General features: G+C 60.8%; 6 protein-coding genes and 2 long non-coding RNA genes across 26 annotated transcripts; 3 read left to right on the top strand and 5 right to left on the bottom strand.

Annotated features, from left to right (window-relative positions):
* The first annotated feature begins 366 nt into the window (after nucleotides 1-366).
* Nucleotides 367-10,770, top strand: GPR132 (G protein-coupled receptor 132). Of its 6 annotated transcripts, none has more exons than XM_006216903.4 (3): nucleotides 367-433; nucleotides 5,137-5,226; nucleotides 8,532-10,770. In XM_006216903.4, exons 2-3 carry the CDS (start codon nucleotides 5,175-5,177, stop codon nucleotides 9,617-9,619), a joined length of 1,140 nt encoding a protein of 379 aa, XP_006216965.3. In that variant the 5' UTR covers nucleotides 367-433; nucleotides 5,137-5,174; the 3' UTR covers nucleotides 9,620-10,770. The 6 variants fall into 6 exon arrangements, 4 of the variants coding, with proteins under 4 accessions (XP_006216965.3, XP_072820110.1, XP_072820111.1 ...); XM_072964009.1 differs by lacking the exon at nucleotides 367-433 and adding an exon at nucleotides 1,943-2,091; XM_072964010.1 differs by lacking the exon at nucleotides 367-433 and adding an exon at nucleotides 1,947-2,048.
* Nucleotides 10,771-18,044: 7,274 nt separating this feature from the next.
* LOC140697029 (uncharacterized) lies at nucleotides 18,045-20,622 on the bottom strand. 2 transcript variants are annotated; one of them, XR_012073862.1, is made up of 2 exons: nucleotides 18,442-20,622; nucleotides 18,045-18,340 (listed from the first exon to the last, which is right to left on the bottom strand). It is a non-coding gene; the product is annotated as an uncharacterized lncRNA (long non-coding RNA). The 2 variants fall into 2 exon arrangements; XR_012073863.1 differs by having other exon boundaries at nucleotides 18,045-18,337.
* Nucleotides 20,623-21,371: 749 nt separating this feature from the next.
* Nucleotides 21,372-24,361, bottom strand: LOC140697028 (uncharacterized). The gene is made up of 3 exons (XR_012073861.1): nucleotides 23,975-24,361; nucleotides 21,978-23,709; nucleotides 21,372-21,626 (listed from the first exon to the last, which is right to left on the bottom strand). It is a non-coding gene; the product is annotated as an uncharacterized lncRNA (long non-coding RNA).
* A 392-nt stretch (nucleotides 24,362-24,753) lies between these two features.
* On the top strand, nucleotides 24,754-33,473 carry CDCA4 (cell division cycle associated 4). Of its 2 annotated transcripts, none has more exons than XM_031674876.2 (2): nucleotides 24,754-24,813; nucleotides 31,496-33,473. In XM_031674876.2, exon 2 carries the CDS (start codon nucleotides 31,503-31,505, stop codon nucleotides 32,139-32,141), a length of 639 nt encoding a protein of 212 aa, XP_031530736.1. In that variant the 5' UTR covers nucleotides 24,754-24,813; nucleotides 31,496-31,502; the 3' UTR covers nucleotides 32,142-33,473. The 2 variants fall into 2 exon arrangements, with proteins under 2 accessions (XP_031530736.1, XP_015105555.1); XM_015250069.3 differs by lacking the exon at nucleotides 24,754-24,813 and adding an exon at nucleotides 24,909-25,174.
* A 4,666-nt stretch (nucleotides 33,474-38,139) lies between these two features.
* CLBA1 (clathrin binding box of aftiphilin containing 1) lies at nucleotides 38,140-43,943 on the bottom strand. The gene is made up of 6 exons (XM_072963867.1): nucleotides 43,801-43,943; nucleotides 42,747-43,364; nucleotides 41,551-41,696; nucleotides 40,166-40,295; nucleotides 38,966-39,079; nucleotides 38,140-38,311 (listed from the first exon to the last, which is right to left on the bottom strand). Exons 2-6 carry the CDS (start codon nucleotides 43,239-43,241, stop codon nucleotides 38,147-38,149), a joined length of 1,050 nt encoding a protein of 349 aa, XP_072819968.1. The 5' UTR covers nucleotides 43,242-43,364; nucleotides 43,801-43,943; the 3' UTR covers nucleotides 38,140-38,146.
* Nucleotides 43,944-49,709: 5,766 nt separating this feature from the next.
* AHNAK2 (AHNAK nucleoprotein 2) lies at nucleotides 49,710-84,729 on the top strand. 2 transcript variants are annotated; one of them, XM_072963865.1, is made up of 7 exons: nucleotides 49,710-49,911; nucleotides 65,950-66,008; nucleotides 66,152-66,250; nucleotides 66,838-66,933; nucleotides 67,847-67,997; nucleotides 68,305-68,489; nucleotides 68,651-84,729. In XM_072963865.1, the coding sequence occupies exons 1-7, from the start codon at nucleotides 49,857-49,859 to the stop codon at nucleotides 84,053-84,055; spliced, it is 16,050 nt and encodes a 5,349-aa protein (XP_072819966.1). In that variant the 5' UTR covers nucleotides 49,710-49,856; the 3' UTR covers nucleotides 84,056-84,729. The 2 variants fall into 2 exon arrangements, with proteins under 2 accessions (XP_072819966.1, XP_072819967.1); XM_072963866.1 differs by lacking the exon at nucleotides 49,710-49,911 and adding an exon at nucleotides 57,155-57,248.
* Nucleotides 84,730-87,538: 2,809 nt separating this feature from the next.
* Nucleotides 87,539-95,023, bottom strand: PLD4 (phospholipase D family member 4). Of its 7 annotated transcripts, none has more exons than XM_072963858.1 (11): nucleotides 94,905-95,023; nucleotides 92,929-93,018; nucleotides 92,401-92,603; nucleotides 91,415-91,598; nucleotides 91,123-91,243; nucleotides 90,525-90,652; nucleotides 89,796-89,996; nucleotides 88,962-89,101; nucleotides 88,629-88,794; nucleotides 88,460-88,556; nucleotides 87,539-88,019 (listed from the first exon to the last, which is right to left on the bottom strand). In XM_072963858.1, exons 1-11 carry the CDS (start codon nucleotides 94,929-94,931, stop codon nucleotides 87,817-87,819), a joined length of 1,560 nt encoding a protein of 519 aa, XP_072819959.1. In that variant the 5' UTR covers nucleotides 94,932-95,023; the 3' UTR covers nucleotides 87,539-87,816. The 7 variants fall into 7 exon arrangements, with proteins under 7 accessions (XP_072819959.1, XP_072819961.1, XP_072819963.1 ...); XM_072963860.1 differs by having other exon boundaries at nucleotides 92,401-92,597; XM_072963862.1 differs by lacking the exon at nucleotides 94,905-95,023 and adding an exon at nucleotides 93,168-94,881.
* A 10,098-nt stretch (nucleotides 95,024-105,121) lies between these two features.
* CEP170B (centrosomal protein 170B) lies at nucleotides 105,122-130,909 on the bottom strand. 5 transcript variants are annotated; one of them, XM_072963857.1, is made up of 19 exons: nucleotides 130,742-130,909; nucleotides 127,878-128,009; nucleotides 121,185-121,274; nucleotides 119,161-119,239; nucleotides 118,314-118,372; nucleotides 117,360-117,498; nucleotides 116,402-116,503; nucleotides 115,801-116,283; nucleotides 114,909-115,630; nucleotides 114,657-114,827; nucleotides 114,063-114,153; nucleotides 112,200-113,903; nucleotides 110,511-110,748; nucleotides 108,442-108,601; nucleotides 108,056-108,199; nucleotides 107,852-107,940; nucleotides 107,378-107,471; nucleotides 107,150-107,201; nucleotides 105,122-106,967 (listed from the first exon to the last, which is right to left on the bottom strand). In XM_072963857.1, the coding sequence occupies exons 2-19, from the start codon at nucleotides 127,980-127,982 to the stop codon at nucleotides 106,729-106,731; spliced, it is 4,761 nt and encodes a 1,586-aa protein (XP_072819958.1). In that variant the 5' UTR covers nucleotides 127,983-128,009; nucleotides 130,742-130,909; the 3' UTR covers nucleotides 105,122-106,728. The 5 variants fall into 5 exon arrangements, with proteins under 5 accessions (XP_072819958.1, XP_072819955.1, XP_072819954.1 ...); XM_072963854.1 differs by lacking the exon at nucleotides 130,742-130,909 and adding an exon at nucleotides 129,811-130,564 and having other exon boundaries at nucleotides 114,939-115,630; XM_072963853.1 differs by lacking the exon at nucleotides 130,742-130,909 and adding an exon at nucleotides 129,811-130,563.
* Between the last annotated feature and the right edge of the window lie 3,494 nt (nucleotides 130,910-134,403).

Genomic DNA, 134,403 nt, shown 5'->3' with positions numbered 1-134,403 from the left:
ATGGGTGTCCCTGGGAGGGCTAGGCTCTTGGAGGCTGCTCTGCTCTGTGCCTGCCTCACCAGCGAGGGGCCACACCAGCCTCTGTGTCCAGCCCCATTTGTCTGGGGACCCCAGGCGCCAGTAGCTTATGTGAGCTGGTCCCAGGTCCAAGCCGCCTAGGAAGGCCCAGAGCGAACGCAGGTCTGGGTGTCGTCAGAACCATGAGGAGAAATGGGATGGGCCTCGCTTTCTGCCATCTGCCACCCAGGAAAGTGGTGAGGCCGCTGTCTCACCACCAGCAGGATGACAACCGAGCCGGGTTGGCCAATCCCAGGTCTCGCTCTGTTTGCGGTTAGGGGAGTTTCAGAGAGAACACACTTGGACCCTGGCTACTTCCTGAAAGCTCTCAGCTGCGTCTACAGAATGTGAGGCCGGCTGTCAGGATGAGCTCAGAGTGAGTCCAGGGCCCATGTGCTGGGAGCAGTCAGGGCCGGGGGGTGGGTCCTGAGAGCAGAGGCGATTCGTTGGTGTAAAGGTGGGGGCTTGGTTGAGGGTCTTAACCTGGGATCCTTCACCCAGAGAGACCCCAGGGCACCACTGACCACAAACGTGGTGGTGGGGGGAACTGGGGGAGGGGCAGCCCCCTGTTGTAGCTTTGGCGCCTCTGCCCGCCCTGAGATTTCCTCCAGCACGGTCCCCACCGGACGGCTGGCTGGGGCGGGAGGCGGGAGCTGGGGGCTGGCTTGTCCAGGGACCGTCTCCTCGCCCTGGTCCAGAAACTCCGGAGCTTCCTGGGCTGGTGCCATGTGCTTGCTGCTGAATCGCAGGCGTCTGGCGGGGTCGGGTGTAAGGGGCCTCTCACCCCGGCCTCCAGGGGCTGCCTGGGCCCGGTCACGTGGGCAGGAGTCAAGCCAGCAGGACAGCGGGGTCTCTGAGGGGTGGGCGGCCAGCCCGGTCACAGGGCACAGTCCTGGGGCACAGTGGAGTGTCCCATCAGTGTCCGCGGAGAGCGGCGGGCAGGGGCTGGCCACGGAGAATGGGCAGTGGGAAGGGTGGTTCTTCCGGGTGTCCCTCTGCCTGGACAGTGACAAGTGATGTCAGAGGACCCGCCAGGCGGAGCGGGGAGGACAGAGGTGGGACAGCAGATGTGTGTTTGGGGAGGGAGTTCAACCTCATTAGCACTCAAGGAAATGCAGGTGTGTTTTAACCGGTGGTGGGAGGAGTGAGGATGGGTCCGGTCCCCCTGTGCTGGCGAAACAGAGGCCCCAGTCCAGCTGCCTCAGAGCACAGGTAGGAACTCAGCAGTTCCCTCCCCAAAGTTTAACCGATGCACAAGTACAGAAGTGAGGCCCAAGGTCTGGGTGTGAGGAGGAGAGAGCGAGAGATTGGAAAGAGCCCCAAAGGCCGGCAGTATTGAAATGGTTAAAGATGTTACAGCAAATCCACAAGATGAGAGCCAGATTCCTGGCGTCCTGGGGAGCCGCTCCTTAGAACCAGCAAGCGAAACCAGGAGGGCAGTGCTGGACGGGCTTCTCCTCTGCGCCTCTGTGCCTGTTTGCAATGGCCCACTGTGAAACGGTTGCAAGTGTATTTTAAATGCCGGGAGGGACACACGGCAGTCACAGGGCCTGGAGCACCTGGGGAGAGCACTGGGGGCCAGGTCACTCCACCCTGTCCTGTGAGTGTCCACCGGAGCTCCTGTCCGGAAAACGGGCTTATTTACATAACAATGGATTGAAAGGGTCAGTGGAAGTAATCAATGAACAATCTCTAGTAGGAAGAGAAGAGTTTTATTTGAGCCAAACTGGGGACTAGAGCCCAGGAGACAGCTCTCAGATGACGGGACCTGCTCTGGAGACGCAGGGTTTCCAGCACAGTTTGTATCTTGTCAGAACACGAACATTAAAGAAGTCAGGGATACATTCCCACAAGGTGCTGATAAAACCAGACCAGCAGGAACACAGGGAGTCAGCCCGGCCCGGCCCCCGGGAGGGGGTCGTCACGGAAGAAGGGCCAGCGCGGGCGTCCCAGGGCGGGAGGCGCTTCCGCTCGGACGTTCTCTGCTTCTGGTCAGTGCGCCCTTTTCTTTAATAATTAAAGCAGATGGACAAGGTATGTTTGGGCCACACACAGGCTGTTCTAGCATCAAATTCAAGTTGTCCCCTGTGTAAGCCAGAGTGATGCCCCCAGACCTCTGTGGGTGAATCTTCTTTCGTTAAAAGTAATGAGCAGACAGGCCGCAGGTGAGCGTGCGGGGGCAGGAGTGGGGCGGCACCTGGAAGCTGCTGAGGGGGCAGGGCTGGCCCTGCGGGGAGGAAGGTTTGGGTTGAAGGCCTTAGGGCTTGTAGAGGCACCAGGGTGGGGCCCAGGGCTGGCAGGGGCTGGGGCTGGGGCCGCCGGAGCCCAGGCCCGGGGAGGGAAGGGGCTTCAGGCTTCGTTCCACGGCCTGTGCCTGCCCCAGAGCCCAGGTCAGGGACAGAGACCCCGAGCCCACCAGGCCCAGGCTGGCGCTGTGGGCGTGGCGGGCTGTCCTCCCCGAGGCCTCGTGTGGGGTCTGTCCCTCCACCTGCCCCAGAGCTGAGACTGCCCAAAGGCAGGTGGGGACGTGGGACAGGTGAGGAAAGAGCAGGTTACTGTGTGTAGGCAGGCAGAGAGGACAAGGACCCAGGCCCACTGGACCCAGGCCGGCAAGAGCCCCAGCTGCCAGCGGGGATGGGCTTTGGGCGCTCTGGGGCTGGTGGAGGGGGGACGCCGAGAGGGGACAGTCCGCTGCTACCCCGGCCAGGCTCCTGCTCCACACCTAGGGCGCGGCTGCCAGGTGTCCCAGCTGTCAACCAAGGACGACACAAGACCCACTGACGCTGGGTTGCTCAGCTCATGGGTCAGGAGGACACACAGGGAGCAAGGACAGGGGAGCAAGCAGGAAGTGTCCGTGTCACTGGAGCCACGAAGACCCTGGGAGCGGGCCTGGGGCTGAGACCTGCAGCCGTGCTTCCATAGGGCAGGACCAGCCGGGACGAAGCCTGAAGACGGGATGAGCTCTGGGGAGCAGACGGCCCCGAGGCCAGGGGCTGGGCCGGGGAGTGGGTGGAGCGGTAGGTGCCCAGGCCTGTCGGCATGGGGGAGGGGCGAGAGAGGTGGCGAAGACTGCGCACTGGGCGTGGGGAAACGCTCCCCTCTCCCGGGCCTTCCCACCACCTGGTTGCTCCGGCCTGGGCCTTGTGCCGGGGCCGCCGTTTCTTCGATGTGGTCCCTTCCAGCCCCCATCTCATCCATCCAGGTGGACTGTTGGCCATCCATCCAGGGACGTGGCCCTGGATCTGGACATCAAGCTTTGTTCTGCACTGGCTGCACGGGGCAGGGGGGCAAGCAGAGGGCCAGCCGGTGCCCTCGGACGGATGAAGTGCAGGCCCCGGGGTCTGCTTCGCCCACCGCTGCTCTGCCCACGGGCCTCAGCCCGAGGGATGCACACTGTCGGTTGGGCCACTTCCTCCCGCTTTTGCAGAAGTGGCTTCTAGAAACATGGGCCCCGCTCTGCTCCCAGCTTCATCAGGGAGGAGGGTGCCGCGCAGCCCCTGGGGAAGGGGCTGTCCTCCAGCTTTCAGAGTCACGGTTCTGGGGAAGGAGTCGGGCCCAGGGTGAGGCCGGTGGTGCCCGCCCCCCGCTCCTGGGGCTCGGGGCCTCTGGACTGCTCCCAGCTGGGCTGGTGTCCTCACAGCTCATGTGGGCCACCCTCACGGTTGGAGACCCTCTGGACGCCCCCTTCCTCAGGCTTATCCCTCCCTCACCCCCGGAGCTGACGGCCCCCCCCAGGTGACAGCCCTCAGAGCCTTGGACCATCTCGTTGGAAGGCAGAGTTCCGCGCAGGGTCCTCCCAGGCCAGGTGTAGACCTCAGCCAGAGTATCTGCAGGAGTGGACCCCTCCCCACCTTGCGGGGGTGCTGGATGAGCCCCGGGGGCAAGGGTGGGCGGGGGGTCCTAGTGACCCTCCAGGCCCACCCGTGCTGGCAGTCAGGAGATGTCAGTTTCAAAAGTTTTCAAAAGGTCATTTTCAAAATGCTTGGGAGATACCTTTCTTGATTCTTTCTTGCCTCAGCATCTTATCTTCACCTCTAGTTTTGAGGTCTTACTTACAAATTCTAAGTTTCAGTGAACTCTCTGTAGTTTCACGTAAACATCTGGCTCTCTGTTATTTCCGGCTGCTAAAGTGCACTTGCCAAAGGAGGGCCTGAGGGGAATCTACCCGCAGTGCAGCCGCCGCTGGGGGCGGGGAGGGGTGGCTGCAGCGCTGGCTCCCCGTGGGGTGGGGTCTCCACCTGGCAGGTGGCTTGGGGTGGGGGCTGGGCCTGGCTCCAGGTGGGGGGGACTGGGGCACAGGTGGTGACACCTCTCTAGCCCAGCTCCCTGAGGAAAAAGTTAGAGCGCTTGCCTCCCCCAGACCCTATCTGGCTGGTAGAACGGAGCTTACCTCAGGGGCACCTCTGGTTAGAGAGGGCAGCTGAGAGACAGGGTGCCCGGAATTCCACCCCCCCCACCGCCAGCATCCGCTGTGCCCGCCTACCTCTGTGCACTGAGGCCACCGTGATCACTGTCCCGGGGTCCTGGTCCCTTTCACATGGGTGATGTCTATGCACTTTGGATCTCAGATAATTACTTCACCAAGAAGAACTCCTAGAAAGGATTTTACCAGATCCAAAGTTAAGCATGTTGAAGATTTTTTAAGCCACGTTGCAAAATTGTGCTCCAAAACATTTGTGCCAGTTTGTGCTCCCATGAACACAGTAAAAGGTACCCACGTCTCCATTGTCTCGCCAACACTAAGAATTAAAGTTTTTCATTTTTGCCAACCTGGTAGGCGAGAAAAAGACTACTATATGAATGTTTCTGTTTCTTTAACTACATAAGCGGAGTTGAGCATTTTTTGAAATTTTAGGAGCTATTTTTACTTCTTCTGCAAATGATCTGCTGATTGGCTTTGACCCTTCTATTTTTGTTGGCTTGTAGGAGCTCTTTACATATCAAGGATCTGCTGTTGTATCCCACAGGATAAATACAAGACTTGGCATGTAGCAAATTTTAACTAACCATTCATCAAATGACTTAATTTGTAATTTAATCTGATTTCCCTAAAGCGATTTCAACCTACTCTCTCTCTAGGTCACTTTAAAACTCCTGGAGTAAACCTCTCGACAGGCATGTGGCATGTACTGCAGCGCCGCCAGGAGACTGAGCTGGAAAACATGCCAGGTGAGACCCACCCCCCCATGCCTCCTTTGGCTTCAAACACTCAGCAGGGAGCAGGTGAGAGTTTTGCTACAATGCACTTTGTTTCGTAACAGGGGCAATTAATGCAGAAGTTCACATGCAAAACTAGATTTATCAAAATAAACTCGGAAACAGCAAAGCTGGAGGCCCTCCGCCAAGACGCAGGCAGCTCCCATTTCTTTATTCTCTTGAAGTGCTAGCGAACACCAGCAGCAGGGCTGAGGGGCAGTCCCAGGCTCTGGGGTCCATCTGGGCCTCTGTCTGCCAAGGCCCAGGTACCCTGCAGAGACTCTCCCCTTCTCTGGGGACTCATCCATCCCTACTCAGGGGCTCTTTCCCCAGGAATCAGGGTCCTCTGTGTGCACTGTTGGTGGGTGCAGGGGCTCTCACCTGTCCGCCCAGGGCTGGTCACCGGGGGGCTTGGAGAGGTGGGGACTGGAGGCTTGGTGTGGCTGTGTGGCCCCGAGCAGGCGGCCTGTGACGGAGCCACACTCAGAGTCCAGTAGGTGCGCTGTGAGGTGGGGGTGGTGCTGGTGGGGGGCGACGGGGAGCAGGGAGAGAACCAGAGCCTCTCTGACGGCTGGGAGCTCACAGGCCTCACGAGGGCCTCCACCTGGGTTTAGGTCCCCTCACACTCTGCCCCCAGGGGTGTGTGACCATCGAGAGGGATGGGATGGAGACAGGGCAATGCTGGGGACCAGGGAGAGCGGCAGGCACTGAGGAGGACTTGTGTGTCCAGAGGGGAAGAGCCGCCCAGGAGGAGACCGCCCGTGCAAAGGCAGGGCGTCACCTGTCTCCCACCAGAGAACCGCCCTCCATGGCCCGGGGCTCCCCTGGCCTCTCAGCCCCTCTGCTGGGCGGAGCCCAGCTCTGGCACAGAGAACCGACCACTGGGTCGGGGCACTCGCTCACACCTCTGTCCATGTGGAGAATGGAGCTCAAGTCCCAGGGTGTTAGGGCAGTGGGTGGGGGGCCCAGAGAAGTGACCCCTCACACCCACTGGGATGGCCACTGTCAAAACCAAAATACCAAGTGCCGGTGAGGACGTGAACAAACGGGAACCCTCGTGCACGCTGGTGGGAACGTAAAAGGGACCGTGAGCCAGGGAGGACAGTGTGGGGGTTCCTCAAAAGCTTAAAAAAAAGGGTGGGGATATCGCTCAGCGGTAGAGCGCGTGCTCAGCATGCACGAGGCCCTGGGTTTAATCCTCGGTGCCTCCACGGAAAACAAACCAACCGACCTAACTACCTCCCCCTCAAAGGAAAGTTTAAAAAGAGACTCACCGTGTGCTCCAGCGATCCCACTCCGAGCCACACACAAAAGAGGTGAAAACGGGTCTCGAGGAGGTATTTGCGCACTCATGTTCACAGCAGCCAAAGTGTGGAAGCCGCCCAGTGGCCACGGGCAGACGACTGGGTAAACCTAGCGTGGCCCGTCCACATGCCAGGGTACCGCTCTGCCTTAGGTAGGAAGGGCGTCCGGACACGGGCCGGCACGGGGAAGCGTCCTGAGGACATGATGCTGAGAAGGACCTGTTCTTTATGACCCCTCACGCGGGGGGCTGGGGGAAGGGGAGGGCGTGGGGGTGAGTGCCCCCGTTCAGGGAACAGGGCTTCCCTTAGGGGCGAGGAGAGGGTCCTGGAGGTGGATGGTGGCGGCAGCTGTGCAGCCCTGGGACTGTGCTTAACACCACTGAACTGTGTGCTCAGAACGGTTAAGATGGCAGCTTTCACACTGTGGGTATTTTACTAGAATTTAAACCCTGGGGAGAACAAGGGAGCGGCGCCACAGGCGCCAGGTGGGGCTGGAGGGCGCAGCGGCTGGACGGCAAGCGGCCGCCCCACAGCGCCTGGAGCCAGAAGACGGGCTCCAGCGGGGCGGGGCTTCGTCGTCCCCAGGAAACCCCTCCAGAATTGGGGTGAAGGTGCATTTCGGGTGAACCAGAGCTGAGGGCAGGCTCTACTCACAGGGTTTGTAAGGGGTGCCCCGGGGGAAGGAGGGCGCGACCTCAGGAAGGCAGGAGTGAAGGAAGGGAGCCCTGTGGCCGACTCACGGCCGCTGGGAGCAGGGACAGGTGGTGCGAGGTCACAGCCAGCAACCGCCGCGGGCAGCACCAGCACCAGCCGATGTGCAGGGTTAAACAGACAGAGGACCCGGCCCTGAGGTAACCGGACAGAGCCGCACACGTGCCAGACACGCGGCTTCGGAGTGACAGTGCCCCAGGGTTCCTGCCCGTTCCGGAGGGTGGCGGCTCTGAGTAACTCCAGACACTTAGACACACACACACACACACACACACACACACACACACACACGAGACTGTCTAGGGCGCTCTCAGAAAGACCGGAAATAGCCTCAGTGACCTCCAAACCAGCAGGAGGGGAAAACAGAGCGAGAAGCAAACTCAGCCAAGCCGAGGGGAGACGCGCTGTTTGCTCGAGGCGCTCGGGCCGTCGCGCGCGCCGGGGGCTGAGGCCCAGGCCAGGCGCGGGCGGGGCTGGCTCCTCGGAGGCCTGCTGCCTGCAGCCGGCGGCTCCCCGGCCTGGCGCTGTCTTCTGTGTGTGCCCTGTGTGTAAATGTCCCCTTTTTAAAAAAAAATAAATTGCTACATCATATTTTTTGATTTGGGGTTTTTTGGGGGGGGAGCTAGGTTTATTTATTTGTTTATCTGTCTGTTTTTTAATACCCTCCCTCCCCCAAATGGGTTTCTTAATGTGACCCTTCGATCACTGGTCTCCAAGCCGCTGGCCCTGTGGACAGAGCGCAGACCGTGTCTTTTCCGCTCATGGAGGTCACGTTTCCAAGTGTGGTTTGTGTGCTGGAGAAGAGAGTTGACTGTTCGCCTCTGTGATGGGGTGAACCGTGCTCGCCACAAAAAGACACGCTGCAGCCCAACCCCCAGGCCCTCAGAAGGTGACTGCCCTTGGAGGTGGGGACTTCACAGAGGCCACCGAGTTAAAATGGAGTCATTTGGGTGGCCCTGACCCCCCGCGACTGTGTCCTTATAGAAAGGGGACGTTTGGGGGAGGGTACAGCTCAGCAGTGGAGCATGTACTCAGCATGCACAAGGTCCCAGTGCAATCCCCAGCACCTCCACCAAGGAACAGACAAGCAAAGAAACCAGCCTAGCCCCCCACCCCTCAACAACGGCACCCACTGGAAACTGTTCAGCCCCCGGCGTGTCCCGTCTGGGGCGGCCATGAGCCCTCTCGCCTTCCTGAGCGCCGCCGAGTCTCTTCCAGGCGGTTCCAGGGACACCCGCCCTCAGGCTTGTCTCTGTCCCACAGGAAACGGCACGTCAGCGACCAGCCCTGCCCTGTGGACTGGCGCGCCCCCGCCGAACTGCACCATGGCCTTCGAGGAGAGCAGGGTGTTCCTGGTGGCGGTGTACAGCGCCGTGTGCATGCTGGGTCTCCCGGCCAACTGCCTGACGGCGTGGCTGACGCTGCTGCAGGCGCTGCAGGGCAACGTGCTGGCCGTCTACCTCTTCTGCCTGGCGCTCTGCGAGCTGCTCTACATCGGCACCCTGCCGCTCTGGGTCATCTACATCCAGAGGCAGCACCGCTGGACCCTGGGCCCCTGGGCCTGCAAGGTGACCGCCTACATCTTCTTCTGCAACCTCTACGTCAGCATCCTCTTCCTGTGCTGCGTCTCCTGCGACCGCTTCGTAGCAGTGGTGTACGCACTGGAGAGCCGGGGCCGCCGCCACCAGAAGACCGCCGTGCTGGTCTCAGCCTCCATCTTCATCCTTGTCGGGCTCGTCCATTACCCGGTGTTTCAAATGGAGGACAATGACACCTGCTTCGAGACACTGCCAATGAACCGCAGGGTGGCAGTGTACTACTACGCGAGGTTCACGGCAGGCTTCGCCGCCCCCATGTCCATCATCGCCTTCACCAACCAGCGTATCTTCCGGAGCACCAAACTGAGCACCGGCCTGAGCGCCGCCCAGAAGGCCAAGGTGAAGCAGCTGGCCATCGCGGTCGTGGCCATCTTCCTGTTTTGCTTTGCTCCCTATCACCTGGTGCTCCTGGCCAAAGCCGTCGCCTTCTCCTACTACAGGGGAGACGCCGACTCTGTGTGCGCCTTCGAAGCCAGACTGTACACCACCTCCATGGTGTTCCTGGGCCTGGCCACGGTCAACAGCGTGGCTGACCCCATCATCTACATGCTGGCCACGGGACTTTCGCGCCAAGAATTGTGCAGAATCCATAAGGAGTGGAAAAAGTTGTCCACAAAGGCGGACGTCACCAAGCTCACGTGCTCCAAGGACTCGGAGGAGGTGCAGCTGCCCACGCCACTCACAGATGGCTGCACACACGCTCCCGGGCCATGGCCGGGTGCCCTGGAGAGGCTGACCGAGGACACGTGCTGAGCTCAGCCTGCCGCAGGGCAGGACACCGGCACCGTGACTGCTCTGCCACTGAGCCCACCAGCCAGTGTCCACGGCGCCAGCTGTGGAGCCCCGTCCAGATGACACACCCCCTATTTCTCATGCCTGGAGCCTGCCCCTTGGGGGTCCCGGTCTCCCAGGCGTCCCCACTGGGTACAGAAACCCCCTGAGGAAGGTGGCGGCACGCCAGAGTGAGGGCGCGCCTTCAGGCTGCGGGAGAGCGCGCGGCAGGCAGGAGGGCGTGCTCTGGCCGGCTCGGCTATTAGCAAACAGCGGGGCTGCTGGCAGTGGCCGTGTGCATGTCTGGGGCTGCTGGCAGCTGGCCCAGCCGTGCACGGGGAGGTGCCTGTCAGCCCCCTAGTGATGACTTTATTCTCTGTGCTTTTCTGCAGGCGTCACCTGAATGGCTTGGAAGGGAGACGGCGGGGCCTCTGTGCTTCTGCCTCAGAACCTTCGTGCAGGCAGGCCTGGTCACCAGGGGCCAGGAGCCCAGCCCTGAGGGCCCTCGGCTGCGGCTGATGCTGCACTGGGCTGCAGACGCTCAGGGGAGCTGCGGGGTGGGTGCAGCCCACGCGTCCTGCAGGGAGCCCAGGTACCCTGTCAGGGACACCGTCAGCCAGGCGTCCGCTGTGCACCCCAGGAAGGACGATGTGTTGCCACAGGGCTTGGAGAATGGCTACGATTTCTTCTCATCAAGGCTTCCCGGCTTGGTTGTCCGGGGAGAAGCTGGTTGCGGGTTCTGGCCAGTCCAGCCCCTCACCAAGGCACCGATGGAGCATGGATGGAGCACAGAACTGGGTGCTCGGGGAGACAGTGGGCTCCTGGGAACTGCGCAGCTGAGTGAAATCCGGGTCCTGCCCCAACCAGCCCCATTGCCAGGTCGCATGGCCGCCTCGGTTTCCCCATCTGTGACAGGGCCAGCGACCCTGCCCTTAGTAGTGGGGTTGGGTCCGGTGGGGGCTGACCCACTAGCTCTGCCTCAGGCACGCCCCCCGTGCCCGCAGCACAGCGGCCTGGAACCGCCTGGATGGACCGGGGCTCTCGGCTCCCTGGGCAGCCGCAGAGTGGCCTCTTCACGGGAGAGACTGAGAAGATACACGGTTTAGAAAACACGTTTAGAAATAAAAATACGAAACAACCGTGGGTGCCAACTTCCTTTTTAAGTAGAAAACTGTCATCTCGCCTGTGCAGGCACGTGTCCCATCCAGGACTTTCCTGGAGGCCAAGCCCGTGAGGGGCCGTCTGGTGGGCTCGCCAAGTGACTGGCAGGGGCCCCAGGAGCAGCCGGCGGGTCAGGGCTGGGATCGCAGGACGCTTCCACAGTGAGGTAGGGCCTGTTCGCTTCCTGGGCCGCTGTCACTACCGCAAGCTGAGCGGCTTAGAGCAGACACGGTGTTCTCCCCGTCTGGGGCTGGGAGCCTGAGAGTAGGCTGTGGGCAGGGCGGTCCCTCCTGAGGCTCCGGGGGAGGCGGCGCCTGGCCTCACTCTCAGCCTTGGTGTTGCACCAGCCTTGGCTGCTCTGGGCTCGTGGCCGCGTCACTCCCAGGCCCGCCCTGTCTCGCGCGGCCTCCTCCTCCGTCTTCCCTCTGGCTCCCTGGATTCAGGGCTCACCTGGATAATCTGGGACGATCCTGTCAGCTGATCCTTACTCGTGACGCCTGCAAATAGGGAGCGACACCCCTACTTCTAAATAAGGCCCTGTCCACGGGGGCCATAGGGTCGGAGGCAGAGGTACCCTTCGGGGGCCAAGCCTGCCCACTGCAAGTGGCAAGAAGGAGCCAGAACCGCGCTGCGTGGTCCCCGGGCAGGAACGGCCCCCGCACTCGCCACTCACCCCGACTCGCTCTGCGCCTGTCGCCACCCACCCCGCCGTGCCATGACAAACGCGGGGAGGCATGGTCACCGCCCAAGCCCTCCACACCTGCCTCCAGGAGTGGCACCTGTCAGCTGTGCACCGTCCCCCAGTTGCTCCCTCCTTCCCCCTCCCCCAGAGTCAGGTCCGAGGCCTCCGAGAGGCCCCTCCTAGGCCAGCCACCCCCTCTGACAGCCAGCCCCTTGGCCATCAGACCTGCCTCAGGTCCCTCTCTGGCCATCTGGAGAAGACTGCTCCATCTCTAGGACCCCCCAGAACACTGGGTCTCCCCAGACTCCTGGATGAGGACCATAGTCTGGCCTGGACAGTCTCCAGCGGGGAGAGGTGGGTGTCGGGGAGGCCCCCTGTCGCCCCCAGAGCTGCCCCTTCCTTGGGGTCCTGCCTTTCCCATCAGAAGCGCAGGGACTGAAAGAGCACACGTCCAGTTTTGAAGGGGTTCAACAGAGGGGGTTCCAGCAACATCTGAGGCTCTAATTCTTTTAAACAACAAGAAGGACAAGAGAAAGATCCTGGAAAACGGAGGAGCCCAGGTGAGAGACACAGTGAGCAGGAATCTGCACCGGCCCAGGGTTGGGGGCCCAGCCTTGGGGGGCCCAGCCTGGGTGCCTGTCTACCACCCCCATACCCCCTCCAGGCCAGTCCTCGGACCTCTCACGGACTGTCTCGGGGACCACCTGGTTTATGCGCATGTGTGTCATGTGACTCTGGATGCACCCCACCCCCAGCCCCCAGCAAAGGGGTTTCCCTTAGTTCAGGACCAGTCTTCACACCCAGGCTGGGACCCTCCCCGCTTCATCTTTTGTGACAGCGTGTGACCAATAAGCAGCCCCTTTCCTCCTGGGTGGTTTGCCACCGAGGCCTGCCCAGCCCCCAGCTCATCCCTGGGAGCTGGGAGTGTAGGGGGCAGGGCTCAGGCCCCAGGAGCACCCGGTTCAGATGTGGGGCCGCTGGGACTTTGCCGGGGGTGTTCCTCGGAGGGCCTCTGCCCCCAGGGCTCTCAGAGGGTGCATGCAGGGATGGCATGGGCCCCCGGGAAATTAGAAGATGGACACTTGGAGGGGCAGTCGCTCTGGGGACCAGAAGCTCAGCTCTGTGTTCAGGGCCCAGCCAGGTCGGGCATCACACTTAGAGACCAATCCGCCATCCTCAGAGTGCGGCCCCACTCAGCTTAGTGGAGGGGTGGGAGGGGGACCCCGGTGGAGTGAGGCCCGCCCTGCCCTGGAGCTGAGACCCTGGGGAGCAGCTGGGGAGGCAGTGGGCGGGGCCAGCCTAGGGTCCTCCCTGGCCATGTCCCCCTGCCCCACCCCGACGGACGGCCTTATTATGACTGAGTCTTCAGTCGCTGACCACGAACCTTTCCCCTGCCATCTGAGTCACACTGCGAGGGAGATTTCTCAGGTCAGCAGTGCGGTTACGGGGCCTGAAAGTGGCTCAGACAGTCTTCCCCCACACCCTCACCCCCACCTCTTCACCCCCCGATTCACCCGTTCTCTAGTTCCCTCCTTTCTTCTGCTTCACCCCCACCCCAGAGCGCTCCCTGGAGGTGAGGAGGGAGGCCAGTGCAGGGAGGCCCACCCTTACTGTCCTGGGGTCCAAGGAGGAGGCAGGAATTGAGGGGGACCCCTGAGACCCTCTGGGGCTGTCCCGCCGCCTCGGGCAGCCCAGCCTACACTCCTGGGCACGTCCAGCTATTTGTTCACCGGTGCACTCCCAGCTTCCGGGACAGGGCCTGGGCCTGGGCCTGAGCGGGCCCTACGGTGGCTCCCTGAGTCACGGTGTGAGGGACAGATGGTCGTGTGGCGGGCGGGCACTGTGCCAGCCGAGGAGCCCCACCCGGGCTCCCTGACATTCTGAGCACTCACGTACGTCCAAATATTTGAAAAGTCATCAACAACCGAACAGACGGTTGAGCCAGACACACCCCGCTCCCAGCCCTGATAAATACACCTGCACAGCCGGGGCAGGGCGAGGCCCCCCCGGCTCCCCAATTCCCCCTGGCCCTGCGAGTGGCTGCGGCCCACAGGTGCACACACGGGCCCGGGAGGTAGGCTTCCAGCGGCTTGCCTGAGGATCTGGGGTCTCGTTGTCCAGAGGTGGGGTAGAAGGGCAGCAGAGCCCCAGGGACGGACCTTGTGCCCAAAGCCCTCCGACCCCGTGGGAGGGGTGGAGAGGGGCCTGCATACGCCAGGCCCGCCCGAGTGGTGAGTGTGCACAGGAAAGCACGCTGGTGATGGCTGGTGGGGCTGACGCCAGGCAGAGAGCGCTCCCACCTCAGGGTCACTAAGACTTTCGGGAACCCCCCGGACTTCCCAGGACACCAGCCTCAGCGTCCTCATCTGCAATTTGGGAATGGCCACAGGGCCCGCCCGCAGGGATGCTGGGGGCATTCACTGAGATCACGTGTTTCCCCCGCTTAAGCTGTGCCTGACACCCCGCCGCGTCCTGCGGGGACCTTGACGACCGAGGCCCGTCTTCCCCGCGTCGGCCCCTAGAGGGCGCGGGGCGAGGCTGAGCTCGCCGTGAGTCTCCCGCCCGCGGCCGCCAGGGGGCAGCACAACCCGAGAGGCCCGGCTGCGCGCCCCTTCCCCGCGCGAAGGGAGGGGAACCTCGAAACCTGGCCCGAGAGGCCCTGCGCCCCGGGGACAAGTGACAGTGACACCGTGGTTGACAGTGACATCAGCCCTAAGGCTGGCCTCGTGCGAATCCGGGAAAACCGCGGGGGCAAGCATGGGTGTCCGGGCCGGGCTGGGAGGGAGCGGGCGCGGGGGAGCCCACCCCTGGGGTGGGGAGGGCGGGGGGCCGGCGGGGCCAGGCGGTGGCCCTGTCCCCAGGCGGGCTGGGCAGCAGCGTAGCTCCCCCAGGAGGCATGTAGTGCACATCCACGTCCGCCGGAGCCACCCCATAGCAGGACCCCCCCAAACCTCCCTCGGGACTCTGCGGCCTCCGCACCCCCTAGGATGGCGAGAATCGTGGACAACAAGGGATGGAGAGGGTGTGGAGAGGGTGTGGAGATGGTGGCCCCTCCTACACCGCTGGCTGCATGTGAAATGGTGCAGCCGCTGTGAAAACAGTCTGGCAGTATCACGATCAACACGGAGTCCCACGTGACCCGCCGCGCCAGTCCTAGGAGCCACCCACGCGCGCTGAGAGCCCAGCAGCGGTGCTCCCCGGAGCCGAATGTCCAACCGAGGGCGACGGGTAAGCAAACGTGGCCTGTCACACGACGCGGTCACTGTCACTCAGCCGCGAAAAGGAGTCGCGTTCTGACACCTGCTACATTGTGGATGAATCTCAAAAACGGGCTAGGTGACAGAAGGTCAGCAAAGTGTGACTGCGTTTCTCTGAGAAGGCCGGAATTGGGAAACCTACAAGTAGGTAAGGGGTGGCCTGGGACTGGGCCTGGGCCTGGGGACGGGGGCAACGCCGGGGTGACAGCCAAAGGGCATGGGGCTCTTTCCCAGGGGATGAAAATGTTCTACCATCGACTGTGTGCTGTTTGCACGTATGTGCAAATACACTGAAAACACCGGCTTGTCCACTTTAAAAGGGTGAGCTCCTCGGTACGCGATCACATCTCAATAAAGCTGTTTAAAAAAAAGACACATCAGACCCCCTTTGTCCAGACTGCCGCCTCAAGGCCCCTGAAGGGACAGTCTGGCACCACCACAGCCCAAAGGAGGGTGGGCTGAGAGACCTCGGCCCCCATGGCCCCCACGTATCCATGACTCATGACTCTGGGGTCCACAGTCCCCGATGACAGAGGCCTGGGCTTCAAGCAACAGGCAGGCAGCGTGGCCAAGGGTCCCCTGTGGGCTCTGCCCTCCGCCCTCCCAGGACCACCTCCCAGCCTCACCCCAAGGTTGTCAGCTGAGGTGAGCAGAGGCACCTGTTGTTTCTGCTGCTGAGGACACAGTCACCCTCCCCCATCATGACCACTCCTGACCTGCCTGGAGTTACCAGCCCACCTGCCCAGCCTGCCACTTCACCCCTGGGTTTGGGCTCGGGGTGGGCTCTGATTGCTCCTCAAACTTCAGCCTGCATCAGAATCACCTGACAGGCCTCTTAAGACAGAGACAGATGGTACCCAGCCCCAGAGATTCTGAGTCAGAGAACCTGCATCCATGCCAAGTTCCCAGGAGAGGCTCCTGTGGCTGGGGCAAGCCCACACCTTGAGCACCTCTGCCCTAAGCCAAGTGCCGCTGGAATGGCATGTGTTCAATTCTGCCCATGAGAGGTGGGCCAGGACTTCAGTTTTCCTCTTAGAGGAAAGGCTCTCTATTTCCTGGAACCTGTCATGAGACTGGGTGCAAGGTCTGGAGCTGCTGCAGCCACTCTGAGACTCTGTGGGCAAAGCCATCTGAGCAGGAAGCCGACACATAGGGGAGGTCCTTTGTGCCCAGCACCTGCCCATCCCTCTCCTTGGCCTCTTCAGGGCTAATGACATTTGCCTCCAGTCCATCACAGCTCTTGTGCCCAGGGCCTGCTCCACATCAGAGGGAGTGTCGGCCATCAACTTCTGTCTGCTCCTTCCATTCTCTCACACTGACACCCGTTCCGTGTCTCTTCAGTCTCAAAGGACACCATTTTCTTTCATTTATTACTACATCCATGCGTACTCACAGAAGTCGCGCTTTCCCTAAACATTCGCTTGCCTATGTAGGAACGCATGGAAACAATATGGAATTATTTTGTGTTTATGCTTTTATCCAACTTTTTATTTTGAAATAATGTCCACTGTACAGAAAAGCGGCAAACTTCCTACTGTGGAATTAAAGAGACTGAAATAGGAGTCAGGCACAGAAAACAGATGTGTGGCTGCCAGGAATCAGGGACAGAGGGGACCGGGAAACGGGTGTGGCTCACAAGGGCACCAGGAAGGAGGCATGTGGTGTTACCGCTATTTAGCGTCTTGACTGTAGCAGGGAACACGGGAACCTAGACATGTGATCGAATTCTATAGCGTTCAATGAACGCACATGAGTGAGGGTGAGACTGGAGACATCTGAACAGCTCTGCTGGTTTGCATTAGTGGTTGTGATGTTACATTGCAGATGTGTAAATAACTGCCTTTGGAGAAACTGGGAAAACTGCACAAGAGATATTTCTGTAGTATTTATTACAACTGTGTGTGAATCTGTAATTATCCAGATAAAAATTCAATTAAAATATAATAAAACCTCAGTGTAGAACCTGGAAGAAAAAAAAAGGAGTCAGGACAGGAGAGACGTGGCCTTCATCTCCCCCAGGAAGGCGCCCGCACTGACAATCCAACAGGGAGAAGAAAGCCGCTCTCTGCCCCGGGGTGGCCCAGAGCTATGACAACCCTGCCAGGGAGAGGCCTCCGTCCTTCAGGCCCCTGGCTCCTCCAGCTCCTCCCAATTCCCCTCTCCCCCTGCAAAAGCAAGTTCCCCGCCCTGGTTCTCCGGACCTGCCTGGGGTCCACCCCATCTGGCACATCCTGAACGGCAATTCCTCTGGCTATTCCTGAGTGAACTCGCTTTTGCTGGTAACAGAACTGGCTATTATATTATGATAGATGACATATTTCGTTTCAGCAGTGGAACCCAAAGGAGGCAACCCCCCGAGAGATGACAGCTCCTGGACTCAAGTGAGGTGCCCGCCCGGAAGCCCTTGCTCACCGCCGCTGTGAATCGCTACCTGAGTCTGGCTTGCTGCGACGTCTCTTGGATTCCAAGCTCTGCTCTTTTTGTGTTTTGAGTTCTCAGACTTAACCAGGGATCCAGAAAGCCTGCGTCCTTTCTGGTTCAAGGCTTTGTCCTTGGTGAGAACTCAGTTTTTTCTGGAGCGCGGTCATGGGGTTCTCGACTGGGGACATTCTAACTGGGATCTAAGAGTTTGTTTTAAACCCTCTGGAGTCTGGCTGGGACTTCGGGCCACTCTTGGGTTTCTAGGGGAACGCAGGGAAGTGGGATCCTGACCATCCCAGCCTGCCTTCAGGCCTCCGGCCAGTTGCATGTTTAGAAACTATGGACCCCAGAGATGCACATTGTAACTAAGCGTGCCGAGCAAACTAGGAGTAACCTGCAATTACAGTTGCCACTACGGGGAACTTTCGATCTTCCGGAACTCTTTTCTTAAGATTACATTGGAGGACCGTGGTTCTAAAATTAAGTAAAATTAATGGTAGGTTTATTTTCATTCGTACCTGGGAGTTTCCAAATGTGCGCAAAACTCTAAAATCGCCTCTTTGCAAGATACCATTTCTAAATTGGCCAAAACCACCAAAAAACTAGAAAAGAACAAAACGGCTTACCAAGCCTGGTGCTTGCTCCTTGTGTTCCCTCCCCCAGCTGCTTTGTCTTGCGCACCATCTTGAACATCTTCCTCCCTCCCTTTGTCTCAGACCCCCGCCACTTGTCTCAGACCCTGCCCCTTGCCTCAGACTCCACCCCTTTGTCTCAGACTCCACCCCCTGTCTCAGACCGCGCCCCCAGCAGCCTTCTTGTGGTCGCCAGCAGCCTCACCCCATCCCACGCTCTCCTCTGCAAAAAGCTGCCCCTTTACAACTGGACCCAAATGCTAAGCCTTTAATTATTGTTTCTAAGTTAACTGGAGCAAGTAACAACTGGAAGAAAAGATTTAAATAGCAGCTGTCCTAGATTTTTCATAATAGACCGGTATACTCCAAGGCTCCTGGGAGGAAACCTGCTTTCTGCTTCTGTGTGTTTGCTGCAGTTGCTGGTAAATCATCTCCTGTTCAAAAGGGGGAAACTTTTGTTTTAAGTAAGTAAGGGGCACCCTTAACAGAGAGGACTCCCAGCCTCTCTGGAGACAGTGTAATGCGTTCTTTGGCTGGTCTGCAGGAGCTTCTGAAAGAAAAATAAAAGACAAGCCAGCCCCACGGACGGCTGTGAAAGCACCCTTCCGCCCGCCCGAGGCGCAGCTTGGGTCTGACTGCGCCTGCGCTTACTTCTGGGCCGCGCCTAAGACTGGAGATGGAGCCGTAGGTCCCTGCTTGCTTCTGTCTGTATTTCCACGTGTCTGTATATATATGTATGTTGTAGGTGTGTGGTGTAATTTTTCTCTTCTACTTCCGGTTGGTACTGTTAAAATTTATTTGTAAAAGAGTTCTAATTAATTGGCTTAAAAACAAACAAGCGCTTATATGGATTAACACATAACAGACTGGCCTATGTGCTTTTCATCCTTACGTGATCCGGGATTAATTCTGGGGGAGTTGTTGGCTTAAGTAAAATAGGCATGTCTTTGGGGTGATCAACTCTGAGAGCAATGCAGGCATACAGTGGTCATCCTACCTGGCTTTATTGGTCAGACACGTCCATATTATCTTTGCTAATAAATTTATCAGCAAGGAAAATAACTTGGTAATATAAACATTTTCGTGAGTGGTCTGAACGTGACTGTCGAAAACAAGTGAACTGAATGGATGTGAGCGGGATAGAAGTTTCTAGGTAAATCTTTTCAATGGCTTCCTCCAAACTTTTTGGCAACCTGAAGCCCTACAGTTTTGCTAAGCTAAATTAAATGATGGATAAGCATTAAATGCCTAGATCATTCCTAAATAAGATAAAATACTAAAACATTACTAAAAATAGGTTCATCCACTTTGCAAAGGAACCAAAGATATTTTGGTCTATTGGTCAACATGCCACATTGGAAAATGCACCATGAGGATGATGTGCTGTTAGGAATTCTGCAATGTGTTCCTAAATCTGCCAGTCCTGGACCATTCACAATTGTTTACAGCTACTAGAAATAATAAGGGGAAACAACTCTGTGTACAAGGAAAGCAGTGTGGTTTTGGTGAGGAAAGGTATGAGAAATGGGAATTAATTTTGTTGAGGGAAAGAAAGTAATTTTGTCCTAAAGTGAAGCTGGTTGTTTCAGACTAGGAAAGAGAAAAGACAGGACGAAAGCTGGATGAAAATATTAAGTTGTAGGTTCGTGGAAAAGGAATCTTTGAAAACAGGAACTTTATGTGCAGTCAAGCTGGCTAAGGTTGAATTACTGTTAAAAGCGTATTAAAAATAAACTTTAAAATCAGTACTGCACTTACGTAAAACTAAAACGAAGTGTCTTTCATTTGCTAAAAGGCCAAGGTTTGCTGAGCCAGTCCCGCTGGCGCTGTGGCTGCCTTGGTCAGAGCCTTGATTACTTAAGAAGTTAAGAGCCTCGCAGTGTCGGGAGGGTGACATTTGCTTAAGCCTGTGTAACCTTTTGTGCTTGTTGTCTCATTACTTTGGCCAGATTGATAATTATCATTTCTTAGTGGTTTGTAGTCCTATCCAGCCAAATGTCCAAAACCTTTTGAGATTTTTGACAAATCCCCAAATTGGGTTCTAAATGAAGTCTTTCTGACCTTGAACTAACTCTGGGTTCTTCCAGAGGGCCCCTGGAATATCTCAAAGGATTTGTCTCTCACCTGGTAAAATGTTAAACTAAGCAGGCTTATTTGGTATGTTAAATATCATCAGATGCTTGTCAAATAAGAAGGAATACTAAATCTTTTTACCTTATATTGTGTAGGTATATGCTAATATAACTATTCCAAGGTTGTATGAAATTCCTGAAGTTCTGAGATGTCCTGATATAATGTTATCAGTCATAATTTAAAAGTGTATCACCGAAATATGCAGGTTTTCATTGTCAATTCCATAATAATGAACTTTTACCAAAATCTTTGATAATAAGCATTTTCAAGTCTTCTTGTCATTTATAGGCTGTTATTGCTTTATACTAAAATTAACTTTAATCTCAGAGAAATTCATGGAAAGATCTCTGACAGGTACTCTGGAATACAAGTTTTTGATAACTTTAAGATCATAACACTGAACTGATTGGGTAAGAATTTCTAAAACTCTAATGGAAAACTGATTGCCTTAATGTTTTGTCTCCCAGATGTAAAGGACCCCCTTTGCTCCTCTCCTTTAAACTATCTATAACTTAGGGAATTTAGAAAAGTGTATCTTCTCAACCAAGGATGAACCATTCATCTTTCTCTCCCTACCTGCTCCTCCGAAAGTTCTGAAGTTCTGATTAAATGCCCTTGTTGTCGTGACGATGTGTGCACTTGCATAGGTTTGATGGGAGTCTCTGTTCTTTGTAACAGGATGCCCAGTGCACCTGGATCCTGCTTCCTTTGATCCAGAGCTGATAAGGCAGACAAACTTTAATACTGTAAAGGCCTAATTACATCTATTAAAAATAGCCAGGCTCTGGTAGAACACTCTTTTTGCAGTGCATTCCCAGGAGACGAAAACAAACATCACTCTCTACAGCCTGGGGATTTTGTGTCCTGGAAAAGGCACCTCCAAAAGGATTCTCTCCAGCCTCATTGGAAGGGCCCCATCAAGTACTGTGGACTAACCCTTGTTACTCAGATAAGGCCTTGTGAAGTCTCTGATTCATGTGTCTTCCCTCCAACCTGGGACTTGACAACTGGGGAGGATCCATCCTGGCACCACTGCACACGGAGATTCTGACTCTAGATCAGTGATGCTTCCAAGGAAAGATCTTGGTCAAAAGGGGGAAATGAGGAATGAATTAAACCTCAGCTGAAGCAGTACCAGGACAGACGTGTAGGGGGCGCTCTCATGCCCACCTTGCATCTTCAGTTACCCCAAACAGAAAGAGACAGGCACCTTCATCTCCCACAGAAAGTACTTACTCTGTAACGGGAAGAAGGAAATGCTCCACCCCTGACAGCCCAGCCCATCAGAGACTGTCCAGCCTAGCCAATGAGAAGCCTCCATATGCTGGACTCCCAGCTCCTCCAAGGGACTCTTTGCTTATCACAGCCTCTCCCAACTCCCCTCCTTTTCCAAGAAACTGGTCTCTGTGCCCTGAAAGACGAATTCAGGCTCAGAGACAGAGTTTTGGGAGAATCAGAAATGAATGGCTTTATTGTTTTGCCAGGCAAGGGGGAGTCCCAGCAGGCTAGCTCCTTAGACACTGTGAATCCATCTTGGGGTTGGGGTCTTGAGGTTTTATAGAAAACTGGATGGAGCAGAAGAGTAGCAGCAACCAGGGGCAGTTTGTGGTGCTGTGTTCTTCTTAGGCTTGATAAGTTCATCTGGTGTCACTGAAAACAGGGTCTGTCGATTCTTCTGAGGTGATCAACTTGGGACTTTCTTTCTGAAAAACAGCATCTGGGTTAAAAAAAAATAAGCTATTTGGGATAAAAGAATGTATAGGGAAGGTTAGGGGCTATTTTAGCAAAGCAATAGAGCGAGTAAACAAAAAGAAAAACAAGGTGTGCCAAAATGAATCAGCTGACGGCAGCACACAGCCTTGGCATCAGGGAAGCCGCTTTGTTAGCTGTGTTCGTCAGATTTCTGCTCTTACATCCCCTCCTTTGTTCTGTGGAGCTGCCTGGAGTCCACCATAGTTTGCATATCCTGGATTGCAATTCCTCTGCTATTTCTGAATAAACTCATCTTTGCTAGTGAAGTAACTGGCTATTATATTATTAAAGTTGACACTTACTTTTTGGTACAGTATTTGCTGAATTTACTCTGCTTCAGCCCTAGGTTCTGCCTTTTCTCCAAGAACCCATGGTTCCTTTCAGGTGGAAAGTGGTGGTTAGAAACCAAGATCTGGGCCCCAGGGATGCTCATTGCTACCAGGCTAGCATGATTTCTAGAGCTGGAAAATACATGTATGTCTCTACATACATAAGTGCAGACACACGTCTGCATCCCTGTCAGTGTCTTTCTGCCTTAAACTGTGAATTTGCATGGCTACCTCCAACTTCAGTCCAGCCCAGGAGTTGGTCTAACCCACTCCCTTTCCTTTCTTGCAACTCCCTTTGACAGTGAGAAACCTAGCCTTCTTCATCACTTACTCACATATCTGCTTATTTGCTCCCCTGACAGGCCAACAGCTGGTCCCCATGAAAGGGGGGGGATGGAGGGAAGAGGCTTAGCGACAAGACCTGAAGGGTCTGAGACATCCCCCTGCTTGCAGCCAGCAAGTGGGCCTGCCCATGTCCTGGATGTGGCCAAACACCCAAGACAAAGGAGTTAATTCTCATGGGGTAGTGGGCACTCTGTTTGCAGCGGTGCCCCTTGCACCCAAGCCCCATTGGCTCATGAGGAGTGCTCAGGTGTCATGCACATGGCTAAGGAACCCTGGGCCGGGAAACACCAGTCTTTTCAAGGGATGGCTGGTAAACCTGCCCATCCCTGCTCATGTTGGACAGCAAAGACCTGCCCTTCATTAGGGGAGAGACCCTCTTTGTTCATGGTGATCTGCTGACAACAGCCCTGAAAAGATAGTCAAACAAGAGCTGCCAAGGCCGAAGGAGGTGGCAGCAGCGGAGGGGCCAGAGGTGGGCAGGGTCTGGATCAATTCAAAGGCTGAACTGGTGGGCAGACTAGGGGTGGGTCCCAGAAAAGAGGATTCAGGAGGATCCTGGGGGTTCTGGCTGAGTGTCAAGCGGCTGATGGAGCAGTGAATGAAGCAGGAATCTTCAGGTGGAGGCAGGAGTTCTGTTTCACGACATCCAAGAGCCGTGGAGAGGAGGAGGAGCCGGTGCTACATCTGGAGGCCAGGGAGAGGCTGGTTGGGTGAATATGGGTCCAGATGTGTGAGACACAGGCCACCCCAAGTCAGGTAAGTCCCGTGCGTCCTACTGACAAGGGCTGCTCCCCGTGCTTTCTCTCCTGGTGGTTGTCCCGGTCTTCTTCCACAACAAATGCAGTGGTTTGAAGCGACATCCATTTTTTAGCTCACAGTCTGTGGGTCAGACGTCCAGCATGGTCGCATCAAGGACACAGCCTTCTCTCCTGGTGCCTGGGATCCTTTCTGAGCATGATCCCTCGGGTGGCAGAATCCAGGTCCCATGGCTGTGCCCTGAGGTCCCTGTTCCTCGAGATGTCGGCCAGGGCTGCCCCCGCTGTAGGGAGCGTCCACAGTCCTTCTCATGCTTGGGACTCTGTGACCTCCTCTTCTGCCACCAGCTGGAGAAAACGCTCCTCTTCCGAGAGCTCAGTGCCAGGTCAGGCCCCCCGAAGTCCGGGCACTCGGACCCCGAGCCCCGTCAGCGCACAGCGCCCGATACATCACTCTGCAGTCCGGGTCCCAGGGCTAGTGCGGAGCCTCGTCGACCACAGCGGTGCGTGAACCGCCGCCAGTTCCTTGGCGTGGGCTGGACGGTGCTTCCTCTGTGGGCCTGAGTGAGTAACAGCAACTCGGAAAGTTCCAGGAACTGTGCCTCCTGTTAGAAGTCAAGACACAGATAAACTTTTTGAGACGGGGCTGTACATCAAATGACGCATTATTAACAGTTCACATAACCCAGATCCGAGCGCCGGGGACTCCTTGTCAAGGAGGAATGTTATCTTTAAGGGCTCGTCTTAAGTTGCTCTGCACAGTTGAGGGGGGAGTTCTGCTGACCGGGAAGGTTTGGTCGATGTAGAATGCAGATACACAATGCACAGCAGGGGAGAGAGGGCCAAAGGGCAGAGAAGACTTTTGCTTACGTTTTTCTTGTCTTGCTATAAAATTCGAGTTTCATTTCACAGCTTTGGGAGAAAAGGCAAGGTCCTTCTCTCTTTCGCACGCCCAGCGGACGCCGCGTAAGGACGAGGCTGCAGTCTGCAAGTCAGGAAGCGAGCTCACAGCTCGTCAGAACCTTGACCTTGGACGTCCAGGCTCCAGGACGATGAGGAACTCAGTTTCCGCGGCTTAAGTCACCCATTAAAGGTATTTTGTTATGAAGCCCAAGCCAGCTAAAATGAGATTCTCTGGGTCGCCTATGTTCAAAACCTTGTCTTCTGGGAATAAAGATTTTAGGTCTTCTTTGCAAACCCTTGCCCCTTTCTCTTCTTGCTTTCTTGGCGCCACGAGGCCAGGACGCTGGGGAGAGCGGTGGGAGCTAACACTCCCCTCCCCTCCCTCTCCCTCCCCTCCCTCTCCCTCCGCCTCCCCTCCCTCTCCCCTCCCTCCCCCTCCCCTCCCTCTCCCCCTCCCTCCCCCTCCCCTCCCTCTCCCTCGCCCCGCCTCCGGGAGGCCCGGCGCAGGCGCACTAGGGCCACGCGCGGAGACCTGGGAGCCGGCGAGGGCGGGGCGGCGGAGGGCGCGGGCCCAACGGCCAACGCGGCCCCGCGGAAAATCGCGCGCCAGGCCCCGCCCGCGGTTTGAACTGGAGGCCCCGCCCCCGCCCCCGGCCAATCAGCGGGCGGGGCGGCCGACGCCACAGGGACCCTCTGTGGGCGCGGAGCGGCCCCGCCCCTCCCCGGCGGCCCCGCCCCTCCCCCCGGCTGCTCCTCCCTCGGTGGCGGCGCGGGCGGCGCGGGCGGCGCGGACGGCGGGCGGCCAGGTGAGCGTCCCGGCGGGGCCGGCGGGCCTTTGTGAGGCCGCGGGGCGGGCCCGGCCCCTCCGCCCCGGGGGCCCCCGGGATGGCTGGGGGCAGCCAAGGGGGAGGGGGCGCCTGGGGGCGGGGGCCGTCGGGGGAGGGGCGCTGCCGCGACGACCCGCGGCCCCGCCCGCCGGACGAGCGACACTCCACCTGGGATTCCCCCCGAGCGGCCGCAGCCTGAACTTGCCTGTCCCGCACCGGTGCAGTCCGAGAGTAACATCGCCTTGGCTTTGACCAAATCGGGGGCTCTTAAGAGGAGAAGCACTGAAGATGGGTTTGCTGGGCTGCCCCACGTTGTCTTCTGACCTTTGACTCGGGAGAGGTCAGTGCAGGCCCTCCTGCTCCTCCCGGTCCCCACCAAGGCCCCCCTTAGAGACCTGTGGGGCCCTGGCGGAGCCACCTGTCCGGCCGCCTTGTATTTCAGCTCTGACCAGAGTGCCCGGTGGCTGCCGCCTCTGTCACCCCTCCACACGTCCTTGCATCCACCCCACCCTGCACCCCACCTAACCGCCTAACCTTCCGTTTTCTCTGTTTCTAAATGTCCTTTCTAATCTGCGCTGCTTGTAGAATGAGGGGTGGGTGTGGGTGTTGGCAGCGGAACGCTTGGATTTCATCTTAGGTCCTTTTAGCAAATCTGGGTTTTGTTGGTACTAGAGTGCCCAGAAATGGCCCGGCCAGGGGCACCTTTCTCTGGAACCCTGGAGGGCAGGGCCTCCTCCCTGTAGCAGGCTGCCTGCCTGGGAGTTTCAGTTTGAGTTCTTTCCCCTTGTGTCTTGGTTTTAATTGTTTTGAAAGGGAACGTTAAGAATGTTTTGCAATAGTTTCCCTCCCCACACTGCAGGAGAGCCAGCTTGTCTTTAAGCTGGTCAGCGAATATCAAGGAGCAGATGACACCAGCCTTGGGTGGCCTGAGCCTGGTGCCCTGCCTGCTCCCCCGCTCCTGGGCGGGGCAGCCAGGGAAAGGGGGTGCGATGTGGGAAGAGGATTCTGGGACCCTGGATGCTAAGGGAACTGTCCTCAGTGGCCTCCTCGCACCTGCCCCTCCCCGCCGCAGTCAAATGTGGGAGCCAGCGAGCTCTGACTGGGGAAAGTACCAGACCTTCGCTTCCGCAAGTCAGAGGCAAGCTTAACTCTACATTTTCAAAGCGTACTGTCCCCAAAACAGGATCACCAGGCAAAGCGTCTACCAGGTCACTGTTTGCTGGGAAAAGCTGTGGTCCAACTAGAGGGTTTCCCGCCTAGGGCCGTGTGTTGCTGGCACCGGACAGCGGAGCGGGGCTGAGTTCACGGAAAGACAGATGCTGCCTGCTTACCAAATTAAGTTTTGCGTTGTATGACTTTCCTGCTACAGTTGCTCTTTATTTTCAAGTTTCACCATGTTTTGCAATTAACGTTGCAATTCAGAATAAAAAATCAGTTGAGACCTTTTTTTTTAACAAGAGCGGCTGGTTTTGTCTTAGAAAGAGGGCTGGGAGGTTTCCTTCAGCTTGCTATTGGAACATATTCCCAGGCAAAGAAAGGTTGTGTTTTACTCCAAGTAACAAATGTAGCTGAAATCAACTTTTTAGCACTAGCCTATGAAAAGTCCGGACAGATGGTAGTCAAGTGGTGACCCCCACACCTGACTCAGAGGCAGATCTCAGAATCTTGCTGAGTATTTCAAAGCAAATCTGACCTTGAGACGGAAACTGAGAGTGTTCATGTGGATTTGCCTTAAAAACCTGACACTCCTAAGGGTGCTTGGCAGTGGCTGTATGTGGTGATGAGTCTATCCCTGGCCTGGATCTGGGGGTCTCACGGGATTGCTGGCCACACTGTGTGAGTGGCTGCAGCAGAGGTGGCCTGGCCCCTGTGACTGGGGTCTCCTTTGCCCAGGGGGTGGGGATGCCCTCGGTGGGCAGGTGCAGCGCCTCCCTGGCTTTCTGTCCTTCATTTTCCTCTCTGTCCAGTCGGCGCTTGGTCTGGAGGAGGCTGAGGGCAGTGCTGTGCAGGGACAGAGGGGCCAACGCTGACACTGACAGGCTCCAAGAGGAGCGTGCTGACCAAGAGGACTTGGAGGGACGTGGGCATTTAGCTAGATACACGGCAAGACCTGCCGGCATATTGCGGTGGTGATGGAGGTGGGTACTAACCTAATTTTTGTTCGGGACTCCGCAGTTAGGACGGTCTGGAAGCTGTGGGGCTTCGTGTCACCCTGAGTTAGAAGGGCTGAGTGCCCTCAGGCTACAGTCATGGGCTATGACTTAGCCAAGCCAGCCTGGAGGGGAGGGGAATCTGTGTCCCTGCCTCTGCCTTGGGCATCTCTCAGGGTCCTTTCTGACTTCGTCCCAAACACAGGTGTCTGGGCGGGGGACCCTCAGAGGCCACCCACTGAGCCCAGCCTGAATCGTCCCCTGAAACAGGCTCTGGGTGACAGCATGTCAGCGCTGTCCTTGGGCTCCTCCCTCCCCTACTGATAAGTCTGCCAGCACTTTCTTGTGTTGAGTATCACACCAGTTAACGGTTGCTCAGGCTTTGGAACATAGGAAAGGAGTGACTGAGAATGGTTTTGAGTGTGTATTTGTCCTGGCAGGCCCAGTGAGATCGGCATACTGAGTGAGACGTGGCTGCAGAGGCAGCATCTAAAGTGGTTTTAGATTTAAATGAATGTAGTGGCAACCCCCCACCTCCGTCACCTTGTTTTTTTGTGCATTTTTGTTTATATTTAGTGCAATGAAATGAACAGACATTAGTTGTGCTGTTCAGTGATTTCGACACATCCGGTCTTTCCAGGCCCAACTCCTCCGTGGCAACAACTTGGGTTAGCTCGGTCTGTCTGCACGTTCATGTGAGTAGCATCGCGTGGTGCCTGTTTTTCTGTTGTTCACGTGGTGTTTTGAGATTTACTGTTGCAGGTTGTTGCCTCTCGTGGGTTTTGTTGCCGAGTAGTATTCCATTGTCAGATACACCCCCACTTCACCCATCGAGCACGCTTATTTTAAATCTTAAATAATGTTGCATCCAGAGTGGTGAGACAGACTGGAGCTGGCAGAGTGCCATGAGGGAGTGGAGTGGGGGTGTGGTCCAGGGAGGCAGCGGCGGGGAGGGGGGCTCCCAGCAAAGGTGAACAGATCAGGGCAGAGGAACTAGTGGAGGGTGAGCTGGTTCATCCTTCCTGGGAAGCAGCCTGGTGGGTTCACCACGTGCTGTGACAGTGCTCCTGCCCTGGCCCCAGCAGCACGCGCACCCCCCCCCACCCCCATGTTTGTAGGCGGGACAGTCGCTGTCAGAAGTGACGGTAAACTTCCACGTGACATAGAGGATGAGATGAGCAAGGAAGGTGGGACTAGCCGTGACTCCAACAGGCAAACACGCAGAGGAGGATGTGCCTGGAAACACCAGGAAGGCCTGGCATAACTGGCTCCCTAGGGTCTTTGCTTGCGCTATCTGATTCTCTCCCCATTATCTGCTCTGCGGGGAGTGGCTTGAAGAGCAGAGGCACTGCTGCCTCCAGAGGGAGCCACCACTGCCCGGCTGGCAGGGATGAGGGCAGCAGGGTCCTGATGGGGGCTGTGGGACGAGATGCAGGCACCCCGTGATGGCTGGGGGCATGCCTGCCTTTCTCCTGTTGGTCCTAAGTCGGATGCAGGGACAAAATGATGGATGCTGTCGGTTATTGGTCACACACTGGCCGGCCACGGGGCAACTGCTACAGGTTGTTTGGCTTCCTGTGCTGTCGCTGGAGATAGAGGTCTGAGTTCCCGCAGGTCTGCCGTGTGGGGAGCAGGCAGCTTCCTGGGCTGGTTCCTGCGCATGATGGGTTGGCTCTGGGACAGTCAACCGCATCCCTGTGTCTGTTCCGTGTCTCAGAGCAGAGTCACACGGGTGCCCTCTGGGCATCTTTCCTGGCGGTGCTGCCGTGGGAGCTGCAATGGCTCTGAATTTAGCCTCTGGAGAGAGGGGCTTGCTCTGGGTTGACCCCTCATGAATCTGTGCCCTGGGCTTTTTGAGGACCCCTGGAGGAAAGAGACGTGGGGTCCCGGGGAGCCCCACATAGCTTCCTGTGTGATGGGTCAGCCGTGGGCTCTGCCACCCCCCAAGCCCCACGTGGCTCCCTGACCTCCCATAGCCCGGACCTGCCAGCGAGAAGGGCGGCTCCACCTCCTCTGTCCGTAAACTGGGGCTTAATTGTGTTTTTCGAAGGAGTTTGGGCCCTAAATTAAGTCTGCAGAGTCCGAGTTTCAGGTTTGGTTGAAAAGCCAAGTGGTGATTGACTTGCTACAGAGGAACCCTTGAAACTTAGTCCCCCCACACACAGGGTGTCTCTTTATAGTTTGACATAATTTATATTAATTTTCAAGATGCTTAGAAGTTTTAAGCCAGTGACTTTCACACCAGTAATTGGGGGAAAAAACTGTAGAAGTTGAATGTGTAGCCAAGACAAAAAGTTCAAATCCTTTATTACCAGAAGAGATTGAAATACTTTTTTTGTGTGATTTGGTGGTAAGCTCTTTCTTTCATTCATTTAAAAATAGTCGCTAAACAGGTGTTCATGCACGGGGTTGTGATGGAGCCGGATGGCTTCAGCGGCTGTGTTGGTCAGTTAGACCTATTCACTTTTCTGGGAAGTTTGTCTCAAGGGAAAACAGCTACGGTCACCTAGTTTTCTAACTTTTATTTGGAAATAGGTATAGGCCCACAGGAAGTTGTAAGAACATCCTGGAGGTACACCCTTGCCCTGCCTCCCAGTGCTGGCTCTGCGCTGGGTGCCCAGACACACCGTCCCCACCAGGAAATCGGCTTCCAAGGGCCACAGAGCTGATCCGATTGTGTGTGTGTGTGCGCGCGCTTGCGCGCGTGTGGTTCTGGGCAGCTGGAGCACACGCCAAGCTTCCAGGACGCACCACCTCAGCCCCCATGCAGAGGGACGCCCTCGCCCAGAGACCCCCTGGGGCTCACCCCCCGCCTGTCCTGTTAGCGTCCTTACCGGGGTGGAGCCTGCCGCGTGCAGTCTGTTGGTTTTCTCGTCCAGCGTAAGTCCTGAGACCCACCCGAGTGCCCCGGCCACTGGTCAGTCCTCTACCGCTGAGCGCGGGCGCTGTGTGCTGGCGCTGGAGCGGCAGCCTCGCCACACAGGGAGGGCCTGGTGTCCGGTTGGGCTAGTGTGAGTGGAGCGGCTGTGAGCTTTCTTGTACATGTTTTTGCATGAGCATTGGTTTTCCTTTCTCTGGGATAAATGCCCAAGAAGTCACTTAATTTAAGTTCTTAAATGTTTAACACACAGCGGGTGAGAGCTACAGCACCGAGGGGAGACTTGGAGGTTGGGGGCCTCTTTCTGTCTGTCTTAGGGTCAGGCTGGCGGGCCTGCAGGGCGGCGGGGGCAGCGGCGCGTTCCCTCTTCGCCGCACAGCCCTGTGATGTTGGCGCCCAGCACACCACGGTAACAGGCCAGCGGCAGTCACTGGGAGCCGCAGGACTGCCTTTTAAAAAGAAGGAAAATTTTTCAGATTGCACATTTTAAAGATTCTAACCCCAACTCAAATGAATTATTTGAAATAAAAGTATTTAGCTACTTTACGGACTTGAGAAGAGAGGAAACTCATGCATCACAGCGTACTGTTCCAGCAGGTGTGGACCTTGACAGAGAGCCCGTGGTGTGGCAGGGCCCAGCCAGGCGTCGCGGGGTAGGTGGGGCCCTGCCCCTTCCTGCTCCGCGTTTTAGTTACGCAGAGGCCTCCAGCTTAGAGGCTGTTGGGAAGAACAGCTTCCTTGTGTTTCTGCCTCTCAGGTGGTGGCACAGAGAGCCTGCGGCGTCCAGCTGGGCCCCCCAGAGCCCCTGACGGTCTGGCTGAGGCCCAGGAACCAGCATCTTCATCCTGCCCCGAGGGATGCTACCTGGGGTGGCCGTAGAAGGCCCCAAGCCCTGGGGAGGACCCTGCCCCTGCCCTGCGACCTTCCAGAAACCCCTCCTTTCCCAGAGCGGGGAACTTGAAGGGGACATGTGGCCTCGGAGGCCCTGGCTGTGCGCACCTGCGCCCAGCAGAGCACTGGGACTGGCAGGTGGAAAGCAGCCTGCGGGGCCCAGGTTGCTCCGCCAGCACCCTGCAGACGCCCTGCATGTCCAGTGTGTCTCCCCTGTGGCTTCTGGGGCACAGCTTTTCAGGAGGGCGCTCCGCAGTCTGGGAGAGCTTGTGAAAGCATTGAGTGTCCGGTGTCTGATGTGCAGAAGTGGCTGTCGGTGACCAGGACCGAGTGGCTTTGCAGCAAAGTCAGACCACTGGTGACCACAAGGCTCCTGGCCGCCTGTCCTGCTCTTTGGCCCTCGGGCTGTGCCCGGCCACCTCGTTTCACACAGACACCTCCCTCATAGGCAACAACACTTAGAAATTGGGTGTCACTTTTGAGTCTAGGTCTTTAAAATGTATTTCTTCTGTTCTTGATCCATTTATCTTTTCTGATGGAGACAGTTGTGCTGTGGCTTAGCGATGTCCTTTGGAACAACCTTTGCAGAGTCTGTGTGGCTGTGGCCACCCAGAGTTGTGGCTCTATCCCCGCCCCAGGTCCCCTGTCTGCACAGGCCACCGCTGGCAGTCGGAGACTGAATCTGGGGCCGTGTCTGTGGGGACTCGGGTGGGCTCAGTGGCATGTTTCTTGGTTTCCACAGGACACGCATGATGTTCGCCCGAGGGTTAAAGAGGAAGTGCACCGAGGACGAGGAGGCGGCGCCCTCCTACAGCCGGCAGCGCCAGTCGCTCCTGGACATGTCCCTGGTGAAGCTGCAGCTCTGCCACGCGCTGGCGGAGCCCAGCCTGTGCCGCTCTGTCCTTATCGCCAACACGGTCCGGCAGATTCAGGAGGAGATGACGCAGGATGGGGCCTGGCGTGGGGCGGCACCCCAGACCACGGGGCGGGTGCCGCTCGACCGCCTGGTCTCCACGGACATCCTGTGCCGCTCGGCGCGGGATGGGGCGGGAGACGGCCCAGCAGCACCGGTTCCGAGGGGCCCGCAGAGCAGCATTTGGGAAGGGGACGGCCCCCTGGAAGACAGAGGAAGCTTTCAGAAGTCCCTCGATCAGATACTGGAGACGCTGGAGAGTAACACCCCCCTCTCCGTGGACGAGCTGTTCTCCGACGTGGACAGCTCCTACTGCAGCCTGGACGCCGTGCTGACCGGCGTGGTGGGCGGCGCTCAGTCGGGCCAGGACGGGCTGGAGGCCCTCGCCACCATGGCCGCCCCACCCCCCAGCGCCAGCTGCAAGTCGGACCTGGGTGAGCTGGACCACGTGGTGGGTATCCTGGTGGAGACTTGAGCCGCGGCCATCGAGGTGCAGAACAGAGGGAGTTGTCAGGCCGTGCAATCAGCTGGAGCCCTGGGTGTGGTGCCCGCTGCCCTGCAGCCAGGGTCAGCTCTGGTTTGCCTGTGTTTCAGAGAATGACCAGCCACCCCCTCTGCCCCCAACCCCGGGGGGGCCGAGCAGTCTCCTGCAGGCTGGTCGGCCCTCGTCCCTGGGCCTCGTCGCTGTGTCCTGCTCCAGCTCTGCGGAGGACGCACGCCTCCAGCTGCAGTCAGCCGTGTCCACCTTCAGCTGGGTGGATTTTCTAAAATTACATTTTATATGTTTTGGATAATGTTTTGTCTTAAGATATATTTCTAAGCTTTTTATACGTTTATCACTTTAGATTTTTTAGCTATTTTCTTAAAAATATATTTTTCTATGAATGTTTGCTGCTGCTACATTAGAAACTTACAACTCAACAGTTGCAGTTGGTGTATTTCATCTTTTTAAGCTCTAAGAAACACTGTTCTTTTTACAAGTGTCGCTGCCCTCCGAGTGGGCAGGGTACGGGCATCGCAGTTTCCACTTTGGACTTGGGGGCGGTCCCTCCCCGCATGCGCTGCGCCCCTTAGAGCACCGTCAGGGTCGAGGGCCTGGCTCGGTGGGCCTCTGTCCTCGCGTGGTTAGAGGTCTGCCGTGCGAGCCAGAACCCCGTCAGACATCACTGCAGACTTCGGAGGGGTCTAAGTGCCTGTTTGTGTCTTTGGAGGCAAAGCTCAGGTAGTCCACCCTGAGGTGTCTTGGGCGCTGCATCCTGAGGATCTGGCTCCTGGGGCCCCTCCCATGCGGCTTCCCCAGCACAGCTGACCCTCTCCCGGAAGACGCCGCCCTCCCCCGTGGCCCTCCCTCTGCGGGACTGTCCCGGCTGCTGGGCCGTGCGCAGGGCGGCCGCGGTGGGGCGGGCGCGGGTCTGTGTACCGCAGGACTGGAGAATGTTCACGTGCGCTCTGTAAAACTGGTGCTGGAGCAGAATTTTAAGACTAAATTTAAGTCTAGAACTAAAGAAATCTGGACACGTCCGTTACAGCCCCTCGATCTTGAGGGCAGTCGACCGCAGGGCTGGCTGGGTAGTGCGTTCGCCCTGTGACCCTGCCGGGGGCTCTGAGACCTCCCACAACTTCTAGATCTTTCTCGCTGGTTTACAAGTAAGACTGCCCTCTCCCCACCCCCACCCCACGCGTCCCATTTCTCATGCTTTTTCTCCCTTCTCTAGTCCTTAGCCAGAAAGGGTTGTTTTCTTTCATGCATTTCTTAGTATCAGTGATGTACAGCTCATTTTATTAAAAAGTTATCCTACAAAGTGGACATGTGTTGTCAGTCACCTACCGCGTCTAAATCCTTGAGTGGATCTGCTTTTCTGGTTCAGTTCAGCCAGATTATCTAATGGAGCCAGTGGGGGTGGGAAGGGGTTTCAGGTGGGTGTGTTGGTAGGCAGGGGAATGAATTTTTTAAAAAATATATTTAATTAATTTTGGGGGGGTTTTTTTTGCTTGAGGGGGGAGGTAATTAGGTTTATTTATTTACTTATTTTTTTTAACAGAGGTACTGGGGCTTGAACCCAAGGCCTTGTGCAAGCTGGGCACGCGCCCCACCACTTGGGCTCTCCCCCACCCGGGATGTCTTCATTACCCGACCGCACAGGGCTTCAGGGGCACGCTGCTCCCCTCCCCAGCACAGCGGTGGGGGACAGGTGTGGGACAGGGCCCTTGGATCTGGGCCGGGGCTGGGGCCCCAGCGGTGCGGGGAGCTGTGGGTGAGACGTGGGCCGGGCAGCATCCATGAGGTGCTGCTTTCAGATTTAAAGGTATTTTCTCCTTGGGTCAAGTGTGTTTTATAAGCCGCACACCTGAAGCTGTGCTTTGTGTCTCTAGCATTTCTGTCTACAGGGAATTTGCTCGGTTGCCGAGTAGCGGCAGGGCCCACGGTACGCGGGCGGGGGCGGGCAGTGGGCGGCGCCTGTGCCCCGGCTTTGGCTTCAGGGCCCCATCTGCTGGCGTGGCTGAGCCCTGCCGCCTCTCTGCCCTGCTTTGCTTTTCCTAGTTCTTCCCCAGCTGCCCACTGTCGTTCTGGGGCCCCTGGTGTTGCTGATGGTCTAGAAGTCCCAGGCGGGGCGAGGTGGGGCTCTGCTGGATCTCTCTGCCGTCCCAGCCGGGCTGGCCGATGGGCACCTGGACACCGACCCCCTGGAAGCATCAGAGCATCTCCAGAGAGGAGCAGGGGCAGGTGGCCAGTTGCTGATGCTGGGTTTGAACATGGACGTGCAGGACTCCCTCCAAGCTCCCACGTGCGCGTGGCCACGGTGTTTTGTCCACTTTGCAGAAGGAAAGTGCCAGCCGCAGTTGTGTGGCCGCCATCTTCAGCCCGCCCCCTCCCGTCCCCCTGGCCGGCTGGCAGAGCTTCGCGCAGATCTGGGCTCCGGGTGAGGGAAGCTTTGTGTGCAGTGAGTCACGGTACGTGTGTGCAGTGAGTCACGGTACGTGTTTGCAGCTGCTTCTGCACACAGAGATTCTGGAAGTGTTCCCAGCCCTGACAACCTCTTGGTCAATGGTGAGTCCTTAAGTTGGAAGACTTCTGAACCATCAATAATAAACATACATCGTGCTATCTTTATGGACGATGAGTGATACGAAGTTACTGTCACTGAGAAGGAGATTAGAAAGCTCACAGTCAGGAAACTGGGGCACACACTGCTGTGTCGGGTAGCGGTTAATCGCAGCTCTGTTCCTTTTCTGGACTTGGTGAACTTCCCTCTAAACTGCCTCCCCGGCTTCCTCCCGGCTTTGGTGTTGTATTTTCATCCCCACCTGGTTTCTGAATAAGCATCGTCACGTGTCCTCCTAGCTGTCTGTTGCTTCCCACCCCGCCCGGCTGGTTCCTGGGCTGGCAGACTCCAACAACTGGGTCCTCGGCGTCTGTTGGCCTCCATGTACATGGTCACCCCAGACACCTCCAGTGTGGGGGCATCAAGGAAGGCGGGCTCTCTTTTGCATCATGGCTGGGGTCCCCACAGGCCTGTGTCCCCAAACCCACCTCTGTGACGCCAGTGGAGCCTTGGTGAGTGGCTCTGGGTGTGGCCCGCTGCACACAAGTGCTCCCCGTCCACAGGAAGAGACGGGTCTTCTGCCAAGGTCAGTGAGGTCAAGCTGGTTGCATACGTGTGTGCAGGCCTGCATACGGCCGTCATATACGTGGCTCCATGTGGCCGCCCCAGTCACGACGCGTGGGTAGGGCTTCCTTCATACTCATCCTGTGTGGGGTCATGAGATTCTTGGATCTGTGGATTACAGTCTGCCATCACTTTTGGGAAGTTGTTAGCTGTTAAACTTCTGAACATTTCTCCTGCTCTCTCTCCCCTCTGCTCTGGCTTCTGCGGCTCCAGTTACACGTAGGTTAGACCGCCTGCTCTTGGACTGTTGTTTTCTGTGTTCCATTGGGCATTTCTGTTGACCAGTCTTCACGGTCGCTGGTCTGTTCTGCTGTGTCTGGTCTTCTGTTAACCCATCTGAAGATCATTGCTTATGATACCATAGTTTTTATTCCCAGCATTTCATCTTGTTCTTTTTCATAACGTCCATGCTTCTGCTGAAACTTTCCATCTCTTCCTGTGTTGTCCACTTTTCACTAGAGCCTCACTGCTTCTGCCTTGGCTGTTTTACAGTCTCCGAGTTACCGTTTGGGCAATCTCTGGTTCTGCTGCTGCTGACCGTGGGTCGCTGTCTTGTGACATCTCACTGTGTGCCAGGCATTCAGCACAGAACAGCAGAGTGAGTGATGCCCTGCCGGGTTCCTGCAGTGGGAGTCGCCGTGGCCTGCAGACTGCGGTTCCGAGGGTGGTGTCGGGACCGCAGCGGCAGCCGGGCCTGCGGTCTGAGTGTTGGCAAAATTCTGGGGAGGAGCCTGAGCCATGTTTTTACATTTTTAGATCCCTGGAGGGTTCTCTCCACTCTCCGTCCCAGGTCTTCTTGCCGCCTCTTCCCCAGCCTTTAAGGGCCCAGAATACTCCCAGAGCGCGTACTCAGCTGCCCTGTGCAACCTCTGGACTTGGTGGCAGGGACCCCAGAGTGCCCGCCAGAGGCCTTCTCACTTCCTATCCCCGCCCCCTTCTGGGAGAGGCTGCCTTTCCCTGGAGGGACTTCCTGCAGCTCACCCCCCGCCCTTGGCATCTACTCCGAGTGCTCAGCGAAGACGGAGGGCTGGAGGACAGGCCCGGACTGTCCACTGGGGCTACTCAGGACTGGACCCTGCTGGCTCAGCGAGGAGCCAAGCCTCGCTTGCTGCGGCTGGGCCCTCTCCCTCTGCTCCGCCAGGGGTGCTAAGAGCGGCCATGGCCTCGTCCACTGCTTGCTTCAGGTGTCTCGAGTTTGCTTGTGTCGTCAGCTCTGTGTACTTTAAACTGCGGCCTTGCAGCTGACTGGGCTTGTTCTGGTCAGGGGGAGCGACTGCCTCTTGTTCGCTGTACATCTGAATCGGAGGTGACCAGTCAGCCCTTACCTGTGTGCCCGTCTTTCCCGGTTCAGAAAGTCCCCTCCTGGGGCAGATGGCCTGGACAACAGGTCACAGACTCAGGGCCAGACTTGGTTCCTGATTAGATGGGGGGGCGGGGCTTCTGGTTTGAGGACTGGGTAGCGGAGGAGCACAGTGGGGATGGGAATGGAGCTGAGATTTGGGACCTGCGGAGTCTGGGGCTCTTGTGGGGACAGTCCTGCTGGACACTGCGCTGGGGAGGGGGCATGGCTTACAGCCAGCAGGGCAGGAGGGCAGCCGTGGGGACAGTCAAGTGCCGGCATCCAAGTTTGAATCTTGGGGGGAGGAGGCCGAGTGGCCTCGTTTGGGCTTTCACGTCTAACTTCAAGCAAAGGTGGGAAGTGACAGCACGTCCCAGCTGGCCTCTGCCGGCAGGGGCCCCAGTGCAGGCGCTGCCCTTGATGGGAGCAGCACGGCAGAAAAGCAGGTTCCAAATTTCCACTTTTTTCTGGCTGAAGATGAGAGCGTAAGACAGATTTCCCAAACATAGGGCACCAAAAAAAATCTGTTACCCTTAACATAAGCCTTGACATGACAGGCGGCCTGTGGGGGGTGCTGGGGTGCAGGGTGACACTAGGGGCCTCCTCCCAAGTGACAGGTGACATCTGCTGTCACCACTGTGTCCCGGCTGTGCCACTGACGCCTGCACTGATGGAGCTGTGGTCTCCCAGCCTCGAGGGGCCTTGGGGGGGACAGTGACGGCTGGGGCCCCACTCTGTGTGTGTGCCAGTCCTGCCCGCCTGACCCCCAGGCCTCTCCGAGGGACCACAAGGGCTGCCTGGCAGGCTGGTAGGACAGGGTTTCCAGCCCAAGTCCCCAAGGAGCGGGCGATTCAGCAAGAACACAGCTCGTCCAGGCTGTTTTACTTCATAAAATTTTACAAGTCAGTGCCGACGGCTGGGCTCTGCCCTGGGAAGGGGGTTTCCTCAGCCGATGACCAGGGAAGCTTGCCCGCTGGCAGGCAGGCAAAGGGGGGTGCAGGCGTGGATAAGCTCACACACTTCGGGGAAACAGCACCCCCTGCCCTGCCCCCCACCTCATGCCCTGCAGCCCTGGAACCCGGGGCCGGGGACAAGCGCAGTAGTAATGCACGCAGGACCTTCCAGGTCCCTGCACGGCTGCTTCCGGGGACAGTCCCAAACACGGGCTGCCCGGACGGTGCAGGGCAGGTGGCCAGGCACCTTCACTGTGTCGGGGCCCCAGACTCAGGAGCCACCACTGTTCCTCAGGCTGGGGTGGGGCTCCTGGGGGCCCAGGTGAGGACTAGCTCTGCCCAGGGACAAGGGGCACCCTGTCCAGCAGAGCCTCAGCCCCACAGGAGCCGGGGGGGGGGAGGCAGGGGGGCAGGGTGGGTCCCTGGACCACCCTGCCACAAGATAGTTCTGGTTTCCAGCACCAAACCAAACTCGTAAGATAATGAAAAATTCCTCATAAAGATACAAAGTCCTTCCACTTTAGCAAACATCACTGTTAAACAATGTCATTTTTAGATTACGTGGAGTGAAAATCTTCTTTTTCCGTGGAATTGTGATGAGCTGCCGGTTTCCGTGGAAGGGGGTCTTCAGGAAGAGGCTGTATGTGATCAGGCTGCCCTGTCTGCTGCCAGGCGTCCCTGTGAGCTGGCAGGACGGAAGGACGGGTCAGGGGTCAGCACATGCACCACGAGAAATGCCAGCGGCCTGTCTGTCCCCTGAGGTGGCCGCGCCTGCCACTGGGCCCCCAGGGTCTATACCCACGTGTTGTCACCACGGAGGTGCAACAGACAGAAGTGCACGGCTGTGACTCCTGAAGCACCTGCCCCAAGGGGGACACACTCTGCCCCAGGGCCATGTCGGCCCCCTCCTCCCAAGGGTTCTGGACCCTGGCCTGTGGCCCCCACTCCAGATCAGAGCCTGGTGGTGGACACACCACCGTGTGCTGTCCCATCTTTTCCCAGGGTCGGGGTGCGTCCAGAGCAAACCCCCGCTGAGCTGCTCATCCTGGGCATCTGGAGGACAGGCCCCTCTGGGCCTAGTCGTGGCCCTCCACCCCCAACACCTGGTCCGGAGGTGGGAGGGAGACCCTGCTCCCGGGGAGGCTTCTCCTCAGCCTGGTAAAGCCCCTTTCCAGTCCCCTTCCTGCCGCCTGGGCCCCACCCTGACAGGCGGTGCTTGCGGGTCTAGCAGGGCCTTCAGACCACGGAGGAAAGCTGCTGCGCGGACCCTGTGGCCACCCAGCCCTGGGGCCGGGCCTGCCACCCTCCTAGCTGCCCGGCTCAGCCCCGACCAGCTCACCTGGGTCTGGATCAGGGCTCCGCAGCGCGGCAGACAGCAGCTGCGTACCATGGGCTCTGCGCGCCCCTGGAGGTCTGGGTCCTCCCGCATGTGGCCCTGGCCTGTGGAACGGCTCTGAGGGAGCAAAGCAGTGTGGGCCGGAAGGAAGGCTGCTAGAGGGTGCTTTTTCCCCCATTTTTCCTTTTTACCCCAGGCCCTTCAGTGTGTCTCCCTGTAAGCCAGCACTGGTGGCCAGCCCGTCCCGCCCCTACCCCTCACCACAGAGCCCCTTCTCAACCGAGGTCTTTGCCGCCCCCTCCCCGTTTCCATGGGAGGAAGACACGGCAGCCGGGGGCCCTTGTCAGGGTCCAGCCCTGTGTGGCCCTGGCAGCCACTCCTGTGCCCATGTTCCCCCGGCCTGCCTGCTGGCCCCTTCTGCATTTCCCATGCCTGAAAGTTTCCATAATATTAAAAATGGAAAAAGGTCTTTGCCAACTTGGTTACTGAAAGACAGCCCTCCTTGCAACTCACATGTTCTCTGATAACTCCTGAGTCGTGTAAGTTGGGTCTCGAGGAGACTAGTCAGCCATGGCCCTTGCCGTGGCCTTCCTGAGCCTTTCCCACCCCGTCTTTGCTCTGGCTTTGCCGGCTCCCACCTCCGAGGACCTGCCTGAGCTAACCCCACACCTCCGCCTACACCTGCTGTGGACCCTGACCATGTTCACGCTGGAGCCCCGGCCCCACGCCCCCCCCACCTGCAGAAGCTCCCGTGGCGCAGATGCGCCCCGCAGCCCCCAGCAGACAGCGATCCTCTATCCACCCTCCACGGCTACTCCTGGGCAGCCCGTTGCAACATCACCATGTTCTGCCCTGCACCCCTGGCACCGGGCGCCGAGGGCAGGGCTGCACTTGGATGCCCGTTGGCCTGGCACAGGGCAGGTGTGTAATGAGTCAGACAAGGGGCACCCGCTCTGCTTCGCCCCTCCCCTGCCTCCCCTGCCAGAGTCACCCCCGAGAAAGTCAGGGTCCTGGGCAGGTGTGCCCCTCTACAAACCTGCACGTTTTCCCCACTAGCAGAGCTTCCTGGCAGCAAGGCCCACCCACCCTCGTCCTGGTGGGGGACCCTGAGATGTGCTGTGGCCACAGGGTGGCTGGAAAGTTGCTGTGAAGTCCAGCCGACCCCTAGGAGACTCCCAGCCACCTCCACCTATGTCACTTCACCTTCCGAGCAGCATCAATTCCGAGAACAAGGAGGAAGTTTTCCTGGCAGCGGGACTCACTCCAGAGACACTGGGAAGTCAAAATGGTCTTGGCGTTCTGAAGAGCTCTCCAGAGTTTTCTAGATTCAGAACTGGAAAAGAGGTGCAATCGTTATAGGGCAACCTAGAAAGCCTTCAGAATGGAAGCACGAGAGCGCCTGGCCTGTTAGAGTCCTGAGAACAGAGCCTGGCCATCTCACTTGTCTGCTCATTTATTCAGACACCCACTATCCTGCAAGCACCCAGCACCGCCCCTCCTTCCTGCTTGATTCCGCTCCACAGAGCACATGCCTAGTGCTAAGTGGCTCATTTCATCACTGAGTGTCTCTTCCAAGGGCAGAAGCTCTGTGAGACCAGATATTTTTCTGGTCTTGTTCCCTGATGATCTTGAGTGCCTAGAGCCATGCTGGGTGCCACAGAGATGCTCAAAACCGGGAGGAGAACGACTGCCCAGAGGAGTGAACACGAGTGTCTGCTGCAGCCTCCAGGAGAGAAGGCAGGGCGGGTGCACAGACAGCTACAGTGGGAACAGTTGCCCCAAGTAGAGTCACTTTCAGACCCCACGTAACTCCATAGTGTTCCTGTCACCCATCGTCCAGTCTGCCCGGTCCCAACACCAAGACCACCTCTGGGTGCCCCAGACTCATGCCGCTGGCCTGCCAGCCTGGACCGTGACCTGGGGAGGCAGCATGTCCACAGGGCACGCCAGCCCCCTGGGCCAGGCTCTGGCCTCTGTGCCCAGGCCTCTGCCAGGTGTGCCCTAGGCAGGCGTGGGCTTGGACCCCAGCCAGAGCTCAGGAGGTCTGCCCGCACAGCTCTCTGCCGAGGTCTCAGCCTGCTCAGCAGGGCATGGGGAGGGGAGCAGGGAGGCCAGCTCCCACCCGCCTTCACCCCTCCCTCTGGGGCCTGGGTCCAGCTGGTCTCAGGCTATCGCTTAATTGAGTTAAACTGATTGTTCTCTCAGTGCTCAGTAAAAGGGCGTCTTAGAAAGTGGCCATCTGCAAACAACTGCCTCTGTGATTTCCCTTAGGGACCTGGCCAGGGAGTGTCAGGCTGGCAGGCACCCCAGGAGCACAGGTGGGCTGATCCCCCTGGCTGAGAAAGTCTCCAGGGCACTGGCTAGGGAAGGGGGGCAGGGGCGGGGCCTGAGGGGAGGGGCTGTGGCAGGGCATGAACCTGAACCTGGGCTACCTGGTCCTTTGGCCCTGGGACCAAAGGTGGCAGGATTTCAGGAGAGACAACACTCCACAGAGGTAAAAACAAAAGACCCCCGCATCCACCATTTCGACCAAAAGTGTTACTGCTGAGCGGCTGGGAGAAATATTAGCTCCTGCTTAAGTTCATTACCACAGTGTCTGCACAGGTTCAAGGCCAGGTGCTTCTTCCTTGCTTGCTTCTAAGAAACCGTCTAAGGTGGAAACAGCTTCAGTTACCTGCTGGATGGGCACTTCTTGAAAAGCAAACTTAAAAATGTTCTCATAGCTGAGAAGGAGCTGAAAAAAAGAAAAAAAATACCAAAGTCAGGAGAAATACATAAGTTATGTCACCTTATTCCAAATATATAATTTGGGTACAAATGAGATTTGTAAATGATGATACCGTTACTGCTATTATGACATGACGTGTTCCTGCCTAACAATCCCTGCTTGAGGCAGAATCATGCAACGAAGACCACAGAGTGTGTGGGGAGAGTGCAGTTAGGACACAACTGATGAACTTCATCAGTGACACATGGGAAAAGAGAGGCTCCCAGCAAAAACGTGAGCAGTCTTCTCATGTGTTGAGGGAGAAACCCACCCCTCCTCCAATAAACAGCATTTCCCAGAAAAAGACCTGAAGTGCGCAGGTTGTGAGTGGGTAGGAAGTGCTGGAAGGTGGGCTGTCTGCGGTCAGGGTGGGGACCCTAACCCCCATGAGGAGCGGTAAGGCACACCTAGGTGGGCTGGGAGAAGTGGGAGTGTGTGTGGTGTATGTACTTGCACGGGCCTCCATTCAGCAGGTGCATTTACCTGGTGTTTCCTGCAAAGTTCACATTATGATCAGATTGTTCCCTGATATATTAATTGAGTTGGAAGACAGTCCTGTCCTGGAGGTTAGGGCAGAGAAAGGGGGCTGAGTCCTGGGCTCTCCAGGCTGTCTCCAGCACCTGGTCACTAAACACACACTGAAATGTGGCCCTTGGTGGGGCTTTCCAATTAAATAGATTAATGACTCCGACAAAATGCACTTCACCCACATGCCCTGAACTGGGCCAGGAGAGCACAGCCTGGTTGATGGGCAGATGGGAAGGTGGAGGCAGGAGGCAGATGTGGCCAGACCCGGGAGGAGTGAGCACAGAAGGCGCCCAGCTCCCGTGTTGCCCCCTGGGGCAATCCATCTCTGGCTTAGGAGGACAGGACAGCCAGCCATGTGGCCCACGACCAAGGCCTAGAGAGCAGCAGACCCCCTCCCTGGCCAGCCCACGAGAGCCTGAGGTCCACGGGCCTTTCGGCATATAAAACACTTCCTTTGCAACATGGTGAAGATGAGTACTTTAGAAATACCTCAGAAGGTGAGATGGTGGCGGTTCCCGTCGCCCAAGGTCCACCCTGGTGAGGCTGGCGAGAACCATACTCCTTTGGGGCAGAAGTGGTTCTAGGCAGCTGAGTCTCTGCGGGCCTCTCTGGGAGCTCAAAGGACCGAGAGAATTGTTCAGACTTGGCCGAGGACTCCCTGAAGCCTTCAAACTCCCCCCAGGCACCGCTGCGTTCCCCTGGGTCTGGGCCACCGGCACTGCCACGCCCAGAGATCCTGGCGGCCCCGCCCGAGGAGGGAAGGAGGGAGCGGGTCTTCGCCCACGGCACAGCGTCACCGCTCGGCCTCCCAGGTGCCGGGCTTGCACCGCTGTCTTTAGAAGCCTCCCCTGCTTCCTCTGCCAGTTCACTCAAAAACGCGCAGAGAGGGGGCATCTGGCCAGCTGCCCCCCCAGCTCCTGTTGGCCTTGTGTGTCGGTGCCGCCAGGTCCGCACAGACCCGCTGGGAAGACGCTCAGGAGACATAGACCCTGCTGTGCCGGAGCTGCCCAGGGCTGGACAGGCCCGGCGGTCGCCTGCTCCCCAGTGCTCAGCGGCTGCCGGCGGCTTCCTCAGGAGTACTGACGGCCCGGTGTGGGAGCAAAGTCGCTGTGGAACGGACACAAATCACGTACACAATCTGATCACCCAGGGGAAAGTGACGGGAGCCGCTGCCCAGCTTCCTCCTCCACACGCTGGGCGACGGCCCAGCACAGGGGCGTGTCCTAGAGACCAACGAGGTGCTGGGGGTCAGCATGGCCTGGGAAGGTGGACGAGCTGCGGGGTCCTGCCTGGGCCGCGGTGGGCAGGGGTCTGCGGCGCCCAGTCTGGCAGAGTCGGGGAGAGTCGCGGCGCCCGCGGGAGGGCGGCGCCCCGGGGTCCCTGAGAGTTGGGTCGGGGGCTCGGGGAGACCCTTTGCGGGGCGGACTAAGGTCCGAGGCGGCCGCTGAGGTCCCCCCGCTTGGGCCTGGCCTGGGCTCTGGAGAGGAGGACTCGCAACCCCGGCGCGCTGGGACCCCGGCGTCCGGCTCCGGCCGGCACCCACCTCGGCCGCGTCGCCACCTCGGCCCCCGTGTGCAAGCAGCTGCCCCGCGTCCCCTCGGCCAGCGCCGGCACGTTGCCTGGCAACGACGCGAGCCAGCCCCGCTTCCGGCGCTCGCCGCCCTGACGTCAGCACGCCGGCGCCGCGGGGGCGTGACAGCGCCAGGCCCCGCCCCTGCTGCAGCGGAGCCTGGAGAACCCGGGTGCCTGGAAAGAGCGGAGCATTATTAGTTCCGGCGCTTCAGCCGCTGCGCGAAGAGAGGCTCGTGTTTCATTAAACGAGCCCCCCGTGCCACTGCCCAACGTGCAGCGCACGTCTTACACGGCCCCGGGCCGGGGGTGAGCGGGCGCCTGCTGCCCCCTCCGTCGACACCGCTACACCCCGATGACCCGCGGCCAGCTGCTGCCCTCCGACCCTGGCCTCCCTGGCCGCCCTCTCGTGCCGCTGTCCCGCTGCAGTGGTGGTGGTCGGGGGCGCCTGTGTAGCCGTGTGATGTCTTCTCCACGAGGGCCGTCTGTCTTGCAAATCCTGAATCTCCAGAAGCTAGTCCTTCCAAGTGTAGGCGGATGAGGGTCCGCTGCCTGCGGGCAGGAGAGGGTCGCAACCCCTCCCTCTCGGATCCCATGTAGCCCCCGCCCCGATTCTCGACCTGGTCACCAGCCAGCCCCAAGGCAGAGCAGGGCCAGGCTGGGCCCCAGGGCAAGGGGCACCAATGGGCCAGCCTTGCCTCCTGCCATTGCCCTTCCCGGGGCATTCCAGGCCTTTCCCCATCTCCCCATCCCAGTCTCATGGAATCAGCCCTCCTCAGATGTGGCCATCAGGCCATGGCTGAAGCTCTGATCCACACCTTGTCCCTGGAATCTTCCTGGGACCTGCCTGGGCCCTGTCGTGTTTGCATGAGTCACCTGCACTCTCCCTAGTCCCTCTCAGCCAAGCTACTGAAAATTTCCATTTAAAAAATTACCAAATGAGATCATTCTCTGAAGCCTGGACCTCAGCCATCTTCCTCCCTTCCCCGCTTCCTGAGGGGCACAACCACCAGCAATGCAGTGTTTTGAGCGATGCAGTCAGACTGCCCAGCGCTGAGCAGACACCAGGATGACCCTGCAGGAAGGTGACCAGACACTGGCTCTCTCCTGCCTCGACGTCACCCAGGGAAAGCAGTCCCCTGCTGTCCACCCGTTGCTTGGACCCCCACCCCCACCCCATCCACTGTCCTGGCCATCCTCACGGTCCAGGCAGCTGGGAAGGGGTAGGAGGCATGTCGTCCTCATGTACAGGTGAGCAAACTGAGGCCCAGGCTCAAAGGCCTGAGCGAGAAGGGTTGTTGGGGCGCAGACCAGGCCTTCTGACCCCACACCCTGTCTGGACATCAGTGAAGAGTGAGGCCTCTGTGAGCCTCCAGGGACAGAATGAGATGACCCAGGCACCACGCAGGCCCAAGGTGGGTTGCTCTGCATTACCTGGTGTGGAAGCTGAAAACACCTCCCAGAGGATCCCACAGCCTGGGTCCCAGCACCTGTGAACACGGGATCTTACAAGGGAGAAGGACTTACAGACATGATTAAGTTAAGGCTCTCAGATGGGGAGACGGTCCTGGATTAGGCCATTGAATTCGGTGTCATCACAGGGGTCCTTGCAAGAGGAAGAGGGGAAGCTCAGAGTCCAAGAGAGAAGATGGCAAGACAGAAGCTGAGGTCAGAGAGAGGCAGGACCATGAACCAAGGAGTGTAGGCTGCCTCTAGAAGCTGGAAAAGGCAGGGACGTGGGTTTCCCCTGAAACACACCTCCAGAAGGAATGCAGCTCTACTGACACCCGGAAGTGTAAGAGAATGAATGAGGGCTGCATATGTGGTTATTTGCTGTAGCAGCCACAGGAAACTCAGATACCTGGCTGACTCCTGGACACCCCACCAAGGATGTGCTGCCTTGGGGAGCCATGACTCAGAGGAGGCAGCAGAGGTGACCCCTACAGGGGGGCCTGGCCCTGACTACAGGAGAGGGGTGGCCTGAGTAGTTGACCGTGGTCCCTGGCTCCCCAGGCCAGTGTCTGGGCGGACTGGGCATGGCATGGGGCACTACACGAGGTCCAGGCCTCTAGGTGGGCGGGTGAGCAGGGCAGCTGTTGAAGTTTGAAAGGTTTCACCTGCTGGGGGAGACTGGCCAGAGGGGGCAGGTCCCCCCATTAAAGTGGGGGTGTGGGGGACCCAAGCCATGACTCCCTGAGGTGTTGTGAGGGGGATGCAGTGTGGTCAGGAGAAAGAGCCCATGTGAACTCTGCCCTGAGTCCTTAGGGTGAATCGAGGAGGGCGCCCGTCCACAGGCTTGGAGCGGGTGCTCAGCTTGAGAGTGAGGCAGTCAGAGGCCAGGGTCCAGCAGACCTTCCACCACCGCCTCTGTGTGGGAGGGCAGATGGCAGTGGGGAGGTCCCAGATGCCCCCACCCCCGTGCTGTGCCCCTCCAGCTGGGCTGGGCTAGGGCAGGGACAACAATGGCAGAGCTATTTTTGCTTGCAGTACTGTGGCTGCCCTACAGAGACATCAATGATTGATGCTCTGGGCATCCCTGCTTGCCTGGAGAGCAGCCAGCCAGGCGGGTGGGGACAGTCTGGGGGCTCTGCTGAGCAGCTGGGGCCAGCAGAGGTATGGCCAGCAGCCCCAGTTCCTCACCCTGGCCCCACTAGTGCCCTGCGCCCCCAGTACATGGGTATCTAGCCTCCGGAGGCTGCAGGCAAGCCTGAGACCCTTGACCACTGGGCTGGGGTGTGGCCCCCAGGGTGGAGGAGGTGGAGCCCCTGCATGATGACAGGAGAGAGCATGGGGTGCTGCACAAGCCCCACGGGCCACCTCCCGCCCGTGCGGGGTGACACTCAGAAACGGTGTGGGGCAAGGGGGGCTGTGAGTCAGCCCAAGTGTCCATGCTTCTGGAGGGGCAGCTATTCCCGCGCCATGCTGGGCTGCTCTGGCCTTCTGCAGTAGGGCATCTGTCCCCAGAGGGGGACGTTGGGACAGGCTGTAGTGGAGCGTGAGGCCAGGAGCTCCTTGTGGCACAGGGCTCTGCGGCAGGAGCACGGCTGGCTTTGGCTGGGGAACAGGGAGGTTGAGGGGCGGCATAGCTGGGCTTCAGAGGTCCTACCCGGGACTGCCTTCTCTCTGTCCAGCCCTGTGATCCCGGGGCCTGGCTGGGAGGAGGGATCGGGCAGGAGGAGGCAGGGCCCAGTCTGGCTGGCCCCGGGGGTGAGGGCCAACTTGTGGGTAGTCTTCCTCTACACAGCTGCCCCCTGTCATCTGTGGGTACACTGCCTGAGGGGTACACCCTCCCAGAGATGAAACTGTGCACAGCTGGTGATGCCAGCCCTCTGCCTCAGAGCAGGCAGGAGAGGGGAGGGGGCAGCCCCTTGGGCTAGGCGGGGTCTCTGCCCTCCCCCATCCTGAATCTGGGGCCCTGAGGCAGTGCTGAGTCAATTCTCAGGCTGCAGAGTGAGCTAGGCCCCAGCAGGAAAATGTAAGCCCTCTCAGCCTTCACCAAAGTCAAGGGCACATGTGGCCCCAGGGAGGTCCCTGCCCCAGCCTTCCCAGAGCCCTGGCTGGCCAGGGTCCCCGGGACCACCCAACTGCACAGGGCCTGGGCCTGGGCAGGGACTGTCCACATAGGGGCCCGCGGTGTGCACCTCAGCTCTCTTTCAGCGGCCAGGTGAGACCCCCTCCTCTGGCCTCTGTTTATGGGGGGTCAGGGAAATGCCCAAGGCTCCATCCTCCCCTCCCTGCGTTGCAGACAGGAGCCACCACTGCCCTGGGTGCATCATGCTGGGCAATCGGGACGAGTCACAAGGGATGAGGCCCCTTCAGTTGGATGGGGGCCTAGGATCCACATGACTGCACCAAGGTCACATCCCTATTAGGGCAGGGAGACCGAGAGCTTGTGCTGATTGCACGGACTGCCCCTTGTTCCCAGGCCCGCACAGCCAGAGTCATGCCCACAGAGGATGGTCAGGCGGAGACCCCCTGACAGGCCTGGGCAGATGCCGGATACACCTGGGGGCACAGACAGCTCTCTCCCTGCGCCCACGAGTCATAGATTCCCATATGGACAGGGTAGGGTCTCTGGCCCCAGGGCAATGCTGCCTGGCCCAAGAGAAAACACCAGGGCAGGAGGAGTGAGACCCAGGCCCCAGGGTCCTCCACCTGAAGGACAGGTCTGCGCCTCATGGTGCCATGGGCTTGAGGGGTGGGAGGCTGCCAGGGCCTCTTCCCGGCAGTGATGTGTGTGTCCGCCTGACCTGCCGCTGGAAGGCTGCCTGGCTGCAGCCCGGCTAACGGGAACTGCCAGGCATGAGTCATCGGCTAGGCAGGCTTACCCGGGCCTGGCCGGCCATGCGCATCCCCGAGGGAGCCCAGGATGGGTGTGTACCTATCTGTGCACATGTGTGTGTCTGCATCCCACTGTGCATATGCTGGCACTTGGGCCCGAGTGGCTGCATGTGTATGAGCGTGTTCCCAAGCATCTGTGTGTGTGTGTGTGCCTGTCTATGGGTGGGAGGACATATCCAAGCAGACCTGTGTATTGGTGCGAGTGTGTGTCATCTCACCTACGAGTGTTTGTGTGTCTCTGTATTTTTGTGTGGCCCTCCCTCCCATTGCAGCCTGGCCTCTTTCTGCCCTGGGAAAAGTTGTGTGTGTGTCTCATCCATCCATTCCAGCACTGCCAGCACCATTCCAAGGCAGCTCCCAGGAAGGGTCCCGTTGGTGGTGGCTGCACTCTCCCAGGTCTGTCCTGGCCCAGGCTCCCCACCCCCAACCCCAGCAGGACCTGCACCCCCGCGATTCCCTTCCTCAGGTCTGCACCAGGCTAGGCCTCAGCTAACTCCCTACTTCCTCGGAAAACAGGACTCCCTCTTGCCCCCTCACTTCCCAAGACATGCCACCCTCTGCCCAACACCTAAGCTAGAGCCCAGGTGGCCCCCACCGGTCCCCACTCCAGTCTTCACCAAGTCCCCTCTTGTAGCTTCCAGAACATCCCACATCCCTCTCCCTCATCACATCCCTTCCCTGGTCGAGCCCCACCCTCTTGCAGGGCTCCTGACTTCCATCAGTGTCCCCCTGGGGACATCCCCAGTCACCAGGGTGGTCTTTGCTCAGCTCCCAGTGCCCAGTCTCCCTGCCCCCTGTCCCCAGCCCCACAGCCTAACTTTCAGTGGCATGAACCAACCTGGGCTCTCTCACTCCCGTCTTCTGCACACACGCTACAGTGTTGCATCTGTGCAAAACACTGTTCCCTGCTCCTGAAGTCTGAGCTAAGACTGTCTGCCCAGAGCCTTCCAGGACCCCCTTCCACCCACCCTCACCGTTGCACCGTGCTACGCCGCAGAGCACATCTCCAGACCAGGAGCCCCCAGGGCAGGGATAGTGGGGTCAGATCACATGCCTCCCGGGCTCCCGCTGCCCCTGTGCCCCTCAACGAGGGTGCCCCGCACCGCAGCTTGAAACTAAAACGTCTGTCTCTGAACTGGGAGGCAAGACTGCGGCGCACAAGTCGAGTCCAGGAGGCTTGGCGCGGCGTGTGGCGACCCCTCCCTGGCAGGGGTCCAAAGTCAACACTCAGAACTCAGGAAGGCCATTTGGGGGCGCGGGGCGAGGCCAACCTAAGGGCAGGGCTGGAGTCGGACTCGAGGTGGGATGTTGGCGGGGTCCAGCCTGAGAGGCGGGGCCGGGGCGAAGCCTTAGGGGGCGGGGCCTGGGTCAGATCTGTTTGGGGACCGGCAGGGGCGTGGCGTGGCGGGGCAGGAAGCAGCCAATGGGCTGAATGAGGCCGGCGGCACCGCCCGCCCTCGCTCCGCAGTGGCCCGGCGTGGGCTGGGCGGGCCGGGGCGGGGTCCGGGTGGTGGCCGGGTTGCGGGCCGCAGGCTCCGTCCGCAGTCCGCGGCCGACCGCCAGCGGCAGCGCAGGGCGGCGGAGGCAGAGCGCGGCGCTCGCCCGCACCCTGGCCACCCGCACGCCGGAGCCGGGACCTGCGACTGGACGCGACGGGCAGCCACCGGCCCGCACCGCCCGGCCGCCACGATGTGCGACTGCTTCCACATGGTGCTGCCCACCTGGCCCGGAGCCCCCGGCAGCGGTGCGCCTCCTCCCCGCCTGCAGCCCGCTCCCCTCGGGGCGGGTGGGCTCCGCGCGGGCGCGCGCCGGGCGGGTCGTGGGGTGCGCAGTGCGGGCGGGCTGCGGCGCCGGCAGGGGTGGGGGAGACTCGGGGACCCGCCCGCGGTCTCGGGCGCGTCTCTGCGCCTCGGGGGCTGGTCGGGTCTCTGCCTCCCTCCTCCTGCGTCTCGCCTTTTACCTGTCCCTGTCTCTGCTTCCCACCCCTCTCTGTCCCTGCCGCTCACTTTGTTTCTCTGGGTCGCTGCCTCGTCTCTACTACTCACGCTGTCGCTCCCCACCTCTGCCTCTGTCACTCACTGTCCCTGTCTGCCTCTCCCTTTCTGTCACTGTCCCCCGCTGTAGCTCTCTGGGACGTTATCCCGTCCCTAGAGGCAGCCGCCCGGGTATGTATGCACGTGTGAGTGGGGCGTGACTGCCGTGGGCCACCAGGCCGTTGGGACCAACCGCCAGAATTGCCCTGTTTTGGGGGAGAGCAGCCTGGCTGGAGCAGGAGTTAGGGCTATTGGCTTTGGTCAAGGATGCTGGTCTTGTCTGGTCTGGGTCTACCGTGTGGCTACTGTGTATCTGGGTCTCTGGTTAGGTGGTGACCGTGGCAGGGCTAGACCTGAGGTCTGCAGCTTGGTGAGGGGCCTGTGGGAGGGTCAGCTCAGGCTACAGCGTCCCCCAGTGCTGGGCAAGGGAAGGTGGGTGTTGCCCTCCCTCTGCGCCTCTGGCCACAGAATGGGAACCAGGTGCTCTCCATCAGTCTGTCGTCTCTCTGTCCCTGCACTGGGCCTGGTTCCAGGGCCCGGGTATCTCTGGATCTTGGAGGGCAGTCTGTCCAGCTCTGGGGCAGTAATGCGGCAGCCTGGCCACACCCAGGACACCTGGCCAGCTGCTGGCAAGGGGGGCTGGGGCCACACTGCACTGGCACAGCCTGGACCCCAGTCCCTGGGGAAAACAGATCGCTGATGCTGACGGTACTGCTGAGACAGAGGGGGTGGGTGTCCCTTGGCTTGGGCACACCCTCCAGCTGCAGCAGGAGCCACTATGGCCCATTTGTCTGGTTAGCACTGAGGCCCAGATGACCTCCTGTTTGGGCCCCCCTTGCCCAAATGGGAGCCCACGATGCCCCATTTCTCCCTAGACAGCCAGTGGGAGAGTGATGGTCCCCTAGCTCCCTCCTGACTGTGAAGGGCCCTGGACCACATCACTGGGGATCCACCACATCACAGGGACAGAAAAGGGGGCCCAAAGAACTCGGGCGTCATTGCTGGGCCTCCAGCTTCCCACAGTGGCCTACTCCCCACTCATGGCCTCCCAGAGAATCCCCAGCTGCAGGGTCTTGGGCCATGTAATCCACCTTCCTGCCTCAGAGGCCTGTGCTGGGTGCCCCTCCCCAGCTGAGGCCCTCACCCCCTGCTTTGACCTGTGGTTCTCTGGCTTCTGGGCAGTTTTTCCTTGTGTCCAGCCTGCAAAACCAGCCACTCTAAGGGAACAAAACTCGTGGCTTTCAGGAGGCATTGGGTGGAGAATTGCTGGGTCAGCACCTCTGGCGGGAGGGGGTTCTACCCAACATGCAGATTCCCAGGCCCTCCCCACCCTTTCACAGGAGGCCTCGGGGCCTGCATTCCTGATAAGGTCCCCTGGAATTCAGTCCAGGCCATTTCCAGGCTCATTTCCCTCCTAGCAGGCCCTCCCCCTCCCTCATCTTTCCCCCCAGCCCAAACCTGACGTCCTGGGCCAGCTGCTGTAGGTCCTCTGAAGCCCCCTCCCAGAGCCTGTCTGTACCCCATCTTGTCTGCACACGGAGGCCACCCCTGGTGGATGCGCTGGGAACACACCAGCGCAGGGATCCGCCCCACCTCACTGCGCCTGGCCAGTCTGAGCAGCACCCTGCTGCCGCCTGCCCAGGCGGCCTCCCCTGCTCCTGCGTGGGAAGGTGGCCCCGCCCTGGTGCCCCGCCGTCATGCAGGCACTAGCCACTGCACCCTGGGATAGGCCCCAGCTGCCACACCCGTTCCTATCCCAGAGGCAGCCCCTTCTTTCTGGGGGCAGCGCTGGGTCCTGGGCAGTTCAAGTGACAGGGAGCCCCCACTCCTGGCCTGGGCTTTGGCCCTGCACCTACGAGCCCCTGTCTTGGCCTGAGGCCCCTCCCACACTCCCCAGAGAAGCCCCCCACAAGGTCCAGAGAGGCCCAGGTGCAGGTGACGCACCACGATGGGGGTCTGGTTGTCTCTCCCTGGCAGGGAGCCATGGCGGCGCTGTGGCCTTCCCCAAGAGCAGTGCAATGCCGAGCATCCCCTGTGCTGGTCTCACCCCTCTCAACTGGGTGGAGGGCAGCCTCTGGACAGCCCTGGACTCTGGCCTATGGGCTGGATCTCGAATCTGTGAGCTGGGGTAATCAGCTGCTCACAGCCCAGGCAGGCAGAGAGGCAGAGCTAGGCTGCCCTTCCTGCGAGCTGGCCTCTGTACTGTCCACAATGGTGGAGGGCTGTGAACCCGTGTTGCAGACGGGGACACTGAGTCTCAGGGCAGTGAGGCAGAGCCCCACCCCAACATGGAGCCTCTCTGGTCTCTGCAGGGGCCACAATGGCCGTGCCCTGCCCCACCAGGCAGGGAGCCCATAGGCAACAGGCCCTCCAGCCTGGACGTGCCTATGGCAGGGGCTGGCACTGGGAAGGACACCCCAGAGGTCATCCTGGGCTGGGGTACTGACTGGCCGACACTTTAATGAGGATGATTCTCAGAGCCACCGATGGTTATGACATGCGTATCCCTGAAAACACCCCCACTTCTTTTCCTTGGGAAACAGGCCAGACAGCCCAGCTCCTGCCCCAGGGCCTCAGGAAGGGGGCAGGGCCCAGCAGTGGATGGGAGGGTCCAATGCCTCCTCCTGCGCACCCACTCCACCTGAGGCTCAGAGTGGCTGGGCCTCCGGCAAGAATGCCCTTGTGGCCGTCTCTCCCTTTTGCTAAGCTCTTCCACCCTGAGCCTGGCTAGGGGCTGCCTCTTCCAGAACGCCCCCTAGATTGCTGGGCCCAGCCCTGGCTTCCCTTCAGACTCCCGCCCTCTCTGTGTCTTCTCCTGTGACTGCCCTTTTCCGAAGGCCTCTGTATTTCAAGTTCAGCCTGGGGCTGGTTTGCCTGGGCATGGGGACTTGGAGCTGTCATGGGGGAGAACCCCAGGCAAGTGGGGTGTGGCAAGAGCCATCTGGGCCCCTGCCCCCACTTCAGGGGCAAAAGGCCCAGATCTCCCTAGCTTGGTCCTTTGCCTGGGCGAGGGCAGCAGGAGGCAGACCCTGTGCTTAGGGCTATGTGAAGGGGGTTGTCTGCCCGCCCATCTGTCCACTTGTCCATCCTAGGGGCCATGGGTCTTGGGAGTTCACAAGTTGGGGAGCAGGGGTTCACCATTGTTCATTCAGCAACCAGGCACAGCTTTGGCCATCAGTGCAGCCTTGGTGTACAGGGAAATCAGGGGGGGCTTCCTGGAGGAAGGACAGCCTAGTGGGGAGACCAGTGCGAGCAAGAGATCTGGAGGGAATGTTGACTAGGGAACAGCGGGTAGCTTCACAGGGCGGTCCCCGGGAAGGGGTGGGGCCCAGCAGGGAGGAGGAGGGGGCGATGGAGGTGCTGAGGACTGAGAGTGGGGAGAGTGTGAACAGGGAGCCTTAGGGAGACGCACGGTGAGAGCTGGCCACACTCCCTTGAACCGCCTCCCTCATCACTCAATTCTAAGGGCATTCTGGTCACCCTGGGAGCCTTCAGACCACCTCCACCACGTCTACCTCTTCCTCCAGGTTTCCCTTTGTTTTTCTTTTTTTGGAGGCACAGGCAGCGGGGAGCTAAATGTCCACCTCACCGGGATAAATATTTCATAGTCGGAAGCATTTTCTCAAATGGAAAGATGGAGCTAGGCCCAGGAGGCCTGAGGGGCTGAGGCGAGGTGGGAGGTGGTGCCCTGCTGCGCCCACAGGTTTTCTGGTTCCTGCCCTCCCGGGAGCTACAGGAGGCCCCGCTGACCCAGTGTGCCCGTGCCGGGTGCGGGTGAGGGGCAGCGTTGGGCCCCCTCCCTGGAGAGCTGTTTGGGAGGGCCTCGGGCAGGCACGTCTCCCTGGTGCCCAGGCGTGATGATGGAACAGCAGGCAGAGCTGCCAGCAGAGGCAGGCTGCCCACTCCTTAGGCTGGGTGAACCGCCGGGAGTCCTGGGAAGGGTCTGAGCCGTGCTCCCGCCTGGACACAGACCCAGAGGCGGGTGTCCGTGGCCGGGGCGAGGCTCACAAAGGAGTGCACCAGGGACAGGACGCCTCCCTGTCAGAGCAGTGGGCTGGTGGGCTCCCTCAGCCCCAGTGTCTGCTGGAGGGGCTGCCCAGGCGTGGGTATCTGGGTGGGCAGGAGGCCCTGGACATTAGGGCCCACTGGGCCAGGTCAAGGCTCCTTTGTCTGGGCTCAAGCCCCCAGGGTGGGAGTCTGTGGGCTGCCTGCACTGGGCCCGGGGCCCTCTGCCCCACCGCACCCACCCGACCCTGGCCAATGCCCTTGTTTAAGAACTGCCAGACACACTGGACCCCTCCAGGGCTGGAGGAGGATGACCTCTCAAGGGGCACCTGGCAGGGGGACCCCTCCTGGTGGCTCCCTTCCAAGCAGGCCTTGCTCCTGGGTGGCACCAGCACCCACGGGCTCCCCCATGACACATTCCCTGAGAATGCCATGCTTTCCCTGGCCTCCTTGCCAGCTAGTTCACTTTCAGCTGCCCCTGGCCCCTAACTATGGTGACTCTGAAGAGGAGCCTGCGGTCCAAGTGGCACTGAGCTACAACTGTCTGTGTAGCAGGGCTTGGTGGGCATGATCCAGGACAGCCCACCTGTGTGGCAGCTCAGCAGACACCCTGCCCGCTTCCTCTTTAGCTGGCCCAGTACCTGCCTGGCCACCTGGAGCCAGGGATCCGGTGGGGGGGGGTTCCCTGGGAGCTGAGACAAGTGGGCAGAGCCTCACCTAGAACCCTTATCTGCTGGGGAGCCAGGTACACCCTTCTGGGACTGGATGCCAGCCCAGGGGCAGGGTGAGGGATGGGCCTCTGACTCTTGCCACTACTAGGTCACAGTGGTCCGACCCAGAGCCCTGTGCCTCCAGCTGACTCCTTCCTGTCCCACCCAGCCCCCCGGCCAGCACTGTTCACACCATCCTGCCAGCACCCACCTCCCTTCACCCCAGAGCCACACACACACAGCACCACCAAGGGTCTGGGGGCAAAGTCTGGGGTCCGAGACAGGAGGCTGCTCGGGACAGAGCAGGGGCATGTGCACGTGTTAGGAGTCTGGAGAGGGCCTAGCACGGGTAGGGGTGTGCAGAGCATAGGGTTTTGGGGAGGAGTGTGGCTGCAGGGGGGCCTGCCTACAGGCCACACACCAGTTGTAGGGGATGGTCTGGCCGTGCACTTCCCTCTGGCTGCCTGGGTGGGCGCCTGTCACTATGGTCCAGAGCCCAGTGCAGGGCAGCAGGGGAAGCGATGGGGTTCAGGAGGATGGGGGAGTTTGGTTTGGAGCACCCAGGCTCAGGAGAGAAGGAGGTGGGGTGACCCTGCTCTGTGCCAGCACCCGCCCCCTCCCTCCAGCGGAGTCAACAGCCTGCCCTGCCCCGGGGCAGTGCCGGTCTGGTGGGGTGTCAGGCCATAAACAAAGAGTTCCCAGGTGAGAACCAGAACTGTCTGGGCTGTGGGAGTAGGCCTGGCCTGCTTTCCTGCCTCACTGTAAACAGAGCAGAGCTGTTTGTGACTGTTAGGGTTTTGGTGAGGGGAGGCAGGGAGGGGCCTGGGTGCGGTCCCTCCTTCAAGCACTGGTGACCCGTCCCAGGGCCTCTCGCCCTGTCTTCCCACCAGCGCTCTCTGCCTCCAGCCAGTGGGGGCCTCCCCTTGCTGTCCCCCCACCGCAGGCCACTCCTGGCTTCTGGTGTCGCGCTGTGGGGCCCGGCCCCCCATGGCTTCTTTTGGTGCCCGCTACCCTCAGCTGCCCAAGGAGCCCCAGCTCTGCGTGCAGCCACCGTCACTGGCCCTGACCTGGTTTGGCTGGCAGGGGTATGAGTGTGGGTTTAGGCTGACCCTCCCCAGGGGCTGGGCCTGACCCCTCACTGCCCTTGAGCCCCAGGCCAGACACCTCCGCTGTGCCAGCCTGCTCCGAACTGCTGATGGACTGCAGGTGCCCACAGCCAGCTGGGACCCACCCCACAGGGCACTGGGCTGGGCAGCCCTGGGAGCCAGCAGATCTGCAGATAGTGCCACCTGCTGTCCTGCCCAGGCATGCTGGGACACCTGGAGCTGGGAGAGGCCCGCGAGCCATCCTCAACCCCCTCGGGGGTTCCTGGGACAGAGCTTTGGAGTCCAGGGGACAGGAGGAGGTGACAGGAGGTGCCAGGGCCAGGCAGTTGGGCTCTGGGAGTGGGCAAGTTGGGGGTCCTCAGCATGTGTTCCTCAGCCACCAGTTACATCCAAACAACTGGGGAGGGGAGTTGTTAAAAAGGCTGGTTCCAGGGCCCCACTACACCCAGCTCCCCAGATGTTGGGAACTTCGAGGGGTGGGTTTCTGCTGAGAGGGCCAGAGGTGGCAGCATCAGGCTGCCCTCGGGGAGCGTGGGCAGGCAGGGGTGGGGGCAAGGCCGCCATCCCCAGGCTCACTGGCCCTGGCTACGGGGGGGGGGGCTTGGCCTGGCCTTTGCAGCCTTGTCCGTGGCAGAGGGCTTGGTGGAGCCTGAGGGGCCGTGTGTAGCGCTGAGGTCCCAGAGGGAGCAGGGTCCATGCCAGGCCTCGGCCTCTCCAGGGAGGATCTCCGTTCACCTCCCCTTCCCTTCCCTGCTCCTACCCAGCCCAGCCAGCCCCCTGCCTCTGCCCCAGCACCTACAGGGAAACTGAGGCGCAGGGTCTGTGCCCAGTCTGCTGGACAGTCCTGTGTGCCTTCCAAGTCTGTCCACCTGTCTGTCCACACAGCAGGACTGGACTGGACTGAACCCGACCAGGCGGGGCGGGTGGTAGTGACTCACACCCCTGTGCTGGGCAGGCATTTCCTCCCCCAGTCAGCTGCCTGGCTTTTGGGGCACGGAGGGGGCGGGGGGGGGGTCCCAGATCCTGAAGCTGGAGAGGCAGAGCCTGGCCCAGCTGGAGGGGCCTGTCAGGGGCCCGCCCATGCCTACTCCCTCTGGTGGGGCAAGGGGGGCTTGCCCAGGGAGCAGAGGGAGGGGCTGCGGAGGGGAGGAGTCCGGGAGGACAGCCAGAGGGAGCTGGGAGACTGAAAGCTTCACTTCTGGGCAAGTTGGGAGGACGTCGGCCTCGGTAAGCAAGCGGCTGCCCCGTCCCCTGTCCCTGCCCTGCCCCCGGTCTCCTGCCCCCTTTCTGGGGGCAGCCCTGGGGCAGCTGACCACCTCACTGCCCAGCAGGCCTAGGGGGTTGGGTAGGGGCCCAGAGGTGGGGCGTGGCAGAGCTGGGCCAGGCAAGTCCCTGACCCTGCCTGGCCCCAGCTGATGCTGGAGGGCAGGCTCGTCAGGTCCTGGTAGCCAAGGACGACAGGACGGCCATTTCAATCCCAAGACAGGCAGATCCCCAAGGCAGATGATGGCTGCTGTCCTAGTTGGGTGCCCTGGGGACCCTGGGAGGCTGTGGGGGCCGCCCTGTCACGGAGCCACAGTGTTGGGAGTCTGGGCGCTGGCCTTTCAGCCCAGAGAGAAACAAGCTCAGGCCCACTATCCTGCTGCGGTGGACAGGAGCATGGGGACTGGGCCCTTTGGGGTTGGGGGGCTGACGTGCCTGCCTGTGCCTCAGTTTCTCCACATGCAGAAGGAGAAGTGCTTGGCCCTCCTGGGGACCCTCCCAGCCCCTGAGACCCCGCTGCACCCCCAGGCTGGGAGGGACTCGCACCTTCCAGATCTGTGAGCTCCTTCCCTGCCTCCACCCACCTGCTCCCTGCACTAGCATTTAGTATGCACCTACTGTGTGCCAGGCTCTGAGTATTTGTGAGCAAAATGTTCCAGGCACCAGGGACCAGGGACCAGGGACCAGGCAGTGGCCAAAAATGATGGCGGCTGGCCAAGCTGGTTTGGGAGACTGGAGGAAACTGCCCGTGAAAAGGCCAGGGGATGGGGGAGAGCCTGGTCCGAAACACAGTCCTGAAGCTCTGGGGCCCAGGCAGCAATGGTGCAGGCTGGGAGTCTGCAGATGTTGGCGGGCCAGGAAGACTAACGGGCAGCCCCAGGGATCTACAGAGGGGTGTTTTGGGAGACAGTGTTGTGGAAACCTCCTGGTTATAGCTGGGGCTGCAGTGAGGATGAGGGGTCCAGGCAGACCGAGGCTGGGTCCCCCGCCTTCCTGGAGCCTGGGAGGCAGCACAGGAGCCCAGGTTGCACCCCGAGCAGCAGTTATGTTGAGAAATACCAGGGAGGAGAGGGCAGGCCCTCAGCTGCCTGCGGGTGCTGCTGCAGAAAGTCTGAAGGTCTCATGACCAGTCAGCCGAGTTTGGCACTTTTCACATGAGGTTCCAGGATAGGGTGAGGCCAAGCATCCCGTGTGCTCTTGTGGGCACTGGGCTCCCCTGAGGAGTGAGCCTGCCTCCAGCGCTCCCACCCCGCGGCTCCTGGGCTGGCTTTGCACTGGAGCTCCAGGGAGGGTCCCAGGCCCAGACACGTGTGTCCACACACACCCGCAGCACAAGTGTGAAGACCCCATGAGCACATACCCTTGTGCTCGTACACACACGTGCACACAAGAGTGGACGCTCAGGCCACCATCTAGGGCCCGCCCCTTTGTTTGCAGCTCCCCTCCCTCCCTGCCTGTCTCAGGGTTCCCCAGTCCCACCACGGCCCTCATGACTTACAGACCTGAAGGCTGGAGCTGGGCCCCAGGGGCAGCCAGTTTGGAAGCCAACTTGGGTTCTAAGCAAAATTGCCACACCCTGAGCGGCCCTTCTCTGGGCCCCCTATGAACTCCCGCTTGGCTAGGGGCTGGCGGGAGAGTCCCTAGCTCAGTTGGGGGCCCAGTGGGCAAGGGGAGTGTGGGGAAGTCATCCAGCCAAACACCCCCCTTTCGGCGTCCCCTCCAGCAGATCCCCCAGCCAGCACCACACCACTCCTCTGCTCTGCCCCCTCCCCCGACCACTTCCTGGAGGCCCCTCAGAGTATTACAATTCCTGGGCGTGAAGCTTCTCTGCTGACGTGGTGCCCACCCTCCGACTCACCCGAAGTCCCGCAGACCCTCTTCCCCAGAGTGTGAGGCAGGACCGGGCCTCTCCCCTCTAACAGTTTGCACTGGCAGGGGTGGGATGTTATAGTGGCGTCTGAGGCCATGGAAGGGCCAGAGTGAGGGGCTGGATGGCCTTGCAGCCCAGCCAGAGTTAGAGAGGAAGGGGATGGGCCTCTGAGGACCTGCTGGGCATGTCTCATCATGTCACCCTCACACCCTCCTCTGGAGGTGGGGCTTGGGTAACCTTATTGTTACGTCCCTATGCAAGGTGGCGGCTGGTTCTGGACTGTCTACTGAGCCATCTGCAGGGCCAAGGCCAGGTCAGGCAGGCTGACTGGACACTTCTGGTGCACTCAGGACAGAGGGACTGGCAGGACAGTGCTCTGGGGTGCCTCTCCCACCCTCCCCAGTGGTGCAGGTCCCAGGCCACAGGGCTGCTGGCAGCCTTGCCCCGTGGCAGGCAGGATTTCCTCCTTTCTGTTTGGGCCAGGCTCTGTCCAGCCTGGGGTTCTGTCTTAAGGGGTGCAGAGGGACCCAAAGCTCAAAACCACAGCCCAGCAACTTTCCAGCAGTCTGAACTTGGGCTGGGCTGGGCCTGCCCCTCCCTTCCCGAGCTCCACTTTTTGTTCCTACCGTGGGTGTAGGGCTCTTGCACACCACGGGGTGGTGGTGAGGTTGGGGCTGGGCCGAGTCGGGGCCCAGCCAGCAGAAAGGGCTCGTGGGCCAGGTGGAGCCCTGCCGGCTGAGCCCCACCCCCACTCCGGGTTCCCAGCCAGGGTGTGCCCTCGCCACCCAGCTTTTCACACCTTTCCCCACCCCTGCCCTGCACGCCCCCTGGACTCCCCTGGAGCAGACTGGAGGGGGTGCAACTTGTCAGGGCCCGGGGTCCCTGCTCCACTACGGGGCCTCCCACCGCGGGGCCCCCACCACACAGCGCCCAGCCCGAGGCCCTGCTCGCTGGCCGGGCCGCACTCCCCGCCTGGGGTCCCACCTCCGGCAGCTGCGGCCCAGAGCCTGTTCTGGGTCTGCGCGGACCGCCGCCCTGCGCCCCCGTGCAGAGGGCGGTCACCAGCCCGGGTTCTGCCGTCGGACTCAGATAAGCCTGTGGAGGCTGGGGGTTGGGGACGGTAGGAGGGGGCGGGCTGGGTTTCTGAGCGGGTCCGCAGACCTCTCCGCCCACTCCGCCGGGGCCAGGCCCCACCCCCAGGCCCGCAGGGACCCTCCGACGCCCCGCACCCGGGCGCGGGGGGGCGGGGCGAGGGCGGGGCGGACCAGCCCCGGCCCCACCCCGAGGGCGGAGCCTCCGTGGGCAATGGCTCTCCCTCTCGCGGCCTATTTCCTCCTTACCCACCTGCACCCGCTTTGGGGATGGGGATGAGGGTCTGGGCAGAACTGGAAGGGACACTGAGGCCGGAGAGAGTGAGGTCAGCCCTTGCGCTTGACTCCGGCTCAGGGCGACAGGCTCTGGTCTCCACCACTGCCTCTGGCGAGGCCCAGGATCCGTCAGGGCCCTGCTCCCCGCTCCTCGCCGCGCTGCCTTCCCCCGCCCCCGGCACCCCCCTCCCCCCGGCGTCTCCGCCTCCTCCGCACCCGCCCCTCCGCGGCCCTTCTGGTTTTTCTGGGTGGGCAGAGTGGCCCTCCGACAGCTGTGGGTTGATCAAGGCTCAGAGAAGGGACAGGCTTACTCAGGGTCACACAGCAAATTGACCAGAAAGTAGCAGCGAACCCGCACTCGGGCCAGGACTCGGCTTCCCCAAGCTGTTCCGCGGGGACGGGGACGGGGTCCCGGGTTCCCAGGCCGGGTGTCCTCCCCACCCCCTAGCGGTGGGACAGGGATTCCCTCCCTTCCGCTTCAAGCCCTGCTGGCTGGGGTGGATGGGAGCTTGGGGATTGGGAGTGGACACGCGTGTCCCTTTGTCACTAACAATGCGGTCCCAGCCAGGGAGGACGAGGCTGAGCGCAGAGCCATAGCTGGTGTGAAATCCGTGGGCTGCTTCTCAAGCAAATACTTAGTGCAATCAGGGGCGTTGGCCTGAAGTTCTGCGCAGCGGCTTGATAATTGAATCATTACAGAACGGTTTAGAGCCTCTGTTTCTCTTTGGGCGATGCTGGTAGCACGAGTTTCTCTAGGAATACGTCCAGTTCCTCTATGTTTTCAGATTTATTGGCATCAAGTTTATAATTTCCTCATTTCAATTTTCTGTCAAACTTTTAAAAATTGTGAAAAGGTACAAGTCATACATATGCAGCTTGAGGCATGTGCCCGAAGTGGACGGGCCTGACCACAGCCTGTGTAGTGGAGTTCTGTTTGGGCTCTTTGTTTTTTCTTTGTTTGTTTTGGGGGGAAGTAACTAGGTTTCTTTAATTATCATTATCATTGTTATTTTTATATGAAAGGACTGGGGATTGAGCCCGTGCATGCTAAGCACACGCTCTACCACTTGAGCTATACCCCCTGACTCTTCTTTTGTCTAGCTTATTTCAGTGTTAAGTTCGGGGAACTCTTCCCCGTTGCCGCATTCGTTTCCCTTGCTGTGTAACAGAAAGACTCCCAGTTTTTTTTTTTAACTTTTATTTTCATTCTGTTGATGGACATTTGAGCCTTTCTGGCTTCTGGGCACCACGGTAGTGCTGCACCCATCCTCTGGGGAACGGATGCCTGCGTGTCTGTTGGGCACACACCTGAGAGTGGAGCCGCAGATCCTTCGGGCAGGATGTTTTAGACCCTAGTAGATGCTGCCAGGCTGTTTTCCAAAGTGCCAGCTCATCCACAGGGTGGGGACGCTCCTTGACATCGCTGGGTGTTTTGTCAGCCTTCTCCTGGGAGTGAAGTGGCAGCTGCCTGTTGTTTTAATTGGCATTGCCCTGATGGCTAAGGATGCACTTTCCATATGTTAATTGACCAGTCGGCCATCTTTTCTGAATTGCCTTTCCAGTGTTTTCTTACCCATCTTTCTGTTGGGCCATCTGTCTTTTTCTTTCCATTTGCAAGACCTTTTTATGGGTAGGAGGCCTTTGTTTGGTGAATGGATTGCAGATCTCTGGCTTGTCCCTGGCTTGACTTTTCACTCCCTCAGTGGTGTCTTTTGATGAACAGAAGGTCCTCATTTTAAAGTCTACCAGTTTCTCAGGTGACTCCCTTTCGAGCCAGAGCTTTCTGTGTCGTGGTTAAGAACTGTTTCCCTACCTGCCAAGTCATTTCTGTTTATCTGCTGGGAGCTGTCCTGCTAAACCTTCAACTTCGGGTCTATAGCCCCATGAATTAATGCTTCCTGGGGCTGACACAGGAGTTGGGATGAATGTCTTTCCATATGGATGTCCTGTGGACCCAGCACTGCTTACTGGAAAGAACATACATCTCCCACAGCTCTGTATCTGTGTGAGTCTGCTTCTGGGACTTTTGTTTTGTTCAGTTGGTTTTAATTTGCATTTCCCTAATGACTAAAGATGTTGGCTGTCTTTTCTTGTGCTCATTGGTATGTCTTCTTTTGTGAAGTGTCTGTTTACATCTTTTGTCTATTTTTAATTGAGATGAGCCTTTTTGGCCTCTTTCTACTGATTTGGAGAAGTTCTTCTGGATGGAAGTTCTTTGTCAGATGCAATGAATTGCCTTTTTGTTTCCTTAAGAGTGCCTTTCAAGACCAGAAGTATTGAATTATGATGAAATATAATTTATCAAATTTTCCTTTATAATTCAAACTTTTTGTTTGAAGAAAGAAACAAAGAAGAAAGCATTGCCTCCCCCAAGAGGGCAAACAATTTCTCCTATGTTTTCTTCTAGAAGTTTTATAGTTTTACATTTAGCTCTATGATTCATTTTGAGTTAATTTTTACATGTAATATGAAGTAAGGGTCCATTTTTTTCTCCAAGTAAATATCCAGTTGCCCCAGCACCATTGTTGAAAAGACTCATTTTTCTGCTGAAACAACTTGGCTGGTTTGTCAAAACTCAACTGAGCATACAAAGTGTGGGACTATTCTGGACTGTCTAGTCTGTTCCTTTGATATTTGTGTTTATGCCATACTGTCTTGATTCCATGGGGAGTCTGAGAAAATACTTAGTATGATTTAAATTATTTTAAATTTATTGAGACATTTACAATGAGCCAGCATGGGGTCTATCTTTGCGAATGTCCCAAGTGCGCTTGCAAGGGTTGTCCGGTGGGGTGCTCTCCAAGGGCCAGTGCCTCTGCTGTGACGTGTTTACAGATTTAGGCTTTTTATTTTTATTTTTGATGAATTGAGCCCTTTATTATTCTGAAATGTTGCGATTAGTTCTTGCAGTATGTACTTCTTCTTCCCTTTCCTTTTGACCTGTCTGCACCTTTATGTTTGGAGCCCACTTCTCTTACATGGTATATAGTCAGCTCTTGCTTTTTTAACCTTGTCGGACAGCCTCTGCCTTTTTGATCAGAATTTTAGGTCCCTTTATATTTAATGTATTGTCAGTATGGCTGGCTTAAATTCTACCGTCTTGCAAATTGCTTTCTATTTTATGCCGTCCATTCTTTGTTCCTCTTTCCCTACCTTATTTTAGAATTAATCAAATATATACACATGTATAATCACTTACTAATATATATTTTATATATACATATATAAAGCACATCTACATGTAATTTTTTTTAGTGTTCCATTTTACTTCTCCTGGTAGCGTATCAGCCGCACATCTTCTCTTAATGGTGGCTTTACGGCTTATGCTGTGTGTTCTTTACTCATCACAGTGCGCGTTCAGGCAGCACTGTGCCACCTCACGCGCCACGTGAGAGCTTTACAGCAGGAGCTTTCAGTGCCCCAGCCCCGTCCTTTGAACTGCAGTCATCATGTGTTTTACTTCTACAGAGGTAAAATTCTGCAGTTTATTATTTTTGCTTTATGCAGGGAATTACCTTTTTCCTTTCACATCCTTGTTGAGGTATAATTTGCATACCAGAAAACTCGCCCACTGTGAACACATGATTCAGCCATTTTTAGTAACTTTATAGAGTTGTGCAGCCATCACCACAATCCAATGCTAGAACATTTCCATCACCCCAGATTCTCCTGAGCCTGTTTATAGCCAATGCCCGCTCCTACCCCTAGTCCCCAGCAATTACTTAATTCTGGTAAAATATAGAAACTGACCCACTATGTGCCCTTCCCCTTCCCCCTCCTTTTTGCTATTATTGCTGCATATATATGACATCTCTATATGTTGTAATCCCAACAATATGGCATTTGAATTCACACTTTATATGAGGAGTTGACAGGCTGGGGCCTGTGCGCTAACTCCATCCTGCAGCTTGTTGTGTAAGGAAAGTTTTGCTGGAACACAGTTATGCTCATCCATTTGCGTATCATCATTTACAGCTCCTACTAGGCTACAACTACAGAGTTGCAGCGGAGATCACACGGCCTGCAAAGCCTGAGACGTTTGCTGTCTGGGCTTGTACAAAAAAAGTTTGCAAACTCCTGCTTTATATAAGCTTGTGTTTTTTTTTTTAAAGTTAAGAGATGGAATGCAGAAAAAGGCCTATTTGTGGAGTCTTCTATGTCTCCCCACATGGAGGTTGCCTTCTGCCTTCTCCGTTTCTTCCTGGGGGCTTGGATTAGTGTCTGGGGTCCTTCTCCTCCTCCAGCACTTCCCGTAAGGCAGATCTGCCAGCAATGGCTTCTCCTAATCTTTGTTCATTTGCGGGGGTCTTTATTTTTGAAGGATTGTTTGCTGGATATGGACTTCTTGGTTGACAACATTTTTCTTCCAGCACTTTGAACATGTGGTTGCACTGCCTTCTAGCGTCCATGGTGCCAGATGTTAGCTGCATTATTGTGCCGTTGAATGTGGTGGGGCACTTCTCCCTTGCTACTTCCAAGTTTTCTCTTTCCCTTAAACTGTATGTGATGGTCTAGATCTGGTCCCTTTGTGTTTAACCTGTTGAGGTTTATTGGGCTTCTGAGATCTGTAGCTTGTTTCCGACATTATTTTTTCAAACGTTTTTTTCTACCCCCTCTTCCTTCTGAGGCTTCAACTACACATACATTGGTGTTCTCACTGTTGTCCCACAGATCTCTGAGGCTCTCTGTTCATTTTCCTTCAGTTGTTTTTCGTTTTTCTTCAAATTGATTAATTTTTATTAATCTGCAAGTTTTTCGCCTCCTTCCTTTGGCATCTCATTTCTGCTGTTGAGTCCCTCCAGTGAATTTTCAGCTCCAGAATTTCCACTTGGCTTTTTTCATCATTTCTATTTCTTTATGACATTGTCTCTTTGTTGAGCCAGTGTCATCATATTTTTCATTAATTCTTTAAACATGATCTCCTTTATTTTTTTGAACAAACTTCTGATAGTCACTTTGAAGTCTGTGCCAAATCCAACATCTGTGGACGTTAAAAGACAGTTCCCACTGCCTGCTTTGTTCCTCATGATGGATCATACTTTCTTGTTTCTTTGTATGTCATGTGATTTCCTGCTGAATGCTAGACATTACAGTTCATATCTTGTAGTAACTCTGGATTCTGATTCCACTTCAGGGTTGTGATTGTTGTTTCACTTGTGTGTTTGTTTAGTAACTTCCTTTGACTCAATCTGTAAAGTCTGTGTACTTTGTCCGAGCTCCCCTGTCGTGGCTCACTGCCACCTGACCTGATGCCCTGATGCCCAGCAGCTGTGGATCCAGCCCCAACCCCTGTGGGTGCTCTCAGATCCAGTGTCCAGCGTTCCACCACCTCTGGGGCAAAGATCCTCTCCTGGGCATCCTACCCCCAGGGCCACCATCTGCCCCACCCACCTGCGAGGCTCCACTGACCCGCTGTCTCCCTTTGCAGTGTCTGGCCGGCAGCTGCAGCCTGAGGAGCCAGATGCAGAAACCGAGGAGGACCGCTCTGTAAGTGAGGGAGGATTGCTCTGTGAGGGAGGACCACTCTGTAAGTGAGGGAGGACCTGTGCTCTCCCGGTACTCCCCCATCATTTCCTGGGCTTGAGCAGAGCCCCAGTGGCTGAGAGTAACATGATCTCTCCTCCTCCCAGGTGACTGAAAGGCCTGTGGACGAGATCATTCGGCCCCGGCCACAGGGGTCCTCACCTGTCTATGAATGTGTGACTGAGGGTGCCAGCTTCAGACTCTCGGTAAGCCTGCTGGACCAAGATGCCCAGGTTTAGGGAAGGCTCAGATGTGGGGCCACAGGTGTGGCCATGTCTCCTCCTGCATCGCTTTGCGTGGGCAGCTCGCACATGTGTGTGCAGCCACGCTGCCTACTGTGCCACAGCTGTGTCCATTCAGCCGTCCTCTCTGACTCCTTGCCCAGGTGGCCGAGACCCCGTAGAGATAGCGCACATGTGTGTGCATGTGGGGAGCAGACCTGGTGCTCCTGTGTGCAGCGAGGCCCAGGGTACGTGCAGACACGTGCCCTCTCTGGAGAGGAGACGTAGACAGGGCCCCCGAGGCCGCCTCTGGCGAGGACTGTGGGAAGGCGTGGAGCAGGCATGTTTCCTAAAGGGCTTGTGCTTGTACCATTTGTCTCTTCTTTGCCTCTCCTCATGGAGGCGTGGGAAGCACTGAGGCCCAGAGTCGCCTACCCTCAGAGGAATTCCACTCCATTTGCGCACAGCCACACTCTGGGTGTCCTAAGCTTCTGAGCTGGGGCATCCTGACCTCCCCGAGTCCCTCCTGGGTTGTGGCAGATTGGCAAGCCCAGTGTCTGTTGCTGCTGCAGGAAGACACGCCGAGGAGGCCATCAGGGAGGCGGAGGTCCTGGTGGACGCGGGATTCAGGGGACTCCCGGATGCTTTCCAAGATGCGCCATCCCGAGGTGGGTGTTCTAGGGGCTGACGTCGGGGTAGGCCCATCTGAAGGTGCTTTGGCCAGGGAAGCCGGGGCCAGACCAAGAAGATGAGGAGTAGGAAGGCTGGCAACATGTCCCTGTGCCCTGGGGCCAGGCATGTCACCTCTCTCATCAGGCCTGGGGGTGGCAGAGGCTCCAGAACTCTGGTCCCAGCTTCCCCCAAAAGCTCTGCCTCTTAAGACGAAGAGCCCTGACTCCTGGCCAGGTGGGCCTGGGTGCACAGACCTCAGTGTTCTCAGCTGCCCAGTGGGCGGGGCTGCTGCCTGCTTTGCACACAGGCCATGGAAGCTGCTGGTTTCCGCAGGCTCCCAGTGTGCAGGGCGCGGTCCCTCCTGCTGCAGCCTGCTGTGTCACTGGTGGCCCCAGCAGACCTGAAACTCTCCCAGACCCCCAGGATCTGTCGTGTCTGGGGCCAGGCCAGCCACACTGTTGGGAGTGTTTTTCCTGGCACTGCTGACTGACCCCTACTTGGTCTGAGTACCTGCTTCCTAGCATGCTGTCGGGCTTGGGGTGAGCGTGAGGGATGAACTAGGAGCTGATGGAGGAAGGCTTTGACCATGTGTGAGCAAAAGCCTCTCCTCCCTGCTCGCCAAGCCCCGCTGAGCCTCAACAGTGGCCGCAGACGGACAGGCTGCTCCTGAGTCCTGGCTGGTGGGGGCGGGGCAAGGGGAGGCTGCTCCTAGTGGAGGTAGCTGCAGCTGGCTTCGCCCAGGGCCTGGACACAGCAACCCAGGCCAGCTGCCGGGGGACCCTACGCTTGCCCTGGGCTGCCCGATGAAGGGAGGACTCCGGGGCCAGGGGAGGCAGCCCCCACCCAGCATCGACGTGCACAGTGGGACAGGCGTATGCTCACTAAGGCCATGATGCACTTCTGCTCCAGTCCACGCAGGACGAGACAGAGGTGACGCTGAAGACCGAGGTGGAGGCCGGAGCCAGTGGCTACAGTGTCACAGGCGGCGGGGACCAGGGGATATTTATCAAACAAGTGCTGAAGGACTCCTCAGCTGCTAAGCTCTTCAACCTGAGAGAAGGTGCCAAGCCACCCCACTCCTGGGTCCCCATGGCTTCCATCAGGATGGGGGGGACCTGGAGGGGACAGGCCACACCTAGACTCGGGACGGCACCCTAAGGACTATGCCGCGTCCAGGCGGGGCTCGCCACGGTGCCGGGTTTTCCCACCTGGAAGCAGGGGCTCCTTCCCCACCGAGGGTCAATGGAGGGAAGGAGCTGGGCAGCCCGGGCAGGGTCCCCTTCTCAGCCCCGCACCCCTGTAGACTCCTCCCGGGGGCAGCAGAGAGGCTGGTCACTGAGGCGCGAGTCCCCTCTGTCTTCATCTAGGGGACCAGTTGCTCAGCACAACCATATTCTTTGACAACATTAAATATGAAGACGCTCTCAAAATCCTTCAGTACTCGGAGCCCTACAAGGTTCAGTTCAAAATCAGACGGAAACTTCCTGCCGCAGAAGACGAGGAGTGGGCTGCCGGCGGGGCTGAGCGTGGCCCAAAGGGCAGTGAGAAGCAGGTGAGGTCGCCATGGCTGGTGAGGCTTGGCCTGGCGCCCCGGGCTCCCTGCACCCACGCCGAGGCTGGGAGGGAGGGGCCCCCCCACTCCCTCTTAGTCCCGGAGCCCAGGGCCTCCGACTCATTGTACTGCTGCCAACAGGTCCACTCTCTCTGTTTCAGGACCAGGATGTCCCTGATGGGTGCACAGAGACCCCCACAAAGATGCTGGAAGGAGATGGGGACCAGGAGAGACTCATCTCCAAGGCCAGGGAGGGCAGAGGCAGACGACCCCAGAGGGAGAGGCTCTCCTGGCCCAAGTTCCAAGCTATAAAGACCAAGCGCAGGCCGGGGCCCCGGAGGTCACACAGCTCCTCGGAGGCCTACGAGCGAGGGGACGTGCCTGACGTGTCCCCCACGAGCACAGACACAGAGGCCCAGCTCCCCGCAGAGGAGCGCGAGCGGAGGGCGGGACCAGGCAGCCAGCGGAAGACAAGGTTCCTGAGCCTGAGGTTCAGGATGGGCTCAGGGAAGGCCGCGGGTCTAGCAGGCAGGGGGGCCCCAGGGGGAACAGTCCAAGCCGGCGTTCTGGAGGAAGCAGTACCTGGCGAGGAGGGGCAGGGGGCCGCCGCGGTGGCTGCGGACAGCAGGAGAGAAGACAGCATGGCAGGAGTGAAGGAGGAGGCAGAGCCTCCCACAGAGCCCGGCCTGTTCCTGGAGGGCACCCTGGGGGAGGGGGCAGGCCTGGCACCCAGAAGCCGCAGAAAGACAAAGGAGGCCAAGGTCCAGGAGGAGACAGCGCCCCAAAGGACATCAGGGGTGGGCGCAGCCCCAGGATGCAGGGATGAGGGCCCCAGGGAGGGCGGGCAGGGGCTGGAAATGGGAATTGCCAGGTTGTCTATGCAGGAGCCCAGGGACCAAGACAGCCACCATGGCCGGGAACCCGAATTCCAGGTTAAAACACCTACACTGAAGGCAGCCAAGCTCACATTTCCCACAGGAAAAGCGCTGCGGGAAAATGGAGCGGGGGCTGCTCTCCAGCTGGAAGACAGGAAGGGAGGGTACCAGGGAGAGGACTCAGGGACCAAGGAGGATGGAGGAGGGGAAGCAGATGCTCAGGGAAGACCTGCTCCGGTCCAGAAGCCAGACCAGGAGGACAGAGGAACACAGGAACATGCGATTGAGAAGAGGGTAGAGGACACCAAGGGACGGGACAGGGACGTGGAAGGCAGGGAAGGAAAGACAAAGATGCTGAAGTTCAGACTACCCGCATTTGGCTGGTCACCAGGGAAGGAGGAAAAAGGGGATGCAGGGAAACAGCTCCAGGAGATAGAGAAGGAAGGGAACATGGTCCGAAGTCAGGAATCAGACATATGTCAAGAGGACGGACGAATCAGCGGGAGAAAAGAAGAAGAAGCAGAACTTCCAGAAAAAAAACTCCCACAGAAAGAGACACTTGAGAGACAAGAGGGCGACCTGGCCCTGGGTGGCAAGGAGGTGGCCGCCAAGGACAGCAAGTTCAAAATGCCCAAGTTCAAGATGCCATCCTTCGGCGTGTCGGCGCCAGGCAAGTCCATCGAGGCCGCAGTGGACGTGTCCCTGCCCAAGGCCCAGGCGGACGTGTCCCTGCCGTCCGTGCAGGCCGACTTGAAGACCAGTGGCCTCAGCATTGAGCTGCCACCCGCCGAGCTGGACGTCAAGGCCGCCGAGGTGGCTGTTAAGCCCCCCGAAGGCCACCTGCCCGAGGTGGAGCTCAAGGAACCGGCGGCGGGCATCGGACTGAAGGGCCACCTGCCCAAGGTGCACATGCCCGGCATCAAGGTGCCCAAGGTGGACCTCAAGGCCCCGCAGGTGGACATCAAGGGGCCCAAGTTGGAGGTGAAGGGCACCAAGGGCGAGGTGACGGCCCCCGACCTAGAGGTGTCCCTGCCCAGCGTGGAGGTGGACACCCAGGCGCCGGGCGCCAAGCTGGAGGGCGACCTGGCCCTGGGTGACAAGGAGGTGGCCGCCAAGGACAGCAAGTTCAAAATGCCCAAGTTCAAGATGCCATCCTTCGGCGTGTCGGCGCCAGGCAAGTCCATCGAGGCCGCAGTGGACGTGTCCCTGCCCAAGGCCCAGGCGGACGTGTCCCTGCCGTCCGTGCAGGCCGACGTGAAGACCAGTGGCCTCAGCATTGAGCTGCCACCCGCCGAGCTGGACGTCAAGGCCGCCGAGGTGGCTGTTAAGCCCCCCGAAGGCCACCTGCCCGAGGTGGAGCTCAAGGAACCGGCGGCGGGCATCGGACTGAAGGGCCACCTGCCCAAGGTGCACATGCCCGGCATCAAGGTGCCCAAGGTGGACCTCAAGGCCCCGCAGGTGGACATCAAGGGGCCCAAGTTGGAGGTGAAGGGCACCAAGGGCGAGGTGACGGCCCCCGACCTAGAGGTGTCCCTGCCCAGCGTGGAGGTGGACACCCAGGCGCCGGGCGCCAAGCTGGAGGGCGACCTGGCCCTGGGTGACAAGGAGGTGGCCACCAAGGACAGCAAGTTCAAAATGCCCAAGTTCAAGATGCCATCCTTCGGCGTGTCGGCGCCAGGCAAGTCCATCGAGGCCGCAGTGGACGTGTCCCTGCCCAAGGCCCAGGCGGACGTGTCCCTGCCGTCCGTGCAGGCCGACGTGAAGACCAGCGGCCTCAGCATTGAGCTGCCACCCGCCGAGCTGGACGTCAGGGCCGCCGAGGTGGCTGTTAAGCCCCCCGAAGGCCACCTGCCCGAGGTGGAGCTCAAGGAACCGGCGGCGGGCATCGGACTGAAGGGCCACCTGCCCAAGGTGCACATGCCCGGCATCAAGGTGCCCAAGGTGGACCTCAAGGCCCCGCAGGTGGACATCAAGGGGCCCAAGTTGGAGGTGAAGGGCACCAAGGGCGAGGTGACGGCCCCCGACCTAGAGGTGTCCCTGCCCAGCGTGGAGGTGGACACCCAGGCGCCGGGCGCCAAGCTGGAGGGCGACCTGGCCCTGGGTGACAAGGAGGTGGCCGCCAAGGACAGCAAGTTCAAAATGCCCAAGTTCAAGATGCCATCCTTCGGCGTGTCGGCGCCAGGCAAGTCCATCGAGGCCGCAGTGGACGTGTCCCTGCCCAAGGCCCAGGCGGACGTGTCCCTGCCGTCCGTGCAGGCCGACGTGAAGACCAGCGGCCTCAGCATTGAGCTGCCACCCGCCGAGCTGGACGTCAGGGCCGCCGAGGTGGCTGTTAAGCCCCCCGAAGGCCACCTGCCCGAGGTGGAGCTCAAGGAACCGGCGGCGGGCATCGGACTGAAGGGCCACCTGCCCAAGGTGCACATGCCCGGCATCAAGGTGCCCAAGGTGGACCTCAAGGCCCCGCAGGTGGACATCAAGGGGCCCAAGTTGGAGGTGAAGGGCACCAAGGGCGAGGTGACGGCCCCCGACCTAGAGGTGTCCCTGCCCAGCGTGGAGGTGGACACCCAGGCGCCGGGCGCCAAGCTGGAGGGCGACCTGGCCCTGGGTGACAAGGAGGTGGCCGCCAAGGACAGCAAGTTCAAAATGCCCAAGTTCAAGATGCCATCCTTCGGCGTGTCGGCGCCAGGCAAGTCCATCGAGGCCGCAGTGGACGTGTCCCTGCCCAAGGCCCAGGCGGACGTGTCCCTGCCGTCCGTGCAGGCCGACGTGAAGACCAGTGGCCTCAGCATTGAGCTGCCACCCGCCGAGCTGGACGTCAAGGCCGCCGAGGTGGCTGTTAAGCCCCCCGAAGGCCACCTGCCCGAGGTGGAGCTCAAGGAACCGGCGGCGGGCATCGGACTGAAGGGCCACCTGCCCAAGGTGCACATGCCCGGCATCAAGGTGCCCAAGGTGGACCTCAAGGCCCCGCAGGTGGACATCAAGGGGCCCAAGTTGGAGGTGAAGGGCACCAAGGGCGAGGTGACGGCCCCCGACCTAGAGGTGTCCCTGCCCAGCGTGGAGGTGGACACCCAGGCGCCGGGCGCCAAGCTGGAGGGCGACCTGGCCCTGGGTGACAAGGAGGTGGCCGCCAAGGACAGCAAGTTCAAAATGCCCAAGTTCAAGATGCCATCCTTCGGCGTGTCGGCGCCAGGCAAGTCCATCGAGGCCGCAGTGGACGTGTCCCTGCCCAAGGCCCAGGCGGACGTGTCCCTGCCGTCCGTGCAGGCCGACGTGAAGACCAGTGGCCTCAGCATTGAGCTGCCACCCGCCGAGCTGGACGTCAGGGCCGCCGAGGTGGCTGTTAAGCCCCCCGAAGGCCACCTGCCCGAGGTGGAGCTCAAGGAACCGGCGGCGGGCATCGGACTGAAGGGCCACCTGCCCAAGGTGCACATGCCCGGCATCAAGGTGCCCAAGGTGGACCTCAAGGCCCCGCAGGTGGACATCAAGGGGCCCAAGTTGGAGGTGAAGGGCACCAAGGGCGAGGTGACGGCCCCCGACCTAGAGGTGTCCCTGCCCAGCGTGGAGGTGGACACCCAGGCGCCGGGCGCCAAGCTGGAGGGCGACCTGGCCCTGGGTGACAAGGAGGTGGCCGCCAAGGACAGCAAGTTCAAAATGCCCAAGTTCAAGATGCCATCCTTCGGCGTGTCGGCGCCAGGCAAGTCCATCGAGGCCGCAGTGGACGTGTCCCTGCCCAAGGCCCAGGCGGACGTGTCCCTGCCGTCCGTGCAGGCCGACGTGAAGACCAGTGGCCTCAGCATTGAGCTGCCACCCGCCGAGCTGGACGTCAGGGCCGCCGAGGTGGCTGTTAAGCCCCCCGAAGGCCACCTGCCCGAGGTGGAGCTCAAGGAACCGGCGGCGGGCATCGGACTGAAGGGCCACCTGCCCAAGGTGCACATGCCCGGCATCAAGGTGCCCAAGGTGGACCTCAAGGCCCCGCAGGTGGACATCAAGGGGCCCAAGTTGGAGGTGAAGGGCACCAAGGGCGAGGTGACGGCCCCCGACCTAGAGGTGTCCCTGCCCAGCGTGGAGGTGGACACCCAGGCGCCGGGCGCCAAGCTGGAGGGCGACCTGGCCCTGGGTGACAAGGAGGTGGCCGCCAAGGACAGCAAGTTCAAAATGCCCAAGTTCAAGATGCCATCCTTCGGCGTGTCGGCGCCAGGCAAGTCCATCGAGGCCGCAGTGGACGTGTCCCTGCCCAAGGCCCAGGCGGACGTGTCCCTGCCGTCCGTGCAGGCCGACGTGAAGACCAGCGGCCTCAGCATTGAGCTGCCACCCGCCGAGCTGGACGTCAGGGCCGCCGAGGTGGCTGTTAAGCCCCCCGAAGGCCACCTGCCCGAGGTGGAGCTCAAGGAACCGGCGGCGGGCATCGGACTGAAGGGCCACCTGCCCAAGGTGCACATGCCCGGCATCAAGGTGCCCAAGGTGGACCTCAAGGCCCCGCAGGTGGACATCAAGGGGCCCAAGTTGGAGGTGAAGGGCACCAAGGGCGAGGTGACGGCCCCCGACCTAGAGGTGTCCCTGCCCAGCGTGGAGGTGGACACCCAGGCGCCGGGCGCCAAGCTGGAGGGCGACCTGGCCCTGGGTGACAAGGAGGTGGCCGCCAAGGACAGCAAGTTCAAAATGCCCAAGTTCAAGATGCCATCCTTCGGCGTGTCGGCGCCAGGCAAGTCCATCGAGGCCGCAGTGGACGTGTCCCTGCCCAAGGCCCAGGCGGACGTGTCCCTGCCGTCCGTGCAGGCCGACGTGAAGACCAGTGGCCTCAGCATTGAGCTGCCACCCGCCGAGCTGGACGTCAAGGCCGCCGAGGTGGCTGTTAAGCCCCCCGAAGGCCACCTGCCCGAGGTGGAGCTCAAGGAACCGGCGGCGGGCATCGGACTGAAGGGCCACCTGCCCAAGGTGCACATGCCCGGCATCAAGGTGCCCAAGGTGGACCTCAAGGCCCCGCAGGTGGACATCAAGGGGCCCAAGTTGGAGGTGAAGGGCACCAAGGGCGAGGTGACGGCCCCCGACCTAGAGGTGTCCCTGCCCAGCGTGGAGGTGGACACCCAGGCGCCGGGCGCCAAGCTGGAGGGCGACCTGGCCCTGGGTGACAAGGAGGTGGCCGCCAAGGACAGCAAGTTCAAAATGCCCAAGTTCAAGATGCCATCCTTCGGCGTGTCGGCGCCAGGCAAGTCCATCGAGGCCGCAGTGGACGTGTCCCTGCCCAAGGCCCAGGCGGACGTGTCCCTGCCGTCCGTGCAGGCCGACGTGAAGACCAGCGGCCTCAGCATTGAGCTGCCACCCGCCGAGCTGGACGTCAGGGCCGCCGAGGTGGCTGTTAAGCCCCCCGAAGGCCACCTGCCCGAGGTGGAGCTCAAGGAACCGGCGGCGGGCATCGGACTGAAGGGCCACCTGCCCAAGGTGCACATGCCCGGCATCAAGGTGCCCAAGGTGGACCTCAAGGCCCCGCAGGTGGACATCAAGGGGCCCAAGTTGGAGGTGAAGGGCACCAAGGGCGAGGTGACGGCCCCCGACCTAGAGGTGTCCCTGCCCAGCGTGGAGGTGGACACCCAGGCGCCGGGCGCCAAGCTGGAGGGCGACCTGGCCCTGGGTGACAAGGAGGTGGCCGCCAAGGACAGCAAGTTCAAAATGCCCAAGTTCAAGATGCCATCCTTCGGCGTGTCGGCGCCAGGCAAGTCCATCGAGGCCGCAGTGGACGTGTCCCTGCCCAAGGCCCAGGCGGACGTGTCCCTGCCGTCCGTGCAGGCCGACGTGAAGACCAGTGGCCTCAGCATTGAGCTGCCACCCGCCGAGCTGGACGTCAGGGCCGCCGAGGTGGCTGTTAAGCCCCCCGAAGGCCACCTGCCCGAGGTGGAGCTCAAGGAACCGGCGGCGGGCATCGGACTGAAGGGCCACCTGCCCAAGGTGCACATGCCCGGCATCAAGGTGCCCAAGGTGGACCTCAAGGCCCCGCAGGTGGACATCAAGGGGCCCAAGTTGGAGGTGAAGGGCACCAAGGGCGAGGTGACGGCCCCCGACCTAGAGGTGTCCCTGCCCAGCGTGGAGGTGGACACCCAGGCGCCGGGCGCCAAGCTGGAGGGCGACCTGGCCCTGGGTGACAAGGAGGTGGCCGCCAAGGACAGCAAGTTCAAAATGCCCAAGTTCAAGATGCCATCCTTCGGCGTGTCGGCGCCAGGCAAGTCCATCGAGGCCGCAGTGGACGTGTCCCTGCCCAAGGCCCAGGCGGACGTGTCCCTGCCGTCCGTGCAGGCCGACGTGAAGACCAGCGGCCTCAGCATTGAGCTGCCACCCGCCGAGCTGGACGTCAGGGCCGCCGAGGTGGCTGTTAAGCCCCCCGAAGGCCACCTGCCCGAGGTGGAGCTCAAGGAACCGGCGGCGGGCATCGGACTGAAGGGCCACCTGCCCAAGGTGCACATGCCCGGCATCAAGGTGCCCAAGGTGGACCTCAAGGCCCCGCAGGTGGACATCAAGGGGCCCAAGTTGGAGGTGAAGGGCACCAAGGGCGAGGTGACGGCCCCCGACCTAGAGGTGTCCCTGCCCAGCGTGGAGGTGGACACCCAGGCGCCGGGCGCCAAGCTGGAGGGCGACCTGGCCCTGGGTGACAAGGAGGTGGCCGCCAAGGACAGCAAGTTCAAAATGCCCAAGTTCAAGATGCCATCCTTCGGCGTGTCGGCGCCAGGCAAGTCCATCGAGGCCGCAGTGGACGTGTCCCTGCCCAAGGCCCAGGCGGACGTGTCCCTGCCGTCCGTGCAGGCCGACGTGAAGACCAGTGGCCTCAGCATTGAGCTGCCACCCGCCGAGCTGGACGTCAAGGCCGCCGAGGTGGCTGTTAAGCCCCCCGAAGGCCACCTGCCCGAGGTGGAGCTCAAGGAACCGGCGGCGGGCATCGGACTGAAGGGCCACCTGCCCAAGGTGCACATGCCCGGCATCAAGGTGCCCAAGGTGGACCTCAAGGCCCCGCAGGTGGACATCAAGGGGCCCAAGTTGGAGGTGAAGGGCACCAAGGGCGAGGTGACGGCCCCCGACCTAGAGGTGTCCCTGCCCAGCGTGGAGGTGGACACCCAGGCGCCGGGCGCCAAGCTGGAGGGCGACCTGGCCCTGGGTGACAAGGAGGTGGCCGCCAAGGACAGCAAGTTCAAAATGCCCAAGTTCAAGATGCCATCCTTCGGCGTGTCGGCGCCAGGCAAGTCCATCGAGGCCGCAGTGGACGTGTCCCTGCCCAAGGCCCAGGCGGACGTGTCCCTGCCGTCCGTGCAGGCCGACGTGAAGACCAGTGGCCTCAGCATTGAGCTGCCACCCGCCGAGCTGGACGTCAAGGCCGCCGAGGTGGCTGTTAAGCCCCCCGAAGGCCACCTGCCCGAGGTGGAGCTCAAGGAACCGGCGGCGGGCATCGGACTGAAGGGCCACCTGCCCAAGGTGCACATGCCCGGCATCAAGGTGCCCAAGGTGGACCTCAAGGCCCCGCAGGTGGACATCAAGGGGCCCAAGTTGGAGGTGAAGGGCACCAAGGGCGAGGTGACGGCCCCCGACCTAGAGGTGTCCCTGCCCAGCGTGGAGGTGGACACCCAGGCGCCGGGCGCCAAGCTGGAGGGCGACCTGGCCCTGGGTGACAAGGAGGTGGCCGCCAAGGACAGCAAGTTCAAAATGCCCAAGTTCAAGATGCCATCCTTCGGCGTGTCGGCGCCAGGCAAGTCCATCGAGGCCGCAGTGGACGTGTCCCTGCCCAAGGCCCAGGCGGACGTGTCCCTGCCGTCCGTGCAGGCCGACGTGAAGACCAGTGGCCTCAGCATTGAGCTGCCACCCGCCGAGCTGGACGTCAAGGCCGCCGAGGTGGCTGTTAAGCCCCCCGAAGGCCACCTGCCCGAGGTGGAGCTCAAGGAACCGGCGGCGGGCATCGGACTGAAGGGCCACCTGCCCAAGGTGCACATGCCCGGCATCAAGGTGCCCAAGGTGGACCTCAAGGCCCCGCAGGTGGACATCAAGGGGCCCAAGTTGGAGGTGAAGGGCACCAAGGGCGAGGTGACGGCCCCCGACCTAGAGGTGTCCCTGCCCAGCGTGGAGGTGGACACCCAGGCGCCGGGCGCCAAGCTGGAGGGCGACCTGGCCCTGGGTGACAAGGAGGTGGCCGCCAAGGACAGCAAGTTCAAAATGCCCAAGTTCAAGATGCCATCCTTCGGCGTGTCGGCGCCAGGCAAGTCCATCGAGGCCGCAGTGGACGTGTCCCTGCCCAAGGCCCAGGCGGACGTGTCCCTGCCGTCCGTGCAGGCCGACGTGAAGACCAGTGGCCTCAGCATTGAGCTGCCACCCGCCGAGCTGGACGTCAGGGCCGCCGAGGTGGCTGTTAAGCCCCCCGAAGGCCACCTGCCCGAGGTGGAGCTCAAGGAACCGGCGGCGGGCATCGGACTGAAGGGCCACCTGCCCAAGGTGCACATGCCCGGCATCAAGGTGCCCAAGGTGGACCTCAAGGCCCCGCAGGTGGACATCAAGGGGCCCAAGTTGGAGGTGAAGGGCACCAAGGGCGAGGTGACGGCCCCCGACCTAGAGGTGTCCCTGCCCAGCGTGGAGGTGGACACCCAGGCGCCGGGCGCCAAGCTGGAGGGCGACCTGGCCCTGGGTGACAAGGAGGTGGCCGCCAAGGACAGCAAGTTCAAAATGCCCAAGTTCAAGATGCCATCCTTCGGCGTGTCGGCGCCAGGCAAGTCCATCGAGGCCGCAGTGGACGTGTCCCTGCCCAAGGCCCAGGCGGACGTGTCCCTGCCGTCCGTGCAGGCCGACGTGAAGACCAGTGGCCTCAGCATTGAGCTGCCACCCGCCGAGCTGGACGTCAAGGCCGCCGAGGTGGCTGTTAAGCCCCCCGAAGGCCACCTGCCCGAGGTGGAGCTCAAGGAACCGGCGGCGGGCATCGGACTGAAGGGCCACCTGCCCAAGGTGCACATGCCCGGCATCAAGGTGCCCAAGGTGGACCTCAAGGCCCCGCAGGTGGACATCAAGGGGCCCAAGTTGGAGGTGAAGGGCACCAAGGGCGAGGTGACGGCCCCCGACCTAGAGGTGTCCCTGCCCAGCGTGGAGGTGGACACCCAGGCGCCGGGCGCCAAGCTGGAGGGCGACCTGGCCCTGGGTGACAAGGAGGTGGCCGCCAAGGACAGCAAGTTCAAAATGCCCAAGTTCAAGATGCCATCCTTCGGCGTGTCGGCGCCAGGCAAGTCCATCGAGGCCGCAGTGGACGTGTCCCTGCCCAAGGCCCAGGCGGACGTGTCCCTGCCGTCCGTGCAGGCCGACGTGAAGACCAGTGGCCTCAGCATTGAGCTGCCACCCGCCGAGCTGGACGTCAAGGCCGCCGAGGTGGCTGTTAAGCCCCCCGAAGGCCACCTGCCCGAGGTGGAGCTCAAGGAACCGGCGGCGGGCATCGGACTGAAGGGCCACCTGCCCAAGGTGCACATGCCCGGCATCAAGGTGCCCAAGGTGGACCTCAAGGCCCCGCAGGTGGACATCAAGGGGCCCAAGTTGGAGGTGAAGGGCACCAAGGGCGAGGTGACGGCCCCCGACCTAGAGGTGTCCCTGCCCAGCGTGGAGGTGGACACCCAGGCGCCGGGCGCCAAGCTGGAGGGCGACCTGGCCCTGGGTGACAAGGAGGTGGCCGCCAAGGACAGCAAGTTCAAAATGCCCAAGTTCAAGATGCCATCCTTCGGCGTGTCGGCGCCAGGCAAGTCCATCGAGGCCGCAGTGGACGTGTCCCTGCCCAAGGCCCAGGCGGACGTGTCCCTGCCGTCCGTGCAGGCCGACGTGAAGACCAGTGGCCTCAGCATTGAGCTGCCACCCGCCGAGCTGGACGTCAAGGCCGCCGAGGTGGCTGTTAAGCCCCCCGAAGGCCACCTGCCCGAGGTGGAGCTCAAGGAACCGGCGGCGGGCATCGGACTGAAGGGCCACCTGCCCAAGGTGCACATGCCCGGCATCAAGGTGCCCAAGGTGGACCTCAAGGCCCCGCAGGTGGACATCAAGGGGCCCAAGTTGGAGGTGAAGGGCACCAAGGGCGAGGTGACGGCCCCCGACCTAGAGGTGTCCCTGCCCAGCGTGGAGGTGGACACCCAGGCGCCGGGCGCCAAGCTGGAGGGCGACCTGGCCCTGGGTGACAAGGAGGTGGCCGCCAAGGACAGCAAGTTCAAAATGCCCAAGTTTAAGATGCCATCCTTCGGCGTGTCGGCGCCAGGCAAGTCCATCGAGGCCGCAGTGGACGTGTCCCTGCCCAAGGCCCAGGCGGACGTGTCCCTGCCGTCCGTGCAGGCCGACGTGAAGACCAGTGGCCTCAGCATTGAGCTGCCACCCGCCGAGCTGGACGTCAAGGCCGCCGAGGTGGCTGTTAAGCCCCCCGAAGGCCACCTGCCCGAGGTGGAGCTCAAGGAACCGGCGGCGGGCATCGGACTGAAGGGCCACCTGCCCAAGGTGCACATGCCCGGCATCAAGGTGCCCAAGGTGGACCTCAAGGCCCCGCAGGTGGACATCAAGGGGCCCAAGTTGGAGGTGAAGGGCACCAAGGGCGAGGTGACGGCCCCCGACCTAGAGGTGTCCCTGCCCAGCGTGGAGGTGGACACCCAGGCGCCGGGCGCCAAGCTGGAGGGCGACCTGGCCCTGGGTGACAAGGAGGTGGCCGCCAAGGACAGCAAGTTCAAAATGCCCAAGTTCAAGATGCCATCCTTCGGCGTGTCGGCGCCAGGCAAGTCCATCGAGGCCGCAGTGGACGTGTCCCTGCCCAAGGCCCAGGCGGACGTGTCCCTGCCGTCCGTGCAGGCCGACGTGAAGACCAGTGGCCTCAGCATTGAGCTGCCACCCGCCGAGCTGGACGTCAGGGCCGCCGAGGTGGCTGTTAAGCCCCCCGAAGGCCACCTGCCCGAGGTGGAGCTCAAGGAACCGGCGGCGGGCATCGGACTGAAGGGCCACCTGCCCAAGGTGCACATGCCCGGCATCAAGGTGCCCAAGGTGGACCTCAAGGCCCTGCAGGTGGACATCAAGGGGCCCAAGTTGGAGGTGAAGGGCACCAAGGGCGAGGTGACGGCCCCCGACCTAGAGGTGTCCCTGCCCAGCGTGGAGGTGGACACCCAGGCGCCGGGCGCCAAGCTGGAGGGCGACCTGGCCCTGGGTGACAAGGAGGTGGCCGCCAAGGACAGCAAATTCCACATTCGTAAAGACAGTGTTCAGTATTTTGAGAAGGTTTCTATGGAAGGTTCTCGGAGTTCAGCTGAAGTTGTGGAAAGTGTTGTAGGTCATGACCCGGTTAGATTTTCAGGTAAAATTACTTCTGTCAAAGGCCGTCCTGGTCATTCTGTCCCCCAAGATGGCGTTGATGGCTGTTTACCTGTAGAAAGAAGTGACGTAGAAGCCGTAGTGAAGAAATCCATCTTGCGAATTCCCGATGTCTTCTGTGCTGCGGGGAAAATCTCTGAGCAGTCTGCAGCAGCAGGGGCGGGTTCTGGATTCCCCGTGTCCCCGAGCCCGCCTGCTGAGCCTGCAGAGCTCAGTCACGGGGGGTCCTGTGCTGACGCTGTGTTTTCCAGGGAACCCGCCCTGCCGGCTCCCCGCCCACAGTGCCCGAGTTTCCCTTCAGGGACGCTCCATCTCAGTCGTGGCCAAGTCGAGTCCCCAGCCCACTCCACCGACAGGGGCATCACACTCACAAAGTACCAGGTGACTCTCCCCAGAGCTGCAGTCCCTGCCGAGCTCCCTCCGGAACCCGGCTCTGGGTCCCAGCAGGATGCCTGCCTCCCCAGCACAGACAGTCCTGCTCTCTTGCAGCCCCAGGATGGAGTTGCACTGTCCCAAACTGACAGTCCCGTTAGCCCAGCGGGTCCCCTGCTTCCCCCTGCTGACGGTCGTGTGACTTTTCCTAAATTTCATCGACCAAAGTTTGGGTTTTCCATCCCGAAATCAGCTGGTCGTGAGTTGGAGCCCAGGGCCGTGGAGTTTGTCCCCACCCCATCCCCTCCTGGCGCTGTGTGGGGACCGGCCTCCACAGCTGAAGGGGCCCCAGAGCTCGGGTCGCCAGGCTGTCAGCCACCATGCCCAGGTGTCTCCGTGTCAGGCAGTGCGGACACGGCCGCATTGGCTGCAGGCGAGGCCATGGCTGAAGATGCTGACCGCGAAGGGAAAGGCAGTCCCTTAAAAATGCTGAAATTCAAGCTTCCATCATTCAGGAGGTCCCCGAAGAAGGGGGCGAGGCCCCTAGGGGAGCCTGGACACAGCCTGGAGGAAGCAAAACTCAGCGTGACGGTGGACACGGGTCCGACGTGTGTGCCACCCGGGCTTCATGTTGCACCCACCGAGGTGGGTGTGAACGTGCCTCTGGAGAAGGACGTAGGGGAGGGGGCCGCGAAGACGCCTGGCTGTGCCCATGTGGGACCCGCACCTCCCAGGATGCAGGCTTCGGTGAGAGGGGCTGGCCTGCCCCCAGGAGATCCAGCTGCTTCAGCCTCCAGGCCCCTGGCAGAAAGTGGCTCTCATGCCGCGCAGAAGGCAAGTGGTGAGGGTGGTGCTGGGGACACTGGCACAGTGGTGGACCTTCCAGAAGGAGTGGGCATGGACCCCCATCTGCCACAGGTCCATTCTGCCCATTTGGGCTTCGCCAGACCCGACCTCAGGCCCAGCGCGGCCAAGGTGGCGACCTCGTCTGCAGGCGGCCCTCTTCCCCGGCACGGCCCACCGCTGGGGGACGGCAGCCAAGGCCACGGGCCTGGGGACACGCCAGCAAGCCAGCCTCATGTGGAGGTAGCGGCCCCCTTAGCAGGAGACCCCCTCTCGCCGTCCTGTGGGACAGCGGATGCTGCAGCCCTCGTGCCACAGAGCCCAGAGGAGGGCGCTGTGGCGGGCGTGCCAGGCTCACAGCGGGTCTGGTTCCAAGCGCCCGGCCTGCGCCTGCCCGGCATCCAGCGCCCTGCCGAGGCGCGAGGTGGGGCAGGGCTGCCGGGGCCTCCGGTGAAGGCACCTGCTGCTAGTGCTCCCGCGGAGGGCCCGGGGGCTCCTGGCTCCGAGGGGACGGCACCCGCGTCCCTGCAGCCCCCAGAGACGGGCGCAGAAAGCACGTGTGGCACAGACGTTCTAAAGAGAAACCTTGACATCAGAGGCTTGGAGCTGTACTGCCCTCCTTGCCGGGCACCTGCAGCTCACCTTTCCACTCCCGAGGTCAGGGTCCGTCCAGGCGAAGGCTGTCTGCCTCTTCACGTGCCCAGTGGGAGGCTTTCAGAAACCCAGGCTCCTGCAGGAGAAGCAGGCCAGGCTCCTGCTGGGCCACCAGGACTGGACCTTGCCGGTGGGGCAGGGGGAGCCGAGGACCGGTCCTCCCAGCCTGAAGGCCCTGTTAGGCTGAGGGCGTCCAGCACCGGCCTGCCGTTGCAGGTTTCTGTCATCAACATGGGTCAGCCCTGGGAAGGCTCCGTGCTAACTGTCAAACTGCCCAGGCTGGACATGCCGCGGTTCACCTTCCCTGACCCCAGCGCCGAGGCTGACGTGTTCATCCCCACCGTGAGCGAGGTGCGGTGCCCGGGGAGCAGCCTTGGCGACGCCCTGCGCACGCAAAGCCCGGGAGACTGGGGCGCCAGCATCCTGAAGGCGGGCGCCGGGGCCCCAGGCGAGCAGCCTGTGGCCCTTGACCTCTCCCCAGAAGATTCCCCCATTTCCAAGGCCAGGGCGCACATTCAGGGTGCTCAGGTAGAGCGCCCAGAGGTCGCTGTCCGCAAGGTGACGGCGGAGTTAGAGGACCTCTCAGGACCCGAGGCTTTTTCCACTCAGATTGTGCGGGAGTCAGAGATTCCTGCGTCCAAGATCCAAACAGCTTCTTACGGATTTTCGTTGCTCAAAGTAAAGATCCCAGAGCCCCCCAGGCAGGTCAGGGTCCAAGACCCCCGGCCAAGGGAGGGCTCGGGAGAGGCTTCCAAACGAGACGCCCTGGAAGCAGACCCATTTTCTAGAGACCTGCAGCCCGACACTGGAGAGCCGTTTGAAGTGATCATGTCCAGCACTGGCGTCCCTGAGCGGCCAGCATTCACCCCTGAAGTGCGCCCTGGCCACCAGGGCGCGGACAGCTGCTCTGACGAGGAGGCTGCGGAAATTCTCGAGTTTCCCCCGGAGGAGGAAGACAGTGGGGAGGCAGCCGCATGCCCGGCAGCGGAGGACGGGGCTCTACAAGGGAAACCAGAGGGTAAAAGGTCTTCTGGTCTGTTCCGGTCCTGGCTTCCAAACATTGGGTTTTCTTCCTCCGGCGAAGAGACACACGCAGATCCCCGAGAGGAAGTCCGCAGGTCGGCTCCCGTCCAGACACAGCCTGGGGCGCCGCCTGAGGCACAGCTACCTAAGAAACAGGAAAAGGCGGGCTGGTTCCGACTTCCCAAGTTAGGGTTCTCGTCCTCTCCTACCAAGACGAGCAAAAGCCCTGAAGACGAGGCAGCCCTGGCGGAACTAAAACCCCAAGAAGAAGCCGTCACCTTTTTCGACGCCCGAGAAAGCTTCTCCCCCGAGGACAAGGAGGAGGGGGACCAGGCAGAGGCGGCAGGTGCCAGGCCAGGCACCAGAGCGATGGTGACACCCGCGGCAAGAACGGAGCTGGTCCTGCTGGAGCAGGACAGAGGGGCCCGGGACGTGCCCGCCCCCGGCCCTGCCACCAAGTGAGGGCAGACAGACGTACAGATGACACCAGGAAGCGGGGGCTGGGCCCGAGCTTCCACCCTGACGATGCATGTGTCCACCTCAATTCTGGAACCGAGAACAGAGCAGAAGCGCCTGAGGCCAGCCAGGCTGCCATCACACAGCCCTCCTACGGTGGGACCCACACGTGCCCGGCTCCCCACGAGTCACCGGGACACGCTGCTGCTTTGAGAAGGGCTGTGATGGCCGTGGGTGTAGACGTGGTTTGGGTCTAGCTCCTGTCCCGCTGTCGCTGCTTCCTGGTGAGTGTAGTTTCCCTAGTTCAGGCAGAGTCTGGCGTCGTCCAGGAAACCCCGTCACCTGCTCGCTTATCATGAACTCGCACCCTGGTTGGATGTCTTGCCAAGACACACTTTGGGACGCTCTGCGTGACGATGCACACACTGTGGGCAGACTGGTGGGGGCCAGTGGCCACCTGGCGGCCGTGCTCAGCGCAGCTGTGGGCAGGTGCACCAGCAGAGGTGGACCAGACGTGCCTGAGTTCCCGCCAGCCGTCTGTGCCCGTCTGCTTGCCTGCAGCGCCCCCTGCAGCGTGCGCAGCCCCACGCCTGGCCCCAGCCCTTAGTACACTCTGCAGCCAGGCTGCGGGTGACATCTGCTCGGCTGTTCCCAGGAAGGGCAATAAAGGACGTTCTGCATCCCGGTGCCGGCTGTGAGGTCTTCTGTTCTGGGCTGAAACTCGCCTGTGCCCGCACTCCCCGTCCAGTGCTACTAGGTGACTCGAAAGCAGAGTTAAGAGTGAATCTGTTTTTTCAAACACCTGTTTTAATTTTTAATTTTTGGGGGGTGGGGGAGGTTGTTCATTTATTTATTTTAATGGTGGTACTGGGGATTGACCCCAGGACCTTGTGCATGCCAGGCATGTGTGCCACCGCTGAGCTCTACCCTCTCCCCAAGCGTAAACCTTACAGCAGTGCTTCACTCATCCATCTGTCTGTCCAGGTCCTCCTCCGAGCCAGCGGCTGTGACAGCCCGAGAGGCAGAAGGCAGGGGCCCAGCAGTTCATGGTGCGGCCAGGGGCGCAGACCCACCGCAGCCCCGCCCAGCTGGGAGGCAGCCCAAGGACAGGGCTTGTGAGGGGCGGGGGCAGCACAGAGGGGGCTCCTGGGCCACAACAGGGGAAGGAAGCTTCCCTAGCCGCAGGGGCCCTGCTTCCAAGCAGCCCTCTGAAATCCGAGCCAGGGCGTGGTTCAAGGCGTTTCCTACAGCCTTTCAAGGGTCATAGCTCCTCCTCCCAGCTGCCTTCAGATGCCCTTCCTGGGCCCAGGGGCGGATGAGTTCCTGGCCCTCCTCCCTCTTTCCAGGCAGGCTCCTGGGCGCATGTGCCTCCTGCTTGGAGGGGAGCAGCTTCTCTTACAGCTGTGGGTGTAGCAGTGGGAGCTGGGCTGTGAGCCCCTGTGGGCTCCCGAGGCTGCCCACCCCTGGGGCTGCCCTGAGGGAGCCTGGGAGGCTGGGGAGGGGAGTCTGGATCCTCCCCACTGCCCACCGCAGACAGGTCACATCTGTGGCTGGCTGGGAAGGTCACCCAAGTTCAGGGGTGTGGGATCCTCTGGAAGGTGAGCTGACACAAGGCCCCAGGGCTCCTGAGTGGGGAGCGAGGAGGGGAAGCTCTGTGGGGACTCTGTCCAGCAGTCAAGAGAGGCTGTGACACCCTCCCAGCCCAAGGCCCCCGCCTCGCCGGGTACGTCAGACAGATGCAGTGAGCGCAGGCCTCCTGAACACAGTGGGGTGGAGGCGGGGTGGTGGTCTGCCTGGCTCCGTGGGGTTTTCATCCCTGTCTGAACCCGAGATTTCGGGGCTTTGGTGCTGGAGGCCAGGCAGGCAGCTGTCAGCACGTGGGGAGCTGCCCACAGCGCAGAGCCCACAGTCCCCTGGTGCGGCCTCTGCCCTGCGGTGTATGAGTCACCTATGCTGTGTAACAACATTGCCATAAATGAGCGGCTGACAACAACACACGTTTATGGTCTCCCAGTTTCTGTGGCTCAGGAGTCCAAGCACAGCTGTGTGGCTGGGTTCCACAAGGCCAGAATCAAGGTCTTAGCAGGGCTGCTGTCATCTCCAGACTCAACTGGGGAAGGAGCCACTTCCAAAACGCAAAAGGTTGTCGACAACCTTCAATTCCTTACAGGCTGAGTGGCCGAGGGCCCTGTTTCTTGCTGGCTGGAGGCTGGAGGCCACGCAGGGCCTGGCCACACGGGCCTCTCTGTAGGACAGCTCACAGCTAGGAACTTCCTTCATCAAACCAGCAAGGGACAGACCCCCAGCAAAACTGTCACCATCTCGGGTCACAGAACCATGTGTGTGCATTCTGCTTGTTCCAAGCATGGCAGGGATCGCCCACCCTCCAGGGAGAGGTCACAGGGGTGTGGGTTCCAGGAAGCAGGGTCTGTCCCTTACACCCCAGAAGGGGCCCCTGGGCCTCTCAAGCCTCATCTCCTGGGAGGGGGTCTGCTTTGGAGCAGGCCTTCAAGGCCCCCATTGAGATGTGGCCACCAGACCCAAAGTGTGTGAAGTAGGCCTTCCACCTGTCACCTGTCATGGCCTGCCTCACAGCGCCCTCCTGGACAGTGACTGGCTGGCCTGCGGAGCAGAGTGGGTCCAGGTGCTGCCCCTGGGGTGCAGTCCTGTGATGTGCGGCTGGGGGTGGGCTGCAGCCCCCACACAGGCCAGTTCCCAGGCCTGTGTGGACCCACGGCACCCTCTCCAGATCCCTGGGGGCCTGGGCCGGAGCCAAGCCAGGTTTGAGGAACTTCCTCTCTGAGGCCGAGCAGACTTGGGAGCAGGGACATGGTGGCCCAGGATGGGCATGGTATCCACTCACTCAGCTCCCTCGGTGGCCAGGGCCTCTCAGACTCTGAGCCAGCCCCCAGCTCTAGCCTAGGGTGGCCTTGGGGGCCTCTTCCCATGGCAAGTGGGCTCTGCGCCAAGGTCCAAAACCAGGAGGTGGGGGGCAGGGGGCTGAGACAGGCTTCTGAACCGGTACTACCGGCAGGAGGGCCAGAACCAAACAGAGACGTCAGACCAGGACTCAGCCCCTGCCTCTGCAGGGCGGTGGCAGGCGGTGACCAGGGGTCGGTGAGCACCAATGGGGCTGCATCTGAGTTCTCATCCCCCCAGGGGTCATCCTGCCCCAGCTCAAACCCAGGTCCTCGTGACTCCACCCACATAGCCCTGGCCCCTTGCACGCCAGGCCTGAGTGCCACAGCAGCCCTGCCCTTACAGGTCTGAGTCCCCTCTCCTGTGCACCCACCCCTTACTGGTCCCTGGGTTCCTGTGGGCCCAGACTGGGCACTGGTGAGTCAGGGGCTCCCACGTCACATGCCAGGCCCGGCCTCAATATGACCACGTGGATGCAGGTCCCTCACGGGTGGGTGGGCTGAACTCCAGCCTCGGGCTGTGGAGGGGGCGGAGCCCCACACAGGACTCACACGGAGAGACAGGAAGGCTCACGTATTTTCTTAAGGCCCCACTTGTGGGCATGGATTGTGGCTCTATGGGAGTCAGGGAGGGACATTCTGGAGGACCCCCCAGAGGAGGTGGGGGTTTAAGAAGGGCTGGATTTGGAGAGCAGAGGGAGAGAAAACAGTCTGCACCTGTCCCGCGCCGGGCAGTCCTGCCCCCCATCAGGGCTTGTGTGGATGGAGCTGCTTGGAGTCCAGACTGGGAGCCGCGCAGGGAGGCCGGCTGGGGAGCAGGCCCCACCCCCCGCCAGGAAGGGCTGGACCTCAGCCCTGCCAAACACAGTCCTGACCCTGGGCTTGTCCATCCAGGCCGACAGCGTAAGGGGAGCTCCAGTCTCGCTCAAACAGTTGCCGCAGCTGCTCCTGCACAGCGGTCCCCTCCGGCCGGGTGCCCGAGGCCCTCTGGGTGACCACCAGGCCCACACCCGAGGTGCTGCTGAAATAATCTTCTGACCAGTTGGATGTGCCTGCAGGTGGGTGGGCAGGAGAGAGAGGCTGGGAGACGGAGCCCTCCGGGGCTTCTCTGCTGCCCCGCCCCGCCCAGCCCCATGGCGCTGGCTGCTGCTCTGGAGACAGCTGGGCACACCGGCTGCCCTGCTGTCGTCCAGCTGCAGCCACGCAGCCCCTCCGATGCAGGGTGGCCAGCCAGCTCTTCTGTGGGCACTCTGCCCGCATCACCCTGCCAACTCAACCCCCTGGGACTCGGTGCTGGAGATGGCCCCCTGCCCTGCAGGGACGGGTGACAGCTGGGCTGCTGCCTCCCATGGAGAGGACCTGACCCCTTCAGCAGCCTGGCCTGGCCACTGCCGTGGGGACACGGCCCCCTTCGCGGGTTTGTGTGGCCTCTGTGTGCTGTCCCCTCTGTTGGCATCCCCAAGGACTCAGGGGTTCTGAGCCCCCTGCTCACCGATGTAGGCCATCTTCTCTGTGACCATGAATTTGCTGTGGTTCACCCTGCTGAATGGGATGTTGGAGTGGTTCCCCACTGGCACGATGAAGACTTTCTTGGGGAGCAAAGAGGGTGTGTCAGGGACAGGGAGGCTGCTTCCCGGTCCCGCCAGGGAGCAGGTCCTCACCACGTCCACGGAGACGTTGGCCGCGGGGCTGCGGAGGGCCTGCAGGGACCGCAGGTAGGGGAACATGCTGGGGTCCGTGTTGAGCCAGCAACTGACCAGCAGGCGCACCCGGACATGCCTGCCGATGGCCGCCGCCCGCAGCGCTGTGTCCAGCACCGGCCAGTACCTGGGGAGGGGAAGGAAGGGGAGGCATAGGGGTCTCAGGCCAGTGGGGCCCTGCCTGTGAGCCCTGGGCGGGCAGGGGTCCTGGCAGGAGAGGAGACAAGCCCGGAGCTGCCCCTCCGCAGAGCCAGTCCTCCCCCTCCAGCGCCACCTGGCTCCTGCCTGACCCACCTGGTGGGGTGGCGGAAGCGAGTGGTGGGGAAATACTCCATCACCGAGGCATAGATGAACTCCCGCGCGCCCCCCATCACCTCCAGCAACGCGTCCAGGTCCCGGGTGCGGCCGGAGGGGCAGAGCGCGGGTGGTGACGCCTGCGTGGGCAGAGAGGTCTCTGGGGCACCGCTGGCCCCGTTCCGACCTGCTGCGTTCTTGGATGGGCTCTTTCCCATCATGCATCACCCTCCGGCACTAGGAGCCAGGAGGAAGACAAGGGGCACACTGCCCGGGGTGGGGAGAGAAGGAGGCTCCAAACAGGGGCCTCAGGAGTGCCCTTGGCAGCCTGACCCCACAGGAAGCCCCCTGTGCCTGCCCAGCCCCCTCTGAGAAGCATCCTGGCTCTGACTCTGGGTGCCCGCTGCAGACCAGCACAAGGGTACCCCGCGGGAGGGGCATTGCCTGTGGGCGTGACCAGCTCGACCCCCAGCCACCCTCCCTCCCCCGCAGAGGAACAGACTGGCCTGATGAGCTGGCCCTCCTCTCACCCTCCCTCGTCTCCAGTCGGACCCCCTAAGCCCCACCCAACAGCATGTTCAGAGACCCCCAGGGCCACCAGACGCCCCACTACCGGGGCCTCCTGTCTCCTGTGGGTGGTGATGACAGTGTGCTCTCCTGGAGCGGTGCTGGCATCCTAGCACAGCCCTGGGGCTGCCGATGCCAGCTGGCCCCTCGACCTGAGACCACAGCCCCGTCCACGGTGTCCCCGAGCCATCGCCCTGAGAACCTAGGAGATGCCCTGGTGTCTTCCAGGCAGGAGGGCCTCCCACAGGCCTCCTCAACTGCCCTTACTGAGAAGTAGGCCGTGGTGGGCACCCCATCAAAGTGGTCCCGGAGGGGCTGGAAGCGGTTGATGTGGGATGAGAAGTTTCGAGGCCAGGGTTTGGGGAGGACTGCCTCTGGCGCCCCCAGCACCCAGTAGGTCTGGAAGGTCTTCTCCAGGTCCTGGGCCAGGCGGCTGCAGTTGTAGATGATGGTGCCGAGCTCCTTCACCTGCAGGGCCGGGGCAGTGGCTGTGGAAGGGGGCCCGGGCCGGGAGCACCCAGGCCAAGATGCTGGGCAGGTGCAGTCCCCCGACTGGCGGCCAGTCTGCAGCAGCGCCCCCTGCAGGAGCCTGCAGTGGACTGGGTGCTGGGTGGGGTGCCCAGTGGGCCCCTAGTTGTCTTGAGCATTGTGTCCCAACGGTCAAGGCCATATGTGTTCATTGCCGAACAAAACAAGAGAGAACACATACATGCACAAAGAAGAAAGGAAAATGCTCATTCTTCGTGGCCAAGTGACACCCGCCATCACCATTTTTAACGCGTGCTTAAAGCATTGCTTTTCCTAAAAGGGATCCTGCTTTGTCTGCATGGGTCCCTGCATAAGGTGACTTGAACGCCTTTCCATGGGGTTAAATGGCATGGCTACGTCACCCAGGTTCTGTTGGGTGGCTGCCCACGTGGGGACAGCAGGCAGAGCCCCAGGGGCACAGGACAGGACAAGCTCTGGGTGGGTCCCCTCTGGGGCCCTGGGACTCACCTGTGTCAGGGACCGCCAGTCCATGTTGGCACTGCCCACGTAGACATGCCGCCCATCCACCACCCAGAACTTGGAGTGCAAAACGCCACCGGTCAGCTTTCCCAGGGGCACGTGTCGCACCTGGGCACCTGGCCAAGAGTTTAGGGCCATGGGGTGAAGTGACCTCGTGCTGCGTCCAGTGCTCATCTCTTTACTGTTGGGTTGATTCATTTCTGCTCACAGCAGCCCTACTAAGTCGCTGCTGTCATCAGCCCCATATTCCAGGTGGGAGAACAGAGGCATTGACCGTCCCAGTGTCCCTCCAGGCAGCCCAGCTCTAGGAGGATGGTCCCTGCTGCCTCTTGCTCCTGGCTGAGCCTCCACCCACACACAGGTTGAAGCAGCTGGGCTCAGCAGGGCCCGGACAACACCCTGTGCTCTGCCCAGTGGAAAATAACACGTCCGGCTCCTTGGAACCAGTGCTGGGGTCCCAGGAAGGCACAGGAAGCCTTTCCCAGCCTCTCCCCAGGCAGCCGCATTGCTCTCGATTTTCCCAGGGCACAAGCAAGTCACCTGGGCTCAGCCCCAGGGCCCAGGGCCCAGGATGGCAGGCACCCACCTCGGGCTGCCAGGACCTGCAGGTCGGTGGACTTCCTGGCCAGCGTCGGGCTGCTGGTGGCCACAGCCAAGGAAACGTTCCTGTCTAGCAGCTGCTCCAGCTTCTGTAGAAGGGCCTCTCCCTGCGAGAGCAGGCCAGCTGTGCGAGGCCACCCCTAGCCCACCACCCCCACACCAGGAAGGACCCAGACCCCCGCCTAGGAGGCCACCCCTGATGCCCACAGCTCGCAGACAGACGTGCTGCCCGCTGGACTTGCTGTGCGCCTCAGGGGCCGGGGCGGGGCGGGGCGCACCGGCTGGGAAGACGAGTCGTTGACCCCAATGTCGGGGCCCGTGAGAGACCAGTAGAAGGAGGCCACGTGGATGTTCTCCTGGGCGGCATCCAGCAGCTGCAGCCAGGCCTGGGCCAGGGGCTGGGCTGACGGGCTGCCTGTTAGAGACGGGAGGTCCTGGGGGATGCTTTCCACGAGGACGAGGCTGCGGAGGGAGCGGGGCCAAGTGTGATGCAGGAGCCACCCGACTGCCTCGGTCATCTGCTCGGCCCCAGTTGGCCAAGTAGGCGGGGCTGCTGCCAGCGTGGCCTGTGGCCCAGGGCTGATCCCAGGCCAGGGTGCAGGGAGGGGACAGCGGACCAGACCAGGCAGGGCAGGCCTGAGGGGCGGTGACTCCCAGGGAGTGCGTGAGAGCAGAGCAATCCGGAGCCCGGGCCCTGTCTGCCACCCCCACCCCGAGCCGCCGCCCCCGGAGCCCAGCACAGCCGCTGGGTCTGGGCTCCTGCAGGTGCGGATACCCTGGGAGACACCGGAACTGACCCAGAGGGAAGGGCTGGGCCAGGGGAGGGGAGCACTCTCTCCATCAGGATGTGCACACGGCCGGGTCTTCCCTGGGGAGGTTCTGGGATTCCAGGATGCCAGAGCAGGGCAGGACCGGCAGAGGTGGCGGGGGGAGCTGTGATACCACCCCCGGGTGGGAGGGCTGTGACTGTGCCATGCGTTGGCTGGGTGGGACCAGAGTTCCCCACCTCATCAGAGTCCCTAGGTGGCAGCCTGTGTTTGCTACAAAGAGCACCCCAAGTCGTCTGATCTCCTGCACCAGCTCCAGCCCCTACTCCCCCCAGCTCCCCCAGCCTCGCTGCCTGCCCTCCCCAGAACCTGCATCTCCCAAGAGGAGATGGCAGAGGGCAATGCTCACCCCCTGGGGTGCTCCGATGGCAGGGAGGCAGGCAGCAACCTGGAGCTGAAACCCGCCCATCGCCCTGCGACCCCACAGGCTCGCTCACCGGCAGGAGTCCTTCTGCGGCTGCTGCTGGGGCTCCCCTCCCAGGGGCTCCCAAGCCAGGCTGGAGCCAAGGCCCCAGGACCCGGCAGGCCCTCCCTGGGGGTGCGCTCGGCCCGCGGTGGGAAGAAGGGGCAGTTGCCACAGGAGATAGGTGAGCATCACGGAGCCCAGTCCCAGCATGGCCAGCAACCCCAGAACCTGCAACTGGAGGAGGCGTCACCACCGGGTCCCCAGGCTGCACGGCCAGGCTCCGCTCCAGGCGGCCCGACAGCCCCTCCAGTGCTGAGACAGACTGTCCCCGCCCCCAGGAGGGCAGCCTGCGGCTGGGGGTACTGGGGTAGGAAAGGATGGCGCTGAGGAGCTGGGGCAATGGGAGACCTGGGGGCCACCTTGTGGCCACAGGTAACTGGCTGTCTTCCCAGGTCCCCTGAGACAGAGAGATGTGGCTGGTGCGGGAAGTCCACTGACCTAGGAGCCCCCGTTCCCCCATGGCTGGTTCTGTCTTTGCCCCTGGGGACCCCAATCCTACCGTGCCAGCCTCCCTGTCCCACGGGCTGCGGGGTGGCGTGGAGCCAGGCCACTCAGGGGCCAGCGGTGCGCTCTGCAGAGGCCTCAGCACCTGCACGGGTCACCCCGGCATCACCCGCAGCTCCAGCCTGGGCAGCCGGGCACTGGGGACGCCACTTCATGGGAACCTCTGCAGACACCCACTCAAACCCCCAGAGGCCACCCACTCCTGCCCAAGATCAGCCCCTCACCCTGCCCGACCTGCAGGTGGTGGACCTGAGGCTGGTGAGCCCGGGCCTGTCACCAGCACGTGTGCACGTGTGTACGCCTCCCGGCCGGTGCCCAGGACACGTGGGACCCGCTGTTCTCCCTTTCAGTCTCCCTCTTGGTGGGCGTGTGGGTGTCTGAATCTCAGTTCCTTGTTTCAACCACAACTTCAGCGTGTCTGATACCATTTCTGCTTTCGAGCCTGGCCCTCTCAACTCGGGCCTGTAAACAGCTGCTTCCCTTCCCGGGGCTGGGTCCCCGGCCCGGCCGACAGGCAGCCCCTCCTGGGAGCCGGCCAGCAGCAAAGACCCGGCACAGAGAAAGCGCTGCTGTTCAGGGGGCTGGGGGCTGAGTGGGGACCCTGAAGCACTGGCTGGGGCTCTCCCTCTCCAGCAGGACTCTGGGGACAGCCAGCTGGGGACAGAAGATCCGTCCTGTCCCCTCGGAGTGGTCACCTCCACAAGGAGCTGGAAGCCAGGCTGAGGCCCCGGCTGGAGTTGGGCTCTTTCCCAGGGCAGCCTCAAATGCCACCACGAGCAGGGTGCTCCCGCGCTCAGGGTGCTCTCCCTGGCTTGCAGCAAGGGGCCCACGCCCAGTGACCAGGTCGCCCGGGCGGCCAACTGTTCCCTCCAGGCCTCGGTGGGGAAGCGGCCCCTGCAGCCTGGGCCTGGGGCTGGGGTCGTGCTGCAGGCCCGTGAGTGCAGCTGGCCTCGTGGGCTCTGAAGGACTTTCCTCCCAGACACCCTGTCCTGCCTCGGTGTGGGGAAGGGGCGGCCACAGCAGTTGAGCCTGGGGCTGCGTCTGCCCTGAGCGAGGACCACCACAGGGTGGTGGGGGCCCCGGAAACTGAATGAAAAAGGGAGACTCAGGCAGGGCCCGGGGGGCCGGCACCCACTCCCTGTCGGGGAGCCCCCGTAGCGGGGGTCAGGGTGCTTCCCCACCCCCACCTCACAGAGGGGAGCTCAGGGGCCTGCCACGCCCCTCCCTGCCTCAGGGAGGATGGGGTGCCGCATCAGGCCTTCATCGTGAACAGGCTCCCCAGGCCCCTTCATTAACTCTCAGGAGAGGCAGTGGATGTGCGGGCCAGGGTGGGGTCCTGGCAGCACAGCCCAGGGCCCCAGGCAGACAGGAAGACTGGAGCGCAGCAGCCTTGCCCCCGCTGCCCCCACCTGGAACGCAGAGCCCGTCTAAGGCACCTGCCAGGCCACCCATCCCCAGAGGGCATCTCCTCCACTTGGCCTTTGGGAGCTGCAGGGGCCCAGGGTGCCAGCCACCCAAGGGACTCTCGGCAGCTGCAGCCCTGGGGACCCTGTGCATCCCTGAGGTGAGGCCAGCTGTCGGGAAAGGATGACCCATTAGCGCTGGCATCTCAGGGCTGTGACAGGGTGGGAGGCCCCCATGGGACAGCTCTGAGCTTCCCCAGCCCCATGGCTGGCAGCCGTGGGACCCTGCAGGCATCGGGGGTCACGGCTGAAGAGGTGGGACATCCTGCCCTGTGGGGTGTGGGGCGCAGCTGCCTGGCCCAGGCTGGGGCAGAGGGCCTGCTGTCAACTCGCTGGGAGACCCTGAGGCCCTGGTGTCCTGGCTGCACAAACTGGGGGAGGAACAGGTGGTCTGCAGGCCCAGCTGGAGGCTTGGTGACCCTCTAGGCCCAGGGCTGCTGGCAGCCGAGGGCCACGGGGCAGTGGACTGGAGCCCCCTTCTCCAGGCCTTTGGCCCACTGGCACTCACCTCTGGGGGTCCTGCCCTGATGCTCATCGTGGCTCCGCCGCAGACTGCAGGCCTCCTGCTCGCACTCGCGGGCGGGCTCAGTGGCTGCCTCTCCTCCCGCCCACCTGTCTCCTCCCCACCGCCTGTTGTTTCCTCTTCTGCCCACTTCCTCTTTGTCCCAAGTACCTCTCTCCACGCCCCCAACGGACATCTGGAGCTGAGTGGGCCAGCTAGAGGGCAGGACTGAGAACTTTCACCTCCAGGGGAAAGCCCTCCCCCCCTCCCCCACCCCCAAATCACGGGCCTGTGTATCCTGAGTTTGGTTTGGCACAAACCACTGAGACTCAAGGAGCCAAGGCTTGAGCAAGATTGTATATTTCTCTGTCTCACCTACCAGGTGCCAGGGCTGGCAGCCGAGGGATGGTGTGGGCTCCTCAGTCCTTGGGAGCCAGGTCCCTCCAGCTCTCAACTCCCAATTAGAGGGTTGATCAAACCAAACTCTAGCTTCATTGCCCCACAATGGCTGCTGGAGCTCAGCCATTGCCTCATGCTCCTAACAGCATGTAAGGGACAGGTCAGAGGAGACATCCAGGCAGTCCCACAGGGCACTTCCACTTCTGGCTCATGATTCAGAACTTAGTCACGTGGCTGCACCTAGCTGCAGGGAGGCTGGGGAATAGAGGCAGCAAGGGCCTCTACCCTGGAGAACGCAGGTGGGCGGCTCACTGGCCTTTCTGAAAGGGCAGGCTTCACTATCATTTGCTAGTGCTCAGCCTGGATTCACAGGAAGGGTCTCTGCCTCCCTCTGCCCCATCCATCCCCCTCTCCCCTCGACCAGGGCTTCCTGAATAGAAGTCCCTGTTGCCCAGAAGACAGGGGCCTTTAGAATAGCCCCTCCCTTTGAGCGAGGTCTGGTTGTGTGCCTGCGGCCTGGAAGACCCCAGCAGGGCAGGGGCTGCCGAGGCCCTGTCCAGGGTGCTGACCTCAGGGTGCGGGGGTGGGGGGAGGACGTCACTGGGGTGGGTGTCAGTTCCTGAGGGTGGAGTCCTGGGGCCAGTGTGGGTGGGCTGGGAAGTGAATGGGGACAATGCCACTCACTGCCCCCCAGATCTCTTTATTTTCTCCTGGACACTCTGAGCGTTGGCCGTCTTCTCCAGGCCACAACCAGGGAGGCCTCTGCTCTCTGGCGGGGTTGCTGGATGCCCGAGTCTGCTGGCTTGGTTTCCTCCACTGATGGGGACACATCTTCACCTTCCAAGAGAGTGCCAGCTGGTGGGTCCCCCCATGCTCCGTGCCTTCCCGCACCTGGGGCGCCTGACGTTTCAGGTTGGTGTCAGGGGTGTGAGTCAGCGTCGCCTGTGGCTGCTGGGAGCAGGCCCTTGCCTGCGAGCCGAGCCACATGTCGCTGTGTGTCCGCTGGCCCTAGGGGTGGGAGGGGCGGGTGCCCCTCTCTGCGAAGGCCTGTCTGTGCCTTCGCCCGTGCTCACGCGGTGCACTTGGCTTTTTCTCCTCGGTTTGGGGAGTTACTGCATTTCCTGAATCGTCAGCTTTGTGCGTAGCAGTATCTTCTCTCACTTTGCTGCCTCACTTAGATGTTTTCTTCTTTTTAGAAGAAACTCGGGCACGTGGAAAGTGGAGAGCACAGTGTGAGGGACACTGTGGGGTCGCCACTCAGATGTCACACGGCCGACATTTGTCACACCCACTTCAGGGCGGGATTCCCAAGGCAGGGAGGAGTTGTCCAACATGGGGACATAGCCCATATTTTATAGTAACTGTAACTGGAGTACAACCTTTAAAAATTGTGATTCACTATATTGTATATGTGTAAGTTATGTAATAGTGTACATCAACTATACTTCAATGAAAAACAAATGGGGGAGGGTGTAGCTCAGTGCTAGAGGGCACGCTTAGCACGCACGAGGTCCTGGGTTCAATCCCCAGCACCTCCATTAAGAAATAAATAAACCTAATTATCTCCCCCGCCCCAAAAATACACATTGGTAGATGAATAAATAAATTAGAGGAGGAAACAGGGAACATTTCTCTTGTAAATACACCAGTACACCTTCCTAAACAAACTTCCTGCAGAATCACAGCGCCACGGTCCCTCCCGACGAAGTCAGCACTTCCTTAATTCGGTCAGCCTCATCGCCGCGCTCGTCTTGGTCTGCTCCCGCTGCTGTCACAGAGCATCGCGCACTGGGGCTTAGGAACGTGGGTGTTCACTCCCCACAGCTCTGGGGCCTGGTGGTCCAAGGCCAAGGGACGGTGGATCAGGTGTCTGGTGAGGACGCACTTCCCTGGTTCACGGCTGGACCTTCTCACTGTGCCCTCATGTAGCAGAAAAGCCAGGGAGCTCTCTGGGGTCAACTCTCTGAACATCGCACTACTCCCATTCATGGGGCTCCAGCCTCATGCCCTGATCGCCCCCAAAGCCTCTAACTGTGTCACACTGGGGGTTAGAGTTTACAACGTGAATTTGGGGGGACACAAGCATTCAGTCTATAGCAATGTTCAGACTTTCCCTATTGTCCGCCAAATGTCTTCCACCTTTGATTTGTTATTGCATCCAACTGAGGTTCACACACTGAGCTTGGTTTTTCTGTCCTTTAAATCACTTTTCCCCGCAAATAACCTTTCCACGCTCCTTCTTGCCTGACCCATGGAGTCTCTGTTTCTCTTTCCCCTGTGCTGCCTGGACCTGGAAGTGAGACATAAAGCCTGGTCGGGCAGAGGGAACTGACCCTGGCAAGGGTGCTGTCTGGGTGGTGCTGTGTGCACAGGGTCCTGTTAGATTCCGGCTCCCACACAGTTCCTGATTTGAAAATCAATCTTTATAAAACTCTATTTCCTTCCATGCACCCAGCAAGCAACCTGACGGTGAGCACTTGGGTACCTTGCAACTTTCCAGTTCTTTGCCTTGTGCCTAATGGATTTGGGCCCATGGGTCTTCTGACTTTATTATTCCTCTGCATGTTTTGGCTGCCAATCTTCTGTAAGGAAGTTCCTACTGCTACTTCTGACTCAAACGTAACATTACAAGGTATCCTCTTTTCTTTTGTTATCCCCCCCCAGCTTATTGAGCTATAATTGACATGTAACATTGCACAAGTTTAAGGTGTACAATATAATGATTTGATGTATGTATATATTACAAAATGGTTAGAATCACAATAAGTTCAGTGAACAACCATCACCTCCCCTTTTCCCTTGTGATGAGAACTTTTAAGATCTACACTCTGAGCAGCTTTCAAGTACATGACACAGTGCTGTTGACGTCCTGCAGGACGTCCCTGGGACTTAGGACTGGAGGCTTGTATCTTTTGATCCCATTCACCCAGTTTCCCCATCCTTCACCCTCTGCTTCCAGCAACCACAGATCTAATTTCTGTTTCTATAAGTTTAGGGTTTTTTTTTTTTATTCCACAGAGAAGTGAGATCATACAGTTTTTTTCTGTTTGACTTAATCTCACTTCGCATAATACCTTCAAGGTCCTTTCATGTTGCCACAGATAGAAGGACTTCCTTTTATGGCTCAATAGTACTCCATTGTATATACATACACCACATCTTCTTTACCCATTCATCGGTCTGTGGACACTTAGGGTGCTTCCATGTCTTGGCTACTGTGAATAATGCAATGAACGTGGAGGTGCAAACATCTCTGCAGACAGGGACTTGGTTTCCATTACAAAGTGTTTCCTTTCTTTCTTTCTTTTGCATTTTTAAAAATTGAAATATAGTCAATTTACAATGTTGTGTCAATTTTCCATGGCAAAGTTTTGTTAATTTCTTTGGGTTTGTGCTTAACATGAATATAATTACTTGTTAGCTGTAGTTTATAACATTTCAACATAATTTCAAAATAACCATTCCAACATCACGACAGACAACAAGAGCACTGAATGAAACGCGCGACCTCTTTGCAGGGCATGTTTGCCATTGTAAGACATCTGACCAAGGATGCAAAATCAAGCACTGTGCTCTGAAGTCCCTTTCTTCCATGAGGAAGCGTGTGATACGCCTGGAGCTGGTGTTGCGTCAGACGTGAGGCCAGAGTCCAGCCTCACCTCCTTTCCTGAGGGAGGAGTAGGAATTCTTGCCCACTGGCTGTGTCAGCCCTGGTGCTATCAAGTCTCCAGAGGCAGGCCGGCCTTCTTGTGAGCTCTCTTCTCTTCTGGTGTGTTTTTCCCAGGCCAGTGCTGTTCGGACTCCATGCCCGGCTGCCTTTGTGCTAAGGCTCCAGCCAGTCCCTCCCCCACGTTAGGATGACCGCATGCGCCGCAGGCGTCTGCTGAGATGACCCGGTGGTTTCCTCCCTGAACCTGCTCATGGAGGGAACTCAGGGTTCTCTCAGGTTAAACGAGCCCCAAATTCCCGGGATAACCCCTGTGGACCACGGTGCGCGTCGTGCACTGTTGGGTTTGGTACGGCAACAAAGGACTTCGGGTTTTCCGTCTGTGTAAAAGACTACGGCTGGTTTTGTGTCCTCTTCCTCCCTAAGTTCTCACATGTCTTAGCTGTTAGATTTTATCAGAGTCAAGAACCCATTAGGCAGTGCTCCCACTTCCCCCGATATTCTGAAGTTTGTAAAAATGGCATACAATATCCCTTTTAATTTTGGTAGAACATGTACATCTGTCAGATTCGGGCGTCTCTGTGGGAAGACTAAATTGTTCACTCAACTTCTCTGATGGTGATAGGGTGATTCAGGCTTTCTGCTTCTCTGTGAGTCAGACTTGGCAAATGCTGCTTCCTCTAGGAACGTGTCTGCTTCGGTTAAGGTCCCGAGCGTGGCCCCTAAGGCCACTCACGGCGCCGTCTGCCTGTCCCACTCTGTTACGTCTGCGGTGAGGCCCCCTTTCATTCTGCACTTCGGGTTTTGAGCCTCTTAGCCTTTCTTTCCCCCGGGGACATCTTGCCAGAATTTTAGCTGTTTTGTTAAGTCTTTACAGAAACCAACTTTTCAGCCTTTTGGTTCTATTATAATTTTGTTTTTCATTTATTTTTGTTCTTGGCCTTTATTAATTATACCGTCTTCGACTTCCTGTAGTATACTTCTGTTGTTATTTTTCTGTCTTCTTAAGCTGGATACTTCATTCCTTAATTGTCGGCTCTTCTTCTTTACTAATATGAAGGGTTTAAAAGATAAATTGCCTGCAGAATTCTGCTTTTGTTGCATTCCACAAAATTTCCTATGTGGCATGTCATTATTTGGCTGTAAATGTTTTAAATTTTTAAGCTGCTTTTTTTTCACCCATGGATGATTTAGAAATCTGGTTCAAGATGTCCAAGTGTGCTGTAGAGCTCTTTCTCAGCTACTGACTTACAGGTTACTCGCACTTGGTTTAGGGAGCAAGGTCCATGAGGTACTGGACTTTTAATATTTGTTAAGACTTGCTTTACATTCAAGTGTAGGCTCGGTTTTTGTAAATGTGCTAGGAATTGCTGAGAGATAGGTGTTGAAATCTTTTATGACAGTACCTTTATAAATTTCTACTTGTAAACAACAAGTTTCTTCTGTACAGCACAGGGAACTACATTCGCTATCTTGCAGTAACCTATAATGGAAAAGAATATGAAAATGAATCTATGTACATGTACTGAAACATCGTGCTGCACACCAGGTATTGACACATTGTGAACAGACTTCAGTCTGAAAAAGAAAAGAAACATAAATAAATTTCTACTTGTAGTCCTGGCAATTTTTACAGTTAAGGTTACTTTTTAGATGTGTATACACATTCAGTCTCTTTACATCCTCTGGCCTAAACTACGTATCATTATAAAATGGCTCTCTCTTTCCCAAATAATGGTTTTTGCCTTAAAATCTATTTTGTCTGCTGCTGATTTAGGTATGCCAGCTTTCTCTTGATTAACATTTACCTGGCTCTTAAAAAACAGCCTTTTACTTTAAATTGTGTGTTCTTATGTTTCAAGTTTAAGTCTCACAAGTAACATCGAATTAGAATTTTTAAAAATCATGCAGTCTGATCATCTCTGCCCACTTCATCTGAACTTCGTCCACTTACATTTATTGTGATTACTGACGTGTTTTCATTTCATACCTTACGCTGTGCTGTTTGGCTCACACTGGGTGTTGCTTTTCTGTCTCTTTTTCTTGTCTTGCTTCCAATGGATTTTTTTTTTTCTTATTCCATTTTCCCCTACTCCCCTAATTTTCTGCTTTGGTGATGCTGCTTTGGGATGTGAGCTCCTAGCACTCGCCCAGACCACTCAGACACGGGGGACGAGTCTTCTCCTTTGCCAGCCGGTGGGCCAGCTTCTGCCTGATGTGCTGTGAGTGACAGGGCTCATGTCACTTCTCTTCCGAAGCCTTGAATTTTGGGTATAAAGAACACCATCATCCCCGCTCTGGGCTCCGACAATGCAGTCCCGGATGGGAAATTCCTGGGTCCTTAACTCGCCACCTAAAGGACTCTTTCCTCACAAGCCACTCAGACCCATAGTAGACTTCATACCAGCAATGAGTATTCTTCTGTTGTGTCGATTCGCTGGCATTTGGAAGTGGTGGGTGTCCACATTAGGTAGCTTACCTTCCAAGTGTTGCCTCGCAGACATAACCCTAATGAACACCTCCCCTCTTCCTGAACAGTGGGAGGCCCTTTGAAGACTTCAGCTCCACTGAGCTCCGCTTCGCATCCTCCTGTCAGTTACTTTCGCTCCATCTCGTAGTGCTATTATTACTATTTTAAAACTGCATAAATTATGCATCTTACAATTATTTTTTCCAGTCAGAGTGTGTTTAAATTTACTCCGTGTTGCCAGTTTGTCTGTGCACCACCCCTTTATCTCAGAGCCTCCCTCTGAGAGCTTCATCCTTCTTCCCGAAACACGTCCTGTAGAAAGGACTTGAACGATCACTTAGCTGGGTGTGAAAGTCTTGGTTGCCAATTGTTCTCTGTGAGTGGGGGAGTGCTGGCAAACACTCTGTGTTTAGTAACATGAAAATGTCTCCATCCTCCTTCATTGCTGAAAGATAAACTTTGAGGCGCAGAATTCCTGACGGACAGGCACTTTCTTTGGCAACCCAGGGTCTAAAGGTTCCGCTGCTGCTGGGAGAACGGCAAGGAGCCCTTCACTCTGGCTGCGCTGTGCACTTCCTCCTGGCCAGTGGCTTCCTGCAGTGCCACTAGGCGTGCGTCGCGCTCCAGTAGCTGTGCGTGGGCCTGGTCTGCTGGGGCTGCTGCCGCAGGTGCCGCAAACTGGGCACCTTGAACAACAGAGAGCTCTTGTCTCACAGTCTGGAGCCCAGGAGATCTAAACCGCGGTGTGGGCAGGGTCGGTCCACTCTGAGGGCCGTGAGGGAGAATCTGCCCCACATCTCTCTCCTGGCTTCCGGTGGCCCTGGGTGTTCCTCGGCCTGTAGGTGGTGTCCTCCCTGTGTCTTCGTGTCATCTGCCCTCTGTGCACGTGTGTCTCTGCACCCGATTTTCCCTCTTTCTCCAAAGACACTAGTCACCTTGGATCAGGGTCCATCAGAATGACCTCGTGCTAATTCCATCATCTATGAAGACCCCGTTTCCAAATGAGGTCACCTTCACAGGTGCTGGGTGTGTGGACTTGAGAACAATTCAACCTACAGCATATGAATTGCTCACATATAGCCAATTCTGGGAAATTCCTACTCATTTTCTCTGCGACTATTTCCTCTTCCCATTCGGGAGCTCTGAACAGACAGATGTTACACTTTGTCGCTCAATCCTCTCTGCCCAGTAACTCTTCTGTTTTCTACTGCCATGTTCCTATGTGTTGCATTTTGTGTAACTTCCTTTCATCTTTCTTTTTTAAATTAATTAATTAATTTTTTATATGGAGGGACTGGGGATTGAACCCAGGACCTCGTGCATGCTAAGCATGCGCTCTGCCACTGAGCTCTACCCCCCACCCCCTGAACAGGATTCTTGATGTGAATTCTCCTCTCGCCAGCACAAGCCCTTATCTTCCGACCACGTGGATAGAAACCACCAGGTGCGTGGCCAGTCAGGGTATTTCAGGCCCATGACCCCCCACCGAGGTGCTGCGGTACCCACGCTGGCTTTCACCCCAACTTAATTTCTGGCACGTGGGGGATTCCCTCTCTTTCTTGTTATCTCAGCTTTGTGCTTAATTTTGATTTTCCTTTTAGCTGCCCATTCCAGGGGTTCCAGCTGGTAAGAGAGGAAGCAGCAGGGGTGGGAGGCCGGGAAGCTGGGTGGAGTGTGGCAGAGAAGCAGGATGGGTCTGGCAGAGTCACAGAGCCGGAGGGAGAGTCTGGCGCTCAGGCCTGCCGGGGCCACCAGAGCTGGAGGGGTCTAGATTCCCAAGAGAAAGGGGAGCCGAGGAGAGCCAGACAGTCCAGGCTGGTTTCCCTTTTGAGGCACTTGCCGACTCTTGTGCTGCTCCAGGTTGGGAGGCTGAGCGTAGGGCGGCTGAAAAGCTGAACACAGCTCAGTAGTGTTACGGATCTGGGGACACAGAATGAAGTTCAGGGGCTCTTCCTTTTTTTTTTTTTTTAACATATTTTCCCCAAGGCTTCTGTCTTGTTTTTATTTATTTTATTTTATTTTTTGAGGGGGTAATTAGGTTTACTTATCTACCTGTTTATTTAATAGAGGGACTGGAAATTGAACCGAGGACCTCACGCACGCTAAGCATGTGCTCTCCCACTGAGCTGGGCCCTCCCCCAGGGCCGCCAGCAAAGGAGGGGAGTGCAGGTGGGCTCACCTGACTCTGCCGGGACCCCAGGAGGGCGGAGCCCCAGGACCGCAGGCAAACAAGAGGCCGCAGGGCCTCCCTTCATGTCAGATCAGCTCCGCACCTGCTCGGCCCCTAAGGCGGAGGACGGGTGATCTCTGTGATGAAACAGGACATTGTCCAGAGATTCGCTGTTTGTCACCCAGCGCCTGTCATCTGAAATCAAGAGTCACCAGGCACACCGAGAAACAGAACCCAGAGGTAAAGCAGGGGCTCCAGGCAGTGGAGCGACCAGACACAAGCTTTGGAATAACCGCGACTCCTCTGTTCAGAACAGTAAGTCACAAGCCAGTCATTTTCGCTTAGAGAAATGAATTCTTTAAAGTCAAATAGAAATTCTAGAAGTAAAACCAAAAATAACCCAAGTAAAGAGCACAGCCGATGAGCCAGTGGACAACTGGATGGGAGTGAAAAGGACCAGTCAGCCGCAGCTGAGGTCAGTAGAGAAGGAGACAGAAACACCGAGAGGAACTGTCTGGAACACGCAGACAGAGCACGAGACAGGCCTGGCACGTGCGTGAACGCCGCCCACCAAGGGACGGTGGGAAACGGGCAGGCCAGCACCTGCAGAGAACTGGGTGAGGCTTCCCCACACCGAAGACAGGCCTATGACACCACTTCACGCGTTACAGACCCCCACACAGGTAAGTACAGGCACACTGCTGGGCACAGCAGGAAAACCACCGGAAAACGAATAGCCAAGAGACAGTCGAGAACAGCCAGAAGAAGGGGGAGGGGAGAGCTCAGGGGTAGAGTGTGTGCTTAGCACGCACAAGGTCCTGGGTTCAAGCCCCGGTGCCGCCACTAAAATAAACAAGCACATAAACTTAATCACCTGTGAGATTAATGACTTGGTGTGGCACTCACAGGATGTGCGGGAACAGAGCTGTGGGGAGCAGAGCTCTGAGGGGGAACTGCTGCGATACACCTGACTCCTGTGCGGCTGGTTGAGGGACCTGGTGAGCAGGCTCTGGTGGTGGCCGGCCTCATGGGCTGCCAGTATGCTGGACACTGGCTCCGGCCTGCCTTGTCCACTGTGCCCCTGGATCCTCCCTGGAGCAGGAGTGGGGGGAGCATCACCTCAGAGTGATGGTCAGAGACCAGGGTAAGGTCAGAGACCCCTCTAAAGCCATGAACAGGGAGGTAAGAGTGCCTGTACCCCTCCTGTGTGGTGTCTACACAGCATGGCCTACTTACAAGAGTGCGCTTGGATGCTGCATCCCTGAATGGCTTGACTAAAATAACTTCCCTTTTTTGGGGAGTAGACGGCCAGAAATCTCCCTGCTTTGCTTTCTTATCTAGGTCGCCACCTGGTGGCAATGTATGTGCATTGCAGCACCCTGCTCTTGGTGGGGGTCAAAGCGGACTTTCCAGCCCAGGATGGGAGACCCCCGGGACTAAGCATTGTGGGGTGGCGAGGGGGGCCCTCCCCATCCCAAACACCCCCAGTGGAGAAATGAGGCCAAGGCGACAGACGCTGGCATGCTGCCACATGACAGAAGAATGATTTATTAGAACAAATTCCATGACAAATCATATAAAATAACCATTTTCTGAAAGACATCCGTAAGACCGCCTGAGGACAAACACAAAGGTGCCTCCCAGAAGCCAGACAAATAAGTTACCAATCCCAAAGCGAAGGCGGGGGGTGCGCAGACTGGTGAATTAAAAAAATTGTACAGCCATCCCTGCGGGGTGTGGATGGAGGTGGACGGACGGCCACTGCTTGTCTCCCAGGGACGGGCTGTGGGCAGCTGTGCGGGGCGTGCGGGGCGGAGGGGGGCCAGGCCTAGCACCTCCTCCGTGTGGACACTGAGGCTTGTGGGTGGAGCCAGGTGGGGACCCCACTGCCACTCACACACATGAACATGGGGGGCACAGGACCCCTGCACTCAACACCACACCAGCTACATGTGAACACGGACACCCCCATCACCCACCACAGCCCCCGGCCCAGCCTCGGCGACCTCCTCCAGCAATCGACACTCACGCAGATGCCAGGCGGGGTCCCCCCACCCCAGGGTGGTGGTGGGGGCAGCCACACACACACACACCACAGCCAATGGGCTCTTTGGCTTAGAGGCTCCAGAAACATCCGCCGTGGGGTGGTGCACTCTGCTTGCCTGGCACATTCCCAGCTGAAAAAATCCTGAGAAAATAAACTGTTCCTGGGGGCCTGTCCCTGCCCACCCCTCCAGGGGACCAGGAGCACAGGGGCCTGTGAGACACCCAACTAATGCCCACAGCATCCAGAGGACGGGGGGAGGTTGGGGGGGCTGTTTGCCAGGAGCTTCTGGAAGCCTGGTTCCAGGCCACTTTGGTCTGTCGCTCACCTCCACCTGGCCAGAACCCCCGGGAGCCAGGTGCAGAGGCTGCGACTCCTGCACTGGATGTGCCTGCATGTGGAGCTGTGCCTGCACATTAGCATGGCGTGTGCGTGTGTGCACAGCCGCCCGGTCACGTGCTCAGGGAGTTTGGCAGTTGTATTGGCACCAAAGGCTCAAAGCGGTGGGGTTCCTGCCCCAGATGTCTCCCAGGCCACTTCCCTGACCCAGGCCACTGGACTCTGGGGTGGCTGGGAGCGCCCCGGCCAGCCTGCACTCTGCCCTCCTTGAGTCCTGGAGTGTCACCGGGCCCCCAGCTCTGTGTTTGGCACTGACTGACCCCCACTGCCCAACCCTTCTCCCTCTGCCTGGTCCTGGCCAGCACAAAGGGACAGGCCAGTGAGCATGTGTCCCCCAGCCTACGAGGCAGGGCAAGGCCCTTTGGGGCCCGGGAGGCTGCTGCAATGGCACAAACCACTCTTCCCTCGAAAGCTTAAGACAAAAATGATAGTGATGGAGAGGGGACAGGGCACTCACCCGCGATGCTGGCCCTTGGCATCGGCCACAGCAGGAGCTGGGCCCAGAGGCCAGCAGGGGTGTGGGCTGGACAACCTGGCTGGGGCCCCGGCACCCACAGGGTTATGGCACGTGTAGGGGTCTTTGTGGTGAGCTGTCTGCAGCCCAGAGGGGCTGCAGCAGTGGACGGTGTAGACGGGAGGCACCAGACCTGGGCACAGGGAGGCTGCCCCAGCCCCCGCCCCCTAGATCAGGAACCTTTCCGCGTCGGGGAGGAAGTCAGGGAGGAAGGAGGGGTCTGGGAGGCTGGGGGACCCACAGTTTGCCCGCTGCTGCGAGAAGCTCCTCAGAGGCAGGGCCGAGGCGGGTGAGGATGGGCTCTGGGCAGCTGGCCGGCCCTTCCCGAGCTGGGCTGCACCCACAGGGCCCCTGTTTCCAGTCAGCAGGTCCAGGTTCCCGCTGGGGTCCACGATGGCGTTGATGACTAGGGGAGGGGAGAGGGTCAGGCTGGCGGGGCTCCTGCCCTGCCTCCCCTGGCCACCTGGGAGCCTCCCGGCCAGTTCACTACAGGTGTGAGTCAGGGTTCACCGAGGTCCCTCCCACCGCCTATCTGGGACCAGAAGCACCAGCGCTGCCCACCATCCACAAGGCCTGGGCCACACCCACCTTCCAGCTGCTTCTGCACTCGTCTCAGTTCTTTGAGGATGGAGCTGATTTCCTGGAAGAGGAAAGGAAGAAGGCAGGTGGAGCAGGACCAAGGCACTCACCTCTCCCCCAGGGCTCTGGGGGCAGGAGTCGGGTCAGGCTCAGGTCAGCTTCTCCCCAGGAGGGCCTGGGCGACGGGGCCCCAGAGGTAGGGCCCAGGAGGCGGGCATGGCCCCCGCCAGCCCTCACCTTGTTGGACGTCTTCAGGATGGGCACCTCATTCTCAGCATTGATCCTGGCTTCCAGGTCCTCCCACGCACGCCCAGTGTTCTGGAAGAGGATCCTATCCCCCAGGGGTTGGGGGAGGGAGCGGGCAGGGGATGATGACCCAGGAACCCAGGCACGGCCCTGCCCAGACCACCCCCCTAGCCACCACTTCCTGGGCCCAAGGGGAAACAGGCCTGGTACCAGGGTCCCTGTCTCTGTGCTCTACACAGGGAGGGCTGAGAGGAAGAGGGGAGCAGAGAGGGAGGGAGGGGAGCACCCTGGGGCTCTAGTCTCCCCAGACTCAGGGTCCGGTTGCCAAACCAAGTATGTGTGTGTGGGGACGTGGGGCACAGTCCCAGTTCACATGCTCGGGTTTCTACCCACGTCAGGGCATCTCGCTGTGTGGCTCCCAGCCCCTTCCAGAGGGGCTCCCACTGGCCAGCAGGGCCCACTCACTTCATCTTCTCGGCAAGGTGCTCTGTGTTCTCACGGATGGCGTGGGACAGCTGGGACACGGGGTTCAGCATCAGGTTATCAAAGATCACCTGCAGAGACCCATGCATCAGCGTGGTGCCCAGAACCCCTAGAAAGCCCTGCTCCCTCCGCACAGAGAGCCAGCCACTGGCCAGCTCCCGCGGGCAGGGGTGGGGGGTTGCCTGCCTCCTCACGGTTCCGAGGCCGCGTCCTGTTGGCCAGGGGGTCCTCAAAGCGGTCATTCATGTTCTGGTCCAGGTCTCGAGAGCTCAGGGAGCCAGGCGGCACCTTCTGGAAGTTGAGGCTGGCCTCGGGGATGCGCTGAACCAGCTGCGGAAATGGGGAGCAGGGGCAGCGTCAGCCCAGGGATGGGGTGTCTGGCACAGAAGGTGGACAGGGTTGACCCAAGCCCCATCAGCTATGGGTCCCCGGGCGCCCTCCAACAATGGACGCAGGTCCCTGACGCAGGGTGGCTGTTGGGGAGCTGCGCGCAGGTGCATGGCGGGAACTCAGTGAGGGCTCACAGCCATGACCCCTCACCAACACCCCCGAGGTGGGGCAGGGGGGCTCACCTCCTCGCGGGCAGAGATGGTGGAGGCAGGGGTGCTGGGCACATTGTTGATGGAGAGGCTGCGGGAAGACCCCGGGGAGCCCAGCGAGTCCCCATCCCCCGCCACGTCGTGGATCTCCCGGGCCAGGATGGCCACGTCCTTCACCAGTGTCTGACTCAGCCTGCAGCCAGCGGGAGACAAGGCAGATCCTGTGTGGTTGCCCTAGGCTGGGTGGGCCCCAGTGTGGGAGACGTTGGGGACAGGAGCCAGATGGGACGTGAGTTACCCTGCACAAGCAGAAATCCCACCCTAGGTGGGAGTCCCTCCCGGGGGCAGCCACTGGGTGAGGGGCAGGGCCGGGGGGTACAGCCTCCAGCCTGACCCAAACTACACCCCTCCAGCCACTGGCAATTCCAGGAAGGACAGGGCCCCACTTGGAGCCTCAAGTTCCCGACCCCGAGGGTGGGGGTGGGGCTGGGGCAGGGCCTTGGGAGGAAGGGTGGACAGTCACCCTCTGGCTCCCGGCCGTACCTCCTCTGGCCACCAGGACTGACATCAGGGCTGTCACAGAACAGGCAGAGCCACACAAACCCTGCTCCATGGGTGGGGAATTGAAGGGTGGGGCAGGGTCCCTGACAAGGGGCAGAGTCATGCAGCCCCAGAGAGGCCAGGGACCCCCCCACAGGGCAGGGAGGCCCAGCCTCCAGTGCCAGGGTAGACCCTCTCCACCACAAGGGCCACAGGCCACACATGCTTCCCTGAGAGGCTCCCTGGGCTGCAGCCCACAGCCTCCGTCGCTCGCCCTCTGAGCACCTCAGGCCCACAGCCAGCACGTTCTGCACCACGTGAGCCCCTGGCCAGGCTTGGGGAGAGGGGTCCATCTCTCCCAGGGGGAACAGGCTCTGGCCCCCGGCCCTCTCAGCACTTCAATGCCTGCAGTCACCCAAGGGATGCCCCACCCTCAACCAACTGTCCTAGCTCTACTCGGGGTCCCTCCACAGCTGGCCCTCAGGGCCCATCCACTCTGAGTGGCAACTCCAGCACGACCACCAAGCTCTGCCCCGCCCAACAGACACTAAACACTGCTGGAGACAACTCCCCTGGGCGCCCCTGCCTCCCCAGCAGCCTGCCCGAGGCGCCTCCAGAAAAGGGCCCCCAACCAGTCAAAAAAATACAAAGGCTGCTCCCCAGGGTCCTGGTGACCTGTGCCCCTGCCTCAGGGCCGGTCCCCTGCCCACCCAGGCCTCTGAACCGGCACCCACCCTGAAAGCAGAGACCTTGGGAAGCCCACAGGGCCCTCCCAGCTGTGCCCTGCTCACCTGGCCCAAGTGCCATGCCTCCTTCCAGATCCCCACCCCGGGAGCCCCGCCACCCCTCCCCAGCACCACCTGCACAGATGACCCCCCACCCTCTGCCCCGCAGGCATCTCAGTCTCTGGCCCTCTTCGCTTCATACTCTCCTGGGCCTCTCCGCACAGCCTCACGCCACCCACAGCCCCGTCAGCATCTTTGTGCTGATGACGCCCGTGCCTCCTCCCCCCACGTGGGCTCTTGTCTCGCCAGCAGCCTCTGGTCCACCTGCCTCCCCTCCAGGTGCCTCACCGACTCCAGCTCCAGCCATTCCCCTCCCGCTCCCACAGCCCTGCAGGGCCCAGCCCCCAGGGCCCTGACCTCCGCTCAGTGAAGGACCATGCTTCATCCCCTGCCCCCTCTGCACCCTTCTTCTCAGCACCTGGCTTAGGGGCGAGCCTTCCACTGAACGGCTACATGAAGAAACTCGTTTTTAATAAAAATTTTAGTGAAGGTCTTCCTTGAACCAAAGGTTCCCCCTCCTCCTGGACAGATCTGCATCCACGCATCCAGCCACTCAGCCACCCATCCAACCATCCATCCATCATCCATCCGCCTACTCGTCCATCATTCCTCCATCCTTCCAAACATCCCCCATCCCTCTATCCATCATCCACTCACTCGTGTACCCTTCCATCTGACAAGCCCTTCCCATGCCCACTCAGGAAGTAAAGCCCAGGATGGTCCCAAGGAGAGGCACCTGGGGGGCAACAGCTCATGCTGTGTGCCGGCACTGCTCACCTGGCGATCTCAGCGATGTCAGATGTCTGCACAAGGAAACCGCAGGGGTCCTCCTCCTCCTCGTCCGTGTCCCGGTGGCCAGGGGCCCGGGGGCGGGCCCGGCCGGAGCCGCTAGCCCGTGGGGTCTGCGTGGCTGTTGAGGCATGGGAGCGTGTGTGTTTGGGGGAGCCGTGGTGGGAGCCGTACTCCTCCTCAGATGTGGACGTGCAATCTGAACCCTGCTGCCGGCGACGCGTGTCTCGGGTGAGTGAATTGGTTCCAAAAGCAAGAACAGAACAGAGCAGCACTCAGCACCGCGAGGCAGCCCGGGCCCCTCTGGGTAAGGGCCTGGCACCGCAGGACAAGCTGCGTTGCAGCTGGTACCCTACACGCAGAAGCCCTTCAGCTGAAGCGCGAGCCGCTGCTGGGGTCCAGGGCCGGCAAGGCCGCCGCCAGCCCGGAGGCGCAAGCAGGGATGGGCAGCCTGGCGCGTCCGCAGGCCCTTGCGGAGCAGCCCAGGGGGCAGCTGGCCAGCCAGCGGGCAGGGGCCATGTCCTGGGGGTGGGTCTGTGCCCGTCAGGTGAGAACCGGCACCCTTGGTGGCAGGGCTGCGGTGCCCAGACACCCTAGACGGCGGTAAACCTCCCCACGTGCAGTGGCCGTGGCCCCGGGCTGGACCACACAGGGCTCAGTCCCTGCAGCCCCTCCCTGTGCCCACCTGGTCTTCTCAGACCTGACCCCTAGCCCACCCCTGCTCAGAGCCCCCACCCCCACCACAGCTGCGAACATGCTCAGGGTGACAAGGAGCACTGGCGGGGGGCGGCAGGGCTCCCACCAAGCAGATGTGGTCCTCAGCCCAAAGCCATCCTGTCCCTACTCCGTCCCTTCCTCCAGTGAACCCTGTCCCTCAGCACTCCTCAGCCCCCGGCCACGGAGCAGACGCCACCTTGGCCCCCGGCAGACCCGGCAGCCAGGGAGGGGCCCTAACTCTGTGGCTGTGAGTCTGGGAGGAGGCCCAGCCGCAGCGTAGGCAGGGTCCGGTATCGGGCAAGCACAAGAGCCGCAGCACGGAGCTGGGAGAAGGGCCGACACCTCCAAACCAATTCTCTAGGAGGCTCAGCCCCCAGCACGGCGAGCGTGGCTGCGTGGACGTGGACATCCACCCCCGGTGGGAGCCGGCCCCGGGGCCACAGCAGCCCGTCCCTCCTCGCTGCACGCTGGGACCATGGGCTGCAGGAGCCTCTGCTTGTGGTGTGCTGGTGGGATTGCCACAGGCCTCCCCCGGCCACAGGGGGCCCTCCCAGACTCACACACCCACCACCGCCTAGGGTAGCACACCCTCCCCAGGCCCCTAAGCCCCCAGCCCCACGGGGGACAGCTTGGGCCTCCACGTGTGCCTCACGAGCCACTGGGGTCCCACCTGGACCCGGAACTCCAGGTAAGAGTGGGCAGACCCAGCCATCCGTCCACAGCCCCCAGGCCCACCTGGGAGTGAGAGGCAGCACCCTCATCCCGGGGAGGGTTGGGGTTCTGCCCTCACACCAGGACGGCCGGGGGGCTGCGGGAGGCCCGCTGCCGTGCACACCCGAGTGCGCGTGTGTGTGGAGACGCACCCGCCGATGGGAAAGGGGGCTCCTCCAGGGGATCAGGGCCCCACAGCCCAGAGCCAGGTTGACGCCCAGGGAGCTGCCTGCCCCTCCCGGCACTCACTGGCTGAGGAGTAGCGGGCGCTGCCTGGGCGGGCCCTGCTGAAGGGCTGGCGGGAGACCGCGGCAGTGTTGGTGGCCTTCCTGGCAGTGGCCCGAGCCTCGGCCACGGTGGGCTTGCGGCCGGCGCAGCACAACTCGACGCTGCGGCCAGAGAAGCCAGCACGGGTTGGGGTGGACTCTGAGTCGCCGGGGCTGGTGAAGGAGCCGGCCCGCTTCCGGGGCATGGCCAGGATGTCCAGGCGGGACAGCCTCTTGGCCTGCTCGAGAGGTGGTCGCCCCACTGGCTCCGGGTTGGCCGGGGGCCCCCGCTCACTGTCTGCGGCCTCTGTGTCCGAGGCGTCCCCCAGCCGGGCCCGTCTCAGCCGGGAGGCCCGCGTGGGCCGCGGGGTGGACAGGCTGTTGGAGCGGGTCAGCGCTTGCTGCCCCTTCTGGACGCTGGCTGAGCCGCGGGGCTGCTCTTCCCGGGCAGCGGCGGGGGGTGGCGGGGGGGCCATGGGTTTCCGGCGAGGCCCTGGCCGCCCTGTCCCAGTGGCCGTGGGGGTCTCGTGGTCAGAGGTGATCATGTCTGCACTGGGCAGGTGGGCAAGGCTGGAGCCTTGTTCTTCTTCAGGCCAGTCCATGGAACCCTGGGGCCCGTGGCTGCGCCGCGCGACCGGGCGCCTTGTCGGCTCTCCACGGCCCACATCCGGCAGGCCCAGTGGGTGACGCTGCTTCTCTGAGAGACGTTCATGGGTGCTGCTCAAGGCGACAGTCCCCGGGTCCTGCACTGCTGACGGGGACGGTGCCTTCTCCTTCCGCAGCCCTGTGGGCTGGGGGCCGGTTGGGCTGGGCCCGTTCTTGCCACTGAGCAGACTGACGGTGCTGGACGTGTCCACATCAGAGTCCCCAGACAGAGAGTCTTCAGGAGGCCGGGGGGCGCTGCCCATCTCGCCCTCTGGCCCCTCAACGGACTTGGAGAGCAGTCGGGCCTCCAAGGCAGCCAGCGCCGTCTCTGTCTCCTTCAGAATCAGGTGAGTGTCCTGGGAATGAAGGTCCACGCGCGAGGCCCGGGCTGCGGCCAGGTCCTGCAGGAGTGGGTGGCTGGGGATGTGCGGGAGCTGACCGGGCGCTGCAGGGCCACTGGCGGGCTCCTTGGTGAAGCTGTCTTGCCGGACAAAGGCCAGGGCCTCCTTGGGGGGCGCCGGGCAGGAGCTCTCGGGCTCTGGGGACCGTTCTGTCCGCAGCTGGATGACCATCCTCCCGCTGGTGCTGACATACATGCCGTCCCTCGCTGGGGGGCTGGGCTGGGCCACCCGCCCTGGGCCCTCCGCCTCCCTGGGGGCTACAGGTGGCTTCTTGGGCAAGGCTGCCTCCCCGTTCTGGTCCCCAATGTAGAAAGTGGTGGGGGCTGGCTCCCCAGGGCCTCTTGGTGAGTGCCGGCCCCTCGTCCACGCCTGCCCCTCCTGTGGGCCCCTACTTGGCTCAGGGCCTCGCCCACCGTCCGACCCACTGGCATCACTGAGGCTGTCGGGCTCTAGGTCCTCCTGCCCCAAGAGGAGACCAGCCTGCTCGCTGCCTAGCTCCGGCGGCCCAGGCCCACTCTTCCTGGCAGCCTCAGGGCCTGCGGGGCTGTCCGCTCTGTCGCTGGGCAGCTGCGGGAGTAGTCGCCGCTGGCGTACAGGCAGGGCCCCCTCCAGCTCCCCAGCTCTGCGCCCAGGGCCATCCTCTGCGGAGACAAGGGAGCGGGTTAGAGCGGCCGCTACCCCCAGGCCCTCCACCTGCTCAGGGAGCTGGCCCTGCTCCAGGTACGGGGACATGAGCTCCTAGCTGTCCAGTCAGTGGCCAGAGGCTGCCCTCTCCCCACTACAGCGCTGGAGCCACTTACCTGACAGGCCTGGGTCCGAGTAGCTGTCAGCCAGGCTGGCCCAGCGAGACACCCACTTCTGACCCCCAGGGGAGCCTGGCACCGGGAGGCCCTACAGAGAAGAGGGCAGGGGTGTGTCTGCAGCAAGGAGAGGCAGGAGCCCCACGGGGAGGTGCTGGGAGCGGGAGCAGGTGGCAAGGTGGCCATCCCTGTGCCTGCCACCTGCTCCCCCAGCAGAAGCAGCCTGCAGAACCCTGCGCAACTCCCCACGTCTCAGCCGGTTCAGTGGCTCGGAGGTCAGTGGCTGTGGCTGTGTCCTGCCCCTCAGACTCAGCCCAGCCCTGCCCATAGGCACACGCACCCAGGCACCCAATTGACTTGGGGCCTCTAGGCCTGTCCTTGACAGCTCTGCACAGGGCCCCAGCCTGCCTGCCAGGTGGGCACGGTCCTCTGGAAGGTCCTGCCCTGTGTGTCTGCAGCCTGGAGCCCACAGCCCAGCCAGGATCGGAGCCTTCGAGGGCATATGGCACCCTGTGACCTGGGCCCCAGCCCAGATGCCGGCCCCTCCCTGCCCAGCCCCTCCCAAGGGTGGCGTCAGGGCTCTGTCCCACACACCTGAAGCTCCACCTGCGGGGGCACGCCCACTGGGCGGGAGGCAAACTCCTGCAGCAGGGCCATCCGCTGGGCCACCCCGTCACCAGGCTCATCTCTGTCTCCTCTGATGACTGGGCGGAAGGTGGCCGAGGATGCCCTGGAGAGCTCAGGGGCCTCGAGCACCCCAAAGACCTGCCAGGAGGAACGGCGGGGCAGCGGGTCAGAGCAGCACGCCCAAAGCCAGGCGCCCAGGCCTCCCCACTAAACGGGCACCTGGTCAATCATCTTGCGGGCCTCCTCCACCTCCTGGTCCTGCGCCTCCGTCTCGATGGTGTAGGTCCCCGCGTCGCTGAGGCTGTCATCCTCCTCCTGTTTGCGCGCCTTCGTCACTTGGGGGTCGGTAGAGGGTGGTGGCGGGGTTGAGGGGGCCACGGGGCTGGCCCCGCGGGGCGTCAGTGGGGCGGGCAGGGCGGGGGTCGCCTTCTCGGGGCCCGGCCGCGGGGCAGGGGAGCTGTCCTGCAGGCACTGGGCCACGAAGTCCTGGGCCAGGCGGGAGCGGCGCCCCACGCTGCCGAAGGGACGGGCGGAAGCCCGGGGGGCGGGGGCGGGGCTGCCCAGCCGCTCCGCCGCCTTCTCCCGCTTGAGGGAGCCGGCCCTCTGCGGCCCTGAGCCGCTGCCGGCCCCCCGGGCCGGGGTGGGGGCCGGGGCGGGGGCCGCCGGGCGGTCCCTGTCAGCCGGCCCTGGGCCGCGGCGCCGGTCGGGCCTGGGGTCCCCGGGCGGTGTGTGTGTGAAGGACTGGGAGCGCTTCTTGCGGGGCGTGTCCTCGTCAAAGAACTCGACGACAAAGGCCTGCTGGTTGTGCAGCAGCTCCTGGGGGTCCCGCCTGATCTGCCTCTGCAGCCGCGCCTGCTCCCCGCTGGCCTCCCCGGGGGCCGCAGCCGCGCCGGCCGCGGGGTCCCCCGAGTCACTCTGGGTGCCATCCTCATGCTTGTGGCCTGGGGGTGAGGGAGCGCAACTTGTCCGGCTGAGGGTGGACACACAACCACAGGGTCGGGGGTAGGGTCCCGGCGCCCCATCGGGAACGACACGCGAGGCCCAGCTCGCTGGGCGCCCCCCAGCGAGTGCCACGGGGCCCCGGGCGGCTCGGCGGGCCAGGCGCACTCACCCTTCAGGGTGCGGGTGTGCACGGGCAGGTCACTCTTGGCGCTGTGCCGGTCGTCGCCGAGGCCGGCCCGGTGCAGCAGGCTGGGGTCATTCTGCACCAGCCAGTCAGCCACCTTGGTCTCTGCGGAGACCGCCTCGGAGGGCGCGGCCTCCTTGCTGGGGGGCCGCCGCGGGCGCAGGGAGAACTTGGTGACGTGGTCCCTGATCTTCACCTTACCGGGGCTGCCGTCATCAAACTCGATGGTGAAGCAGGCGTGGCTCTGCACCACGGGGGCCGCCCCGCCCCCGCCCGCTTCCACGTCCCTGGGGGGTGGCTCGTGCACCGGCACCTCCAGGGCCCGCGGTGGTGGGGTCTCCTTGGTGGGGATCTCGAAGTAGCTGGGCTCCCGCCGGAACGAGTAGCCCTGAGGTTCCGCGGGGGCCCGGAAGCCGGCCACCGTCCCTGTGAGATCCCCGTCCTTCGGTGCCAGCTCCTTAGGCCGCTCTGGGGAGCGGGGGGACACATGCTCAGGTGGGGCCACACGTGGGACCCGCACCCACCCACCTCCGCCAGGACCACCGGCTCCGTCTCCCTCCAGACCAGGCTGCCCTCCAGGGCTTACCCGTGCAGGGCTCGTCCTGGCGCGGGTACTCGGGCAGGGTGCCCTCATCCTCACCCCACCAGGAGGGCTGCCCGTACAGGGGGGTGCGGTAGGCTGCTGCCTCTGCAGAGGGAATTTTGACCCTGGGTCACTGGCCCCAACACAGACCGCAGGGGGACCAGAGCTGAGGAAGATGCTAGGGTCTGGAGGTGGCCCAGGTGTCACCTCCGGGCTGGAACCTGCAGCCACCCAGCCAGCCCTGGCCGGTCGCCAACCGCTCTGGTCCTGTTCCTGCATCCATGGCAGGAGACAGCTGCAGAATTGCCTCTTCCATCCCCGCCTGGGCCTCCCCAGGGGGTGGCTGTTCCAGGGGAAGCTCGTCCCTGGGGCAGCACCATCCTCGGCGCCCCGGTCCTGGGGCAAGCCACCCCTTCCATCCTGCCCAGGCCTCTGCCCACAAGGCCTGCCCAATGGAAGGACAGAAGGACAGCCGTGAGCCCAACCCAGGGCTGGCCTCTCTCCAAGGTTCTGCAAACGGTTCAGGCCACAAATGGGTGACCTGGGGGCTGAGAGCCACTGTCGTCTGACTGGAGCACACAGGCGGTGTGCGTGGGTGACTATTCCTACAGGCATGCAGGGCTGTGGGCACACACAGGTGAGTGTGTCTACAGAGATAAGACAGGTGTAGGACATGTAAGATAGATATTTCTACAGGAGTGCGGGTACCCGGGTGGGGGTACCCACAGGGGTGTGGAGGCACAGGGGCGTGCAGGTCCCTGAACTCACACACAAGCAGGCCTGTGCTGCGGCTGCCGTAGGGTGGGGTAGGGTGGGGTAGGTTGGGGTGGGGTGAGGTCGTGCGGGGGGGGAGGTGTGTGTTGGGGGGTGAGGGTGAAAGGATTGCTGGACAACGTGGTGTGTGGGGGCCACATGGAGCGGGGGCCTGTGTGTGCTCGGGGCCACGGCAGTGCCGTCCTACCTGCTCCCGGTCTCCGGTCCCCCCGCTCAGGCCTGGGGGTTGAGGACTCACAGTGCGGTGTGTGCCCTGGCAAGGCCTCGCCCCTCTTGGGCGCCGGGCTCTTGACGCTCACCTGCAGCTGGCTGGTGTACTTCTCGTGCTGTGGGCAGTGGGCCAGGGTGAGGGGGGCTGCCTGGGGAGGACACCCCCACCTGGGGTGCCTGCCTCTCCTCCCCGCTCCGTCTGGAGTGGACCCAGCACTGTATGTGCACGTCTGTCCATGCATACACGTGTGTCCGTGTGCGTGCAGGGGCCCCTGGCTGAGGTCGCAGTCAGCAGAGCAGGGCTCACACTGGCCCTGCCCCTCACTGGCGTGTGACTCTGGGCAGCCCCACCATGCTCCATGTTGCCCACAGTTACTTTGGGAAAAGGGGCTATGGCTGCCCCCCACAGGGCTTCTGGGAAATGCTCTGGCAGGGCCCCCAAGTGCTCCATGACTCCCGCACAACAGAGCAAGGGGAGAGGAGTCACCCCACCAGCCGTGACCCCCCCATTGGGACCCTCAAGCCAACCAGCTGAAGGACGGGCATCTAAGGCACCCCTCACCCAGGACCTCCCACGAGGCTGGCCCCAAAGGCTACCCACTGCCGGCCTCCAAACAGGCCCTCCTGCCTGCTGCTAGCCACCCCAACCCATGGTGACCTGATGCCAGCTAGGCCCTCTTGGCCCCGCTTTCTGCTGGGCACAGCAGCCTCCTCTGGGGCTCCAGCCGCACCCAGTCTGTGGCTGCATCAGCCTGGGGGGTTGGGGGGTGACTATCTTCCCCACCTGCCCGACCGGGCCATCCGGTGAGGCAGGCCAGAGCGGGCTGACTCACGGCACCACAGCCAGGCCAGGGGCAAACAGACAGCAGGAAGCAGAGGGCTGTGGGGACAAGGGGATGCCAGGGGCCCCCAGCTGAGCGCCAGCACTGACCCTGAGTGCCTCCTCGGGGACACGGTGCTGCACGCGCTCCAGCACATACATGTTGGAATGTGACAGTGTGTCAAGGAGAACAGGAGGTGGGGGAGCCAGGCGGGGCCCTCGGACAGCGGCCTCAGCCGGAGATGAAGGGACCACTTCCAGGAATGGCTGATGAAGAGGGAACATGGCCGGGGATCGGGAGGCAGGTACCATGCTGCCCACACACAGCCACGCATGCACCGGCACATGTCCAGACTGTAGGGACAGTCTGTAGGCTGTGCAGCCCCCACTCAGGGGCAGGACACAGGCTGATCCAGGTGACAGCACACAAGTGCCCCAGGGCTGGGGTGCACTGTCCACCCCACTCACAGCCAGGGAGCCCAGCTCCGGCTCCCATCCCAGAGCACCCCACCGCCCTGGCCCACAAGTTTCCAGGGGTGGGGAGGGCCTCAGCCAGTGGCTGGGTCCGGCTGTGCCAAGGCGAGTGCGGGTCCAGGCGGACAGAGGAGAAGATGCTCTGCAGCCATGCATGCCGGTCTGCGACGGCCCAGGGCAGAGGCACAGGCCCCTCGCAGCTGCGTTCTGAGTGCAGAACACCACACCCGGGCAGCCCCAGAAGCGCTGGGACTCCCGGTCCCAGGCGGGCTCTTTAGCTCCTCGGACCAGCGGGCAGGCAGAAGGTGCCGAAGCTGGGGCCTTGGCTGGGGGGGCAGGTGGCAGGAGCGGAGCCCAGGTTCACCCTCGCCACCTCTCATGCCCTCGGGCCCCAGCTGTGCCCACAAGGCCCCACCCGCTTCCGAGGATGATGCGGGTGGAGGGCGAGGCCAGGAGCGGGGCGCGCGCCACCAGGAAAGGATATCATAGCCAAACCGGATGACGTCATTGAGCTTCAGCGTGACGTACTTCTGGTCTGGGATGCGCACGTCGTTCACAAACGTCTGTGGGGGAAGCAGGTGGCGCGGCTGAGCTGGCGCGGGCGGGACAACCACTCTGGAGCCCCCACAGCGGACCAGCGGGCCCTCCTGTGCTGCGCTGGGCCTGGCACCATCCCTCCAGCGCGCGAGCACCCTGCCCCATGCCCCAGGGCGACCACAGGGCAGACGGCTGCTGAAAGGACCCCTGGCACCCAGGGGCCCGACAGAGCCCCTCAAGCACAGAACCACGGATGCCCTGGTGAAACGGACCCTTTCCCTCATCCTCACAGAGCCTGGCGCTGGCCCCACCATGCCCGCGGGAGCAGCACGCAGGGTGGCCCTGGGGCACGGCTGCTCAGGCTGCGCGAGGCTCTGACGTCGACCCCCACACAGGCTGCCTGCTCACAGGGGCATCGAAGTGCCAGCCCCTGGAAGCCCCTTTTCCCCCATCAGGGCGTTCTTGTCAGCCGGCTGAAGACACCACACTATGGTCAGACGAGTGCAAGGCCCCAGCACACTGAGAGCCTCTGGGCAGCCAGGGTGACAGGGGAGACGAGTGTGGCTCAGCAAGGCAGCTGTGCCCAGAGTCCGGCAGGAGAAACAAGAAGCGTGAGGACTCGTCACAGGACAGAGGAGGGGGCCTTGTCACAGGAGGGTCTCTGGCGGCAGAGGAGGAGGGCGGCTCCCCGGGGAGGTGCCGCAGCCAGGGGCCTGCGCACGCAGAGATGGGCATGGAGCAGAGCGGGGCTGGGAGAGCCGGGGACCGCAAGCTCGGTTTGGACACGCTGGATGTAAAATAGGAGTCTGGGCTCTGAGCAAGGAGCAGAGGACAGCAGTCCTGACGTGGGGACAGCTGTGCGGCTGAACTTGGGGTCACATGGGCCGGCAGGAGTGGGCCCTGCCCTGGGCACATCACAGGTCTCTGAGGAACTGGCCCCACAGGGTCGAGGTGCAGCCCGTGTGGCAGAGGGGAGGCCCACTCCCTTGCAGCCCCATTTGGGCAGGGCTGCTTCCTCTGACGGGGGGTGCTGAGGGAGAAGGGGGCTTGGGGGCAGAGCCAGCAGAGCCTGAGACCCTCAGCTGGGGGCACCCTGATGGGGACCCGGCAGATGGGGTCCAGTAGCTGGTGGAGCGCTCTCACTGCAGAAGCAGGGCTGGCCTGACGCTGCTGTGGGACCCCTGCTCAGGAATGGTGGGGGTGGCCAGACTGCACTGGCGGGGAGGGACACGGAAGGGCCCTCCTCAGCCCAGTTAAAGGGGCTGGAGCCTGGCGGTCTGTCTTCTTCCTGAAACAACGTCCTGGGGCAGGGGACCAAACGCAGAAAGGACAAGACACCGAGACAGACCCTGGTCGCCGGAGAGGACGCTCCCGTCCTTCCTGGCCAGTCTCCACCCCAAACATGAGGTTCCTCTCATCTGATCCCTCTCTGCTCCTGCAGCCAGGACCACCTTCTGGTCACCTCCCTGTGCCTGCTGCCCCCAACTCACAAAAGAGCTCACATGCGCCCCCAGGACAGAGTACCCCAGCACAGCCCCACCCACCTCAGGAGCCCCAGTTCCAGCCTGCAGGTGGTCCCAGTGCCTCCCCTGCCCACCCAGAAAGCAGCCCCACCATCGGAGGCCCTGCTCAGCAGGAGCCCTCCCAAGGAGGCCACGGGAGCAGGAGGTCCTGGAGCGAGCTAGGTAGGGGCAAAGCAGAGGGGAAGATCATGGAGGGGGCGGAGCCACAGGGGGGCAGAGCCGGAGTGGGGATGGAGCTGGTGCGGGGCCAGCACAGAGGGCGGGGTCATGGAGGGGTAGGGCCATCAAAGGGGTGGGGCCATAGGGTGAGGCAGCATAGAGGGAGGGGCCGTTGAGGGGCGGAGCCAGCACAGAGGGCGGGGTCACGGAAAGGAGCAGGAGGAGGGGTGGGGCCCCTGCCGAGCCGAGTAGGCAGGGGCCGGGGCCAGCACGCGGCTAGAGCGCTCACCCCGTTCAGGCTGCCCAGGTCCTTCACCCAGTGCTCGTCCCTGTCCTGGTCGTAGTTGATGACGGCGTGCTGCTTGTCCACACTGCGCGACTGGGAGACACAGAGGAGGCCATGCTGGCTAGGTGGCCCAGGAAGCAGAGGCACCCCCAGGAGGCCCCGCCCACACTCTCTCCCATCCCACCCAATAAGACCACAAGACCAACACCAGGCCTAACACCCACGAGGTCCCACCCACGGCTCCACATCTCGAGTGCATGTGCCCCAGGAAGCACGTCCAGGCCTGATCCTGCCAGCCGACCCGACCCGACCCGACACAGCCACAGGCGGCAGGGATTTGCCAAGATCCCAGGGCCGGTTCCTTCTGTCCCATGCTGCCACCAGGGCCCCTCCCTTTGTGACCAGCCCTCCACTGCACCAATAGGCCAGTACCCCCTCCCATCCCAGCCATGGCTCCTGGGTCAGCTGTGGAAGGGGCTGGGAACCCTCTGGTCATCTGGGACACACTGTTCACTCCCAAGGACAGGCACGGGTGGCCTTGCAGAGTTGGCAGAGCCCAGAGGGAGGCTCAAAGGGCTGGGATGCTCTGGGGGAGGCCTCCCCGCCCAGCCAGCCCCACAGCACACACAGCCTCTTGGAGTGATGGACACATACACACATACACATGCGTGATGTGACTCAGGCCCCACTGCCTAACACGCGCATGCACAGGGCTCATACGTGAGCACACCCTGCCACCCAGCTGTCACACACATGTGCTCACATGTGGGTACTTCCACCCTGACCTCTTCCAGCTCTGCTCTGGCCACCAGCCTACCGGGGACCCCACCCCAAGGACGGTCACTCTCGCACACGGTCAAGCTGGAGGGCCACATTCCGCTTGCTGAAGTATCGTCAGCACGGCCGCCTCACCCGGCCGAGAGGCCTGTGTCCCAGCACAGAGCACGTCACCACTGCCATCTCTCTGATTCTCTCCACCTGCCCACCCCCTCCAGCACCATCCAGAAGTGACCATTTTCTAGGGGAGGCCCCAGTACCTGCCCCCAAGGACTGGAGGCTCCCAGGGCTGGGCCCCCTCCCTCCATGAGACCAGAGTGCACAACAGGGTGGGGGTGGGGGTGGACATGGGCTCTGGCCCAGCCCTGCCCCTACCCAAGGTCACTCTGCTTGGCCAAGGCACCAGGCAGGACCTGGAAAGGAGACTACTGTGGGCAGGGCTCCTGGGAGGCTGCAGCCCTTGGCCTGAGGTGGCTGGCTGGACTCACTGCTGCTGCTACAGTGGGGGCGCTGGGGGGGGTGGCAGGGCCCACAGCTCATCCTGCCACGGACCCTTGGTCCTCTGGAAGGGACCAGGGCTGCAGGGGCAGCTTCCAGGGCAGTGCAGAGTCTGCAGGACCAGCCAGGGCCTCCCTGACACAGAGACCCATCTGGAGCCACCTGCCCTGGTGCCACCTGCATGGGCCCGGGGATGTGTAGGGCCTCTTCCCTGCCTGTGAAGTTCCCAGAACTGGTCCTGGTGGGGCTCCTGGCACCAACCCACCTGCCTCCAAAGTGATGGGTCTCTGGCGAGGTAAGTCAGACCCTGAGACCGACTGCCCCCATCCTGAATTCTTCATCCAGAGTTGGCACCCACAGCTGGACAGCTCCTGGCCATCCTGGCTGCAACCTGAGCCCCAGACACCAGGTACCACCTCCTCCACTGGACTCCCCTCCTGTTCTCGATGCAGGCCTGCCCAGCGCTCACCTCCTCCAGAAGCCAGCCAGTGACCTTCAGCTGCAGCCTCTCCCACTGGCCCTGGCCCAGGCAGGGTTGGGCAGGCACACTGGGGGAAACTGCACCCCCTTCTCTGGGCCTTGGGCTCCTAGCTGCAGGCGCTGGAGGAGCTTCCCCAGAACTCAGCCCCAGGGCACAGACAAGAATCAGCCACTCTCCAGGGAGCCCGCGTGCTCTGGCTCGCCCCACCTCAGGCCAGGCAACTGCCTCCTTGGCGGCCCCGTGGATCAGCATTCCTGAGAGCCCAGCCAGGCAACTGGGAGGACGGGAGCTCACCTCTTTCCGTGCCCTCTCCGTGCACAGCCAGTTGCGTAGCTCAGCCCTGCCTGACACCTGGATGCTGCTGGGCCAAAGGGATCCCCCAAACCCCAGGCCAGGAATCGAACCTCCCAGAATGCAGACCTGAAACAGCGTTGAGAAGGCCGCACGGGGCACCGCACACCAGGATGCAGCGGGACGCAGGCTGGCCCCAAGCTCTGCCCAGCCCAAGGCGGACGGGGTGCGAGCACAAGGGCGCCCCATCCCTCAGGTGTGGACACCTCCTTCGCTGAGGAGCAGCCCACCAGAGGGGCTTCTGCATCGGCCCTTCCAGCAGGAACAACTCCACTCCCTCTCTAAGCCTCGGACCCCCGGCTCCTGCAGACACCCCTGGCTGCCTTCCAGCAGCTCAAGCCCAGCCCCTCCCTCCCTGCCCACCTGGCCCCACGCCTCCTTCTGGGAAGACCTCCAGCCAAGCCCCCAGCTGCTCCAGCCACACTCCTCAGCCCCAGGCAGTAAGTCTCACTGGCCTTCCTCCTCCATACCCCCAAACCCCCCATCCACCCGCCCGCCTCCTTCTCCAGCCCACCTCCTTCCCCACGGCTCCCCTCTCCTGTCCTCCCAGCCCCCACCCGGCCCTGCCCCTCCCTCCTCTGCTGAAATCTGCTGGGGCTCCCAGGTCGTGTCACATGAGCCACAGGCCCTCTCCAAACCCCCCTCCACCGACTGCACCAGCCGGCCCACTGGCCAGACCGCTTTACAGGCTTTGGAGGTGCTATGCCCTCTCCTGGACCTTGGTTCTCTGCCCAGAACCACCCGCCATCCCTGTGCCCATTTTCCCTCTCCCAGCAAGATGCCCCACCCTGCCCACCCCACCCACCTCCTGACTCCCTGGACTTGGTACGGCGCCCCGCCCCCATTTGTACCCAGAGCCTGGGCTGCCCGGCCCACTCCCAGCACAGCCCTCCTCAGACTGCAGACAGCACCAGGGCTTGCTGGAAACAGGCGGGGAGAAGCCCCACCTCCAGGCACCTCCCTCCCAGCCCAGAAGCAGACCTCAACCCGCTGAGCCCAGGTGATCTGAGCCTGGAAGCCCACTCAAGAGAGGTGGAGGCAGCCCCTCGGCCCGGGTCTCAAGACTTAAAAGGATATAGACCAGGCCCCATGGAAAGCGGTCCGGCCACACAGGAAGACGAGTGGGTGAAACAGACGTGTAAAATGGTCCTAAGAAGCTCCAAACACAGGGATGTTTTGGAAAAGGATCCAGTTGTTTGCACTCACTTTTAAACGAAATAGGCATGTGCTTCCAAAACGTGTCTGATGCCCTCCACGGGTGAGAGCCTGCCTGGGACCCCAACGCCTAGGGCTCTGAGCATCCCTCCTGCAGCTCACACCCAGCGCCACCCGGCAGGGCCACAGCACACGCAGCAGGTGGGCTCAGCCCGAGCGTGTGCAGGGGTGGCCAAGCTGGGCCTCTCAGGGCAGTGGTTTCCGGGTGAGGGTGCGGTCAGATGAGTCCCAGCTGTCACACGCCTGCCCAGGGCAAACTGGGCAGAAGCAGAGGACACCTCACCACAAACATACACACCGTGCACACACAGACGCATGTGTGCAACTCCCACACACGCGCACACATGCACATGTGCACCTGTGTGTATGTGTGCACGCACGTGCACAAGTCTGCTGGTGCACACAGCCACACATGCCATGCACCAGAGCCCTGCCTCCTCCTCTCCCTGAACAGAGGCAGCCCTTCTTTGGCCTGGTGCCTCTGCTAGCACCCCCAATGCTGCCCCTTTGCCCTGGCTCTCACTACATCACCGTTCCCAGTCAGGCCCACGGCCCCGGTCCCACCCCTAGTGCCACCTTCGGGTTTGTCTCCTGGGGGATCATCTGGTCCTGCTTACATGTTTGTGGCCAGCCCAGCCCCTCCCTGGAATGGAGACCCCGGGAGGCAGGGTCTCTAACACAGAGCGCAGTGACTGCTGAGTGACACCCATGGGAATGAACACAAGGATGTGCAGAGGGCAGGCCCAAGCCCTGTGGGAGCACAGCATGGGGGGGGGGGGGGACAAGCTGGCTGGCGAGGTCGGGGCAGGCACGGGTGCCTGACTGCAGGGGCTGGGACAGGTGTGCTGGGCCCCGCAGAGCCAGGGCAGCTGGGGAAAGCCAGAGGCCTAGCAGGTGGGGGTAGCTGTCCGGCAGCCGGGCTGGGTGCAAGTGGCCCGCGGGGGTGCTCGCGGCATGAATGAGGGAGAGGGACGATCAGGTTTGGCCCCTGCACACCTGGCGGGGACATTCACCGCCTGGGACTCTGGCGGGGGTCTGGCTGCCTCTGAGATGCCCCCAGGCAGCTGATGAACGCAGGAGGCTGGGGACAGAGTGGCGAGAGACACCCTGTGAATCATATGAGCAGAGGTGGAAACCGAGGCTCTGGGTGTGGACAGACCCTCCAAGGAGAGGGCAGGCAGATGAGAGGCCTGGTGCACTCAGAGCCTAGCCCGAGGGAAAGCCACAGGGGCGGCCACGTGGGAGGGGAGAGACAGGAGGCCTGGAACTGCCACAGGGGACGGTGTCTGGGTGAAGGGCAGGAACTCAGGCTGGGCGGGGGGGCAGGCGCTCGCAGCCTGGTGGCAGGGGGTGGACTAGCGGCTGGGTGGTGGTGTGCAGGCGAGGAACTCCCTAGCAGGGGCTCCACAGAAGAGCAGGGGTGAGGGGGGCCAGCAGGAGAGCACAGCCCCCAGGACACGAGAGGCTGGGGCACCCTAAGCAGGGGGCAGGTGGGCTGGGGCGGGAGGCGCTGGGCGGGAGGCAGCCTTCCCACACTCACTCTACACCCACATGACCTCTCTGATGGAGACAAGGCCATGCTGCCCAGGAAGGGGCAGAAATGCAGGTGCACCCAGTCCAGAGGCCTGAGAGGCCCCCATCGCCCTGCCCTGCTCAGACTGGCCCAGAAACTAGGAATCAGACCACAGACTCACCTTGAGCACCCTGACCACTCTCTGCCCCAGCAGCCTCCCCCCACCACCTGGGAGTGAGGGCCTGGGATGGGGGGGCAGAGCCAGGGGCGGGGAGAGCAACCACTTTGGGCCCCCAGCAGCCACAGGCCACTGTGGGCTTACTCTGGCTCCCCCACAGACTCCCACCAGATGCCACCTCCTCCAAGAGGCCCTCCTGGCCCATGGGTAGAAAGGCTGGGCCACCAGCAGGCCACACAGGCACAGCAGGGAACACACAGCTCCTGCCAGGGGTCAGGGCCAAATGTGGTGACCCCTTCAGGGCTCTTTCCAATGGACAGAGAACAGGGGTCATGTCATATGACGGCATCGGGGAGCCGCCGGCCACATCTCACCCTCCCATCAGCCGCCCCATGGGGGCCAGGGCCACAGCCTACAACCTCTGCTGGTTTCGTGAGGCCTGAGACCAGTCTTCACACTTCACGTGGTCTAAAAACATCAGAGGACTTTCACCACAGGAGAAAATGACACGAAACTGACATTTCAACAAGAAACAGAGTTCTACCAGCGCAGCCATGCCCATTGGTTTATGCACAGTTCTTTGCGACAACAGCAGCGCTAAGTGGCTGTGACAGAGGCATGTGGCCCTCAAGGCCTCAGATATCTAGCCAGACTTTTAACAGAGAACATTCGCCCAGCCCTGTACAGAGCCGCCGACTCGGCCTCTCCAACTTCCAAAGGCAAGAAGCAAAGAGAACACAGGAGCCGCTGCTCTAGACCGAAGGCACTTCAGTAAAGACCAAACAGCCACACGCAGCAAGGGGGGCCTTGCCAGGTCTGGAGTCAGGCAAATCAGAGGACATGTGGGGAGAACAGGGTTCTCGAAATGGACAGGACTTGCATTTGCTGCCCAAGTGGAAGTGCTCGTGGCTGGGACTCCGGCTGCAGCCCAAGACCCACACACCCCAGGGAGTGGGTGGCAGCAGCCAGGGCTGCACATGGAACAGGGGTCTAAGCGCGGCCTCACCCTGCACCCAAGTGGGCCCCGTGGCCAGACCAGGCAGTGTGGCCCACCTAGGACACCTCCAGACAGCCCCATAGCGGGGGGAGAGCTTGGGGCGCTTGGAGACAAGGGCCTATACGCCAAGCTGGGGAGGGGCCAGGTTGCAGGGACCCCACTCGACCACACCCATGAGGGTGGGGAAACCCAGGTGGACCCTACAGGGTCAAGTCCCCTGCCCTCTCCCTTCCCTCCTTGTGCCTAGGAGCCAGGTGCGTGAGCCTCGTGGAGGGTAAGGTTGTCACAGCTCAAACTCAGGGCCAGAGGGAAACTCCTGACTGCCAGGTGCCTGGTGTCCCGGCCCTTCGTGTCCTGCCAGCCTCTGGAGCCCAAGAAAGGCCCCGTCCCTGACCCCTGGGCACTAGCCATCTCCTGGCCACGTATGGTCCCCAACTCACAGCCTGGTTGGGGCTCCCAGACAACCAGAATATGGACAGATCCAATTTCTGGCACTTTCCAAAGGAGGGCTCCCAACACCTTGACAATCTGATAGCATCCTCCCATCAGAAAATGTTCCATATGCAGAGGCCAGACCCTCACTCCCGAGTGCACACCCACCCAAGGCCCCCAAGCCTGCCATGGGTCCCGCAGCAAGTGGGGTGGGCACCTTCCCACCCAGTCCCTGGCCCCGCCCCCACACTCACCTGCAGCATGAGTTCACAGTCATCGCGCCCCACAAAGATGAGCTCCCGTGGGAGCCGGTGGCGGGTGCCACTGCTGCTCACCAGGAACCAGGAGGTGACACTCATCTTGGCGCTGGCGAGGTCTGTCTGGCCCTGCAGGGGAAGGAATCATCAGAGCAGGGCTCCCCTGTCTGGGCCCGGGAGCCTGGACACACTGAAGGTCCAGTATGGGTTCTGTCCCTTTGGGGTCCAAGCACCTTCAGGGCCCCACTGCAGTGGCTGCTTCTAGAGATGCTGGGCTCCAGGCCAGCCCTTCCCTGAGTATACCTGTCAACCATGGACCCCATCCTAGGCCAAGGTCGCCTGGTCCCCCTTATGCTCTAGGCCCACACGTAACCTCTTCTCTCTTCCGGGTACCAGGGTTAGATGCGTGGACCCACCCATGTCCCCGTGACCTGACCAGGAACACCTCCCACGTGGGACTTAGCTTGGCCCATCAGGGTCCCCCAAGGCCAGGTCCATGCCCCAAGACAGATTCCAAACCAGAGGACCCCTTCCCTCAGCTGGACACCCCAGGTGGGCCTCAGCAGGAGGACAGGGAGGGAGCAGTCGGAGACCAGAGCCAGCAACCATCGACAAGCCTACCGCTGAGAGGTGGCCAAACATCCTTTGGTGGCCACCATGACCGCCCCGCAGACGCCCCCAGGCCAGGACAATGCCGGGTGGTCAGGGAATCAGGCAGCCCCTCCAGGGCCCACGAGGGAGGTGGCACTTTGGTTTCTGAGAGGCTGATATGGTCAGGATGGGCAGAGGAGCACCGTGGTGCAGTGGGAGCAACTGGAGTGACAACAAGGGACGATGTCATGCCGAGAGCAGGCCCTGGGGCAGCCTGAGGCCCCATGGAGCCAGTGGGCATGTGGTCTCACAGGTGCCCTGTCACTCAGAGCTGTGTCACTACGTCAGCACAGGTGTGCAGGCACCAAGTGTGTGGGCACACCTGTGCCACACACATATGCACACAGCATCCCCATACACCTATCACCTACAAGTGCCCTGGCTGCTTTGCATGTGCGCGTGCACACACACACACGGTAAACCATGTCCTGAGCTCTGCCAGGAGGGGTCTGATTAAGGAGGGTGGCCAGGGAAGATTTCCTGGGAGGGGGTGCGGGCGGAGGTGGGCACGTGAACAGCCAGGGCCACACTCCAAGCAGAGGGAACAGCCATTGCCAAGACACTGAGCCACCCAGGAGAGAGACGGGAGGCTCTGGAGGGCCCAGGCCAGGCTGCACCACTGAGGGGCTGAGTGAAGGAGGAAAACGCAGGGCACTTGTTCCAAAAGGATGAGAGATTTCACAAGAAGCAGCGCGCTGAAGCCGGCTTGGGGTCTGAGGGCAGGGCTGGGTGTGTGTCACACACCCTGGAGGCCGGCCCTGGAGGTCCTGCGGTGATGATCTGGCTCAGCGTCAGAAAAGACAGGAAGCCAGGCTGGAGACTAGTCAAGTGGTGAGATGATAACCAGGCAGAGACACAGGTGTGGGCACCCTGGCCAGAGAGAATGTGGGGCAGCCCCAGGCCCTGTCCCTGCAGTGCCCGCACCTAGAGGCCTCTTAGCCCAGGTCTCAAACCCCTTCTGGGTGACCAGTGGGCGAGGCCAACTCCAGGCCCCACCCATCTGGGAAGGCCCACGTAACCCATGGCAGACACAAGCAAGCAGGTGGGAAGATGTGGAAAAATCCACCCAGAAGACAGCCCCAGCCAGCCAGAACCCCCTCATCCTGGGACCCCCGCACTGCCTCCAGCCAGAAGGGCAGGCAAGGGAGGCCGAGGGGGCGGGGCCTTCCCTCGGAGGCCGCATCAGGGCAGCTGGAGGAGAGCCCCCACCCCACCATCATGCTCCCCAGCCCCCTTCCAACCCCCAGCCCAGACCCCACGTCCCACCCTCTGCCCTCACCTGTCCCCAGGTCTTGAGGAGCAGTTGGAGACCCCACCCAGAGGAGGCCACAGCCTCTGCTTGCGGCTGAGAGAGGCCAAACCCCCAGAGCCTGGTTATGCGGCTGTGCCAGAGCCAGGCGGCCCCTGCCACCGCCAGCCCATCCGGAAAAGGCCCAGGCCTAGAGTCGTAGACGCTCCCAAGCAGCCTGCGGCCGGGCCGGGGCTGGGCTGGCCCTGGTTGCCAGGACGGAGAACAATAAATACCCGAAACTTGTCCTCTCGGCCGCCCCAGCCAGAAGGGCCACCCGCCTGGAGGTGAGGGGAGGTGGAGTCGCCCGGGGCAGGAGCTGGGAGCCGCCAGCTTGGGGAAGGAGAAGGGATGGAGGCAGGGGCTGGGAGGGGCAGGGAGCGACGGCGGGGCTGCGGGCGGACAGGCGGCTGGAAGAGGCAGACGGAACGGAGGCCGGGGACAGGCCGGGAGAGGAGGCAGGGACAGCGGAGAGGCGGCGGCGAAGGGAAACGAGGAGAGAGGGAGGAGGAGGAGGAAGACGGAGGGAGGGATCGCGGGAGGAGAGACCAGGCCGGGAGGCGGCCGGGCGGGAGTGCCGGGCCCGGAGGGGGAGGGAGCGGCGCCTTCTCCTGAATCAGCGCTCGCCGGGGGCGGCCATGGCCAAGCCGGTGCCTGGGCGGGGACCCCAGCGCCCCGGCCTGCGCCGCCTCTCCGGGCCGCATAGACGCGCGCCGCGCGGCCCCTCCCGGCCTGGCGCAGACCTGGGCCGCCTCCGCCGCGGCGGGGACCGGCCTGCCCAGGTGCGCCGGCAGCCGCCACCCCCGCGCCTTTGTCCGGCCCACCGGGCTCCGCTTCCCGGCCCCCTGCTCACTGCCCGTAGGCGCGCAGGTGCGGGCGGAGGGAGGCCCGGCCGCCTCGGGCGCAGAGCGGCGCGTCTTACCTGCAGCTCGGTTCCAGCTCAGCCCCGGCTCGGCCCCAGCCCTCCCGCCCGGCCGGCCGAGCGCTGGGCGGGGCCCCCGCCTAGGACATGCCCGGCGCGGCCCGCACGCTCGCGGGAGCCCGGAGAGCCCACGGGCAGAGCGGCTGCCCGGGCCTCGCGCGGCGGGTCCCTGACGTCTGCGGGAGCCCCGCCCCGCCCCGCCCCCGGCCCGGCCCCGGCCCCGCCCCCGTCACCCGGAAATCCAGGTTAGGGCGGGCCCGGGGCGCAAGGTGAGCGCGGATCCCGTCCCCCAGCGGCGCAGCCGGCCCGGCCCCCGCGCCCCAGGACTGCCCCCACCGCCCAGGCCCAGCCTGCCTCCCCCACTCTCCCCTCACCTACCCCCAGACCCCTCCCCTCCCCTCCCCGTCTCCGTGCCGCCCCGGCTTGAGGACCCGCCCCTGCGTGCCGGGCGCAACCCGGTGCCCACGGCAGCTCCGCGACCTGGCTCGGAGCCCGCGGTTAACGCTTAACCAAGCTCCGGGAGCCCAAAGCTCGAGCCGCACCCCGTGCCCCTAACCTTTGGCCCCGCCCGCCACAAAGACGGGTGGAAGGCGAAGGAGCTGTTGCGAGTCCCAGAGGCCCGCCCCGCGCTCCCGCGACCCCGCGCTCCTACCCCGGGCGTTCTTGGCGGGGCTGGGGGACGGTGGGTCGTGGGTGTCGACGCCGTCCTACCTGGTCGCCGACTGTGAGCCAGACCCTGCCGAGGCGCCGGGGGGGGGGCGAGGTGGTTCCTGGAGTAAGTTCTCACGGGCTGCCCGCTCCGTTCCAGGCGCTACTGTGGAGATATCCGGCGTCCGGGCGGGGGAGAGGGGGAAAGGGGTTAACGCCGGGGGCGGGGGGCGCTGTGGGAGGTGCCTTGGTGGAGGGGTTCCCCTGTAGGCATCACCGGTGGGGGCTGGCCTTGACAAAGGCGAGCAGGTGCGCAGCAAAAGTGAAGGGAAGTCCTAGGAGATGGGGTTGAGAAGGGCGTGTGCCAGGGTACCTGGGCTTTCTGGCGTGGGCAGCTGAAACCGCTGAGCGTTCACCGGCTGCGACGGGGCCCACCCTGCCCTGAACCTGAAGCACCTGGGCCTGCTCGCGCCCCGCCGCGGCACTCCATAATCTGCTACCAAAGTCACTAGGCCCGGACAGAGCCAGGCCCTGACCTGGGGGACGGGAGCACGCAGGGGTCCCATACTCTGGAGCGTGGAGCCCCGCACCAACTATGTGAGTGGAAAGCCACTACAGAGGAAAGAGCTAGGAGAGTGCACGGTGTATTGCAGGCAGTGGGCGGAGCACCTGTGCTGGGCTCACGGAAGAACCGGAGATGGGACCAGAGGGATGGAGATGGGGGTGGGGGGCAAGCCTGGGAAGCAACCCTGTAGCCTGTTGATCAAGGAGTTTGGACTTCATCCCCAGGACAACGTGGCGCCCAAGGAGCGTTTGATGCCAGCTGAGACCTGCTCAAATGAGGGTTTCAGAGACCTCCGGGTGCCAAAGGGAGCGGGCAGCAGCAGAAGGGACTAGGAGGTGGGGGAAAGGTCAGGCGTCCAAGCAGAGGCCCTGGAATGAAGAGGTGGGGTCTGAGAAGTGGGCTGCGTATTCCTGCTTTGCCCCCCAGACCCACCTTCCTCCCTGCTCCTCCCTGCCCCCTCACTGCCCGGTGATCTGGGCCCCCTCCCCCACTCTCCACTGTCTTCTGGGTAAGTTTGGACTTGGGCCCAGAGATTGGGGAATTTCCCCAGCTCTCTCCCTGATGGTCACAGACCTGTCCTCTCCCTGAGGTCCTCTCCCTGAGGCCCCAGCTCCTGCCCTGAGGCCCTTCCTACACTTGCAGGGCTCTGGGACCAGCCCCCACTCAGGCCTTCACCACCCTGTTGGTTTCAGCTATCCCTTGCCCATACCTTGGCAGATGGACCTTTAGGAAAGTCCTTTTCTCTCTTTGCATCTTTCTCCTTTGCCAGGACCCTGTCTCCCTCCAAGGCGAGGGAGAGCGAAGGCAAGGACGATGCCCAGTGTCACCTAGACCCCTGCTGTCACCAGGAAACAGGTGAACAGGCCAAGAGAGCAGTTGTGCAGGGGTCAGCAGTTGCGAATTTGTCACAGAGGGATGGAGAGACCTGAGGACCCTCAGGTGAGCTGTCCAGGAGCATCTGGGAGTTTAGGACAGAGCTCAGAGCTCGGGGCAGCTTTAGGTCATCAGGTGTGGGTGATAACTTGGAGCCACGGGGAGTGGGTAGAAAGAACAAGGTAGACTGAGCCAGGAATTCATCGTGAAGACTGGAAAGGAAGCCCAGGGAGGGGTGAAGCCACTGTCCCCCCAAGCTGATCCACACGTTGAATGCAGCCCAATAAGAGTAGCTAAAGGATGTTTGTTTTTTAGCCTCTGTGAACCAATTCTGAAGGGCAAGAATAAGTAGCCTGGAAGGACTGGAGTGGACTTGTCTTCAAAGAAGACACACAAAGGGCTGGCAAGCACGTGGGAAGAGGCTTAGCATCATGGTCACTGGGGAGGTGCATGAGCTAGTGCAGTGAGACACGCTTAGCAGCTGTTTGGCTGGCTACTGTCAAAATGAAAAACAGAAAATACCAATGTTGGCGAGGGTCTACGTGGAGAATTGGAATCCTGGGTGTTGTTGCTGGGAATGTGATTGATGCGGACTCTATGGAAAATAGTACGGCACTTCCTCAAAAAATTAAAAGTAGAGCTACTGTTCCATCCAGCCACTCCACTTCTGAGCACAGGCCCAAAGCAGTGAGAACGGGGACTCGAATAGACACTTGTATACCCTTGTTCATCGCAGCATTATTGACCACAGCCAAAAGATGGCTGTATCGCAAATGTCCACTGATGGATGAGCGGAAAAGTGAAATGTGGTCCATCCATACAGTGGAATATTATTTAGCCTTAAAAAGGAAGGAACATGGATGAACCTTGAAAACATTATGCCACGTGAAATTAGCCAGTCACAAAAAGCAAATTCTTTCTGATTCCACTTCTATGAGGTCCCTAGAGTAATCAAATATCTTACAGACAGACAGAAAGTAGGATAGTGGTTGCCAGAGGATGGGGGTTAGTGTGGAATGAAGACAAAGGTTCAGATTTAGGAAGATGCAAGAAGTTAAGAAGTGGAGGGTGATGATGGTTGCATGATGACACGAATGTACTTAGGTACTTATGCACAAATGAGCCACTGAACTGTATATTTAAAAATGGTTAAAACGGTGAATTTTATGTTGGATGTGTCCTACCACACACAAACACACACACACAAAAGCCTGTAAATTCTGAAAAAGAAGGTTCCAGTCCTGCCAGAGGGTAAAATCTGTCACAGAACTGACCAGAACATTCTGTTACAGGCGGTTGACTGAGCACACCGATCAGAGGTCTGTGTGATCATTTAGCGTACGATTATTTGGTATTTAGAATCCACGAGGAAAAGGGCCGTCTTTAATAAAGGGCATTGGGACAACTGGGCTGCTGTTGGAAAGAAATATAACATTGGACTCCTGTCTCACTCCAAAATAAATTCCCTATGGACCAGAAATATAAATGCCAAAAACAAACCCCCAAAAGCATCTGAAGAAAACGCAGGGGACTGGAGATGGCTGAAGAGGCTCATGATGAGAAAGGCTTTTCCCAG

This window comes from Vicugna pacos, chromosome 6 (genome assembly GCF_048564905.1).
Source record: "Vicugna pacos chromosome 6, VicPac4, whole genome shotgun sequence".
NCBI classification, from domain to species: Eukaryota; Metazoa; Chordata; class Mammalia; order Artiodactyla; family Camelidae; genus Vicugna; species Vicugna pacos.
Note: the sequence above shows the minus strand (reverse complement) of the source record. Positions and strands in the feature narration are given on the sequence as shown.

What these genes read in the sequence shown, in the direction of transcription:
- GPR132 (XM_072964008.1), top strand. An exon ending in TGAGCTGGAAAACATGCCAG is followed by an intron (nt 5,227 to 8,531) that starts GTGAGACCCACC and finishes TCTGTCCCACAG; the next exon opens with GAAACGGCACGTCAGCGACC.
- CDCA4 (XM_031674876.2), top strand. Translation starts at nt 31,503, where the DNA reads ATGATGTTCGCCCGAGGGTTAAAGAGGAAGTGCACCGAGGACGAGGAG.
- CLBA1 (XM_072963867.1), bottom strand. Translation starts at nt 43,241, where the DNA reads ATGTCTCCTGAGCGTCTTCCCAGCGGGTCTGTGCGGACCTGGCGGCAC. An exon ending in GAATTGATGCTGCTCGGAAG is followed by an intron (nt 39,080 to 40,165) that starts GTGAAGTGACAT and finishes TTGCTCCCTCAG; the next exon opens with AGCCGTTCCACAGGCCAGGG. An exon ending in GAGCCCTGATCCAGACCCAG is followed by an intron (nt 38,312 to 38,965) that starts GTGAGCTGGTCG and finishes CCGTCCTGCCAG; the next exon opens with CTCACAGGGACGCCTGGCAG.
- AHNAK2 (XM_072963865.1), top strand. Translation starts at nt 49,857, where the DNA reads ATGTGCGACTGCTTCCACATGGTGCTGCCCACCTGGCCCGGAGCCCCC. An exon ending in GCCCGGAGCCCCCGGCAGCG is followed by an intron (nt 49,912 to 65,949) that starts GTGCGCCTCCTC and finishes CTCCCTTTGCAG; the next exon opens with TGTCTGGCCGGCAGCTGCAG. An exon ending in CCAAGATGCGCCATCCCGAG is followed by an intron (nt 66,934 to 67,846) that starts GTGGGTGTTCTA and finishes CTTCTGCTCCAG; the next exon opens with TCCACGCAGGACGAGACAGA.
- PLD4 (XM_072963858.1), bottom strand. Translation starts at nt 94,931, where the DNA reads ATGAGCATCAGGGCAGGACCCCCAGAG. An exon ending in ACTGGCGGTCCCTGACACAG is followed by an intron (nt 89,997 to 90,524) that starts GTGAGTCCCAGG and finishes CCGGCCCTGCAG; the next exon opens with GTGAAGGAGCTCGGCACCAT. An exon ending in CCAACGTCTCCGTGGACGTG is followed by an intron (nt 88,557 to 88,628) that starts GTGAGGACCTGC and finishes TTGCTCCCCAAG; the next exon opens with AAAGTCTTCATCGTGCCAGT.
- CEP170B (XM_072963856.1), bottom strand. Translation starts at nt 123,477, where the DNA reads ATGGGGCGCCCTTGTGCTCGCACCCCGTCCGCCTTGGGCTGGGCAGAG. An exon ending in CGGAGAGGGCACGGAAAGAG is followed by an intron (nt 121,275 to 123,231) that starts GTGAGCTCCCGT and finishes TGTGTCTCCCAG; the next exon opens with TCGCGCAGTGTGGACAAGCA. An exon ending in CCCGCAAGATGATTGACCAG is followed by an intron (nt 114,828 to 114,908) that starts GTGCCCGTTTAG and finishes TCCTCCTGGCAG; the next exon opens with GTCTTTGGGGTGCTCGAGGC.